This window comes from Pseudophryne corroboree, chromosome 1, assembly GCF_028390025.1.
Source record: "Pseudophryne corroboree isolate aPseCor3 chromosome 1, aPseCor3.hap2, whole genome shotgun sequence".
Classification (NCBI taxonomy): Eukaryota; Metazoa; Chordata; class Amphibia; order Anura; family Myobatrachidae; genus Pseudophryne; species Pseudophryne corroboree.
Genome location: NC_086444.1, coordinates 1,066,598,498 through 1,066,742,676, shown reverse-complemented (window position 1 = coordinate 1,066,742,676; position 144,179 = coordinate 1,066,598,498). Strand labels below are relative to the sequence as shown.

At 47.0% G+C, this 144,179-nt stretch overlaps 1 protein-coding gene across 1 annotated transcript; it reads left to right on the top strand.

Annotated features, from left to right (window-relative positions):
• Positions 1-28,293: 28,293 nt before the first annotated feature.
• LOC134925947 (OCIA domain-containing protein 1-like) lies at positions 28,294-136,363 on the top strand. Its single transcript, XM_063920953.1, has 8 exons — positions 28,294-28,460; positions 72,039-72,111; positions 74,432-74,485; positions 87,232-87,279; positions 89,529-89,655; positions 119,084-119,259; positions 134,382-134,537; positions 136,222-136,363. Exons 1-8 carry the CDS (start codon positions 28,404-28,406, stop codon positions 136,257-136,259), a joined length of 729 nt encoding a protein of 242 aa, XP_063777023.1. The 5' UTR covers positions 28,294-28,403; the 3' UTR covers positions 136,260-136,363.
• The last annotated feature ends 7,816 nt before the right edge of the window (positions 136,364-144,179 follow it).

Genomic DNA, 144,179 nt, shown 5'->3' with positions numbered 1-144,179 from the left:
GTAACGGGCGTTTTTTTTTGAGCCCCTAATGGCCTTTGAGACGCCTGGGCAGGCGCGGGCTGAGAAGCCGGCTGTCCCCCAGCTGTTACGTCATCCAGCCTTTTATGTAAGGAGTTGACATTGTCGGTTAATACCTTCCACCTATCCATCCACTCTGGTGTCGGCCCCCAGGGGGCGACATCCCATTTATCGGCCTCTGCTCCGCCTCCACGTAACCTTCCTCATCCAACATGTCGACACAGCCGTACCGACACACCGCACACACACAGGGAATGCTCTGACTGAGGACAGGACCCCACAAAGTCCTTTGGGGAGACAGAGAGAGAGTATGCCAGCGCACACCAGAGCGCTATATAATGCAGGGATTAACACTATAACTGAGTGATTTTTCCCCCAATAGCTGCTTGTATACACATATTGCGCCTAAATTTAGTGCCCCCCCCCTCTCTTTTTAACCCTTTGAGCCTGAAAACTACAGGGGAGAGCCTGGGGAGCTGTCTTCCAGCTGCACTGTGAAGAAAAAATGGCGCCAGTGTGCTGAGGGAGATAGCCCCACCCCTTTTTTGGCTGACTTTTCTCCCGCTTTTTTCATGGATTCTGGCAGGGGTAATTTATCACATATATAGCCCTGGGACTATATATTGTGATGATTTGCCAGCCAAGGTGTCTTATATTGCCCTCAGGGCGCCCCCCCCCCAGCGCCCTGCACCCATCAGTGACCGGAGTGTGAGGTGTGCATGAGGAACAATGGCGCACAGCTGCAGTGCTGTGCGCTACCTTGTTGAAGACAGAAGTCTTCTGCCGCCGATTTTCCGGAACACTTCTTGCTTCTGGCTCTGTAAGGGGGCCGGCGGTGCGGCTTCGGGACCGAACACCAAGGTCGGGTCCTGCGGTCGATCCCTCTGGAGCTAATGGTGTCCAGTAGCCTAAGAAGCCCAAACTACCACCTGTTAGGTAGGTTCGCTTCTTCTCCCCTTAGTCCCTCGCTGCAGTGAGTCTGTTGCCAGCAGATCTCACTGTAAAATAAAAAACCTAAATATACTTTCTTTCTAGGAGCTCAGGAGAGCCCCTAGTGTGCATCCAGCTCAGCCGGGCACAAGATTCTAACTGAGGTCTGGAGGAGGGTCATAGTGGGAGGAGCAAGTGCACACCAGGTAGTCCTAAAGCTTTCTTTAGTTGTGCCCAGTCTCCTGCGGAGCCGCTATTCCCCATGGTCCTTACGGAGTCCCAGCATCCACTTAGGACGTCAGAGAAAAATAAATAATATCAGTCACGAAACGGTGCAGAAACTCCTTCAGATTGCGCTTAAACAGGTCCAAACACTGCTTCGAAGTGCTCATTCGATTCCGCTTGTTGTCCACAGTGAGCAAACGCTGCACCCATCTTGCCAATAGCTTTGTCATGCCCAAATGTTCATGTAGGATATTCTGCACATGTTCAAATGAGATGCCTACGATCTCAACAATCTTTCTGATCTTCAGTCGTCGGTCTGCCAATACAATATCATGGATTTTGTTGACCATTTCATCCGTAGTCACCTCAATTGGGCGACCTGGACGGTCTTCATCGAGGACGGATGTACGACCACGCTTGAATTCATTGAACCAATATCTGATGGTTGTCATCAAAGGTGAAAGGTCCCCTTAAACGGATTCCAACTATTCTTTGATTTCCTCACACGTCTTCCCATCCAAAAAAAAAAGAATTTAATCACCGATCGGTACTACATTTTCTCCATAGTTAGAATACACTCAAACTTGCTCACTTCCAACAGCTACCATAACAAAAGTACACAATGAATTTATCTGAAATTCTGATAGTCGTTGTTTGACAGAGGACACTAAACGATGCTATACAGGTTTGACATCAGCGGCACCATCTGTCTTCAAACACGGTTACTTGTCAATTACCCCCGTATACACCCTGCATTCTCTGCTCCCCTCAGAACCGGCCCTAACCAATATAATGCCCTAGGCAAGATTTTGTCTGGTGCCCCCTAGTACCACCATTATTTCCACCTCTGACCCTGCACCCCTTTCCCAGCACCATCACCCCTCACCCATAGCAGTCCTCATTTTGGTGCTCCTACCCCCTATATTTTAAATAGGAACAGTGTGCCACAAAAGCGATGTGTTCTTGCTGGGAAGGGGCATGGCCACACAACAGTACCCCCAATTCAAAATACACCACACAGTAGTGCAACTTTATTCACATTATATCATGCAATAGTGTCCCTTATTCACATAACACCACACAGCTCTGCTAAAGTCGGGAGCCTTTTTTTGCTTTAAATGCATCTTAGCATTGTTTCGTGACTAGGATGCAAAAGCAGCTTCTGCTGATGAAACTGATATGCAGCATGCCTCAGGGATGGATCTAGACCAGGTATTCCCAACCACGGTCCTCAAGGCACACCAACAGTGCTGGTTTTAGTGATATCCAGGCTGCAGCACAGATGGTTAAATCAAAACAACTGAGCTACTAATTAAGTCACCTGTGCTGAAGCCTGGATAGCACTAAAACCTGCACTGTTAGTGTGCCTTGAGGACCGTGGTTGGGAATGCCTGATCTAGACTGTTCTTTTAGGGAAGGGGGGGGGTTGTTAAAAAATTAATACAGACCCCTCCTCTCTCTACTGTCGAATACTGTGACTGAGGCAACCTGCTGAAGGCCTAACAGTTATGTGTGTGCACTACGGGATAGTACGTATATTATGTATACATCCAATAAGCAAAGGGTTCTCATATTCACTAGTATAATATGAAAGCATAACAGAATCCATTTTGATTCTAGCTAGATGACATAGCAAATTCATCTTGAACTTTATACACACCCTGAGAGAAAAACAACTTTGTTGGCTGAGTATTAATTCCACATACGCACTTTCTAAAAGCTCAGAGTCCAGATGTAATTCCTAATATGGACACAGTTGACGATCACGAGTATCATTTTAGTATTCTTGATAATTGTCCCAATATTGCATAACTCTATTGCCTAACATTGTATTCCTGAGGTATGAAATCATAGGGGAGGAATATACAAAAGGGGCGTTACTTTGTATTATATAAAACTCATTGTTGATACGTGTATGTTGTTGTTAAAATGATTTGACACAGGAAGAGAGGATGTCTCTCTTCCCTGTATACGGGCGTGGCCCGTTGAATAAATAATAATTGATTTTTATAAATCCATTTTCAATTCATTAATTTTACCTAACAACCCAAACAGCAACAAGATGGTAAAATTAGTTATCCTCACAAGGAGAATTCAACAAGATGGGGGCTCGCAATCGGTGGAGCTATAGATCTCAATCTCTTCATCAAATTCTCAAAGGGGTGTGCCAGCCAGCAGCTGATGATGGATGGAACATACCAAGTCACTACAGCACTGGTAAGTATAGAATACCATGGTATGTGCTATATTCCAGTACATGCTGTTTCTATACCTGCCAGCTGTCTGTGTGATTGTATTTTTTATAATATGAGAATTATAAGTGGAGAGATTGGCAAAACTAGTAAAATAACTCAGGGACCTGTTTGTTGTTTGTTTGTAAAATTAATACCAAAATTATGTCCAAATCGGTTGAAGGACCAAGTAACTCGGAAATGATGATTGACAGATGCTGTTGCATGTAAATAAGAATACCAAAATTAATTCAAAGATTTGAGCAAAGAACCTGTGTTTTTCACTCTATGAATGATTGCGTGAATAAGTGCTTTGGACCAAGAGCCAAATAAAGTAAAAAGCACATAGATCACCTCCCCTTGTTAGTCAGCTACACATGTATAAGAAGAGTACATTAGAAAAAAATAGAGTGAACAACCCGAGGTTATAGGGATTATATGTAATTGAGTGTAATAATATATTGCAATACTGAGCTGCTAAGAGCTGCTGGTTGTTTTAAGCATAACCTAAGCATGTTGCTTTGTGATAGTAGTTGTGATAAGAGGATCTACTGCGGCTTCCCAGTTGACAGACGTGTCGCGTGTGTGAAAAATTGCAGGGATTGCGAATTTTTCCAGCGTATGGGAAGGGCAGGGAGGATTAACCCTAAGTGTGCATATCATGTATGGAAGAAATATTCCATAGAAGCACAAATTTTGTATAGTACTGTGACAAAGGGTACAGTATATGTTTTGCATTTCAATCATGCTGTATAATATTGGCCTGATCAACCAATACTAAGCGTATTTTGAAATCGGCAAAACTGTTGAAATCTGCAAGAAATTGAAGTTTGCAAACTATATTTAAATTTTTGTGTTATGATTTTGTGTGTGGGACATAATGTTCAGTTAAGTATATTCTCAGATCTGTGTCTAATAGAAACCTTCTGTCTGTGATTGGCATGGTTACAAGTTTTGAAATAATAAGGTTTATATATATATATATATATATATATATATTTGTGAACTGAGGAAACAAAAGTTGGTGTCCGTGTTCAAATGGCTTTTGACAGATCTGTAGTTAAAAATATGTGTTTATCTAATGTTACTATCTAACTATGAAGTGAAGTTGCCATATGGTATTGTTTAATACGTAAATATTCTTTAATGCAATATATTGTGAGAAGGTCTGCCAGCAAAAAAAAAAAAAAAAAAAAAAAAAGAAAAAGAAAACCCCTTCAGTTTCCAATGCTGTGTAAAAGCACAGAGAGCTAGGGAGAGTTGTAACAGCGCAGAAACGTGCCCCCTCCTTTCCAGCAGCAGTGTAAGCCATGACGCAGTAAAGAAAAAAAAAAAAGTGTTCAGTGAGCTTTAATTTTTTTCATCTAACAAGATGGATCATAATAAGCATAAGTCAGTGGTTCCCAATTTTTTTTTTTAATCATGTAGCCCTAGAATATCAGAATTTTTTTCACAACACCCCTAGGAAGAAATGTAAAAAAAGGAGTAGATGGCGTTTATATGCCATCCTTAGAGTCAGTTGTGTGGTGAGGGATATTTGCTTCTGTTTGGCCACATATTTTATGACTGGCAGCCACCAGCACTGAATAATTTGAATTGGTACTAGACCATCAACCCAGGGCACCCCTACAAGTGTCCTAGGCACCCCAGGTAGCTACGGCACACAGTTTGGGAACCTCTGCATATGTTATACAAACTATCTACTCTAGTTTTAATATAAAAAGCTAATATCTTTACCAGATAACCTGTAGAAAATGCTGCCAATTTCTTTCTACAGCATAACTGTAATCAGAAAATATAAGAACAAAAAAATCCCAGCAACAGATATGGGCTAGAGATGTCAGCGCTAACAGCGTTATCGCTGACAGATCTGCATCTGGCAGACAGTCAAGAAGACAACGCCCTAACTCTGGTGAGCTAAAGTTTTCAAAACAGCAGCTAAAATCATAGGGAAAGATAAAGGAATACGCATTCTTTAATGTATATGCTGTAAATCAAACATTGCGACAAGCAATTAATCACTACGATTCCAGTATTAACATACTTTTAGACAATTCTTCAAAGTTATTTGGAAGAATCCTAATGTAAAAGTTACCCTGGGTATTTCTAAAGATTCCAGGAAGAATAAAGTAGGAACAGATTAAGTTGGATGCATAGCATATCTATATATCACTTACCCTGGGTTCGTGAGGTAACAAAAAAATATGCTTGCTAAAATCCATCTCATTGTATAGGCATCGATATAATACATTGCAAAAGTTCTTAGTGGACTGCACAATATGCAGTGATGAACCAGGTTCCGTAGCCAGGAAGTGTGGGGATATAATCGTATACAAAAGCACAGATAAAAGCAGGAGCGTTGTTAAATTTGTAAGTGATTTTTCAGTGAATATGTATATGTGCCAAAACATCCATGGGATGGACACAGTCCAAGAAAAGTTTGCTTAGAAGCACAGGAAGTGATGGGTGTGCATGAGAAACGTACAGTTTGTGTGGACTGGCCAGTCTGAATGATATGTTGAGATAAGTAAAGAAATGTAACCAGTATGTGGATGATATACCTTTGTGCTATAAATTATTTGAAGTATTGGTGTCAGGTACTAAACAGTTGTGTTTTTTTTTACAGAAAAGACCACAAGGTGTTGCAAGACAAAAGTCAACGGTGTGCTGACATAGTTAACTACCTAGATGATTTTTTGGCGCTAGGCCAAAGATAGTTAAAACCCTTAGAGGGTGGAGCCTTGGTATACATTTATTGATAGAAAGATATGTATGACCAGATGATAAATCTCTAGATACAGTAATTTTTTTCTTGGGAAATGCTATATGCATACATTTAAGTTCATAACCAAAGAAATTATAGAAGGTAATACAATATTACACTTTATCATAAATAAAACATTATGAATACACAGTCAGAGCCAAACCATCCACTTATGCATAAGCAAGAACATATATGTTTAATACTGAGTATATAGGTTTAATACTGAGGTTAAGCAGTAGATTTTATATGATGTGTACATTTTACCTCTGACAGTATACAACTTAGATATCATATAGCAATAGTGTAGCTTACGGAGAGATTTCAGATTTAAAGATATATCCCTTCACTCAATAGGGGATATATGAACCAACAGGGAAATTGTAACAAATGATTTGTTCCATGAAAAATGTGTTTATTAGGACACATAAACTCACTGACATACTACATACATAAAGTGCATGGGTGAATCTGGACCAGTTAAAGTGACCGTGTGATAGATGTAAATCTCTCACCATATAATGGGATTGCGGTGGGCTAGCTTAAAGAAGCAACATGGGTCCGAGGCTGAAAATAGCCTAGGCACCACCGCAGATGGTTTATTCAGCGTATCAGTCCTTTTACTTGCTTCACTGATCCTCATCACCCGATTCCCCTGTCCAAGAACCTATCCTGGTAGGGTTTCCTCTGGTGGCACAGTGATGCCCAGCTCAGAGTGTTTCCTACTGATGATTCACAGGATCCACCACAACTTAGATACAGCTGCATACTTGTCTTCCTCACCCCCAAAAGTGGGGAGTATAAGGAATATAATGTGGATGAGTAAGACAATTATAATGATTACATCGCATTTTACATTGCATTTAAAGGAGTTGAAAAAAAAAATAAATTAAAAAAAAAAACATCTCGAGCATCCATAGGGGATAATGGGATGGTGAATTAGTGAATTAGTATTATTAATAATAAAGTGTTGTTGCCAATTTTCATTAAGGGGAAATGTCATGAGTTATGCAAATCCAAGGGAAATGTCATGAAATAGATTCACAAGCTTTCTATAGTGGGCTGAAGTTTAATGGAGAAGTGTACATTGTGTTTTGGCATGGGACCAAAATAATTTATGTGATAATAAGAGGGATCGTGATGGTGATAAAGAAAGCTATAGCATGTTTACTGCAGATGGTTGGGTTGATTAAAAACAACATTGTTTTAATACAACATAGTGTAATGCTAAAAGGGAACTATAGTATGTGTAACAGGTGTTAAGGGGTTATTTGAAAAATGAATAATAAGGCCAGAGGTGTGAGCTATTGTTTAAAAGACAGTAAAGTTTCTTTACTGATAGAAAGAGTTTATAGGAGTTTGAAAAATATTTTGTGTTTAATATGTGTAATGTTGAGAATAAAAAGTCATAATGTGACAAGGAAAGTTTAAAGAATTAAGCCTTATTAATCTACAAAAGAGACAGGAAAGGCAGAATTTGAATCATGGCATGGTCCAATCGTTGGTTCAATAGTGGTAGAATTACACCTAAGCCTCTGCTTTGTCTCTCTTCTATATCATTTTTTGTTATTCTTTTTGGAATCCAGCAAAGATATGTTATCCTGCAAAGATATATTATCCAGAGACTGATTCAAAACTACAAAATGATTTGACGATTCAAATGTGTCACACAAATTATTTAAACAGTTACAAGAATATTAAAAGCTGCAAGAACCTTGGAAAGATATTTAACCAACACGAAAACACACAGTCCGGCACAGGACAATCGCTAAGAGAGTGAAGACGGTGTTATGGTGAGAAGTTGCTTATGTTTTGGTTCCATTACAGATCGCATAGGATGGTCCTTGGCAAGTACCGCTGACTCTGATACAGCCGTTGCAAAGGCTGCAGAAGAAGGACACCTAGATCCATGAGCTTGCAATGAAATGAAAAGGTCAGAGACCAGAGCTTAAAGGAACCTAACACTAAAAACAATTGTATGGAGAGACAATACAGAGACTGTTACTACTGTTACTACCACAGAGTTGTATTTGAATGAACCCTTCAATCAAGATAGAGATGATTATGATCATTGATAATAGACTATGTGCTTATAAGCTAATATCCTACAGAACTTTTAACTTTTTTGAAAGTATACGGGAGCGACGTTATTTATGACAGCATTAAGACTTAATTTATTTATTTTTCTTTGAAGAGAGAGCGAGCAAACGTGTGGTGTAGGTATGAGTACTCATCCATTATTGTGGATGGGAATTATTTCAATAAGACCCTTCCTTCCTCTTTTCTTTTCTAAGCAGGAAATCCAGAGGGATTTATGACTGGTGTAACGAACACACACTTTGAAAAACGTGGTTGTGAGTATTATACTCCACTTGAAGACAAATGTATAGATTAATGCATGGATAATTTAAATAATTTAGGATATTATTCTGAGGAGTATCCAGTCCAGCAATACCATTAATTGTTGGAAAGATTTTAAGTACTGCAGCTATATAAATTGTATTGCTAATAATTATTTAAGAATATTATAATTGTTAGATATGTATACATAGACACTAGCAGGCCAAAGTTCTCTATGCAAGTTACATTTGATGTGATTACCAAAACTTTATAGAGTCGTGATAATAGTGAAACACGGTACATGTGTATAGATACAACAGTATCTCAAGGAAGAACCACCACTGGTGATAATATTAGCTACACATATCGGGTGTATTTCAGTTAGTGGAAATAAAATAGGTCAATAATACAGAAAAAAAAATTATCTTATGTAGATAGAAAAGGTTGATTTAAGGGAATGTGAAAGGATTGTTACAATATACTAACCTAAGGTTTCTAGATGTGCTAGATATAATGAGTTAGGTATATATATATAGTAATGGTTACATATGATGTTTATTAAGGTTTATGATGTAATATGTATTTTACTAGGAGTAGATTCAAAGGTTAAAAGAAGATATCATACACAACGGGGAATGGTAGTTGTCTTTAGGATATGATATATATAATTGGTTACCTATTAATTCTAAAAATGTTTGTTATTTAAGAAGATGGATTTAGCAATGTTATACACAAACATATATTAACTTGAGAAAAGTTTTCTTGCAGGATGAACTATCCCTAAAAAGAATAATTGACTCAGTAATCAGGAAACATGTTCCTGCCACCAGAGTATCAATAAAACCTCGAAGTGGTAAAGGTGGCTAATAAGTTCTCCTATGGCTAATGAAGTCGTATGATTAATCAACTGGAAGTTGACGTTTTATTTCAATTAAATTATTGATAACATGATTGAACTTTATGATAGGATATTCCAGAACTGTGGACATTTGTGATGATTCCAGGACATTGGACATGAACTATTACGATAACATATTGTTCTACAATTTTTTTTTTTTAATACCACAAATTGGAGGATATTGTTGATTTCCGGAAACAGCACTTTGAGCTCACTGCTGTGATTATTTGACCAAAGACATTACGGATCCTGATACGTGTAATGCCAAGTATATAAAGGAGGTATATGATATAAAAGAACTTTAACCAAGGCATTATGATATGGACTGGAAAAGATAAATGTTTAAATCCTAGTATTCAATTTCAGGATTAGGAAAATGTTTTTTTTAAGTATATTGTATGTGATTGTATGCGATGATGTATTCTGTGATGAGGTTTATTCTTTGGTAACCCCGATGTGATTATAGACATTCATTTGATGTTCACCGCATACAGGTGCGGCCTATGTTGTATTTAGAAGGCTACTGTCAGACGCAGAATAGCAATACTACATGAAATGATTATTAGCTAACTATACGTTCCCAGAAATTCTCCTGAGATGACAGGGCACATGGATAATGTCCCTGATCAAAGGGTGGAGCTGTCGAATACTGTGACTGAGGCAACCTGCTGAAGGCCTAACAGTTATGTGTGTGCACTACGGGATAGTACGTATATTATGTATACATCCAATAAGCAAAGGGTTCTCATATTCACTAGTATAATATGAAAGCATAACAGAATCCATTTTGATTCTAGCTAGATGACATAGCAAATTCATCTTGAACTTTATACACACCCTGAGAGAAAAACAACTTTGTTGGCTGAGTATTAATTCCACATACGCACTTTCTAAAAGCTCAGAGTCCAGATGTAATTCCTAATATGGACACAGTTGACGATCACGAGTATCATTTTAGTATTCTTGATAATTGTCCCAATATTGCATAACTCTATTGCCTAACATTGTATTCCTGAGGTATGAAATCATAGGGGAGGAATATACAAAAGGGGCGTTACTTTGTATTATATAAAACTCATTGTTGATACATGTATGTTGTTGTTAAAATGATTTGACACAGGAAGAGAGGATGTCTCTCTTCCCTGTATACGGGCGTGGCCCGTTGAATAAATAATAATTGATTTTTATAAATCCATTTTCAATTCATTAATTTTACCTAACAACCCAAACAGCAACAAGATGGTAAAATTAGTTATCCTCACAAGGAGAATTCAACACTACCCATTACTCCTCCCACTTTCAGTCCTGCCCCTACCATTTTTTAGACTGTGATGTCATCCCCCGAAGGCAAGAGCAGGGCCGGCTCACCTGTAGCTCCCAGTCAGTCAGGAGGAGGCTGAGAGAAGGGCCCTGGAAATAGCAGGGCATGCTGGAACTTACAGTTCCACCACACTTGAAATACTATAGGGTACACAGGCTTGCATGAGATACCTTACATAAAACCCGAAGACGTGTCTGCAAGTTTTATCAATAAAAAATAAGAATTTACTCACCGGTAATTCTATTTCTCGTAGTCAGTAGTGGATGCTGGGAACTCCGTAAGGACCATGGGGAATAGACGGGCTCCGCAGGAGACTGGGCACTCTTAAGAAAAGAATTAGGACTACTGGTGTGCACTGGCTCCTCCCTCTATGCCCCTCCTCCAGACCTCAGTTAGGGAAACTGTGCCCGGAAGAGCTGACACAATAAGGAAAGGATTTGGAATCCCGGGTAAGACTCATACCAGCCACACCAATCACACCGTACAACTCGTGATAACTATACCCAGTTAACAGTATGAAGAACAACTGAGCCTCACTAACAGATGGCTCAGAACAATAACCCTTTAGTTAGGCAATAACTATATACAAGTATTGCAGACAATCCGCACTTGGGATGGGCGCCCAGCATCCACTACGGACTACGAGAAATAGAATTACCGGTGAGTAAATTCTTATTTTCTCTGACGTTCTAGTGGATGCTGGGAACTCCGTAAGGACCATGGGGATTATACCAAAGCTCCCAAACGGGCGGGAGAGTGCGGATGACTCTGCAGCACCGAATGAGCAAACTCAAGGTCCTCCTCGGCCAGGGTATCAAACTTGTAGAATTTTGCAAACGTGTTTGATCCCGACCAGGTAGCAGCTCGGCAAAGTTGTAAAGCCGAGACCCCTCGGGCAGCCGCCCAAGAAGAGCCCACCTTCCTCGTGGAATGGGCTTTGACTGATTTAGGATGCGGCAGTCCAGCCGCAGAATGTGCAAGTTGAATCGTGGAGCAGATCCAGCGAGCAATAGTCTGCTTAGAAGCAGGAGCACCCAGCTTGTTGGGTGCATGCAGGATAAACAGCGAGTGAGTCTTTCTGACTCTAGCCGTCCTGGAAACATAGATTTTCAGGGCCCGGACTACATCCAGCAACTTGGAAGCCTCCAAGTCCCCAGTAGCCGCAGGCACCACAATAGGTTGGTTCAAATGAAACGCTGATACCACCTTAGGGAGGAATTGGGGACGCGTCCTCAATTCTGCTCTGTCCATATGGAATATCAGATAGGGGCTTTTACAGGACAAAGCCGCCAATTCTGACACCTTGACAAAGACCTGATTGGTTGAAACGCGTTGGTGCTCTTGGCTGCCCAGGACCTGGTGAAGGTACAGCTCTATAGGGGGAGCTTCACAAATACCCTTGCACACTATTTACTGTGCCTTCCAGGAAGGTCATGTGGTACGCATTTTAAGTGTAAAAATATTGTTTTTGTAATAAATTTGTAGAAGTCTGCACTATGATTCCCCATTATTTGTTTTGCATGTACCTCAACTGAGGAGCTTGACAAAGAATCATATACGGTTAGGACGACTTACTACAAACATTAAGGAGGATACCAGATAAGAGACTTATTTCTTCCATTTATTTGGACTATTGGATTCTGATTGGACTTTATAAATTTTATTACAGTATCACAAGACTTTTTTTGCTTTATCTTTCTGCGATCAGTAAAACGGATGTTAAAATTTAAAAACCCTGAATAAGGTGGTTCATATATTCTCTCCAGAATATAGGAGAATATCTGTCTTTATACATATACATTTGGAGAGAACTGTTTGATAGAAAAACATCTTGCATATAATCAGAAAGATTGGTTAATGTTTTAACCACACCAAACAAGGTGTGCTATATACCCTTTCTAGTGCGCAGGAACTTTTTTTTCCCTTTTTTACATTGTTCTTTTGTGACTGGTGTAGTCACTTAAAGTTCCAGCAGCCAGTTCACTAGCAAGGATCGCAGGTGGCACCGTTGTTTCTTTCAATTCTGACACCCGCCTAGCCGAAGCCAAGGCCAAAAGCATGACCACTTTCCACGTGAGATATTTTAATTCCACGGTCTGAAGTGGCTCAAACCAATGTGATTTTAGGAAATCCAACACAACGTTGAGATCCCAAGGTGCCACCGGGGGCACAAAAGGGGGCTGAATGTGCAGCACTCCCTTAACAAACGTCTGAACTTCCGGCAGTGAAGCCAGTTCTTTTTGAAAGAAAATAGACAGGGCCGAAATCTGGACTTTAATGGAACCCAATTTTAGGCCCATAGTCAGTCCTGACTGTAGGAAGTGCAGAAAACGACCCAGCTGAAATTCTTCTGTGGGGGCTTTCATAGCCTCACACCAAGCAACATATTTTCGCCATATGCGGTGATAATGCTTTGCTGTCAAATCTTTCCTAGCTTTTATCAGCGTAGGAATGACTTCAACCGGAATGCCCTTTCCATCAGGATCCGGCGTTCAACCGCCATGCCGTCAAACGCAGCCGCGGTAAGTCTTGGAACAGACAGGGCCCCTGCTGTAACAGGTCCTGTCTGAGAGGCAGAGGCCAAGGGTCCTCTGAGATCATTTCTTGCAGTTCCGGGTACCAAGTCCGTCTTGGCCAATCCGGAACGATGAGTATAGTTCTTACTCCTCTCTTTCTTATTATCCTCAGCACCTTTGGTATGAGAGGAAGAGGAGGGAACACATAAACCAACTGGTACACCCACGGTGTCACTAGAGCGTCCACAGCTATCGCCTGAGGGTCCCTTGACCTGGCGCAATATCTTTTTAGCTTTTTGTTTAGGCGGGACGCCATCATGTCCACCTGTGGCCTTTCCCAACGGTTTACAATCAGTTGGAAGACTTCTGGATGAAGTCCCCACTCTCCCGGGTGGAAGTCGTGCCTGCTGAGGAAGTCTGCTTCCCAGTTGTCGACTCCCGGAATAAACACTGCTGACAGTGCTATAACGTGATTTTCCGCCCATCGGAGAATCCTTGTGGCTTCTGCCATCGCCATCCTGCTTCTTGTGCCGCCCTGTCGGTTTACATGGGCGACCGCCGTGATGTTGTCTGACTGAATCAGCACCGGCTGGTTTTGAAGCAGGGGTCTTGCCTGACTTAGGGCATTGTAAATGGCCCTTAGTTCCAGAATATTTATGTGTAGGGAAGCCTCCTGACTCGACCATTGTCCTTGGAACAAAACAAATAGTGTGGTTTGATCTGCGCTAAAATGTATATAGTGGCAGCCTGTGTGGTACAATTAGCCTTCACCAAGACCAAAATAAAACCAGAAAACAGAATGTAGTGACCACACCCGGCGCTACTTAATTCACCCAAAAAAAGGATTTTCTTTAACAGCTTACTTTTTCAGTAATGCTCATATTTACATTGGTGTCATAACGATCTCATTTCAAAAGAAGGTAAATATCTGAAAGATTAAGACACACAGAACATAGTGCAACCAATTTTTGGTAATAAATATAGGAGGTGTTTATTTGTTCAACTCACATAATTATGAGTCAATATTGCATATCGTCCACCAGGTGGCGTCGATCCTTAGTTCTCACAATAGATGGTTTAGAACAGGGGTGGGGAACCTTTTTTCTACCGAGGGCCATTTGGATATTTATAAAATCCTTCGGGGGCCATACAAAAATTTTCAACTTAAAAAATTACCCTGCCCCCCAGTAGGTCTGGCCACTAGAGTTACTGTGTGTGCGCGCCGGAGGCGCGCACGCGCCAAAAAAATGGGTGTGGCCAGTTAAAATGGGACGTGATACACATATGCCCCCAATAGTGCGGTGCCAGATCCACAATTGCCCCCACAGTGCCAGGTATACAAATGCCCCCACAGTGCCAGGTATACAAATGCCCCCCACAGTGCCAGGTATACAGATGTCCCCACAGTGCCAGGTATATAGATGCCCCCACAGTGCCAGGTATACAAATGCCCCTCACAGTGCCAGGTATACAAATGCCCCTCACAGTGCCAGGTATACAGATGCCCCCACAGTGCCAGGTATACAGATGCCCCCACAGTGCCAGGTATACAAATGCCCCTCACAGTGACAGGTATACAGATGCCCCCACAGTGCCAGGTATACAGATGCCCCCACAGTGCCAGGTATACAAATGCCCCTCACAGTGACAGGTATACAGATGCCCCCACAGTGCCAGGTATACAGATGCCCCCACAGTGCCAGGTATACAGATGCCCCCACAGTGCCAGGTATACAAATGCCCCTCACAGTGCCAGGTATACAGATGCCCCCACAGTGCCAGGTATACAGATGCCCCCACAGTGCCAGGTATACAGATGCCCCCACAGTGCCAGGTATACAGATGCCCCCACAGTGCAAGGTATACAAATGCCCCCCACAGTGCCAGGTATACAGATGCCCCCACAGTGCCAGGTATACAGATGCCCCCACAGTGCCAGGGATACAGATGCCCCCACAGTGCCAGGTATACAGATGCCCCCAGAGTGCCAGGTATACAAATGCCCCTCACAGTGCCAGGTATACAAATACCCCCCACAGTGCCAGGTATACAGCCCCCACAGTGCCAGGTATACAGATTCCCCCACAGTGCCAGGTATACAAATGCCCTACCCCCACCCCTCTCCCCTCCGTGCTGCTTACCGTGGACGCGACGGAGGAGAGCGCGGCTGTCGGGTGAAAGCGGCGGCGTGTAGTACTTCAAATCAGCCGCCGGTTCGAGAGCCAATCAGAGCTCGCGGACCGGCAGCCGCGGCTCCTGATTGGCTGCCGGTCCGCGAGCTCTGATTGGCTCACGGACCGGCGGCTGGTTTGAAGTACTACACGCCGCCGCTCCCATTCTACAGCCGCGCTCTCCTCCGTCTCCCTGCTCTGACAGCTGAGACACGCTGCCGCCCGACTGAGCGGCAGCGTGTCTCACTGAAACAACCTGGTGGACCGGACCAAACGGCTTCGCGGGCCGTATACGGCCCGCGGGCCGGAGGTTCCCCACCCCTGGTTTAGAACATCAATCCTCACAGATGCACTGGAAGCTCAAGAAGATAAATATATGGTGCAGTAGAGCTTAACCATAAAACACGTTTTTTATTTTGACAAAAACACACTTACATCAAACAGAAAATTAAAAGCATATATCACCCATTGGGATCAGCACCGGAGACCAAATTCCAAACAGAGCCAGCTGTAACTGTGTTGTGGATGGATTTCCGGATAGCAGGAACCTTGTGCTTTGTCCTTGGAAGTTTCTTCCCTGAGTGACTGCCCCCCAACCTCGGAGGCTGGCATCCGTGGTCACCAAGACCCAGTCCTGTATGCCGAATCTGCGGCCCTCGAGAAGATGAGCACTCTGCAGCCACCACAGCAGAGACACCCTGGCCCTCGGGGACAGGGTGATCAGCCGATGCATCTGAAGATGCGATCCGGACCACTTGTCCAACAGATCCCACTGAAAGATCCTTGCATGGAATCTGCCGAATGGAATTGCCTCGTAAGAAGCTACCATCTTTCCCAGGACTCGCGTGCAGTGATGCACCGACACCTGTTTTGGTTTTAGGAGGTCTCTGACCAGAGATGACAACTCCTTGGCCTTCTCCTCCGGGAGAAACACCTTTTTCTGTTCTGTGTCCAGAATCATACCCAGGAACAGCAGACGCGTCGTAGGAACCAGCTGCGACTTCGGAATATTCAGAATCCAGCCGTGCTGTTGTAGCACTTCCTGAGATAGTGCTACTCCGACCAACAACTGCTCCCTGGACCTCGCCTTTATAAGGAGATCGTCCAAGTATGGGATAATTACAACTCCCTTCTTTCGAAGGAGTATCATCATTTCGGCCATTACTTTGGTAAATACCCTCTGTCACGATCCGGGTATCTGGACGCCATTTCTTACCCATCAGATGCCTCCTAAGGCTGGCTCAGCGCTCCAGGACCGGATCCCATCTGTTATCCTGATGTGTACATTCCTGTATCCTCTCCTGTCACTCTGGGACGCTGTCACAGTAAACGCCATATTACACCTGGCATGGCGTCTCCCGCGGCCTCCGCCGCCGTCCCTGAACTTCTGCATGCAGAGTGTCTGAGTGGCGATTACGTCAGCCGCGGCCTCCGCTGTGTCCGCGTGGTTGGATGTGCATCTGTCAGCCTGGCGCCTCCTGTCTCCGGTGGCCGGCGCCGCCATTACTGTTTTCATTACCACATGGATTACAAACCAAACTTCCCTCCAAGTGTCTGCATGGGCGCAGCCATCTTGGATTCTGTCAGCTGATCATTTCCACCAATCTGTTCTCAGTATTGATAATCTGCATAATTGCCTAGCCAATCCCTTCCTTGCTGCAGGTATAAATACACTGTGCCTGAGCAAGGAAGGCGTCAGTGCTTTGGTTGTCAAACCTAGTTCCTGTTTGTCTCTCTCCTGTGATTGTCTTCCAGGTTCCAGCTCCTGTCTCAAGACTTCCACCATAGAGACCCGCACCAGCATTCCACCTGCGGTGTAGCCTGACTCTCCAATCCATTGTGGATTCATCTGTTTCCAGCTACAACATTACCTGCTCCCAGCTCAGCTTCCAGCAGAGTACAGCTTCCCTTAAAGGGCCGGTGTCCTTTCTACACTTTACCACTCTCCACCGGTATTATTATTTCTCCGCTCTCAAGTTCTACATTTCAGTTCATATTTCATCGCTCCCAAGTTCATTTATTATTTAGCTGGTTCCAGCCGGTGTCCACTCCGTGCTAACAGCGGTCTGGTTCCAGCCAGTGTCCACAGCGGCTGTTTTATCTTCAGCAGCCCAGCTTTTCCTGGAACACCAGCTGGCGCAATCCTGGGTTATCTCCATTGCTACAGTCGGGCCTGGTAAGGACTTTCCATCTAGAAGATCGTAAGAACTATCTCACACTACCAGTGCCCTGTGGCTCCTGCCATCCTGTAGTACCCAGGAACTGTATTTATTCTTTGCTGACTTTTACGTTTTCTTTTACTGCTGCTGTGTTGCGGAGTTGTCATAATAAACATCATTGACTTTTATCCAAGTTGTCGTGGTCACGCCTTCGGGCAGTTATTATTCATGTTACTTACATGCCCAGGGGTCTGATACAACCTCCCAGGTTCCGGTACATCTCAGCCCCTACAACTGAGGCTGCCTCCCGTCAGCTCAGGCCCTCAGTTGTGACAGTAAGCACTGACCTAATGAATCCAGCCGGAGACCAGGATCAAGCGGCCAGGCCGATGCAAGAACTGGCAGCCCGACTAGAACATCAGGAGGCTGCACAGGGCCACATCATCCGCTGTCTCCAGGATCTCTCTACTCGGCTGGATGGGATTCAGACAACTCTCCGTGGATCAGGCGCGTCTGGTGCGTCAACCACAGTGACTCCAGCTATAACCCCACCCACCTTACCCATTTCTGCTCCACGTCTTCATCTTCCAACGCCAGCAAAATTTGACGGATCTCCAAGATTCTGCAGGGGATTTCTCAACCAGTGTGAGATTCAGTTTGAGCTACAACCTGGCAATTTTCCCAGTGACCGTACAAAAATTGCCTACATTATTTCTCTTCTCAGTGGCTCAGCCCTTGATTGGGCATCACCGTTATGGGAGAGGTCCGACACCCTGCTATCTTCCTACACTGCCTTCGTGTCAACATTCAGGCGCATCTTCGACGAGCCAGGCCGGGTAACCTCAGCTTCATCCGAGATTCTCCGTTTACGCCAGGGGTCACGTACTGTAGGACAATATCTGATACAGTTCCAGATCCTGGCATCTGAACTGGCATGGAACGACGAGGCCCTGTATGCTGCATTCTGGCATGGCTTATCTGAGCGTATTAAAGATGAGTTAGCTACCAGAGACTTACCTTCTAAGTTAGATGAGCTAATCTCACTCTGCACGAAAGTTGATTTACGTTTCAGAGAGAGAGCAACTGAGCGTGGAAGATCATCTGCTCCAAAATCTTCTGCTCCTCCTCCTCGTCAACTGTCACCATCTAAAGATGAGCCCATGCAACTTGGCCGTTCCCGTTTAACTCCTGCTGAGCGCCGAAGACGTCTCTCCGAGTTTCTCTGTCTCTATTGTGCAGCTCCGTCTCACACCATTAATGCCTGTCCCAAACGTCCGGGAAACTCCAAATCCTAGCTCGCCAAGGAGAGGGCCGGCTAGGAGTAATGATCTCCTCTCCATCTCCTCAAGATTGTAATCTCCCAGTCTCGCTTCAAGTTGCTCAACGTTACCGGAACGTCATTGCCCTCCTTGATTCCGGAGCAGCTGGGAACTTTATTACCGAAGCCTATGTTAAACGGTGGTCCCTACCCACCGAGAGACTTCCTTCGTCCATTTCTTTAACTGCCGTGGATGGCAGCAAAATTTTTGATGCAGTTATTTCTTTAAGGACTCTACCAGTTCGTCTGAGAGTGGGAGTTCTTCATTCCGAACTTATTTCTTTTTTAGTGATTCCAAGAGCCACACATCCTGTGGTCCTGGGCCTTCCATGGCTCCGTCTTCACAATCCTACAATTGATTGGACGACTACGCAAATCCTGGCATGGGGTTCCTCCTGTGCTGAGACATGTTTGTTTAAAGTATTGCCTGTCTGTTCTTCCTCCCCCAGGTCGTCTGATGTTCCACCTCCTCCATATCAAGATTTCACGGATGTGTTCAGTAAAGCTTCTGCTGATATCCTTCCTCCTCATAGAGAATGGGACTGTCCGATTGATCTCGTTCCAGGGAAGGTTCCACCTCGAGGCCGAACTTATCCGTTGTCTCTGCCTGAGACGCATTCTATGGAGGAATATATTAAAGAGAACCTAGCAAAGGGGTTCATTCGACCTTCTTCTTCTCCAGCCGGCGCAGGCTTCTTTTTTGTAAAAAAGAAAGATGGTGGTCTGCGGCCGTGCATCGACTACAGAGGTTTGAACGACATTACCATCAAGAACCGTTATCCTTTACCCCTGATTACTGAGCTCTTTGACAGAGTTAGCGGAGCTACCATCTTTACAAAGCTGGACTTGCGAGGTGCATACAATCTCATCCGGATCCGTGAGGGTGACGAGTGGAAGACCGCCTTTAACACCCGTGACGGACATTATGAGTACCTCGTCATGCCCTTCGGATTGAGCAATGCTCCAGCTGTCTTCCAGCATTTTGTCAATGAGATCTTCAGAGACATTCTATACCGTCATGTCGTGGTCTATCTAGACGATATCCTCATTTTTGCCAACGATTTAGAGGAACATCGTTTTTGGGTTAAAGAGGTTCTGTCCCGTCTCCGTGTCAATCATCTCTATTGCAAATTAGAAAAATGCGTCTTTGAAGTCAAGTCCATTCCGTTTCTAGGGTACATTGTGTCCGGTTCCGGACTAGAGATGGATCCTGAGAAACTACAAGCAATCCAAAATTGGCCGGTACCCTTAACCCTCAAAGGGGTCCAGAGGTTCTTAGGGTTCGCCAACTATTACCGAAAGTTTATACGAGACTTTTCCACCATTGTGGCGCCTATTACTGCTTTCACTAAGAAGGGTGCTAACCCGTCCAAGTGGTCTGAAGAAGCCATGCAAGCATTTCATCTTTTAAAACAAAGGTTCATCTCTGCGCCTGTTCTGAAACAGCCTGACATCGACTCTCCTTTCATCTTAGAGGTGGATGCCTCCTCCGTTGGAGTAGGAGCGGTGTTATCTCAGAGGGCTAAAGATGGCCATTTACACCCTTGCAGTTTCTTCTCCCGGAAGTTCTCCCCAGCTGAGCGCAACTATGCCATTGGCGACCAGGAGTTGCTAGCCATCAAGCTCGCTCTAGAAGAGTGGAGGTATCTGTTGGAGGGAGCTTCTCATTCAATCACCATACTTACAGACCACAAGAACCTTTTATACCTGAAGGGCGCACAATGTCTCAACCCTCGTCAGGCCAGATGGGCACTTTTCTTTTCCAGGTTCGACTTTAAACTCCAGTTCTGTCCGGGCTCTCAGAATCGCAAGGCCGATGCCCTTTCCCGCTCATGGGAGCAAGAAAATGAGTCAGAGTCTTCAGACAAGCATCCTATTATAAATCCGTTGGCATTCTCCACGGTAGGGATGGACTCTACGCCCCCATCAGGGAAAAGTTTTGTGAAGCCGATGCTAAGGAAGAAGCTCATGCATTGGGCCCATGCTTCCCGTTTTGCTGGACATACAGGTATCCAAAAAACCCTGGAGTTTATCTCTAGGTCCTATTGGTGGCCAACTCTGAAAAAGGACGTCTTGGAGTTTATTGCATCTTGCCCAAAGTGTGCCCAACATAAAGTATCCCGCCAGTCGCCTGCGGGGCAACTGGTTCCACTATCCGTTCCCCGTCGACCATGGACCCACTTGTCGATGGATTTCATTACAGACTTACCCATGTGCAACAAGTTCAATACCATCTGGGTGGTAGTTGACCGGTTCACCAAGATGGCACACTTCATTCCTCTCACCGGTCTTCCGTCAGCTTCCAAGTTGGCTCAAGTATTCATACAAGAGATCTTCCGACTCCACGGTCTTCCTGAAGAAATTATCTCAGATCGAGGAGTTCAATTCACAGCCAAATTCTGGCGAAGTTTATGTCAAGTCCTCCAAGTCAAGCTAAAGTTTTCCACGGCTTACCATCCTCAGACCAATGGTCAAACCGAGAGGGTGAATCAGGACTTGGAGGCCTTCCTCCGCATCTATGTGTCCTCCTCTCAAGATGACTGGGTTCAATTACTTCCCTGGGCCGAGTTCTGTCATAACAACCAGTATCATTCTTCATCTGCTTCAACACCATTCTTCACTAACTTTGGATTCCACCCTAAAGTCCCTGAGTTCCAACCGCTTCCAGCAACTTCTGTTCCCGCAGTGGATATCACCTTGCATCAGTTTGCCAATATCTGGAAGAGCGTACGATCAGCTCTGCTCAAGGCATCGTTCAGGTACAAGAAGTTTGCGGATAAGAAGCGTCGAGCAGTTCCTGCTCTCAAGGTGGGTGATCGGGTATGGTTATCCACGAAGAATTTGAGGTTAAGAGTTCCCAGTATGAAGTTTGCACCTCGCTATATCGGTCCTTTCAAGATTGAACAAGTCATCAATCCTGTTGCTTACAGACTCCAGTTGCCTCCCTTCTTAAAAATACCCAGGACATTCCATGTTTCCCTGTTGAAACCGCTGATCTTGAATCGGTTTCATTCCTCACTTCCTCCAACTCCGAAAGTCCAAACTCAACGAGGCGTTGAGTATGAAGTGGCCAAGATCCTGGACTCACGTCACCGTTACGGTCAACTACAATATCTTATTGACTGGAAAGGTTATGGTCCTGAGGAACGTTCATGGACCAATGCTTCTGATGTCCATGCTCCTGCCTTGGTCCGGAGATTCCATTCCAAGTTTCCTCAAAAGCCAAAGAAGTGTCCTGGGGCCACTCCTAAAGGGGGGGGGGTGCTGTCACGATCCGGGTATCTGGACGCCATTTCTTACCCATCAGATGCCTCCTAAGGCTGGCTCAGCGCTCCAGGACCGGATCCCATCTGTTATCCTGATGTGTACATTCCTGTATCCTCTCCTGTCACTCTGGGACGCTGTCACAGTAAACGCCATATTACACCTGGCATGGCGTCTCCCGCGGCCTCCGCCGCCGTCCCTGAACTTCTGCATGCAGAGTTTCTGAGTGGCGATTACGTCAGCCGCGGCCTCCGCTGTGTCCGCGTGGTTGGATGTGCATCTGTCAGCCTGGCGCCTCCTGTCTCCGGTGGCCGGCGCCGCCATTACTGTTTTCATTACCACATGGATTACAAACCAAACTTCCCTCCAAGTGTCTGCATGGGCGCAGCCATCTTGGATTCTGTCAGCTGATCATTTCCACCAATCTGTTCTCAGTATTGATAATCTGCATAATTGCCTAGCCAATCCCTTCCTTGCTGCAGGTATAAATACACTGTGCCTGAGCAAGGAAGGCGTCAGTGCTTTGGTTGTCAAACCTAGTTCCTGTTTGTCTCTCTCCTGTGATTGTCTTCCAGGTTCCAGCTCCTGTCTCAAGACTTCCACCATAGAGACCCGCACCAGCATTCCACCTGCGGTGTAGCCTGACTCTCCAATCCATTGTGGATTCATCTGTTTCCAGCTACAACATTACCTGCTCCCAGCTCAGCTTCCAGCAGAGTACAGCTTCCCTTAAAGGGCCGGTGTCCTTTCTACACTTTACCACTCTCCACCGGTATTATTATTTCTCCGCTCTCAAGTTCTACATTTCAGTTCATATTTCATCGCTCCCAAGTTCATTTATTATTTAGCTGGTTCCAGCCGGTGTCCACTCCGTGCTAACAGCGGTCTGGTTCCAGCCAGTGTCCACAGCGGCTGTTTTATCTTCAGCAGCCCAGCTTTTCCTGGAACACCAGCTGGCGCAATCCTGGGTTATCTCCATTGCTACAGTCGGGCCTGGTAAGGACTTTCCATCTAGAAGATCGTAAGAACTATCTCACACTACCAGTGCCCTGTGGCTCCTGCCATCCTGTAGTACCCAGGAACTGTATTTATTCTTTGCTGACTTTTACGTTTTCTTTTACTGCTGCTGTGTTGCGGAGTTGTCATAATAAACATCATTGACTTTTATCCAAGTTGTCGTGGTCACGCCTTCGGGCAGTTATTATTCATGTTACTTACATGTCCAGGGGTCTGATACAACCTCCCAGGTTCCGGTACATCTCAGCCCCTACAACTGAGGCTGCCTCCCGTCAGCTCAGGCCCTCAGTTGTGACACCCTCGGTGCCGTGGACAGACCAAACGGCAACGTCTGGAATTGGTAATGGCAGTCTTGTACCACAAAACGGAGGTACACCTGGTGAGGTGGGTAAATGGGGACATGCAGGTAAGCATCCTTGATGTCCAGTGATACCATGTAATCTCCATCTTCCAGGCTTGCAATAACCGCCCTGAGCGATTCCATTTTGAACTTGAACTTTCTTATATAAGTGTTCAAGGATTTCAAATTTAGAATGGGTCTCACCGAACCGTCTGGTTTCGGTACCACAAACATTGTGGAATAGTAACCCCTTCCCTGTTGAAGGAGGGGAACTTTTATTATCACCTGCTGGAGGTACAGCTTGTGAATTGCCGCCAGTACTACCTCCCTGTCCTGGGGAGTGGCTGGCAAGGACGATTTGAGGTAACGGCGAGGGGGAGACGTCTCGAATTCCAGCTTGTATCCCTGAGATACGACTTGTAGAATCCAGGGATCCACCTGTGAGCGAACCCACCGGTCGCTGAAGTTCCGGAGACGGGCCCCCACCGCACCTGGCTCCACCAGTGGAGCCCCAGCGTCATGCGGAGGATTTAGTGGAAGCAGGGGAGGATTTTTGTTCTTGGGAACTGGCTGTATGGTGCAGCTTTTTCCCTCTACCCCTGCCTCTGGGTAGAAAGGACGCGCCTCTAACCCGCTTGCCTTTCTGGGGCCGAAAGGACTGTACCTGATAATACGGTGCTTTCTTAGGCTGTGAGGGAACCTGAGGTAAAAATGTCGACTTCCCAGCTGTTGCTGTGGAAACGAGGTCCGAGAGACCATCCCCAAACAATTCCTCACCCTTGTAAGGCAAAACCTCCATGTGCCTTTTAGAATCCGCATCACCTGTCCACTGCCGAGTCCATAATACTCTCCTGGCAGAGATGGACATTGCATTTATTCTAGATGCCAGCCGGCAAATATCCCTCTGTGCATCTCTCATAGATAAGACTACGTCTTTAATATGCTCTATGGTTAGCAATATAGCGTCCCTGTCAAGGGAATCAATGTTATCAGACAGGGAATCAGACCACGCTGCTGCAGCACTGCACATCCATGCTGAAGCAATAGCAGGTCTCAGTATAGTACCTGAGTGTGTATATACAGACTTCAGGATAGCCTCCTGCTTTCTATCCGCAGGCTCCTTTAAGGCGGCCGTATCCTGAGACGGCAGTGCCACCTTTTTTGACAAGCGTGTGAGCGCTTTATCCACCCTCGGGGAAGTCTCCCAGCGTAACCTGTCCTCTGGCGGGAAGGGGTACGCCATCAGTAACTTTTTAGAAATCACTAGTTTCTTATCGGGGGAAGCCCACGCTTCTTCACACACTTCATTCAACTCATCTGATGGGGGAAAAACCACTGGTTGCTTTTTCTCCCCAAACATAATACCCTTTTTAGTGGTACCTGGGTTAATGTCAGAAATGTGCAAAACATTTTTTATTGCCGTAATCATGCAACGGATGCCCCTTGTGGATTGTGTATATGTCTTATCCTCGTCGACACTGGAGTCAGACTCCGTGTCGACATCTGTGTCTGCCATCTGAGGTAGCGGGCGTTTTTGAGCCCCTTATGGCTTTTGAGACGCCTGGGCAGGCACTGGCTGAGAAGCCGGCTGTCCCACGGCTGTTACGTCATCCAGCCTTTTATGTAAGGAGTTGACACTGTTGGTTAATACCTTCCACATATCCATCCACTCTGGTGTCGACCCCGCAGGGGGTGACATCACATTTATCGGCACCTGCTCCGCCTCCACATAAGCCTCCTCATCAAACATGTCGACACAGCCGTACCGACACACCGCACACACACAGGGAATGCTCTGACTGAGGACAGGACCCCACTAAGTCCTTTGGGGAGACAGAGAGAGTATGCCAGCACACACCACAGCGCTATATAACACAGGGATATTACACTACACAAAGTGATTTTTCCCTATAGCAGCTATAATACACAGTATTGCGCCTAAATTTAGTGCCCCCCCCCCCTCTCTTTTTTACCCTATTGAGCCTGGAAACTGCAGGGGAGAGCCTGGGGAGCGTCCTTCCAGCGGAGCTGTGAAGAGAAAATGGCGCCAGTGTGCTGAGGGAGATAGCCCCGCCCCTTTTTTGGCGGGCTTCTCCCGCTCTTTATATTAATATTATGGCAGGGGATTTTACACATATATAGTGTATTAGACTATATTATGTGTATTTTAGCCATTTTTAAGGTAATCTAATTGCAGCCCAGGGCGCCTCCCCCCCCCAGCGCCCTGCACCCATCAGTGACCGGAGTATGTGGTGTGCATGGGTAGCAATGGCGCACAGCTGCAGTGCTGTGCGCTACCTTAATGAAGATTGGAGTCTTCAGACGCCGATTTTCTCCTCGGATCTTCCGTCTTCTGGCTCTGCAAGGTGGACGGCGGCGCGGCTCCGGGACCGGACGACCGAGGCTGGGCCTGTGTTCGATCCCTCTGGAGCTAATGGTGTCCAGTAGCCTAGAAACCCAAGCTAGCTGCAAGCAGGTAGGTTCGCTTCTCTCCCCTAAGTCCCTCGTAGCAGTGAGTCTGTTGCCAGCAGATCTCACTGAAAATAAAAAACCTAATAAATACTTTCTTTACTAGGAGCTCAGGAGAGCCCCTAGTGTGCAACCAGGTCGAGCCGGGCACAGATTCTAACTGAGGTCTGGAGGAGGGGCATAGAGGGAGGAGCCAGTGCACACCAGTAGTCCTAATTCTTTTCTTAGAGTGCCCAGTCTCCTGCGGAGCCCGTCTATTCCCCATGGTCCTTACGGAGTTCCCAGCATCCGCTAGGACGTCAGAGAAATAGTGTATTCCTAATGGGCCCTACTCACTTGGCGATGTGCCGCCGAGGTGCCCGACGGCCGACGAGCGACCCGGCGGCGGGGGGGCAGTGACGGGGGGAGTGAAGTTTCTTCACTCCCCCCGTCACCCGGCTGCATTGAAGTGCAGGCAAATATGGACGAGATCGTCCATATTGGCCTGCATGCACAGCCGACGGGAGACCAGCGATGAACGAGCGCGGGGACGCGCATCGTTCATCGCTTAAGTCTCCACACTGAAAGATATGAACGAGTTCTCGTTCATTTATGAACGAGATCGTTCATATCTTTCAGAATATCGCCAAGTGTGTAGGGCCTATAAGGCTTCCTGTATGCAACACCTGCCCACCTCAGGTAATGCAGTGTCATATAACCTGGCTGCTCATTAATGTACTGCCTTGATACAACCGATATGCCAACAGTTCCCATAGTATTATTTCTGAGAACATAAGATGCATAGAAACACATACCTGATAAATAACTTTACAGAATAATTAAACAGCGGAAGTGAGTGCAACTGCAGCTTCTCCTAAGGCAGTTCACTATCTGCACCCCTGCCGTCACACTGCTTACCAACACAAAGTGCAGTAACATTGTCAGGACACTGCAACAACACTGTACTGTTATTCAGAATACAACTGACAGTACATGTCATCTGACTAGTCCCAGAAGCAGCTTCCTTTTGTCCCTCCTCCTTGTCCTCCCCGGCTAGACGGCATCCTCTTAATCACAGTGATTGAGCAGCAGCACACTAAGGGCTATTACACACGTGCCGGCTCCCTGCGCCCAGCAAAATCCCGGACGGCTTTTTGACGCGGCCGTGCTACGGAGACACATTCAGAGCAATGTGTCCTTTCACAAGGCACGGCTTTGGCACAACTGCCGGGTTACAGCCGGAAATATCCACTGGACGGTCCGGCTGCCGTGCCGTCTTTGTAGGCAGAGAACCATGCGTGTGAAGGGAAGCTTTCACACACAACGGTTTTTTTAGCCACCGCCGCTGCTGCGCATGCGCACAGCATTACACACGGCTCAAAGCCGTTGTGTGTGAAAAACCATGCGGCTTTTTGCCATCCGGTGTAAACCGGGTAGTGTATAATAGCCCTATAGAGTCAGAATGACTCATTACAAAGCCACCGGCTGGCCGCGGGTCCCTTCACAACAGAAGCGCTGACATCGCAGCTCACCCCCGTGCCCAGAGCTACAGCAACAGAAAGTTCCTAAGTGGGCGTGGCTGTATCTGTAAGTTGGGGAGGAGCGGTGTTCGCCCCAATCGAGGACCGCGGTTGGGAATGCCTGCCCTAGGCATTTGTCTATGATGCCTAGGGCCGGCTCTGGCTCCCCTACACCCTGCAATCCCTGCTCCTCTACACATACACCCTGCAATTATATATATATATATATATATACACACCCTGCAATTCCTGCTCCCTGTATATAGACCGTGCAAGCTCTGCTCCCCTACACATACACCCCGCAATCCCTGCTCACTGTATATAGATCTGCCCCGGATAGCTGCCATCTGCCAGTGCTGCTGTCAGTGTGGGCATGTCTGGGCTGGAGGAGCCTCTACCCTCCGCAGAATGTGTATACTAATGTGTACTACGGGGTGGTGCAGCTACCGTGCAGGGAGCGGCAGGGTGGAGAGAGATGCTAGCCTGTATGTAAGGTAGTTAATTATACGCTGCCCAGTGCCATACCGGCCAGCAGGGGGCGAGCTGCTGTATATAGATCTGCCCGCAATCCCTGCTCACTGTATATAGATCTGCCCCGGATAGCTGCCATCTGCCAGTGCTGCTGTCAGTGTGGGCATGTCTGGGCTGGAGGAGCCTCTACCCTCCGCAGAATGTGTATACTAATGTGTACTACGGGGTGGTGCAGCTACCGTGCAGGGAGCGGCAGGGTGGAGAGAGATGCTAGCCTGTATGTAAGGTAGTTAATTATACGCTGCCCAGTGCCATACCGGCCAGCAGGGGGCGAGCTGCTGGGTGACAGCTTCCGCGCACATTAATACGGATATCCGGGCTGCATGTTGTGTGTATGAGCCGGAGAGAGGTCATTGCTCATATGGCAGGCTGATGGTTATTGTATAATCAGTCACATGGACTCGGCACCGGGAAACCTCAGCAGGCGGCGCCAGGAGCAGCGGAATGTGCAGGTACAGCGCTCCGTGCCGGCTGCCAGTGCCGGGGAACTGGGCACTACTAGACAGGCTTCCATAGGAGGGGATTAGGAGAAGACCGCACGAAATTGCTACTGCTGATCCCGGACTGATAGACTGTCAGCCTCGCACACTACCGCTGTCACTCCCTGCTAGGAGGCGTAGGTCCTCCTACCTACCCCGCTGCTGCTGCCGCCCCCGGGCTGCTGGGGCTTCTGCTCATCAATGTAACACCATAGTTGCCTTGCTCCCTCATTCTGCAGGAGACTCCCTGAATTAGTAGCAATCTCCCTCACTCCCTGAATAGTCCATCAATCTCCCTGATTGCACCTTACCCACATTATGCAGCTGTTTCATTTTTTTTGGGGAAAAATAAATTAGAGATACATGCATTCAAATGGGCTCATCAATGCCATTTTCTTGCATTGGTTATAAGGCACAATGATCCCTATAGCTACATCATACTTGCCTACCTGACCCTCTCCATGAGGGAGAAAATGCTCTGTTCCTGGACTTTGCTGGTAATGTATGATTGCCATCACCTGTGGTGAGCTAGTTAATTGATAAGAAAGGTGTTTCACCACAGGTGATGGCAATCATACATTACCAGGAAAGTCCAGGAACAGAGCATTTTTTACCTCATGGAGAGGGTCAGGTAGGCAAGTATGAGCTACATGCATTTTAAATAAGGTTTCTCGTGGCCACTTACAGTATATGGAAGCTCTTGTGAAACATAATACACAAACAAATCCTGCAAAATATCAGTGTCTCTTTTCTTCAACAAGTAGATTTTACAAACTTTGGGGCTCATTTACATTTGGATGTAAGTAAATTTTCATGACACACCTCTCAGATGTAGCAGTACGCGCCCGCACTGATAGGTGTTACTTTCACAATCTCCCTGGAATGTTTTCTCAAAAGTAGGCAAGTATGTGTAACACTTGGTGCTCTGGGGGATGTTTGGAATACACTCAGTATTAATAATAATTGATAATGAATTTCCCCTTTCCCTCTATTAGTAGTAGGGGGTGTAACCCTTAGCATAAAATACCTCCTCCATTTCTTGTGCGCAATGTTCCGCAATTTAACTTTTGACTATTTTAATCAGTTTTGCCATTCAGAATGTAGTACAGACAACTTTTCTCTAACGTCCTAGTGGATACTGGGGATCTGTACTTTAGTACCATGGGGTATAGATCGGGTCCACTGGAGCCTGGCACTTTAAAAGCTTTAGTGTGTGTATGTGTGTGCTGACTCCTCCCCTCTATGCCCCTCCTACCAGACTCAGTTTAGAAAAATGTGCCCAAGGAGCCGGGTGCACTTCTCTGGAGCTCCAGAGAGTTTCCTTTATTTTTTTATTTTAGTTTGTTACTTTTAGGTAGCCCTGGTTGGCAACCAGGCTACCTGCTTCGTGGGACTTAGAGGGGAGACCGAACCAACCTTCTGAAGGTTAATGGTTCGTAATCCCAGCTGACAGGACACTGAGCTCCTGAGGTGCTGATCACACATTGTTAATATGTGTGCCCATGCAGGCAGCTAGCCGCCACCCTCTAACAGATGCCGAAGCTCAAGGTGCGGTGAGTGTTACAGTGGGGTCATGGTTAGCGGGTCCACGGTGCAGGTTGTGTGGCGGTCATGGGCCACGAGCTGTGGTGCCCGCCACGGACAAAATTGGCTCTCCTCAGCAGTGCTCACTGTTAGACAAGGCTTTGTGTGTACTGTTAGGGGTTTACAGTGTTTTAACATGGCCAGTATAAAAAACATACTACAGGGGCCGCGCGCCATTGCAAGGGGTGGGGCTTCCCGAGGCGGGAAGGCGTCATTTCCTGCCGCTGCGGTTCATCAAGACTGCATGAACGCTGCTCATCCGGGGACTCACGCTGTTACAGACTTCTGACCTGATAGCAGGGGGGGTGCTTTCCAGCGGCAGCGCTGCCGCCACTTATACAGGTTGTACACTTACATTTACACATTGGGCTGCAGTTTTGTGTGTGCTGGTCTCCGTTTGCTCAGTGTCACTCCAGGGGCTCTCTAGGGTCTGTGTGGAGGTATTTTCAGTTGTGTAAATATGTCTGTGGACATGGTTATGTGTGCTGCTTGTAACGCTACCCTTTCATCAGTAGGGTCCCTCATGTGTGAACAATGCTCCTTGTCTCCACTGTGTACAGAGACACAGTTCACAGGCACCTGACTGGTTAGATAATTTTAAAAGCATGATTCAGAATGTCAGTTCAGAATTAGCTGCAGCTAAAAAGGAGAGACAGGTGTTGAAACGGTCTATTGATTGTATGGCTAAAGCAGCAGATACCAGAATGGCTTCTCAGCCCCCTCTGTTGGTTTCACATAAGTGCTCACTGCCACAGGTGCTCCAGTCAGATTCTGATCAGCCTGATGTGGATGATATGGATGAGGACAGCTCTTTGTCCCCTGGGGTGGAGGCCCTCATTTTTGCTGTGAGAGAGGTACTTCGCATACCAGATCAGGAGGCAGAACCAGATAAGGAGTTGTACTTTAATGTTGACCAAAGACCTCAGCAACTTTTCCTGAGTTTAAGTAGTTAAACTCCCTGGCCAAGAAAGCGTGGTTAAACCCTGATAAGAAATTACAAAATTCCTCAAAGGTTTTTAGCTACCTTTCCCCTCCCAGCTGAGGACAGGAAGGTATGGGAACCCCCCCCCAGTCAGTCGATATGTCTGTGTCCAGACGATCTAATAAATTAGTACTGCCGGTGCCAGTGGCTATATCCCTAAAAGAGCCGGCTGACCGTAAAATTGAGACCACTGTCAAGGCAAATTTATACGGCAGCGTGTGTTGCCGAGCTCCCCACAATAGTTTGTGGGTGGATTTCTAGGGCAATGGTCAAGTGGTCCGATCATATTATTAATGAATTAGACAATCTGCCCCAGGATGAGGTCATTACTCTGCTGCAACACATTCAGGATGCTGCTAATTTTATGAGCGAAGCTATTAAGGAATTGTGTAAGATAAATAGCCGCACTACGGCTATGGCTGTTTTAGCACGCAGAGCTCTGTGGTTATGTCAATGGTCAGCAGATGCTGATTCCAAAAAGGCTGTGGAAAATCTTCCTTTTACGGGTGATGCCTTGTTTGGGGACGAATTAAATAAATGGATCTCCCAGGCAACAGCGGGTAAGTCTACCTATCTGCCGTCGGATGCGCCAGCTGCTAGACGTTCTTACACAGGACCCTCCTTGCAGTCCTTTCTTGTGGCAAGATTCAGAGGCAGGGTCTCGGGGCGTCTCCACCACTCAGAGGATCTCGTAGGAAGTCCTGCAAACCTGCAGCTGCTGCCTCCCTGGACCAGACCACCGGATCCCCTGCCGCAAAGCCATCTACGTGACTGTTGGCCCCAGCGGCAAGGAGACTTTCAGGTGGGTGCTCGCCTTCAACACCTCGCCCACGTGTGGGAAAAGTCCTGCCGGGATCCTTGGGTGAGGGACCTCATTTCTCAGGGATACTGGCTGGAATGTCAAGCACTCCCGCTTCACACATTTTTCAAATCAGGCTTTCCAGCTTTACCTGCAGCAAGAGTTACCTTTTAAGAGGCTATTCAAAAACTTTTGCGGACAGGGGAGGTGGTCCCAGTACCTCCTCCGTTACGCAACAGGGGTTTCTCTAACGTCCTAGTGGATGCTGGGACTCCGTCAGGACCATGGGGAATAGCGGGCTCCGCAGGAGACAGGGCACATCTAAATAAAGCTTTTAGGATCACATGGTGCGTACTGGCTCCTCCCCCCTATGACCCTCCTCCAAGCCTCAGTTAGGTTTTTGTGCCCGTCCGAGAAGGGTGCAATCTAGGTGGCTCTCCTAAAGAGCTGCTTAGAAAAAGTTTTTTTTTAGGTTTAAATCTCAGTGAATCCTGCTGGCAACAGGATCACTGCATCAAGGGACTTAGGGGAGAGATTTCCAACTCACCTGCGTGCATGATGGATTGGAGTCTTAGGCTACTGGACACTTAGCTCCAGAGGGAGTCGGAACACAGGTCCTCCTGGGGTTCGTCCCGGAGCCGCGCCGCCGATCCCCCTTACAGACGCTGAAGACGGAGGTCCGGAAAGCAGGCGGCAGAAGACTCCTCAGTCTTCATGAAGGTAGCGCACAGCACTGCAGCTGTGCGCCATTGTTGCTACACGTCTCACTGATTCAGTCACGGAGGGTGCAGGGCGCTGCTGGGGGCGCCCTGGGCAGCAATATTAAATACCTTTAGTGGCAAAATAAATACATCACATATAGCCATTAAGGCTATATGTATGTATTTAACCCAGGCCAGTTTTCTTAAAACCCGGGAGAAAAGCCCGCCGAAAAAGGGGCGGAGCTTATTCTCCTCAGCACTCAGCGCCATTTTCCTGCTCAGCTCCGCTGGTGAGGAAGGCTCCCAGGACTCTCCCCTGCACTGCACTACAGAAACAGGGTAACAAAGAGAAGGGGGGCATAATTTGGCGATATTGATATATTAAAAGCGCTTATATCAAAAACAACACCTTCTAGGGTTGTTTATATACATTTATAGCGCTTTTGGTGTGTGCTGGCAAACTCTCCCTCTGTCTCCCCAAAGGGCTAAGAGGGTCCTGTCTTCGATTAGAGCATTCCCTGTGTGGCTGCTGTGTGTCGGTACGTGTGTGTCGACATGTATGAGGACGATGTTGGTGTGGAGGCAGAGCAATTGCCGGTAATGGTGATGTCACCCCCTAGGGAGTCGACACCGGAATGGATGGCTTTAGTTATGGAATTACGTGATAATGTTAGCACATTACAAAAGTCAGTTGACGAAATGAGACGGCCGGAAAACCAGTTAGTACCGGCTCAGGCGTCTCAGACACCGTCAGGGGCTGTAAAACGTCCCTTACCTCAGTCAGTCGACACGGGTACCGACACAGATGAATCTAGTGTCGACGGTGAAGAAACAAACGTATTTTCCAATAGGGCCACACGTTATATGATCACGGCAATGAAGGAGGCTTTGCAGATCTCTGATACTGCTGGTACCTCAAAAAGGGGTATTATGTGGGGGGTGAAAAAACTACCTGTAGCTTTTCCAGAATCAGAGGAATTGAATGACGTGTGTGACGAAGCGTGGGTTAACCCAGATAGAAAACTGCTAATTTCCAAGAAGTTATTGGCATTATACCCTTTCCCACCAGAGGTTAGGGCGCGCTGGGAAACACCCCCTAGGGTGGATAAGGCGCTCACACGTTTATCAAAGCAAGTGGCGTTGCCGTCTCCTGATACGGCCGCCCTCAAGGATCCAGCAGATAGGAGGCTGGAAACTACACTGAAGAGTATATACACACATACTGGTGTTATACTGCGACCGGCAGTAGCCTCAGCCTGGATGTGCAGTGCTGGGGTAGTGTGGTTGGATTCTCTGACTGAAAATATTGATACCCTGGATAGGGACAGTATTTTATTGACTCTAGAGCAATTAAAGGATGCTTTTCTTTATATGCGAGATGCTCAGAGGGATATTTGTACTCTAGCATCAAGAGTAAGCGCGATGTCCATATCTGCCAGAAGAAGTTTATGGACGCGACAGTGGTCAGGTGATGCGGATTCCAAAAGGCATATGGAAGTATTGCCATATAAAGGAGAGGAATTATTTGGGGTCGGTCTTTCGGACCTGGTGGCCACGGCAACTGCCGGCAAATCCACTTTTATACCTCAGACCCCCTCCCAACAGAAAAAGACACCGTCTTTTCAGCCGCAGTCCTTTCGCTCCTATAAAAACAAGCGACCAAAAGGACAGTCTTATCTGCCGCGAGGCAGAGGAAAGGGTAAGAGAGGGCAGCAAGCAGCCCCTGCCCAGGACCAGAAGCCCGCCCCGGGTTCTACAAAGCCATCAGCATGACGCTGGGGCTTTACAAGCGGACTCAGGAGCGGTGGGGGGTCGACTCAAGATTTTCAGCAATCAGTGGGCTCGCTCACAAGTGGACCCGTGGATCCTGCAGATAATATCTCAGGGTTACATGTTGGAGTTCGAAAGGTCTCCCCCTCGCCGGTTCCTAAAGTCTGCTTTACCAACGTCTCCCTCAGAAAGGACGTCGGTTTTGGAAGCCATTCACAAGCTGTATTCTCAGCAGGTGATAGTCAAGGTACCCCTCCTACAACAGGGAAAGGGGTATTATTCCACACTATTTGTGGTACCGAAGCCGGACGGTTCGGTAAGACCTATTCTAAACCTGAAATCCTTGAACCTGTACATACAGAAATTCAAGTTCAAGATGGAGTCACTCAGAGCAGTGATAGCGAATCTGGAAGAAGGGGACTTCATGGTGTCCCTGGACATAAAAGATGCTTATCTGCATGTCCCAATTTACCCCTCACACCAAGGGTATCTCAGGTTCGTGATACAAGACTGTCATTATCAGTTTCAAACGCTGCCGTTTGGTTTGTCCACGGCCCCTCGGGTCTTTACCAAGGTAATGACCGAAATGATGGTTCTTCTACGAAGAAAAGGCGTATTAATTATCCCTTACTTGGACGATCTCCTGATAAGGACAAAGTCCAGAGAACAGCTGGAAGTCGGTGTAGCACTAACCCAGGTAGTGCTTCAACAACACGGGTGGATTCTGAATCTTCCAAAATCTCAATTGACCCCGACAACTCGTCTGCTGTTCCTGGGAATGATTCTGGACACGGTTCAGAAAAAGGTGTTTCTCCCGGAGGAGAAAGCAAGGGAGTTATCCGAACTTGTCAGGAACCTCCTAAAACCAGGAACTGTGTCAGTACATCAATGCACAAGAGTCCTGGGAAAGATGGTGGCTTCTTACGAAGCGATTCCATTCGGCAGATTCCATGCACGGACATTTCAGTGGGATCTGCTGGACAAATGGTCCGGATCGCATCTGCACATGCATCAGCGGATAACACTGTCACCAAGAACAAGGTTGTCTCTCCTGTGGTGGTTGCAGAGTGCCCATCTGTTAGAGGGCCGCAGATTCGGCATACAGGACTGGGTCCTGGTGACTACGGATGCCAGCCTACGAGGCTGGGGAGCAGTCACACAGGGAAGAAACTTCCAGGGCGTGTGGTCAAACCTGGAGACGTCCCTTCACATAAATATACTGGAGCTAAGAGCGATCTACAATGCTCTAAGCCTGGCAAAATCGCTGCTTCAGGGTCAGCCGGTGTTGATCCAGTCGGACAACATCACGGCAGTCGCCCACGTAAACCGACAAGGCGGCACGAGAAGCAGAAGAGCAATGACAGAAGCTGCAAGGATTCTGCGCTGGGCGGAGAATCATGTCATAGCACTGTCAGCAGTGTTCATCCCGGGAGTGGACAACTGGGAAGCAGACTTCCTCAGCAGACACGACCTTCACCCGGGAGAGTGGGGACTTCATCCAGAAGTCTTCCACATGATTGTGAACCGTTGGGAAAGACCAAAGGTGGACATGATGGCGTCTCGCCTCAACAAAAAATTGGACAGATATTGCGCCAGGTCAAGAGACCCTCAGGCAATAGCTGTGGACGCTCTGGTAACACCGTGGGTGTACCAGTCAGTGTATGTGTTCCCTCCTCTGCCTCTCATACCAAAGGTACTGAGAATTATACGGAAAAGAGGAGTAAGAACAATACTGGTGGCTCCGGACTGGCCAAGAAGAACTTGGTATCCGGAACTTCAAGAGATGCTCACGGAGGATCCATGGCCTCTACCTCTAAGAAGGGATCTGCTTCAGCAGGGACCTTGTATGTTCCAAGACTTACCGCGTCTGCGTTTGACGGCATGGCGGTTGAACGCCGGATTCTAAAAGAAAAGGGCATTCCAGAGGAAGTTATTCCTACCTTGATTAAGGCTAGAAAGGAAGTGACTGTACAACATTATCACCGCATTTGGCGAAAATATGTTGCGTGGTGTGAGGCCAAGAAGGCTCCAACGGAAGAATTTCAATTGGGTCGATTCTTACATTTCCTGCAAGCAGGATTGTCTATGGGCCTAAAATTGGGGTCCATTAAAGTTCAAATTTCGGCCTTATCAATCTTCTTCCAGAAGGAATTGGCATCAGTGCCTGAAGTACAAACTTTTGTCAAAGGTGTACTACATATACAACCCCCAATAGTGCCTCCAGTGGCACCGTGGGATTTGAACGTAGTTTTGAATTTTCTCAAATCTCATTGGTTTGAGCCTCTAAAATCGGTAGATTTAAAATACCTTACATGGAAGGTAACCATGCTATTGGCCCTGGCTTCAGCCAGGAGAGTTTCAGAGTTGGCGGCTTTATCATACAAAAGCCCATATCTGATTTTCCATTCGGACAGGGCAGAACTGCGGACACGTCCTCATTTTCTCCCTAAGGTGGTTTCGGCTTTTCACTTGAACCAGCCTATTGTGGTGCCTGCGGCTACTAGCGACTTGGAGGACTCCAAGTTACTGGACGTTGTCAGAGCATTAAAAATATATATTTCAAGGACAGCTGGAGTCAGAAAATCTGACTCGTTGTTTCTATTGTATGCACCCAACAAGATGGGTGCTCCTGCGTCTAAACAGACGATTGCACGTTGGATCTGTAGTACAATCCAACTTGCACATTCTGTGGCAGGCCTGCCACAGCCTAAATCTGTAAAGGCCCACTCCACAAGGAAAGTGGGCTCATCTTGGGCGGCTGCCCGAGGGGTCTCGGCATTACAACTTTGCCGAGCAGCTACGTGGTCAGGGGAGAACACGTTTGTAAAATTTTACAAATTTGATACTCTGGCTAAGGAGGACCTGGAGTTCTCTCATTCGGTGCTGCAGAGTCATCCGCACTCTCCCGCCCGTTTGGGAGCTTTGGTATAATCCCCATGGTCCTGACGGAGTCCCAGCATCCACTAGGACGTTAGAGAAAATAAGAATTTACTTACCGATAATTCTATTTCTCATAGTCCGTAGTGGATGCTGGGCGCCCATCCCAAGTGCGGATTGTCTGCAATACTTGTACATAGTTATTGTTACAAAGATCGGGTTATTACTATTGTTGTGAGCCATCTTTTCAGAGGCTACTTCGTTTTTTGTTATCATACTGTTAACTGGGTTCAGATCACAAGTTGTACGGTGTGATTGGTGTGGCTGGTATGAGTCTTACCCGGGATTCAAGATCCTTCCTTATTGTGTACGCTCGTCCGGGCACAGTACCTAACTGAGGCTTGGAGGAGGGTCATAGGGGGAGGAGCCAGTACGCACCATGTGATCCTAAAAGCTTTATTTAGATGTGCCCTGTCTCCTGCGGAGCCCGCTATTCCCCATGGTCCTGACGGAGTCCCAGCATCCACTACGGACTATGAGAAATAGAATTATCGGTAAGTAAATTCTTATTTTCTCTAACGTCCTAGTGGATGCTGGGAACTCCGTAAGGACCATGGGGAATAGCGGCTCCGCAGGAGTCTGGGCTCAACTAAAAGAAAGCTTTTAGACTACCTGGTGTGCACTGGCTCCTCCCACTATGACCCTCCTCCAAGCCTCAGTTAGATTTTTGTGCCCGGCCGAGCTGGATGCACACTAGGGGCTCTCCTGAGCTCTTAGAAGAAAGTATATTTTAGTTTTTTTATTTTACAGTGAGACCTGCTGGCAACAGGCTCACTGCAACGAGGGACTAAGGGGAGAAGAAGCGAACCTACCTGCTTGCAGCTAGCTTGGGCTTCTTAGGCTACTGGACACCATTAGCTCCAGAGGGACCGACCGCATGGAACTGGCCTTGGTGTTCGGTCCCGGAGCCGCGCCGCCGTCCCCCTTACAGAGCCAGAAGAAGTCCGGAAAATCGGCGGCATGAAGACTTCTGTCTTCTCCAAGGTAGCGCACAGCACTGCAGCTGTGCGCCATTGCTTCTCATACACACTTCACACTCCGGTCACTGAGGGTGCAGGGCGCTGGGGGGGGGCGCCCTGAGCAGCAATAAAAACACCTTGGCTGGCAAAACAATCACAATATATAGCCCCAGAGGCTATATATGTGATAATTACCCCTGCCAGAATCCTTAAAAAAGCGGGAGAATAGTCCGCGAAAAAGGGGCGGAGCTATCCCCCTCAGCACACTGGCGCCATTTTTCCCTCACAGTTCCGCTGGAAGGAAGCTCCCTGGCTCTCCCCTGCAGTCTACACTACAGAAAAAGGGTAAAAAAAGAGAGGGGGGGCACTAAATTTATGCGCAGTAAATATTATAGCAGCTATAGGGGACATAATTCAGTTAGTCCCTGCAGTATATAGCGCTCTGGTGTGTGCTGGCATACTCTCTCTCTCTCTGTCTCCCCAAAGGGCTTCTGTGGGGTCCTGTCCTCTGTTTAGAGCATTCCCGGTGTGTGTGCGGTGTGTCGGTACGGCTGTGTCAACATGTTTGAGGAGGAAAATTATGTGGAGGCGGAGCAGATGCCTGTAGAAGTGATGTCACCCACTGCGGGGCAGACACCTGAGTGGATGGTTTTATGGAAGGAATTACGTGCAAGTGTCGACTCCTTACACAAAAAATTTGACGACATGCCAAATGCGGGACAGCCGGCTTCTCAGCTTGTGCCTGCCCAGGTGTCTCAAAGGCCATCAGGGGCTCTAAAACGCCCGCTACCTTAGATGGCAGACCCAGATGTCGACACGGATACTGATACCAGTGTCGACGACGATGAGTCTAATCTAATGTCCACTAAGGCCATTCGCTGCATGATTGAGGCAATGAAAGAGGTGTTACACATTTCAGATTTAAACCCAGGTACCACAAAAAAGGGTATTATGTTTGGGGAGAAAAAACTACCCGTAGTTTTTCCCCCATCTGAAGAATTAAATGAAGTGTGTGAAGAAGCGTGGGCTTTCCCTGATAAAAGATTGATAATCTCAAAAAAATTACTAATGGCGTTCCCTTTCCCGCCAGAGGATAGGGCACGTTGGGAAACACCTCCTAGGGTGGATAAAGCGCTCACACGTTTGTCTAAAAAGGTGGCACTTCCGTCTCCGGATACGGCCGCCCTGAAGGAGCCTGCGGATAGAAAACAGGAGGCAATCCTGAAGTCTATATATACACACACAGGCATTATACTTAGGCCAGCTATTGCGTCAGCATGGATGTGCAGTGCTGCCGCTGCGTGGTCAGATTCCCTGTCAGAAAATATTGACACCCTAGACAGGGACCCTATTCTGCTAACCATAGAGCATATAAAAGACTCGGTCTTATACATGAGAGATGCACAGAGGGAGATCTGCCGGCTGGCATCTAAAATAAGTGCATTGTCCATTTCTGCTAGGAGAGGCTTATGGACCCGGCAGTGGACAGGGGATGCAGATTCCAAAAGGCACATGGAAGTTTTGCCTTATAAGGGTGAGGAGTTATTCGGGGATGGTCTCTCGGACCTCGTTTCCACAGCGACAGCTGGGAAGTCAGCATTTTTACCCCATGTTCCCTCACAGCCTAAAAAAGCGCCGTTTTATCAGGTACAGTCCTTTCGGACCCAGAAAAACAGGCGAGGAATAGGCGGGTCCTTTCTGTCCAGAGGCAGAGGTAGGGGAAAAAGGCTGCAACAAACAGCTAGTTCCCAGGAGCAAAAGTCCTCCCCCGCTTCTTCCAAGTCCGCCGCATGACGGTGGGGCTCCACAGGCGGAGCCAGGTACGGTGGGGGGCCGCCTCCAAAATTTCAGCGATCAGTGAGCTCGCTCACAGGTGGATCTTTCAAGTAGTATCTCAGGGGTACAAGCTGGAATTCGAGGCGTCTCCCCCCCGCCGTTTCCTCAAATCAGCCTTGCCAGCAACTCCCTCGGACAGGGAGGCTGTGCTAGAGGCAATTCACAAGCTGTATTCCCAGCGCGTGATAGTCAAGGTGCCCCTACTTCAACAAGGACGGGGTTACTATTCCACACTGTTTGTGGTACCGAAACCGGACGGTTCGGTGAGACCCATTTTAAATTTGAAATCCTTGAACACATACATAAAAAAATTCAAGTTCAAGATGGAATCGCTCAGGGCGGTTATTGCAAGTCTAGACGAGGGGGATTACATGGTATCCCTGGACATCAAGGATGCTTACCTGCATGTCCCCATTTACCATCCTCACCAGGAGTACCTCAGATTTGCGGTACAGAATTGCCATTACCAATTCCAAACGCTGCCGTTTGGTCTGTCCACGGCACCGAGGGTGTTTACCAAGGTAATGGCGGAAATGATGATACTCCTTCGAAGAAAGGGAGTTTTAATTATCCCATACTTGGACGATCTCCTAATAAAGGCGAGATCCAAGGAGCAGTTGTTGGTAGGAGTAGCACTATCTCAGGAGGTGCTACACCAGCACGGTTGGATTCTAAATATTCCAAAGTCACAGCTGGTTCCGACGACACGTCTACTGTTCCTGGGAATGATTCTGGACACAGTCCAGAAAAAAGTGTTTCTCCCAGAGGAAAAAGCCATGGAGCTGTCGTCTCTAGTCAGAAACCTCCTGAAACCAAAACAGGTGTCGGTGCATCACTGCACGCGAGTCCTGGGAAAGATGGTGGCTTCTTACGAAGCAATTCCTTTCGGCAGGTTCCATGCCAGAATCTTTCAGTGGGACCTGTTGGACCAATGGTCCGGATCGCATCTTCAGATGCATCGGCTAATAACCCTGTCTCCAAGAACCAGGGTGTCTCTGCTGTGGTGGCTGCAGAGTGCTCATCTTCTAGAGGGCCGCAGATTCGGCATACAGGACTGGGTCCTGGTGACCACGGATGCCAGCCTTCGAGGCTGGGGGGCAGTCACACAGGGAAGAAACTTCCAAGGACTATGGTCGAGTCAGGAGACTTCCCTACACACAAATATTCTAGAACTGAGGGCCATTTACAATGCCCTAAGTCAGGCAAAACCCCTGCTTCTACACCAGCCGGTACTGATCCAGTCAGACAACATCACGGCGGTCGCCCATGTAAACCGACAGGGCGGCACAAGAAGCAGGACGGCAATGGCAGAAGCCACAAGGATTCTCCGATGGGCGGAAAATCATGTGCTAGCACTGTCAGCAGTGTTCATTCCGGGAGTGGACAACTGGGAAGCAGACTTCCTCAGCAGGCACGACCTCCACCCGGGAGAATGGGGACTTCATCCAGAAGTCTTTCAAATGATTGTAAACCAATGGGAAAAACCACAGGTGGACATGATGGCGTCCTGCCTAAACAAAAAACTAGAGAGATATTGCGCCAGGTCAAGGGACCCTCAGGCGATAGCGGTGGACGCTCTAGTGACACCGTGGGTGTACCAGTCGGTTTATGTGTTCCCTCCTCTGCCTCTCATACCAAAGGTACTGAGAATAATAAGAAAACGAGGAGTAAGGACAATACTCGTGGTTCCGGATTGGCCAAGAAGAGCGTGATACCCGGAACTTCAAGAGATGATCTCAGAGGACCCATGGCCTCTGCCGCTCAGACAGGACCTGCTGCAGCAGGGGCCCTGTCTGTTCCAAGACTTACCGCGGCTGCGTTTGACGGCATGGCGGTTGAACACCGGATCCTAAAGGAAAAGGGCATTCCGGAGGATGTAATTCCTACGCTGATTAAAGCCAGGAAAGATGTAACTGTAAAGCATTATCACCGTATATGGCGGAAATATGTTGCTTGGTGTGAGGCCAATAAGGCCCCAACAGAGGAATTTCAGCTGGGTCGATTTCTGCACTTCCTACAGGCAGGAGTGACTATGGGCCTAAAATTAGGCTCCATTAAGGTGCAGGTATCGGCTCTGTCGATTTTCTTCCAAAAAGAACTAGCTTCACTACCTGAAGTTCAGACATTTGTAAAAGGAGTGCTGTATATTTAGCCCCCTTTTGTGCCTCCAGTGGCACCCTGGGATCTCAACGTGGTGTTGAATTTCCTAAAATCACATTGGTTTGAGCCACTAAAGACCGTGGATCTAAAATATCTCACGTGGAAAGTGGTCATGTTATTGGCCTTGGCTTCGGCCAGGCGTGTATCAGAATTGGCGGCTTTGTCATTTAAAAGCCCTTATCTGATTTTCCATATGGATAGGGCAGAATTGAGGACTCGTCCCCAGTTTCTCCCTAAGGTGGTATCAGCTTTTCACTTGAACCAACCTATTGTAGTGCCTGCGGCTACTAGCGACTTGGAGGATTCCAAGTTGCTGGACGTAGTCAGGGCCTTGAAAATTTATGTTTCCAGGACGGCTGGAGTCAGGAAAACTGACTCGCTATTTATCCTGTATGCACCCAACAAACTGGGTGCTCCTGCTTCTAAGCAGACTATTGCTCGCTGGATTTGTAGCACAATTCAGCTGGCGCATTCTGCGGCTGGACTGCCGCATCCTAAATCAGTTAAAGCCCATTCTACAAGGAAGGTGGGCTCATCTTGGGCGGCTGCCCGAGGGGTCTCGGCTTTACAACTTTGCCGAGCTGCTACTTGGTCAGGGGCAAACACGTTTGCAAAATTCTACAAATTTGATACCCTGGCTGAGGAGGACCTGGAGTTCTCTCATTCGGTGCTGCAGAGTCATCCGCACTCTCCCGCCCGTTTGGGAGCTTTGGTATAATCCCCATGGTCCTTTCGGAGTTCCCAGCATCCACTAGGACGTTAGAGAAAATAAGATTTTACTCACCGGTAAATCTATTTCTCGTAGTCCGTAGTGGATGCTGGGCGCCCGTCCCAAGTACGGATTGTCTGCAATAATTGTACATAGTTATTGTTCACTAGCGGGTTATTGTTATGAGCTATCTGTTGAGAGGCTCAGTTATGTTTCATACTGTTAACTGTATATGGTATCACGTGTTATACGGTGTGATTGGTGTGGCTGGTATGAGTCTTACCCGGGATTCAAAATCCTTCCTTATTGTGTCAGCTCTTCCGGGCACAGTATCCTAACTGAGGCTTGGAGGAGGGTCATAGTGGGAGGAGCCAGTGCACACCAGGTAGTCTAAAAGCTTTCTTTTAGTTGTGCCCAGACTCCTGCGGAGCCGCTATTCCCCATGGTCCTTTCGGAGTTCCCAGCATCCACTACGGACTACGAGAAATAGATTTACTGGTGAGTAAAATCTTATTTTTTACTCTAGTCTTTTTGTCGTTCCAAAATCAGATTGTTCGGTGCGACCCATCTTAAACTTGAAGTCTCTCAACCCGTATCTGTGGGTGTTCAAATTCAAGATGGAATCCCTGCGGACAGTGGTGTCCGGTCTGTAGGAGGGGGAATTCCTGGTATCCCTAGATGTCAAGGATGCTTACCTAAACATTCCCATGTTGCCGCCTCATCAGGCTTACCACAGGTTCGCCATCTTGGGTGACCGTTTCCAGTTTCAGGCCTTGCCCTTTGGCTTGTTCACAGCTCCGAGGGTCTTCACCAAAGTCATGGCGGAGATGATGCTGCAACTGCGCGTGATGGGAGTCAACATAGTCCCCTACTTGGACGATCTCATTATTATTATTATTATTATTATTATTACATTTTATTTATAAGGCGCCACATGTGTTTCGCAGCGCCGTACAAAGGACAGTACAGGGAGACAAAACATAGCATTACAGTAAATAAATAACAGAAATAGAGTACAGGTAACATAGAGCACCACACATTATCAAGACATAATACAGCTAAGATGTAAGTAGGGAGGGAGTGATCATCGTACTACTAGGGGCTGGTGGCCATAGATGGAGATGACTCTTTACCAGCAGGAGAAAAAGCGGGTTAAGATGGTCGCTGAGTAGGGGAGAGCTGCGAGTGAAGAGCTAACAATCTAGTGGGAAGGGTTGACAGACAGATGACATGAGGTACAAGCAAGCGGGAGGTAGCCTGATGGCAGTATTTAAGCAAAGCTGAGATGTTCAAGGCATGAGGCAGGGGGATGGAGGAGCGGCCTCAGGACTAGGTTATGCGTCGGGAGGGTATGCTTTGATGAATAGGTGGGTTTTTAGTGCCCGTTTGAGGCTTTGCAAAGTCAGGGAGAGTCTAATGGAGCTGGAGAGTGTGTTCCACTGAAGGGGTGCAGCACGGGCATAGTCTTGAACTCGAGCATGGGAAGCAGTGACCAGGGCGGTGGAGAGGCGACGGTCATTAGTCGACCATAGGGGGTGAGAGGGAGTATGAAGGGAGAGGAGGTTGAAGATGTAGGGAGCAGTGAAATTAGAGATGGCCTTGTATGTGAGGGTGAAGAGTTTGAAGAGGATTCTATAGGGGAATGGAAGCCAGTGTAGATTTTGGCGAAGGGGAGTGGCAGATGTGGAGCGGCGGGAGAGGACGATAAGCCTAACTGTGGAGTTCAGGACAGGTTGGATGGGAGCGAGCAAGGCCAGTGAGAACATTGCAGTAGTCGAGTCATGAGATGACCAGTGAGTGGATAAGTTTAGTTGCACTCTGGGAGAGAAATGGCCTGATGCGAGGAATGTTGCGTAGCTGGAACCGACCGGATAGTGCCAGAGCTTGGATGTGGGGTGCAAAGGAGAGGGAGGAGTCAAGAGTGACGCCCAAGCAGCCGAGTTGAGGAACGGGGGAGATGGTGGTGGTGTCAACAGTGATAGAGATAATGGTAGAGGGTGTTGCTCTGGATGGTGGAAAGATAGAGTTCAGTTTTGTCCATGTTTAGCTTCAGAGAGTGCTCAGACATCCAGGAGGAGATTGCGGAGAGGCAGCTGGAAACCTGATAGAGGACAGAGGGGGACAGATCAGGAGAGGAGAGGTAGAGTTGTGTGTCATCAGCATAGAAGTGGTATTGAATGCCACAGGAGTTAATGAGTGCACCCAGGGAAGAGGTATACAGGGAGAACAGAAGGGGGCCAAGGACAGAACCCTGAGGGATACCAACAGGAAAAATGGAAGGGTGTGAGGTGGTGCCGGAGGCAGACACAGAGGAGCGTTTAGTGATGCAAGAAGAAAACCAGTCAAGGACAGTGCTAGAGAGGCCAGCGTATTGCAGTGTGCGGAGGAGGAGAGGATGATCCACAGTGTCAAAGGCAGCAGAGAGGTCCAGAATGATGAGCAGAAAGAAGTGGCTCCTGGATTTAGCTGAAAGCAGGTCATTGGTGACTTTCACTAGGGCAGTCTCAGTGGAGTGGGCGAAAGCCAGATTGTAGTGGATCGAGGATGGAGTTGTCAGAGGTAGCTTGTGAGACGGCTGCAGACCAGTCGTTGAAGTAGTTTAGAGGCGAAATGGAGAAGAGAGATGGGGCGGTAGTTGGTGGTTGAAGGGTCGAGGTTGGATTTTTTGAGAATAGGTGAGACCAGAGCATGTTTGAATGGTGAGGGGAAGATGCCGGTAGAGAGCGATAGGTTAAAGGGGGGAGCAGGCAGTGGGGGAGAGAGAGCGGATAAGTGGGTCCAGGGGGCAGGTGGAGGGGGAGGAGTATAAGATGAGGGAGTAGACTTCCTTGTCTGAAGTGGGACGGAAGGAGGACAGGGTGGGATAGATGAAGGAAGGGATGATGGGGGCAGCAGAGGGGTGACGGGGGGAGATATGTCAGATATCCTCAATTTTGGAGATTAAAGAGGCAAAGTCAGTAGCAGTGAGGGAGGGGAGCGAAGGAGAGTGTTGAATGTTTCAAAGAGATGGCGTGGACAGGATGACTGAGAAGAAATGGGTACTTGGAAAAAGGATTGCTTGGCGAGGGAAAGAGCAGAGCTGTAGGAGGAGAGCATAAACTTGAAATGGAGGAAGTCCGGCAGAGAGTGAGATTTCCTCCGGGGGTGTTCGGTGGAGCGTGAGTATTTTTGTAAGAAGCGTGTTAGTTTGGTGTGCCAGGGTTGGGGTCTGGAGCGGCGGAGGAGGACAGAGGAGAGGGGGGCCACAGAGTCGAGAGCAGTGGTTAGGGAAGGGTTATAGAAGGAGGCTGCCTGGTTGGGACAGGTCAAGGTGGAAAGAGGAGAGAGGAAAGTCTCGAGGGAGGACATGAAAGTGGGGTGGAGAGACCCGAGTTTGCGCCTGGTAATGGTGGGTCTGGGCGTGGAGAGGAGAAATGAGGATGAGAGGGTGAAAGAAAGCAGATGGTGGTCAGAGAGAGGGAAGGGAGAGTTTGAGAAATCAGAGCGATCACATCGGTGGGTGAAGACAAGGTCGAGGGAGTGGCCAAAATTGTGAGTAGGAGCGGAGGTCCATTGAGAAAGTCCAAAGGAGGTGGAAAGGGCGAGAAGATTAGTGGAAGCGGCATTAGTGATGTCAATAGGGATGTTAAAGTCACCGAGGATGAAAGAGGGGAGGTCGGAGGAGAGAAAGTGGGGAAGCCAGGCAGCAACGTTGTCAAGGAAAGGTGAACTGTGGCCAGGGGGGCGGTATATCACTGCCACATGGAGGTGAATGAGGTAGAAGAGGCGGATAGTGTGGACCTCAAGGGTGGAGAAGGTGAGGGAGGGCTCAGGTGGGATGACATGAAAGGTGCAGTTAGGGGAGAGAAGGATGCCCACACCTCCACCCTGTCGGTCATAAGGTCTGACCGTGTGGGTGAGGGAGAGGCCTCCGTAAGAGAGGGCAGCAGGGGAGGTGATGTCTGGGGAGGAGAGTCAGGTGTCCATAATGGCGAGAAGGTTAAAAGTGTGGGAGATGAAGAGGTCATGGATAGTTGGCAGATTGATCTAGCATTCCGGAGTGCACAGGAGAAAGGAATGGAGGGGACAGGGGAGATGGGGATAAGGTTGGCTGGGTTCTAAGTGCATGTGGGCGATTTGGAAATTGGGGGGTGAGACCTGGCAGTGAGGATTGGTATGGGACAGGATCGAGGAGCCATAATTCTAGTACAGTAGTGTTGTTCTGAGGAATAGAATGGTGTGGGTGTAATATCGAATGTACTAGGAGAAGGTGGGGTGTATTGAAAGCAAAGACAGTGTAAACAGGATTTTAGAAATAATGGAAGGAACGGAAAGGATGAGATGGTTCCACAGTGGTTGTAGATTGTATAAATGAGGAGTGTCAGCAATGTGTGAGAGTAGTAGGGCTGTTACTTAAGGACCCCACACAGTGCATGTTTTGCAGGTCTCCTCACAGAATCACAAGTTAAATAATTTGCTCCACCTGTGGACCTTTTAAAATGTGTCTGTGAGTAATGAATTCACCTGTGCACTTGCTGGGTTACCTGCAAAACATGCACTGTGTGGGGTCCTGAGGACCGAGTTTGAGAACCACTGCACTAGAATGATAATGCCCGATTTCATCCAAATTCGGGCCAATTATATTGGGTGAAATCGGGCATTTTGGATGTGTTTCCGATCCGATGCGCGATCCCGTGAGGGTCGGATCGGCTCCCCTAGATCGTTAGTGCTGCACTTGTGATATGTCTGTTCCCGCAGGCATGGCTGGGGTCGCATATGATATATCGCATGCAAAATGTACCGAATCGTATGGAACCGCTCCCGGGAGAGTTCAAGGGAAATCGCCTCAGACTTCAGCCTCAGACATATCGTTGTAGTGTATGGGGCCCTTTAATCAGACAGGTAGTTCAGTGTCCAGGCTGTGCAGGCGTAGGTGATAGTGTATTAGGTAACTCACTTTAGTATGTTGATTTATTGGTTGCAGTTCTTTTGTGGAGGTGGGGAAGTTAGTCTGCTGTCCTTCTGTTTCTCTCCTGTTCATCTCCTTTATCTCTAAAATTTCATATCCTTATACTTTGCACTAACATACTTAACAGCTAAGATGCTTTGCAGCCAGAGGCTTGCAGCCAAATATGTACTGATTAAATATAAATGCACACATGGATACAGGCTTGCTTGCTAACGGCACCCACCCTCTGAAACCCCACCCATAACAAAAGGATTGCACGAGGTGTGCACATAAACAAACCAGTACATCCCCCACTGATGAAGGCTATGTCCAGGGAGCGTCTATTGCACAGCATTGATCTGACGACTCGCCTGCTTACGGATTGTGGTTGGATCCTAAATTTCCAGAAATCTCACCTGGAACCGACCCAACGTCTTCAGTTCCTGGGAATGATACTGGATACAGTGTCTCAGGAGGTATTTCTTCCGATGGACAAGGCCTTGGCTATCCAGGCTATGGTCCGCTCAGTGCTCCGTCCTCGTAAGTTATCCATACATCTTTGCATACCCTTGCTGGGCAGGATGGTTGCTGCTTACGAGGCAATCCAATATGGGAGATTTCTTGCCCAGCCATTTCAGCTGGATCTGCTGGACAAATGGTCGGGGTCTCACCTTCACATGCATCAGTAAGTGACCTTATCTCCGAAGACCCGGATTTCTCTCTTATGGTGGCTACAAGTTCCTCACCTGGTAGAAGGCAGGAATTTCAATATCCACTCATAGATTCTGACAACGGATGCCACCCTCTGGGGTTGGGGGGCTGTGACCCAAGGGGCCAAGTTCCAGGGGATATGGTCACGTCAGGAATCTGTTCTGCTGATAAACAACCTGGAACTCAGGGTTATTTACAATGCCCTTCTGAAAGCTTCCCATCTCCTGAGGGATTGGGCGATCCAGGTTCAATCCGACAACACCACGGTGGTGACGTACATAAACTGACAAGGGGGAACAAGAAGCAGAGCAGCGATACGAGAAGTGTCAAAAATCCTCCTCTGGGCGGAGGCCAACGCAAGGGCCATATCAGCCTTGTTTATTCCTGGAGTAGACAACTGGGAAGCGGACTTCCTCAGCAGACACAGCCTCCTCCATCCAGAACAATGGGGCCTACATCCCCAGGTGTTTTGTGATGGCTTCTCGTCTCAACAAGAAGCTAGGCTGTTACTATTCCAGAACGAGGGATCCGCAGGCTGTGGCTGTGGACACGCTGACGACACCTTGGACGTACCAGTTTGTGTACATGTTCCCTCCTCTACCGCTAATCCCAAGGGCTCTAAAAAGACTAAGAAGGGAAAGCGTTCAAGCAATTCTAATTGCCCCGGATTGGCCTCGACGGCATGGTACTCGGACCTTCTAACCATGGCTCTGGAGGATCCCTGGCCTCTACCACTCCAAAAAGATCTTCAACAAGGTCCGTTCGTCTATCCAGACTTACAGCGGCTACTTTTGACGGCTTGGATGTTGAGAGGGAGATTCTAGCAAGAAAAGGTCTTCCCTCCCGGGTTATTTCCACCATGGTCCAGGCCAGGAAGGTGGTTGCGTCAAAACATTATCATCGTATTTGGCAAAAGTATGTTTCCTGGTGTGAAGGTAGAAAGGTGTCTCCCGTGGAATGTAGAATTGGTTGTTATCTACTTTTCCTGCAAGCGGGAGTGGATATGGGCCTACGTTTAGGCTCAATCAAAGTCCAGATTTCGGTGCTCTCTATTTTCTTCCAGAAACAACTTGCCATGTTGCTGGAAGTACAAACTTTCCTAAAAGGAGTTCTTCATATGCAACCGCCCTTTGTGCCTCCCACGGCTCTGTGGGATTTCAATGTAGTTCTGACTTTTCTTCAATCGGACTGGTTTGAGCCCTTACATAGGGTGGAGTTGAAATTCCTCACCTGGAAGATGGTGATGTTATAAGCATTGGTGTCTGCCAGACGTGTCTCTGAAATGGGGGCCTTATCTTGTAGGAGCCCTTATTTGATTTTTCATGAAGAGAGGGCGGAACTCGGGACCCGTCCTCCGTTTGGGCCAAAAGTGGTTTCAGCTTTTCATGTCAATCAACCCATTGTGGTTCCAGTGTTGTCTGACGTTTCCGTTGGGCCGGAGTCCTTGGATGTAGTCAGGGCTCTGAAGATTTATGTCAAGAGGATGGCTCATCAGAAATCTGATTCGCTGTTTGTCCTTTGGTCATCCGGCGTCCAAGCAATCCATTGCTCGTTGGCTCAGGTTGACCATTCAACAGGCCTATACTCGGCTCTGCCTTTTGCTGACTTCTATTCAGGCCCACTCGATGAGGTCTGTGGGCTCTTCCTGGGCGGCTGCCCGTGGTGTCTCGGCCTTACAGTTGTGCCAAGCTGCTACTTGTTCCGGTTCGAACACTTTTGTGAAATTCTGTCGGTTTGACACCTTGGTCAAGTATGACCTTCAGTGTGGTCAGGCGGTTTTACAGGGGTCTCTGCACTCTCCCACCCGTTTGGGAGCTTTGGGACTTCCCCATGGTACTAAAGTACAGATCCCCAGTATCCACTAGGACGTTAGAGAAAATAGGAATGTAATTCCTATTCTTGTAGGCCATAGTGGATACCGCGGGCTCGCCTCAGTGCTTCGATTCCTGCTTACCTGAATAAGTGTTTGGTTGGCCCGCCGTTGCGGTCCCGTTTTGTTGTTTGGATAGCTGTGCTATCCTGGTTGGGTTGGTGTTGCTATCCTCTGTTCTGGTTAGCGCCCTCTTTTTTTTTGGTTAAGGTTGTGTGTTGGCTTGTTGCCTCACCGCTGTTGTATTTATTCCTCCTCTCGTATATCCGTCTCCTCGGGCACAGTTTTTCTAATGAGTCTGGTAGGAGGGGCATAGAGGGGAGGAGCCAGCACACACACAAACACGCGCACACACACACTAAAGGTTTTAAAGTGCCATGCTCCAGTGGACCCGATCTATACCCCATGGTACTAAAGTACAGATCCCCAGTATCCACTACGGACTACGAGAAAAGGAATTACCGGTAGGTATTAAATTCCTATTTCTCCTTCGTCCTAGGGGATGCTGGGGACTCAAAGGACCATGGGGTATAGACAGTATCCGCAGGAGACATGGGCACACTATAAGACTTTGAATGGGTGTGAACTGGCTCCTCCCTCTATGCCCCTACTCCAGACCTCAGTTAGATTCTGTGCCCAGAGGAGACTGGTCACACTCTAAGGGAGCTCTACTGAGTTTCTCTAAAAAGTCTTTTGTTAGCTTTATTATTTTCAGAGAGCACTGCTGGCAACAGGCTCCCTGCTTCGTGGGACTGAGGCGAGTGAAGCAGACCTACTTCTGTGAGACTGATAGGCTTTGCTTCTTAGGCTACTGGACACCATTAGCTCCAGAGGGTCCGATCACTTGGGTCGCCTAGCTGCTCGTTCCCGGAGCCGTGCCGCCGTCCCCCTCACAAAGCCAGAAGATCGAAGACAGGTGAGTAACCGAAGCAAAGAAGACATCGGAAGGCGGCAGAAGACTTCAGTCTTCCTGAGGTACCGCGCGGCGGTCGCGCTGCGCGCCATTGCTCCCACTCACACAGGCACTGCGTGGGTGCAGGGGGGGCGCCCTGGGCTGCAATAAAAACCTCTTTTATACGCTATCTGGCTATTTTAAGGTGCATAGGCATTATTTGTGACCCCCGCCAGTATAATCTCAGCGGGGCTGAAGCGCGTCTTGTAGGGGGCGGAGCTTCCTCCTCAGCTCTGACCAGCACCATTTTCTCTCCACAGCTTGCTGCAGAGACGCTGCTCCTGGCCCTTCCACCGCTGTCACAAGTAACAGGGTGTTGAAAACAAAGGGGGGGGGGCACTTAATTTTGGTGTTGGTTGTATTATATTACAAGCGCTGATAGGTCTGGGGCATTGTGCTTTTCAGACAGGTGTGGCGCTGGGTGTGAGCTGGCAAACTCCTTCTCTGTCTCTCTGACTCTCTGTGGGTCTGTCCCCTTTAGCCCAGTGTGTTTGGGGGTGTCGGTACGTGTGTGTCGACATGGCAGAAACTGAATGCTCTTCCCAGGAGGAGGTTAGTGTGAGAGCTGAGCAGATTGAAGGTGTGACTCTGTCGGCACCGCTGACTGCGGATTGGGTTGACATGTGGAATGTGTTGAATAGCAGTGTGGCTTTGTTACATAAGAGGTTGGACAGAGTCTCAGAACCAAGCATGTAAGCAATCCATGGGAGACGTGGTACCACACACTCAGCCCCCTTCGGGGTCCCAAAAACGTTTATTTACCCAGGTAGCAGACACTGATACCGACACGGATTCTGACTCCAGTGTCGACTATAATGATGCAAAGTTGCATCCTAAGGTGGCTAAGAGTATTCAGTACATGATTGTGGCTATAAAGGACGTGTTGCATATTACGGAAGACCCCGCTGTCCCTGAGAGAAGGGTCTGTATGTATAAGGGCAAGAAACCGGAGGTAACGTTTCCTCCCTCTCATGAACTGAATGCCCTTTTTGAAAAAGCCTGGGAAACGCCAGACAAAAGGTGGCACATTCCCAGGAGAATTGCTATGGCATACCCGTTTCCTTCTCAGGATAGGGTTGGGTGGGAGGCAACACCCACGGTAGACAAGGCTCTAGCGCGATTGTCCAAGAAAGTGGCGCTACCGTCTCCTGAAATGGCGACCCTTAAAGATCCTGCTGATCGGAGGCAGGAAGCTACCTTGAAATCTATTTATGTCACGACGGGTACACTGCTCAGGCCGGCTGTGGCTTCGGCGTGGGTGAGTAACGCGATTGATAAGTGGGCAGATAACTTGTCATCGGATATAGACACCCTGGATCGGGATAGCGTGCTTTTGACACTGGGTCATATCAGGGACGCTGCAGTCTATCTAAAAGAGACGGCGAGAGATATGGGCCTTTTGGGATCAAGGGCCAATGCCATGGCGGTCTCGGCTAGAAGGGCGTTGTGGACTCATCAGTGGAATGGTGATGCTGATTCTAAGAAGGCTATGAAGGCTCTCCCCTACAAGGGTGGAGTTTTGTTTGGTGAAGGCCTCGCGGACCTGGTTTCTACAGCTACCGCGGGTAAGTCCTCTTTTCTGCCTTTTGTTCCTCCACAGCAAAAGAAAACACCCCCATATCAGATTCAGTCCTTTCGGTCGCAGAAATTCCAGAAAGGACGTGGGTCATCTTTCCTTGCGGCAAGAGGTAAGGGTAGAGGAAAAAGATCGCCGGCTGTAGCAGGCTCCCAGGAGCAGAAGTCCTCCCCGGCTTCTACCAAATCCACCGCATGACGCTGGGGCTCCCCTGCGGGAGTTCGCACCGGTGGGAGTGCGTCTTCAACTCTTCAGTCAAGTCTGGGTTCTCTCGGGCCTGGATCCTTGGGTGCTGGAAATTGTGACCCAAGGATACAAGCTGGAGTTTCAAGACGTGCCTCCACGCCAAATTTTCAAATCGGCCTTGCCAGCTTCTCTTCCGGAAAGAGAGGTAGTGTGTACGGCGATACAAAAGCTGTGTCAGCAGCGAGTCATTGTCGAAGTTACCCTGTCACAGCGGGGAGAAGGGTTTTATTCAAGCCTGTTCGTGGTCCCGAAGCCAGACGGCTCGGTCAGACCGATTCTGAATTTAAAATCCGTCAATGTGTATTTGAAAAGTTTCAAATTCAAGATGGAATCTCTCCGAGCGGTGATCTCCAGTCTGGAGGGGGATTTTATGGTGTCAGTCGACATAAAAGATGCTTACCTACATGTCCCCATTTCTCTGACGTCCTAAGTGGATGCTGGGACTCCGTAAGGACCATGGGGAATAGCGGCTCCGCAGGAGACTGGGCACAACTAAAGAAAGCTTTAGGACTACCTGGTGTGCACTGGCTCCTCCCACTATGACCCTCCTCCAGACCTCAGTTAGAATCTTGTGCCCGGCTGAGCTGGATGCACACTAGGGGCTCTCCTGAGCTCCTAGAAAAGAAAGTATATTTCTCTAACGTCCTAAGTGGATGCTGGGGACTCCGTCAGGACCATGGGGTTTAGCGGCTCCGCAGGAGACAGGGCACAATAATAAAAGCTTTAGGATCAGGTGGTGTGCACTGGCTCCTCCCCCTATGACCCTCCTCCAAGCCTCAGTTAGATCTTTGTGCCCGGCCGAGAAGGGTGCAATCTAGGTGGCTCTCCTGAGCTGCTTAGAATAAAAGTTTAATTTAGGTTTTTTATTTTCAGTGAGTCCTGCTGGCAACAGGCTCACTGCTACGAGGGACTTAGGGGAGAGAAGTAAACTCACCTGCGTGCAGGATGGATTTGCTTCTTAGGCTACTGGACACCATTAGCTCCAGAGGGAGTCGGAACACAGGTCTCACCCTGGGGTTCGTCCCGGAGCCGTGCCGCCGACCCCCCTTGCAGATGCCGAAGTTGAAGAGGTCCAGAGGTCCAGAAACAGGCGGCAGAAGACTTTCAGTCTTCATAAGGTAGCGCACAGCACTGCAGCTGTGCGCCATTGTTGTCAGCACACTTCATACCAGCGGTCACTGAGGGTGCAGGGCGCTGGGGGGGGCGCCCTGGGCAGCAATGTATTATACCTTTTTTATGGCTAAAATACATCACATATAGCCCTTGAGGCTATATGGATGTATTTAACCCCTGCCAGATCTCACAAACTCCGGGAGAAGAGCCCGCCGTTTTAGGGGGCGGGGCCTATTCTCCTCAGCACACGGCGCCATTTTCCTGCTCAGCTCTGCTGTGAGGAAGGCTCCCAGGCTCTCCCCTGCACTGCACTACAGAAACAGGGTTAAAACAGAGAGGGGGGGCACTTATTTGGCGATATGATTACATATGTGAAAATGCTATAAGGGAAAACACTTGTATAAGGGGTTGTCCCTGTATAATTATAGCGTTTTTGGTGTGTGCTGGCAAACTCTCCCTCTGTCTCCCCAAAGGGCTAGTGGGGTCCTGTCCTCTATCAGAGCATTCCCTGTGTGTGTGCTGTGTGTCGGTACGTGTGTGTCGACATGTAGGAGGACGATGTTGGTGAGGAGGCGGAGCAAATTGCCTGTATTGGTGATGTCACTCTCTAGGGAGTCGACGCCGGAATGGATGGCTTATTTAGGAATTACGTGATAATGTCAACACGATGCAAGGTCGGTTGACGACATGAGACGGCCGGCAAACAAATTAGTACCTGTCCAGGCGTCTCCGATACCGTCAGGGGCTTGTAAAAACGCCCATTTACCTCAGTTGGTCGACACAGACACAGACACTGACTTCAGTGTCGACGGTGAAGAAACAAACGTATTTTCCTTTAGGGCCACACGTTACATGTTAAGGGCAATGAAGGAGGTGTTACATATTTCTGATACTACAAGTACCACAAATAAGGGTATTATGTAGGGTGGGAATAATCTACTTGTAGTTTTTCCTGAATCAGATAAATTAAAGTGTGTGATGATACGTGGGTTTCCTCCGATAGAAAATTATTGGAGGTATACCTTTTCCCGCCAGAAGTGAGGGCGAGTTGGGAAACACACCTTAGGATGGATAAGGCGCTCACACGCTTATAAAAACAAGTGGCGTTACCGTCTCCAGATACGGCCGCCCTCAAAGAGCCAGCTGATAGGAAGCTGAAAAATATCCTAAAAAGTATATACACACATACTGGTGTTATACTACGACCAGCAATCGCCTCAGCCTGGATGTGCAGCGCTGGGGGGGCTTGGTCGGATTTCCTGACTGAAAATATTGATACCCTTGACAGGAACAATATTTTATTGACTATAGAGCATTTTAAGGATGCATTTCTATATATGCGAGATGCGCAGAGGGATATTTGCATTCTGGCATCAAGAGTAGATGTGATGTCCATATCTGCCAGACGATGTTTATAGACACGACAGTGGTCAGGTGATGCAGATTCCAGACGGCACATGGAAGTATTGCCGTATAAAGGGGCGGTCCATCGGACCTGGTGGCCATGGCAACAGCTGGAAAATCCACTTTTGTTACCCCAAGTCACATCTCAGCAGAAAAGGACACAGTCTTTTCAGTCTCAGTCCTTTCGTACCCATAAAGGCAGGCGGGCAAAAGGCCAGTCAATCTGCCCAGGGTTAGAGGAAAGGGAAGAAGACTGCAGCAGGCAGCCCATTCCCAGGAACAGAAGTCCTCCACAGCTTCTGCCAAGTCCGCAGCATGACGCTGGGGCCATACAAGCGGACTCAGGTGCGGTGGGGGGTCATCTCAAGAGTTTCAGCACGCAGTGGGCTCACTCGCAAGTGGACTCCTGGATCCTACACGTAGTATCCCAGGTGTACATTGGAAATTCGAGACGTCTTCCCCTCACAAGTTCCTGAAGTCTGCTTTACCAACGTCTCCCTCCGACAGGGAGGCAGTATTGGGAAAAAAAAAATAAAAAAAAATTCACAGGCTGTATTCCCAGCAGGTGATAATCAAAGTACCCCTCCTACAACAAGGGAAGGGGTATTATTCCACACTATATTGTGGTACTGAAGCCAAACGGCTCGGTGAGATCTAAAAGATTTGAACAATTACATACAAGGGTTCAAATCAAGATGGAGTCACTCAGAGCAGTGATAGCGAACCAGGACGATATGGTGTCACTGGATATCAGGGACGCTTACCTACATGTCCAAATTTTGCCCTTCTCACCAAGGGTATCTCAGGTTCGTGGTACAGAACTGTCACTATCAGTTCAGACGCTGCCGTTTGGATTGTCCACGGCACCCCGGGTCTTTACCATGGTAATGGCCGAAATGATGATTCTTCCTAAAAGAAATATGGACGCTTTCCTGATAAGGGCAAGGTCCAGAGAACAGTTGGCGGTCGGAGTAGCACTATCTCAAGTAGTTCTACGACAGCACGAGTGGATTCTAAATATTCCAAAATCGCAGCTTTTTCCGACGACACGTCTAATGTTCCTAGGAATGATTCTGGACACAGTCCAGAAAAGGATGTTTTCTCCCGGAGAAGAAGACCAGGGAGTTATCCGAGCTAGTCAGGAACCTCCTAAAACCAGGAAAAGTATCAGTGCATCATTGCACAAGGGTCCTGTGAAAAATGGTGGTTTCTTACAAAGCGATCCCATTCGGTAGATTTCACGCAAGAACCTTTCAGTGGAATCTGCTGGGAAAATGGTCCGGATCGCATCTTCAGCTGCATCAGCGGATAACCCTGTCTCCAAGGACAAGGGTGTTTTCTTCTGCGGTGGCTGCAGAGTGCTCATCTATGAAAGGGCCGCAGATTCGACATTCAGGACTGGGTCCTGGTGACCACGGATGCCAGCCTGAGTGGCTGGGGAGCAGTCACACAAGGAAAAAATTTCCAGGGAGTGTGATCAAGTCTGGAGACTTCTCTCCACATAAATATACTGGAGCTAAGGGCAATTTACAAGGCTCTAAGCTTAGCAAGACCTCTGCTTCAAGGTCAGCCGGTATTGATCCAGTGGGACAACATCACGGCAGTCGCCCACGTAAACAGACAGGGCGGCACATGAAGCAGGAGGGAAATGGCAGAAACTGCAAGGATTCTTCGCTGGGCGAAAAATCATGTGATAACACTCTCAGCAGTGTTAATTCCGGGAGTGGAAATCTGGGAAGCAAACTTCCTCAGCAGGCATAACCTCCACCCGGGAGAGTGGGGACTTCAGCGGGAAGTCTTCCACATGATTGTAAACCGTTGGGAAAAACCAAAGGTGGACATGATGGCGTCCCGCCTGAACAAAAAACTAGACAAATATTGCGCCAGGTCAAGGGACCCTCAGGCAATAGCGGTGGACGCTCTGGTAACACTGTGGGTGTACCAGTCAGGGTATGTGTTCCCTCCTATGCATCTCATACCAAAAGTACTGAGAATCATAAGAAGGAGATGAGTAAGAACGATACTCGTGGTTCCGGATGGGTCAAGAAGGTCTTGGTACCCGGAACTTCAAGAGATGCTCACGGAAGAACCGTGGCCTCTACCTTTAAGAAAGGACCTGCTCCAGCAGGGGCCTTGTCTGTTCCAAGACTTACCGCGGCTGCGTTTGACGGCATGGCAGTTGAACGCCGGATCCTGAAAGGGCATTCCAGATGAAGTCATCCCTACCCTGGTCGAAGCCAGGAAGGATGTAACCGCAAAACATTTTCACAGCATTTGGCGAAAATATGTTGCGTGGTGTGAGGCCAAGAAGGTCCCTACAGAGGAATTCCAACTGGGTCGTTTCCTACATTTCCTGAAAACAGGACTGTCTATGGGCCTAAAATTAGGGTCCATTAAGGTTCAAATTTCGACCCTGTCAAATTTCTTCCAGAAAGAACTGGCTTCAGTGCCTGAAGTTCAGACGTTTGTAAAAGGGGTACTGCATATACAGCCTCCTTTTGTGCCCCCAGTGGCACCTTGGGATCTCAATGTTGTTTTGAGTTTCCTAAAGTCACATTGGTTTGATCCACTCACCACTGTGGAATTAAAATATTTCACATGGAAGGTGAAGATTCTATTAGCCCTGGCTTCAGCCAGGCGTGTGTCAGAATGGGCGGCTTTATCATATAAAAGCCCTTACTTAATTTTTCATTCTGACAGGGCAGAATTGAGGACTCGTCCTCAATTTCTCCTTAAGGTGTTTTCTGTTTTTCACATGAACCAACCTATTGTGGTACCTGCGGCTACTAGGGACTTGGAGGACTCCAAGTTACTTGACGTTGTCAGGGCCCTGAAAATATATGTTTCCAGGACGACTGGAGTCAGAAAATCTGACTCGCTGTTTAGCCTGTATGCACCCAACAAGATGGGTGTTCCTGCTTCTAAGCAGACGATTGCTCGCTGGATTTGTAGTACAATTCAGCTTGCACATTCTGTGGCAGGCTTGCCACAGCCAAAATCAGTAAAAGCCCATTCCACAAGGAAGTGGGCTCATCTTGGGCGGCTGCCCGAGGGGTCTCGGCTTTACAACTTTGCCGAGCTGCTACTTGGTCAGGGGCACACCCTGACTGAGGAGGACCTGGAGTTCTCTCATTCGGTGCTGCAGAGTCATCCGCACTCTCCCGCTCGTTTGGGAGCTTTGGTATAATCCCCATGGTCCTGACGGAGTCCCCAGCATCCACTTAGGACGTTAGAGAAAATAAGAATTTACTTACCGATAATTCTATTTCTCGTAGTCCGTAGTGGATGCTGGGCGCCCATCCCAAGTGCGGATTGTCTGCAATACTTGTACATAGTTATTGTTACAAAAATCGGGTTATTCTTGTTGTGAGCCATCTTTTCAGAGGCTCCTTCGTTGTTATCATACTGTTAACTGGGTTCAGATCACAGGTTGTACGGTGTGATTGGTGTGGCTGGTATGAGTCTTACCCGGGATTCAATATCCTTCCTTATTATGCACGCTCGTCCGTACACAGTATCCTAACTGAGGCTTGGAGGAGGGTCATAGGGGGAGGAGCCAGTGCACACCACCTGATCCTAAAGCTTTTATTATTGTGCCCTGTCTCCTGCGGAGCCGCTAAACCCCATGGTCCTGACGGAGTCCCCAGCATCCACTACGGACTACGAGAAATAGAATTATCGGTAAGTAAATTCTTATTTTTAGGTTTTTTATTTTCAGTGAGATCTGCTGGCAACAGACTCACTGCTACGAGGGACCAAGGGGAGAAGAAGCGAACCTACCTGCTTGCAGCTAGTTTGGGCTTCTTAGGCTACTGGACACCATTAGCTCCAGAGGGATCGAACACAGGACCCGACCTCGATCGTCCGGTCCCGGAGCCGCGCCGCCGTCCCCCTTACAGAGCCAGAAGCATGAAGATGGTCCTGAAAATCGGCGGCAGAAGACTTCGGTCTTCAACAAGGTAGCGCACAGCACTGCAGCTGTGCGCCATTGCTCCTCATGCACACCTCACACTCCGGTCACTGATGGGTGCAGGGCGCTGGGGGGGGGGTGCCCTGAGCAGCAATATTAACACATTGGCTGGCAAAATAATCACAATATATAGTCCTAGAGGATATATATGTGAAAAATACCCCTGCCAGAGATCCATAAAAAAGCGGGAGAAAGTCCGCCGAAAAAGGGGCGGGGCTATCTCCCTCAGCACACTGGCGCCATTTTCTCTTCACAGTGCAGCTGGAAGACAGTTCCCCAGGCTCTCCCCTGTAGTTTTCAGGCTCAAAGGGTTAAAAAAAGAGGGGGGGGGGGGGGGGGGCACTAAATTTAGGCGCAGAATTGTGTATTATAGCAGCTATAAGGGAAAAATCACTGTGGGTAGTGTGAATCCCTGTATTATATAGCGCTTTGGTGTGTGCTGGCATACTCTCTCTCTGTCTCCCCAAAGGACTTTGTGGGGTCCTGTCCTCAGTCAGAGCATTCCCTGTGTGTGTGCGGTGTGTCGGTATGGCTGTGTCGACATGTTGATGAGGAAGGTTACGTGGAAGGCGGAGCAGATGCCGATAAATGTGATGTCGCCCCCTGTGGGGCCGACACCAGAGTGGATGGATAGGTGGAAGGTATTAACCGACAATGTCAACTCCTTACATAAAAGGCTGGATGACGTAACAGCTGTGGGACAGCCGGCTTCTCAGCCCGCGCCTGCCCAGGCGTCTCAAAGGCCATCAGGGGCTCAAAAAACGCCTGCTACCTCAGATGGCAGACACAGATGTCGACATGGAGTCTGACTCCAGTGTCGACGAGATTGAGACATATACACAATCCACTAGGAACATCTGTTGCATGATCTCGGCATTGAAAAATGTGTTACACATTTCTGACATTAACCCAAGTACCAAAAAAAAAGGGGTTTTATGTTTGGGGAGAAAAAGCAGCCAGTGTTTTGTTCCCCCATCAGATGAGTGAGTGAAGTGTGTGAAGAAGCGTGGGTTCCCCCGATAAGAAACTGGTAATTTCTAAAAAAGTTACTGATGGCGTACCCTTTACCGCCAGAGGATAGGTCACGTTGGGAGATATCCCCTAGGGTGGATAAGGCGCTCACACGTTTGTCAAAAAAGGTGGATACGGCCACCTTGAAGGAGCCTGCTGATAAAAAGCAGGAGGCTATCCTGAAGTCTATATATACACACTCAGGTACTATACTGAGACCTGCAATTGCCTCAGCATGGATAGTGCTGCTGCACTGTTACCCTGTCAGGACAGGGATACTATTTTGCGAACCATAGAGCATATTAAAGACGTAGTCTTATATATGAGGGATGCACAGAGGGATATTTGCCGGCTGGCATCCAGAATTAATGCAATGTCCATTCTGCCAGGAGGGTGTTAGGGACCCGGCAGTGGACAGGTGATGCTGACTTTAAAAGGCACATCTGCCTTATAAGGGTGAGGAATTGTTGGGGATGGTCTCTGGGACCTCGTATCCACAGCAACAGCTGGGAAGAAATTTTTTTACCTCAGGTTTCCTCAGAGCCTAAGAAAGCACGGTATTATCAGGTACAGTCCTTTCGGCTTCAGAAAAGCAAGCGGGTCAAAGGCGCTTCCTTTCTGCACAGAGACAATGGAAGAGGGAAAAAGCTGCACCAGACAGCCAGTTCCCAGGATCAAAAATCTTCCCCCGCTTCCTCTGAGTCCACCGCATGACGCTGGGGCTCCACAGGTGGAGCCAGGTGCGGTGGGGGCGCGTCTCGGTAATTTCAGCGACCAGTGGGCTCGCTCACAGGTGGATCCCTGGGTTCTGCAAGTAGTATCACAGGGATACAAGCTGGAGTTCGAGGCGACTCCCCCTCGCCGTTACCTCAAATCAGCCTTGCCTGCTGCCCTCGGAGAAAAGGGAGGTAGTACTGGCGGCAATTCACAAGCTGTACTTCCAGCAGGTGATAATCAGGGTACCCCTCCTTCAACAAGGCCGGGGTTACTATTCCACAATGTATGTGGTACCGAAACCAGACTGTTCGGTGAGACCCATTCTAAAAGTGAAATCCTTGAACACTTATATACGAAGGTTCAAGTTCAAAATGGAATCGCTCAGGGCGGTTATTGCAAGCCTGGACGAAGGGGATTACATGGTATCACTGGACATCAAGGATGCTTACCTGCATGTCCCCATTTACCCTCCTCACCAGGAGTACCTCAAAATTGTGGTACAGGACTGTCATTACCAATTCCAGACGTTGCCGTTGTTCTGTCCCCGGCACCGAGGGTATTTACCAAGGTAATGGCCGAAATGATGATACTCCTTCAAAAAAAAAAAGGGAGTTATAATTATCCCTACTTGGACGATCTCCTTATAAAGGCGAGGTCCAGGGAGCAGTTGTTGGTCGGAGTAGCACTATCTCGGGAAGTGCTACAACAGCACGGCTGGATTCTGAATATTCCAAAGTCGCAGCTGGTTCCTACGACGCGTCTACTGTTCCTGGGTATGGTTCTGGACACAGAACAGGAAAAAGTGTTTCTCCCGGAGGAGAAGGCCAAGGAGTTGTCATCTCTAGTCAGAGGCCTCCTAAAACAAATACAGGTGTCGGTGCATCAGTGCACGCGAGTCCTGGGAAAGATGGTAGCTTCTTACGAAGAAATTCCATTCGGCAGGTTCCATGCAAGGATCTTCCAGGGGGATCTGTTGGACAAGTGGTCCGGGTCGCATCTTCAGATGCATCGACTGATAACCCTGTCTCCAAGGGCCATGGTGTCGCTGTTGTGGTGGCTGCAGAGTGCTCATCTTCTAGAGGGCCGCAGATTCGGCATACAGGACTGGGTCCTGGTGACCACGGATGCCAGCCTCCGAGGCTGGGGGGCAGTCACACAGGGAAGAAACTTCCAAGGACTATGGTCGAGTCAGGAGACTTCCCTACACATAAATATTCTGGAACTAAGGGCCTTTTACAATGCCCTAAGTTAGGCTAGACCCCTGCTTCTACACCAGCCGGTGCTGATCCAGTCAGACAACATCACGGCGGTCGCCCATGTATACCAACAGGGCGGCACAAGAAGCAGGATGGCGATGGTAGAAGCCACAAGGATTTTCCGATGGGCGGAAAATCATGTGTTAGCACTGTCAGCAGTGTTCATTTCCGGAGTGGACAACTCGGAAGCAGACTTTCTCAGATGGCATGACTTCCACCCGGGAGAGTGGGGATTTCATCCAGAAGTCTTCCAAATGATTGTACACCATTGGGAGAGGCCACAGGTGGACATGATGGCGTCCCGCCTCAACAAAAAGCTAAAAAGATATTGCGCCAGGTCAAGGGACCCTCAGGCGATAGCTGTGGACGCTCTGGTGACACCGTGGGTGTACCAGTCGGTTTATGTGTTCCCTCCTCTTCCTCTCATACCCAAGGTACTGAGGATAATAAGAAAAAGAGTAAGAACTATACTCATTGTTCCGGATTGGCCAAGAAGAGCTTGGTACCCGGAACTTCAAGAACTGATCTCAGAGGACCCATGGCCTCTGCCGCTCAGACAGCACCTGCTGCAGCAGGGGCCCTGTCTGTTCCAAGACTTACCGCGGCTGCGTTTGACGGCATGGCGGTTGAACGCCGGATCCTGAAGGAAAAGGGCATTCCGGAGGAAGTCATCCCTACGCTGATTAAAGCTAGGAAAGAAGTTACCGCAAACCATTATCACCGCATATGGCGAAAATATGTTGCGTGGTGTGAGGCCAGGAAGGCCCAACGGAGGAATTTCAGCTGGGCCGTTTTCTGCACTTCCTACAGTCAGTGGTGACTATGGGCCTAAAATTGGGTTCCATTAAGGTCCAGATTTCGGCTCTGTCGATTTTCTAACAGAAAGAACTGGCTTCACTGCCTGAAGTTCAGACATTTGTTAAGGGAGTGCTGCATATTCAGCCCCCTGTTGTGCCTCCAGTGGCACCTTGGGATCTCAACGTGGTGTTGGATTTCCTAAAGTCGCATTGGTTTGAGCCACTTAAAACCGTAGATTTTAAATATCTCGCGTGGAAAGTGGTCATGCTGTTGGCCTTGGCTTCGGCCAGGCGTGTGTCAGAATTGGCGGCTTTGTCATGTAAAAGCCCTTAACTGATTTTCCATATGGATAGGGCAGAATTGAGGACTCGTTCCCAGTTTCTCCCTAAGGTGGTATCAGCTTTTCATTTGAACCAACCTATTGTAGTGCCTGCGGCTACTAAAGACTTGGAGGATTCCAAGTTGTTGGACGTAGTCAGGGCCCTGAAAAATTTATGTTCCAGGACAGCTAGTGTCAGGAAAACTGACTCGCTATTTATCCTGTATGCACCCAACAAACTGGGTGCTCCTGCTTCAAAGCAGACTATTGCTCGCTGGATCTGTAGTACGATTCAGCTTGCACATTCTGCGGCTGGACGGCCGCATCCTAAATCAGTGAAAGCCCATTCCACTAGGAAGGTGGGCTCTTCTTGGGCGGCTGCCCGAGGGGTCTCGGCTTTACAACTTTGCCGAGCAGCTACTTGGTCGGGGTCAAACACATTTGCTAAATTCTACAAGTTTGACACCCTGGCTGAGGAGGACCTAGTTTGCCCATTCGGTGCTGCAGAGTCATCCGCACTCTCCCGCCCGTTTGGGAGCTTTGGTATAATCCCCATGGTCCTTACAGAGTCCCAGCATCCACTTAGGACGTCAGAGAAAATAAGATTTTACTCACCGGTCAATCTATTTCTCGTAGTCCGTAGTGGATGCTGGGCGCCCATCCCAAGTGCGGATTGTCTGCAATACTTGTATATAGTTATTGTTTAACTAAAGGGTTATTGTTGAGCCATCTGTTGAGAGGCTCAGTTATATTTCATACTGTTAACTGGGTATAGTATCACGAGTTATACGGTGTGATTGGTGTGGCTGGTATGAGTCTTACCCGGGATTCAAAATCCTTCCTTATTGTGTCAGCTCTTCCGGGCACAGTATCCTAACTGAGGTCTGGAGGAGGGTCATAGTGGGAGGAGCCAGTGCACACCAGGTAGTCCTAAAGCTTTCTTTAGTTGTGCCCAGTCTCCTGCAGAGCCGCTATTCCCCATGGTCCTTACGGAGTCCCAGCATCCACTACGGACTACGAGAAATATTTACCGGTGAGTAAAATCTTATTTTATCCTCCTCATCAGGCGTACCGCCAAGAGTGTCGATTCATCAATGCACCCGAGTGCTGGGGAAAATGGTGGCGGCCTACGAGGCCATTCCGTTTGGCAGGTTCCATGCAAGAACGTTTCAGTGGGACTTACTGGACAAGTGGTCAGGGTCCCATCTGCAGATGCACCGGAAAATAACTCTGTCCCCCAGGACCAGGGTTTCTCTCCTGTGGTGGCTCCAAAGTTCTCACCTTCTAGAGGGTCGCAGGTTCGGCATCCAAGATTGGACTTTGGTGACCAGGGACGCGAGTCTCCGAGGTTGGGGAGCAGTCACACAGGGAAAAAATTTCCAGGGAAAATGGTCAAGCCAGGAAGCTTGTCTGTACATAAACATTATGGAATTAAGGGCCATCTACAACGGCCTGCTACAAGCGGAACATCTTCTTCACGACCTGCCCGTCCTGATTCAGTCGGATAACATAACAGCCGTGGCGCACATAAACCGCCAGGGCGGAACAAAGAGCAGAGCGGCGATGGCGGAGGCCACCAAGATCCTTCATGCAAGCGCCCTGTCAGCGGTCTTCATTCCAGGCGTGGACAACTGGGAAGCAGACTTCCTCAGCAGACACGATCTCCACCCAGGAGAGTGGGGTCTTCATCAAGAGGTCTTTGCAGAAGTGATAAGTCGTTGGGGAATTCCTCAAATAGACATGATGGCGTCTCGCCTCAACAAGAAGCTTCAGACATATTGTTCCAGGTCGAGGGACCCTCAAGCAGTAGCAGTGGACGCTCTAGTGACACCGTGGGTGTTTCAGTCGGTCTTTGTGTTCCCTCCACTTCCACTCATCCCAAAGATGTTAAGGATCGTGAGAAGAACAAGGGTTCAGGCGATACTCGTTTTTCCAGATTGGCCTCGGAGGGCCTGGTATCCGGATCTTCAGGAATTACTCACAGGAGATCCTTGGCCTCTTCCTCTAAGAGAGGATCTGTTACAGCAAGGACCGTGCGTGTTCCAGGACTTACCGCGGTTGCGTTTGACAGCATGGCGGTTGAACGCCAAATCCTAGCTTGGAAGGGTATTCCCGGGGAAGTCATCCCCACCCTACTTAAGGCTAGAAAGGAGGTAACGGAGAAAATGTGTCTTGGTGTGAATCCAAGAAAGCTCCTACGGAAGAGTTTCACCTGGGGCGGTTTCTCCATTTTTTGCAAGCAGTGGTGGATGCGGGCCTGAAGTTAGGCTCCATTAAAGTGCAGGTTTCAGCCTTATCAATTTTCTTTCAAAGGGAATTTGCCTCGCTTCCTGAAGTTCAGACGTTCGTGAAAGGCGTACTACACATACAAGCTCCATTTGTGCCCCCAGTGGCTCCATGGGACCTTAACGTGTTGTTTCAGTTCCTTACGTCACATTAGTTTGAACCTTTACAAACGGTTGAGTTGAAATTTCTCACTTGGAAAGTGGTCATGCTATTGGCCTTGGCGTCCGCAAGGCGGGTGTCCGAATTGGCGGCTTTGTCTTACAAAAGCCCCTATCTAATCTTCCATGAGGATAGAGCGGAGTTGAGAACTTGTCAACATTTTCTACAGAAGGTGGTTTCTTCGTTTCATATGAACCAACCTATTGTGGTGCCTGTGGCTACTGAAGCCTTGGCTGATTCAAAGTCTCTTGATGTGATCAGAGCTTTGAAAATTTATGTAGCCAGAACGGCTCGGGTGAGGAAAACAGAGGCGCTGTTTGTCCTATATGCGGCCAACAAGGTTGGCGCTCCTGCTTCTAAGCAGACTATTGCGCGCTGGATCTGTAATATGATTCAGCAGGCTCATTCTGCTGCTGGATTACCGTTACCGAAATCGGTGAAAGCCCATTCCACTAGGAAGGTGGGCTCATCTTGGGCGGCTGCCCGAGGCGTCTCGGCATTACAGCTTTGCCGAGCAGCTACTTGGTCGGGTTCAAACACTTTTGCAAAGTTCTACAAGTTTGATACTCTGGCTGATGAGGACCTCATGTTTGCTCAATCGGTGCTGCAGAGTCATCCGCACTCTTCCGCCCGGTTTGGAGCTTTGGTATAAACCCCATGGTCCTTTTGGAGTCCCCAGCATCCTCTAGGACAGAGGTTCTCAAACTCGGTCCTCAGGACCCCACACAGTGCATGTTTTGCAGGTAACCCAGCAGGTGCACAGGTGTATCAATTACTCACTGACACATTTTTAAAGGTCCGCATGTGGAGCTCATTATTTCACTTGTGATTCTGTGAGGAGACCTGCAAAACATGCACTGTGTGGGGTCTTGAGGACCGAGTTTGAGAACCTGTGCTCTAGGACGAAGGAGAAAATAGGATTTTAATACCTACCGGTAATTCCTTTTCTCTTAGTCCGTAGAGGATGCTGGGCGCCCGTTCCAGTGCGGACTCTGTCTGCAGTACTTGTATATAGTTATTGCTTAAGTTACACAAAGGTTGTGTTTGGTAAGGGTCAGGCTGTTGCTGATCTGTTTTAGTTCACACTGTTAACTGGGTTTAATTAAATGCCATGTTGTACGGTGTGGTGTGGTGTGAGCTGGTATGTATCTCACCCTTAATTTAACAAAATCCTTTTCCTCGAAATGTTCCTCTCCTCTGGGCACAGTTCCGATAACTGAGGTCTGGAGGAGGGGCATAGAGGGAGGAGCCAGTTCACACCCATTCAAAGTCTTATAGTGTGCCCATGTCTCCTGCGGATCCCGTCTATACCCCATGGTCCTTTAGGAGTCCCCAGCATCCTCTACGGACTAAGAGAAAAGGATTTACCGGTAGGTATTAAAATCCTATTTTATCCAGCCCTCCCGGTTGCACAAACATGGCATAGACTACCTTAGATAGCCATTCCGAGTGCTAGAATTGGGAGATTGACCACCTTAGTCTGCCATTCATGGTATCGGAATGGGGTGCAGACCACCCTCTTAGCTGTTCCAGGGCACTGACCAACCTAGCCAGCCAATGCACAGATTACCTTAAATAGCCATTCCATGGTTAATGACCAACCTAACCAACCATTCCAGCTGCCAGAACGGGCCGCAGACGACCTTAACCAGCCATTGCGGGAGCCAGAAAAGCACACTGACCACCTCAGATATGACTTCTGTACGCAGAAACTGGGCACAAACAACCTTAGCCATTATGGGTGGTGGAACGGGAAGCTGACCACCCTCTAATGGGCCCTACACACTGGCCGATTACACTGAAAGATATGAATGATCTCGTCCATTAATGAATGAGATATCGCTCATATCTTTGTGTGTATACACCAATGATGAACGATACGCGGCCCCGCGCTTGTTCATTGTTGGTGCCAGCACGTTAAAACATGCAAGCCAATATGGACAATCTCGTCACCCATCTAGCAGCCCCCCCCCCCCCCCCCCACCCACCGCCGGGTCGGCCTTATCGTCTGTCGGGCACCTCGGCAAGTGTGTAGGGCCCTTTAGCTGTTTTAGGGCACTGACCAACCTAGCCAGGCAATGCACAGACCACCTTAGCCATTCCAGGGCTAATGACCAACCTAACCAACCATTCCAGCTGCCAGAACGGGCCGCTGACCACCTTAACCAGCCGTTGCGGGTGTCAGAACAGCACACTGACCGCCTTAGATATCCCTTCTGTACGCAGAAACGGGGCGCAGACAGCCTTAGCCGTTACGTGTGGCGGAACGGGGAGCTGACCACCATAGCTGCCCGTTCTGGTTGCCATAATGGTACACAGACTACATTAGGGGGAGCTGACTACTTTAGCCAGCGATTCCAGTTGTCTGGTGGAACGGGGAGCTAACCACCTTAGCTAGCCGGAATGGGCACAGAGCACCTTTTAGATTGTTGTTCCGGTTGAAGGATCAGGACGCTGACTACCTTTCCCTTTTATTTAGTTTCTCTCAGTGAACCTTTACAACACACACACACACACACACACACACACACACACACACACACACACACACACACACACACTCACACTTTGGTTTTTGTGCTATCTCCAACTTGAACAGCTCCCTGTTCATCCATGTTTCCCCTACCTCCCTCTACCCTAGCCCCACACCTTCACAAAAGCTAATATTGATGACCATGATTGCTTCAGTTTCACCTAATTCTTTGTCTCTCTTCTCTTGACCATTTCCACCCTCTTTTGTGATCAAGCCCTCAGTACTGCCCTTGACTTTATAATCCCAGCTGGTACAGGTAGCTTATGATGGTCCCCTTCTCAAGCATCATACTCCACTCTGAGGGCCTGATTCAGACCCACTGCGCGTGCGCACCCAGTGAAATGTGAAAGCCTATGTGCAGTCGCGGGGCGGGAGGGGGCATGCCAATGGCGTTAGAATGCCTTTGGTGCGGCGCGGTCTGGACAACGCAGGCGTGTCTAGAACGTTGCTGGGCAAAAGGCTGTGAATACTTAGTACATGTGATTTCTTAGTTGTTTTTTTTTTTTTTTTTTTATAAATTTGCTAAAATCTTAAACTTTTTCACATTGTCATTATGGACTATTCTGTGTAGAAGTTTGAGGGAAAAAATAGTTTATTCCATTTTGAAATAAGGCTGTACCATAAGAAAATGTGGAAAAAGTGAAGCGCTGTGAATACTTTCCGGATGCACTGTATATCTGCCGAGACATCTCTTTCCAAACATCTGATCCAGTTTTCACCTATACCCTTACATAGATGCACATCCCAGTATGATGCGTTACTGCGTAGCCTGTGTAAATACCAAATTGCTTTCTAACAAATATTTAAAATGCCCACTCTATTATATATTGTAAACGCCTGCACCTCTTATTACCATGTGCCATGAATGTGCGCTATACATAGCAAAACACTGCATCCCATAAGAGAAAGCAATATACCCACACATTATCTGAGTTCCAAAGCTCACTGATGTATATATTTGTTATTAAAAGGATATGGATTCAATATATTACAATGTACAGTATACCTATAGTTACATGGTTACAAATCATACAGTAAGCAGTTAATACATACAGTTACAGGCCAGCATACCATACCATTCCCTCAATGCATCTTATATCTCTCTCAGCAAATAAATACAGGAACTGGTCTGGCAGCAACTTCTTCATCCTCTGGTACAAAACAGCAACTGAGAACTGTGTGTCTCTGCAATGTGTTATCTAGTTTTTGGGGGAGGGCACTTTCTCATTCATGATGAGTCACTAGTCTATTTGTATATGCTAAACAGGTTCAGTCTTGAAGACATCCAAAGGGCTGGCCTGTTTCCTGTCCATTGTACTAATAAGTGATTTTACCTTTCATACATTTAATCATAACTATTTGTTGCAATGTCCTACAACTTAATAACAAGTATCAAATGAATCTACACATTAATCTGGTTGCTTAAATACCAAATATGACAGGTGTATCTTGCTTCGTTCAAATAATACACATACATGACATTACTTCATTATATAATTTTAAATCATCATGATGTCTGGCGCTTGATATTATTATAATTATGTACTGTATGAAATAAGTGTCGAATCTATCTCTGTGGCATGTCCGTGTAAATGCGTGTGTTACCATATATTGCTGTGCTCGCTGTGCGTATTTGCAAGTATAGCGACTTATATGTGTGTAGAGTTTGTATGTTCTTTCTATGTAATATTTTTGACTTAAACACCTGCTTCTAGGCATCACTCATACAGCGTTACATTTACTGTATGCCCATTCCCTTTATGGGGGTTATACTGTGTTCGAGAGACATAGTAATAATTGTAAGGTCTCATCAAATATGGGGGCAGATGTATTAATACTGTAGAAGTGATAAAGCAATGCTAATTGGAAAGTGATAACACACCAGCCAATCATTACTGGTTTGAAAAATGACAGTATTTGATTGGCTGGTGCGTTATCACCTTCCACTTCACTGCTTTATCATTTCTTTATCCCTTCTCCAGGCTTAATACATCTGCCCCATAATCTTTTAACCGACAATATTGTCTCTTTTTTTTAAATGATTGGATAAGGTTCATTAGGTCGTCAGTGGCTAGGTCTACATCAAAAGGTCAGCACATAAAGAAGGCCAACATGAAAATGGTCGACACATTGACCCCCAATTAGTGTACCGCATCCCCTTGCAGGGCTTACAGTCTGATCAAGGCTACAGTTCCCAATCGTAGTCCACATGGATGGTATGCAAAAGTTATGCAAATTAAATATAATCGTGAAAAACTCATGTCGACCATTGTCATGTTGATCTATTGTCCATGTTCACCTCTTGACTGTCAACATTTTTACTGTTGACCTAAAGACCAGATACTGATTGAATTCGATCAATAACATATATTTAAGACTTTTCTAAAACGATTTTTAAAAAAAAATGTATGTATGAAGGTGTGTGTGAATATTGACAAATAAAAACTCTCCCTTATCACTATAGGGTGTCAGCTAGTCCCTAAGTATTCAGCATGGGTAAGATGCTGTTTTAAGTAGAGATGCGTGTGGAGGATTAGGGGTAACAGTGTCCAACGGTGTTTAGGTAGTAATATATAGATCATCTATATTTGAAGAAAATAAATAAGCACTAGATATAACAAAGAGGGGGAAAATCGCTTTTTAGGTAGAAAGTATAACAGCAGGTTTATTCTAAAATTACATAAAGGTAAAAAGTATAACGGCAAGTTTATTCTAAAATTACATAAGGGGATCCATTTAAAGACTTTTTAAAAAAAAAAACATGTCATATGAAAAAAATTTTTATTAAATATTTTTAAGAAGTACAGAGTTTAAAATTAGAGATTTTAGCTTATCTTAATGTTGAGAGTCAATGAGGTACATCCTACGCGTTTCGTCTGTCTGACCCCTTGGTTCAGGGGGAGATTTATCAGACCTTCCAAAGAGGACAAATGGAGGTGTTGCCTAAGCATCCAATCAGGGTGTGGCTGTCGGTTTATAGCATGTACTGGATAATTGATAGCTAGATGCTGATCCATGTGTCCTCTTTAAAAGGTTTGATACATCTTCCCCACTACATATTAGTACAATGTGTCGTGAATTGTGTTAATTAAAATGGCTCCGTGGGAGAAAAAGCCGGACTCATTTGCAGTGGGTATGATATGGAATACTAAAAGCTTCCTTACATTGTTGAAGAGGACTGGGGGCTTAGAATTGGGTGATACCATACATGAATGGTTTCAGTCCCTAATAATGGCAGAACTGGTGACAATGCTTATATTTTGCAGAACCTCTCTCCCCCGACTGAAGAGGAGCTAAAGGCAGCAAGGGAATGTTTGGTAAAGAACTTTTGGTACAGATGTAAGTTCCGCATTCTTAGACCTCATTAATCACTTTTATAATCTGTTATTATGCAATAAAAAATACCAGTGCCCTTTATTTAAGGCACCATACATTTGCTGTTCTTTGTGTTCTGCGCAGCAAAGTAAACTTGAAAATACTGTCATAATAAACCCTCTGTGGTGCTCACTTCAATGTATGGAAAGAGGCCTCTGATATTAAATCTATTACAGCACGTCCCGTGCTTAGAGCAAACCTAGCTAAAAAACATTATATTAGGTGATTTAAAATGTCGTCTCCTTCTATTGGTGAACTAAAAACAGCTGTATTAGACCACGTTTACTTTGTTAGGTGTAGTGTTCTTTCTGATACTGAGAACAGTGCAACAAATGGGAACTTTATCTTAACGCCCTTCCGTCCTTGGTACAAACCAATATCTGTAAAGTCTTCAAATTGACCACTTGGTATCTACTTTGACAACTATGTTAAGATTTGGCAATACTGACGGGAAATACACCTCAGGTTAAGGTTTATATGAATAATACCCCTTTTACACTGACAATTTTATCCCGGGATTTTGCACGTGAACGCGCATCATCCCGGGATTTTTGTCAGTGTGAATGGGTACAGGGACAATTTCCCGGGACGAGCATCCCGGGATTTCAACCTAGGTCTCGACCTGGGTTGATCCCAGGCCCGTCCCGGGAAGCTGTGCAGTGTAGACGGGTATACCGGGTCAAGGCGACCCGGCACCCGTTCTCTGCATAGGGGGCGGCGGCGCTTGGAGAAGATTATCTCCAAGCACCGCCTCCGGTAGAGTCAGCGGTGACGTCACCGACCCGGCAATATGCCGGGTCGGGCCGCTAATGTAAAAGGGTCATTCCCGGGAATTATACCGGGACACATTCCCAGGAATGACCCTAGCCTGCGAGTGTAAAAGGGATATTACTTCCTACGCTTACATAACATTCTCATAGCTTTCAATGTGTGAGAAGTATGGCTGCTGATATCCCCCATCTCCCCATTCTTCTCCCTTTTTTCCTCACTCTCCACCTCCTCCTCCTTCTTGCTTCTTAGTATTCATTAGTGTTAAATGATAATAATGCATCTCTCTGCAAATATGTCATGTATCATTTTGATCATACTATGTACATCATTTGGTGACGTATGTTTCTCTTATTGGTTTCTATGTCCTATTTTCTTTTCTGTATCATTCTGTGGGGTAGATTTATGACTGTTACTTTAAATGAAATAAAAGCCTTTCCTGAGGCAGGCAGTCGGTCAGGAAGCTCCTACGTGGTCACATGATGGCAAAGTCAGGGGAGTGTTTCAAATCCTCTTTGCTCACTTTCTGTGGTCATTGATGATTGGCGATCCATTGAGTAAATGGGAAATTCTTCAGATTCGCTGCTCCCATCCGTTTTTGATCGAGGAATTGAGATTTTTAACTTGTTTAATATTCTCAATTCCCTGATCCAGGCGTAAGGATCGGGATAATTCAGCAATCCGTCCCTAATGTATGGGTGCCATGATAATCACACGACATGGCAAACTATGAATTATTAATAGCAGCTTAAAACCTATCCATAATCTAAATAACTCCAGTGTCGTCTTACAGGTAACATGAGTGATTTATGTGATGAAACAAAAAAACTTTAATTACAAGTTTTCGGTGAATCCACGTCCTTTTTAAATAGTGGGTAGTCCAAATGAAAAGCTTGGCTAATCCCTTTTCTGAACGTTCCGTGAAATAGATTGCATGTATTTAGACCGTTCAAGTCACCCACATAGAAGTAATTTTGTGATTTCATGGAATATGGTTGTGTGGCAAGTTCAAAATGTTTCAAGTGGTAGTACCCTGCATACAATCTCATACAGTCAGTGACTGCAGGGCTTCCTGGTTTTATATCAGGCTCCTGCTGTGTGGATGGATATTAGTGAGATAGCAGAGATGGCATTACCTAAACTGGATTATGATAGTTGATCTAGAGTAGAGGCAGAAGTCCTTTTTCATATTTACTGAGCTTAATTCCCAAGTATATGTGCAAGGACAAGGGGTTGGGTTGATGTATTACCTTTGAAGTGGAGAAGTTGCCCACAGCAACCAATCCGCTTTGATGTAGCATTTATCAAGTACAGTCTATAAAGTGGTTGAATCTGCTTGGTTACTATTGGCAACTTCCCCACTTCTCCACGTGTTTTACTGTTTTATATATAACCCCCCTACCCCCAAGTGAATTAGGGTGTGCATGTGCTAGGGGTTCCAGCTGCTATGGCTGACGGACAAGAGTTTCTATAGTTTTATGTTGAACAATCTAACCAGTATTTCACTGTATTCTAGGTGTCCCCTTCACGGTGATCAGCGTTGTGGCTACAAAGGCCCTCCTCGCTAAAGGTACAGGCTTTATCCTCTTATACTTAAAGATGCATAAATTAGTGGTATAATGTATTGTTGCTTACAGTGCAGACCACAAGAAAGCCGCTACATAAACTCACGTCCCTTTTTTTTTTTCTTAATATTTTTAGTATTTTCAACTGAAATTAAATAAACTAAAGTACCTAATTACATATGATTAAGAACACTGCAGTCACTGAGGATTATGGGGAATATCAGTACAAGATATCACGCGTTCTAAGCAGTCATATGGGGGAAATGTACTAAGCAGTGAAAAGATTGGAGAAGTTGCCCATGGCAACCAATCAGCTGCTTTTATGGTATGCAAATTACAGATGTTACTTCAATGCTGATTGGTTGCCATGGGCAACTTCTCCACTTTTTTCACTGCTTAGTACATATCCCCCATAGTGAATGGAAACCACTAGTATGCAAGATCTTTATGCCATCTCAATGAAGCGTTTGCCAAGACTTGCACTCGCTACTAAACCATTTCCAAGGACGACCATGTAGAATTCAACAACAAAGACGCAGGGACGAAATATTACAATGTTCATGTATCTTCAAGTGGCCTCTGAGTTCTGGAAACGTTGGCACCAGCTTCCTATTTGTAAGCGAAGGAAACCGTGGACTAATTTTACTGGGGTCATATGCCATGTTACTAGCAATTTATAATTGTCCTCATGGATTTAGGTTCTTGGAGGAACGAATTGTCAAGGACCGAAATCTTAGGTTTCAGTCCATCCCTCTACTAGCTGCTATTCATGTGCTGCTAACATATCCGTGGTGGGTCTGGCTCTCTGGCATTTGTATGGGAATGACCGCATAGAGACTCACCCTAATCTGAGTATTTCACCACCTCAGCACCCTTAAGTGAGTAGAGACTATTCTGTTGCCCACAGTCTAAGAAATACCGGTCTACCAGTGTTTCTATAACAGGATATACTGTTCTACTCCCAACTTGAGATGTTGCGTTCTCAATCTCTGTTGCACAGGTCCGATTTCCTGTGGTACTGATCAAATCTATTCGCACCACCAGGTAAATGGAGAACAACCCAAAATGGAAAGGAGAAAGACATATTGTGTAATACAATTTAATACAGTTTTAAAATGATATACAAACAATGGACATCACGAATCACCGTAAAATCCTGGCAATCATACAATGGCAGAATCTGGTAATGGCGCGTACAGCAAGTGGATGATCCCGGCTACAGTTCTGGGTCTTCCTCCCTGGTCTCAGTTCTGCTCCACAAATGCTGGACAAGCCAAGTACAGTCACTACTAGTGGTTCTGCAAAGCACCCATGCGTTCCGACACTCCATGGGTCTTTCTCAAGGGCTGCCCAAATAGGTGACTAGGTGGCTGCAGTTTTCCCAGTCGTGATCATGTGATCTTTATATTGCGAGATCAGCACTAAGCGCTTTCCCGCTTACTGCTCTAGTTTTATTCCGACAGACAGAGCCACAGCTTCTAGCCTGGGTAAGTATATATTTATAAAAGATTGCCATACTTTTTCATAATTATATTTATTATGATACATTATTATAATAAATGGAATAAGTGAGAATGTCAGATAATTTAATCATTTGTTTTTTACACAAAAGTAAAGGAAATGACAGTGTGTTAATTAATGAACTGCTAATAACAAATGCCTGGTTTCCTCTGCATTTTTGGAGACTTGTATCATTTATCTTCATTCCCATAGTTAGAGAGACTGGGACTTTAAAGCAAACTTTTGCATCTTGGGGTTTACTTGACAAAAAGCTATGACCAACTCTTCACTGCCAACTCCCCCCCTCTGTTATAGTTACCCTCATAGAAGACCTTCAAACAAGGAATAGTTATACATCTCCTGGCTGGGCATAGTAGCCGCTATTAAAATGAATGTTCTAAGTCTGCTTCTCTAGCTATTGCAAACCTTACCTGTCAGCCGCTGTCCTCAAGCATTTGCAACAGCACATCTCCCGTTTTGTCTGGTCTGATAGGAGACCTAAAGTACGTCTCGGGGTCTTCTATAAGCACACCATTAATGGTGGACATGGTCTGCCGTGTTTACTAGTATTACCAGTGCTTAAAGTGGTCCTAGAGAGGTGGTGAAACTCCGAACCTCCCCCCCACTCCCCCCGAAACCCATCCCAAAAAAGGGTTGTGGTCTCAAATCGAAAGGGGCGTGGTCACACAATAGTAATAATGCCCACAGTAGTAGCACCACTAATACACATAATGCCCACAGTAGTAGCACCCCGTAATACACAATGCCCACAGCAGTAGCGCCCCTTTTACAATGACCACAGTAGTAGTGCTCCTTATGCAGTGTCCACTGTACTGGTAGTGCCCCTTATAAAGAGCCCATAGTAGTAGTGCCCCTTATGCAATGCCCCCAGTAGTAGAGCCCCTTATGTCCCCAGTAGTGATACCCCTTATGAACTGCCCTCATTAGTAGTGCCCCCATTTAGTAATGCCCTTAATGGTAATGGCCCTGTGTAGTATTGCCCCCAGTAGTAATGTTGCCTGTAGTAATGCCCGCAGACATTTAGCCCCAGTAGTTATACCCCCAGTAGTTTAGCCCCCAGTAATAATGCCCCTGCAGTTATGACCCCAGTAGTTTAGCCCCGCTTTAGTTTAGCCTCCCAGTGGTAATGCCCCCAGTAGTTTAGCCCCTGTAGTTTAGTCCTCATGTAGTTTTCCCCATGTAGTTTAGCCCCATGTAGTTTATCCCCCAGTGGTAATGCCCTCTGTAGTTTAGTCCCTGTAGTTATGCCCCCCTGTAGGAATGCCCTCCCCCCTGTAGTTATAGCCCCATGTAGCTTGCCCCCAGTAGTTAGCCCCCTGTAGCTTGCCCCAAGTAGTAATGCCCCCTTGTAGTTTAGCCCTGCTGTAGTAATGCCCCTGTAGTTTGCCCCCTGTAGTAATGCCCCCTGTAGTAATGCCCCCTGTAGTAATGCCCCCTGTAGTAATGCCCCCAGTAGTAATGCCCCTGTAGTTTGCCCCCAGTAGTAATGCCCCTGTAGTTTGCCCCCAGTAGTAATGCCCCTGTAGTTTGCCCCCAGTAGTAATGCCCTCTGTAGTTTAGCCCCCCTGTAGTAATGTCCCCTATAGTTTAGTCCCCAAATAGTAATGCCCCCTATAGTTTAGTCCCCAAATAGTAATGCCCCCAGTAGTTTAGCTCCTGTAGTTATGCCCCCAGTAGTGTTCCCCAAGTAGTGATGCCCCAGTAGTAATGCGCCCCTGTAGTTTGCCTCCAGTAGTGTGCCCCAAGTAGTAATGCCCCAGTAGTAATGCGCCCCTGTAGTTTGCCTCCAGTAGTTTACCCCTTGTAGTTTGCCCCCTGTAGCTTGCCCCCAGCAGACATGCCTTAAAGAAAAAAAAAAGAACCATTCTTACCAAGCCCCGCTTCCGCGTCCGATCGCTGTGATCCTCCCGGCGTCCGGCTCCCTGCACTATGAGAGAGACGTCGCTCTTATAGCGCACACTAGAGCCGGAAGCAGGAGCTCAGTACTGAGCTCCTGCCGCCGGGCTTCCACTGGCCGGCACACATCGGGTTAGGTGAGCCAGAGGAGGCGGAACTGCGTTCCGTCTTCAAGTGGAACTGACGTAACGCAGTTCCGCCCCATTCCAGCTCACTTTAACCACTGAGTATTACACATGATTTGACTCTCACAGTGTGGAATCCCTGGCTGATACATTTTGATACCCACCCTACTTTCCATGAGTAAGGTACTTTTATCTCATGTACTTGGTCTTTTCCATCCAATGTGACTTCCAGAGATACCTCACCCCCTCGCTTTCCCGTACTAACATCCCCATTGCCCCCATGCATCCTCCTGGTGCCCATTCCGCTTTTTTCTGCATTTTCTGTGAACAGCTATTTGTGTTCCCCATTACTTTTCATCGTAATGTTATTTTTGGTACCACAATGTTTGTTTGTTGTATGTTTTTTTTGTCTCTCTTTTTCTATCTGATCAAAAGATCAATAACCTTTATTTCTGCAGCGGGGTACACTGTGTTTCACAGGGAAAACATTGGGGCGTAGAGCGGGATCTTGATCCAGAGGCACCATCAGGCAAAGCTTTGACTGTCCCAGGATGCATTGGTGCCTCCTCTATAACCCCGCCTCCAGGCACTGAGAGCTCAGTTTCGAGTGGTGCCTGCAGGCAGCAGGTTACCTAACAGGCGGGCTGCACTGGGCAGCCTTAAAAAAGCTTAGAAGATTTTAAGGGCTGCAGCACTGTTATATCAGGGTGACATTCAGTGCTGCGTCTCCGTCACCTCCCAAGCGGCGTCGCATACTCCTGCGGCTCAGATCCCGGCTACTTGCGGCCGAGACGCTCTGGCTTAGGCACATGGTCGTAGACGCTCTCCTGGTTCGCTTGGCTGCTACGAAGGGAAGGAGGTAAGAGGGTCCCCCAGGTGGGGCCCACCACTAAATCGCGTTCCTGTCGCAGTCTAGGGAGACTGACTGCGACGCTGGCGTGGACACTGCCACCGAGCAGGGACCCCTCTATACTCGCCAGGGCATAGGAGTACATAGCGTGTACTAGCGCCCCTATTGGTAAGGCTCCGTAGTACCGGCAGTGAAGTCCAGCGTAGGGGAGTCGGCGCTTGACCTGTAACCCCTCCCCGGGGCCCAGGGCGCCATCTACTTGCAGATTTTCTGCCCTGGAGCTGCCTCACACTTCCCTCAGTTCCTGACAGAGACGCTGTGCGCCATCTTCTGAGCATAGCTGCTGCTGCTGGTCTCTGGGATTGCAAGGCAAGGTCTTCCCTGTAAGACCGCCTGTCCAGTGCAGTTTTATTGTACTTATAATAATCTCTGCATTGCCTGTGACTGGGTGTGCCTGTACCTGCTGTATGGTTTCACTTTCATGTGTATCCCATCTAAGGTAGCTATCACTATTTTCTATACCCAAAGGGATTAGGTGTGTCAGTGTCCTCTAATATAGTGTACACAGTACTTTTCTCTGTGTTACAGTCACGTACACCGGGATTTAGTTACAAGTGGGTGTACTTTGTCCGCAGGTTGTGTACTCTGTCTGGCTTCATCGTACTAATAGCCTGATTGTTACTTTATTACAATATCTAACAATAAGGGCAGTAAAACTCTGGAGGCTCCTGTAAAATGCAAGGTATGTTCCAGAGGTTTACCTGAGGGGGAAGTATTGTGTGATGGTCTGTGTTCTAAATGTCATACACCTCCCTGTCAGCCTGCAGCTCCTGTAACTACAATGGAGCCACCCTGTGCTATGTTCACTACTACGACTCTGGTGGACCGTTTAGCCCCCCCTATGGGACCTCCGGTGCCACTGCCGCCACAAGTTGTCCATATAGTAAATCCGCCTTGGGCGGAAAATTTGTCTACCCAGCTGCAGCTGTTGAATCAGTCTTTGGTTAGACAGAAATTGACTCTGGGTCACTCCTGTGTCTCGGGGTCCTCTAAGCGGGCTGATTCCCTTTCACAATCAAGTAACCTCTCTGATGTTTCATCTGATGAGGAGGGGGAGCATACGGTCCTATGTTAATCAGGTGTTAATCACAAGGATTCTACCTTACAGGTTGATGTCCCTGCCCTGGTGGATGCTATTAAGCAGATCCTACAAATCACTGAGGATGAGGATTCCCAAGCCCAAGATTAAACAGTCCTGGGCAGCCCGTCAGCCTGCTTCAAAACAAAACTAGCCTGCTGCATGACGGGGCGGGCCTCCCCCCGGGGGACCCCAGGGTGGGAGGCCGACTTCTACAGTTCACCCAGGTCTGGTTAAAGATCACTTCAGATGCTTGGGTACTGGAAGTTGTCTCTCACAGGTACGCTGTCTCATTCAAGATAAGTCTACCTCACCAGTTCTGCACTAAGGTACTCCTTTCGGATCTGTTAAAGGCGCAGGCTCTTCAAACGGTGGTAGGTTTCCTCCTGAGTACAGGAGTGGTTGTGCCGGTACCTCAGTCCCAGCGTGGCAGAGTCTATTATTCAACACTGTTTCTGGTGCAGAAACCCAATGGGTCTTTGCGGCCTATATTCAACCTCAAGTCACTTAACAAATTTGTGAGGGTAGCCAAGTTTCGTATGGAAACGTTGCACTCTATTGTGCTGGTGATGGAACCCGGAGATTATATGGTATCCCTGGATATACAGGATGCTTATCTGCATAGTCTTATTGCCATATCGCATCAGCAGTTCCTGCGGTTTGCTATTGGCGACAGTCGCTACCAATTCCAGGCTCTGCCGTTCGGACTGGTCCACGTCTCCTCGGATCTTCACCAAGGTTATGGCCGTGATGACAGTGCACCTCCGTCGCCAGGGGGTCAGAATCCTGCCGTACTTGGAGGACCTGATGATTCTGGCTAGTTCCCACGATGTCCTCCTCAGTCATCTACAATTGACAGTGAGTTGCTTACAAGCCCACAGATGGCTGATCAATTGGAAGAAATCCTCGCTGGTCCCAGCTCAGAGCATGGTGCACCTAGGGGCGCTTCTGGACACACAGTCAGAGACTGTTCCTGTCTCCAGACAAGGTCCTGAAAATCCAGGACAGGATAAGACACTTCATCCGTCACCCCCGAGTGTTGATTCACTCAGTGATGCAAGTACTTGGCCTGATGGTGTCGACATTCGACATGGTGGAGTACGCTCAATTTCATTCCTGCCTTTTGCAGCGATTAATACTTGCCAAGTGGGACTGCCTGCCTCGTGGATCAGACACAAATGATCTTGACTCCGGAGGTTCATTTGTCGCTGACCTGGTGGCTCCAGGACCAGTAATTGAGCTGGGGTTGTCCCTTCTGGATCCTCAACTGGGTCCTCCTGATGACTGATGCCAGTCTGAGGGGATGAGGAGCGGAGTTGGAGCAACACTCTCTCTCTCCTTTTTTTTTTTTTTTTTACCAGGGCTGGTGGACCAAGGAAGAATCACTCCTTCCAATAAACATCCTAGAGCTGAGGTCGTTGTTCAATGCATTATCACGTGCCCTGCCTCTGGTATGGAACAGACTGGTTCAAGTACGGTCAGACAATGCCATGGCGGTGGCATACATACATCAAGGTGGCACTCGAAGCCGCATGGCTATGAAGGAAGTGTCAAAAATCCTTTGTTGGGCAGAACGCCATCTGCCACGTATGTCGGCAGTGTTCATTCCGGGTGTCCTGAACTGGGAAGCCGACTACCTCCGTTGCCAGGACATACACGCCGGAGAGTGGAGAGAAGTTTTTCAACTCCTAGTGGACAGGTGGGGTCTACCGGAAGTAGACCTCATGGCGTCTCGACACAATCACAAGGTTCCGGCCTTCGGATCAAGGGCAAGGGATCCTCAAGCAGCGTTCGTGTACGCACTGGCGATTCCATGGAACTTTTGACTGCCTTACGTATTCCCTCCAGTGTCACTCCTGCCCAGAGTTCTATGGCAGTTCAAACAGGAAGGAGGAATGCTACTTCTAGTCGCTCCAGCGTGGCCCAGAAGGCTTTGGTTCTCAGACCTGCAGGGTCTATCGACGGGGCATCCCCTTCTACTTCCTCAACGAGCAGACCTCCAAGTACAGTGCCCTTGTCTCTACCCAGATCTTGGTAGACTGGCTTTGACGGCGTGGCTCTAGAAGCATCACTCCTGAGAGCCAAAGGATTTTCAGAGGCGGTTATTCAAATGATGTTGAAAGCCCGCAAACCGGCCTCTGCCCGGATTTATTACAGGGTTTGGAATTCTTACTTCACCAGGTGTGCTGAGCGTTAAGATGTCCATGGATTCAGAACTTCCAGAATACTGGCTGTTCTGCAAAGAGGCCTGGACTTAGGTCTCTGGCTCCCCTCAAGGTTCATATATCTGCCTTATAGGTTTGGTTTCAGAGAAAAATTGCCTCTATACCTGATGTTCAGTCGTTCATTCAGGGCGACTCGGATTCAGCCTCCCTATGTCCCTCCTGTGGCTCCATGGGATTTGTCTGTTGTGCTGAATGCCCTCTAGAGTCTCCATTTGAACCTCTTGAATCGGTGGACCTTAAATGACTCACAGCCAAGGTCCTGTTTTTGCTGGCCATTGCCTCTGGAAGACGAGTGTCGGACTTAGGCGCTTTGTCCTGTCCTGTCCACCCTTTTTCATATTCCACCGGGACCGGGCGGTTCTACGAACTCGTCCTGGTTATTTGCCTAAGGTGGTGTCCTCTTTTCACCTTTACCAAGAGATTGTGGTTCCAGCCTTTGTCTCTTCGGATTTGTCTCCCAAAGAACGTGGTTAAGGCTCTCCTTGGAGAGGACTGCCTCCATCAGGATGTCAGATTCCCTTTTTGTACAGTTTGGTTTTCACAAATGTGTCTGGCCTGCAAATAAGCAGACTTTGGCCAGATGGATTAGAATGATGATTGCACAACTATGCACAGGCTGGACTCTCACCTGCTGCAGTTAAAGGCCATTCTACTCGGTCTGTTGGACCTTCTTGGCCGGCCCGACGTGGCATAATTGTGCAAGGTGGCTACGTGGTCCTCAGTGAACATGTTCATTAGGTTCTATGCCTTTGATACCTCTGCCTCCCAGGATGCTTCCTTTGGACACCGGGTTCTCTTACCCGTTAGGGCGCATCCCCTCCCTTGAGGAACTGCTTTAGGACATCCCCGATGTTATTCCCTGTGGAACACAGTGTGCCGCGCTGCAGAAAAGGAGAGTTATGGTAGACTTACCATGGTTAACTCTCTCTTTCTGTTAAGTACACTGGGTTCCACAGGGCGCCCACCCTGATGCACCTAGCTTCTTTGGGTTGTATGGCATTAGCTGCTGGTACCCTCTCCTGTCGTGAGATTGTGGTTCTATGTGACTAACATCTGCCTTCTCTTTTTACCTGCTCCTGCATTGAACTGGTTAGCGAAACTGAGCTCTCAGTGCCTGGAGGCGAGGTTAGAGAGGAGGCCCCAATGCATCCTGGGACAGTCAAAGCTTTGCCTGATGGTGCCTCTGGATCAAGATCCCGCTCTACACCCTGATGTTTTCCCTGTGAAACCCAGTGTACCTCACAGAAAGAGTTAACCATGGTAAGTCTACCATAACTCTTCTTATTAAACCCCCGCCCCCCACAAAAAACAAAATCTAGCATAATAGGGAACGCATCTCTGAGAGCCTCATTATTGCATCTGCCTGATGGCACCCGCCACTGACGCTACAGTAGTGGGGGCAAAATGGAGCGAGTACAGTGACCGTACAGCAGGATGTGTTGCTGCAGAGCAGGGGAAATGTGTTGCAACATGAGGAGATGGGCAACAGCCCTTGTTTGTTATAATTAAGCTTACTTTCTTTTACGTCCTAGAGGATACTGGGAATCCATTAGTACCATGGGATATAGACTGGTCCACTAGGAGCCATGGTAAGAATTTGATAGTGTGCGCTGGCTCCTCCCTCTATGCTCCTCCTACCAGACTCAGTTTAGAAAATGTGCCCGGAGGAGCCGATCACGCTTATGGACCTTTCCAGCTTGATCTGTTGGACAAATGGTCCGGATCGCATCTTCACATGCAACAGAGGATCCGTTTGTCGCCAAGAGTCAGGATTTCTCTTCTATGGTGGCTTCAGACTTCACACCTAATCGAGGGTCGACTGTTCGGGATTCAGAATTGGATTCTACTAACCACAGATGCAAGCCTCAGAAGTTGGGGAGCAGTCACCCAGGGGATGCAGTTTCAGGGAAGATGGTCGAGTTAGGAAGTCATCATTCCAATCAACATTCTGGAACTCAGGGCTATATACAACGCCCTTCTACAGGCCTCATATCTTCTTCGAGATCAGGCCATTCAGGTCAAGTCGGACAATGTGACGGCGGTAACGTACATAAACCGACAGGGCGGAACGAAAAGCAGAGCCGCAATGTCAGAGGTAACAAGAATTCTCCTCTAGGCTGAAAGAAACGTTGTGGCGTTGTCAGCGGTCGTCATTCCGGAAGTAAACAACTGGGAAGCAGACTTCCTCAGCAGACACGACCTGCATCCGGGTGAGTGGGCCTTCACCCGGAGGTGTTCAAGTGCTTGACACATCGGTGGGGATATCCACAAATCGACATGATGGCCTCTCGTCTCAACAAGAAGCTCAAGCGGTATTGTTCCAGGTCGAGAGACCCACAGATAGTGGCGGTAGACGCTCTGACGACTCCATCTATCAGATGGTGCACGTGTTTCCACCACTTCCTCTGATCCCAAGAATTCTAAAAAGAATAAAAAAAGGAAAAGGTTCAAGCAATACTCATTGATTCGGACTGGCCAAGAAGGGCCTGGTATGCGGACCTTCTAGAGATGCTACTCGACGATCCGTGGCATCTACCTCTTCACAAGGATCTTCTGCAACAGAGCCCACTCATCTACCAAGACTTACCGCGGCTACGTTTAACAGTATGGAAGTTGAACAGTTGATTCTAGCCCGGAGAGGGATCCCTGACAAGGTCATCCTGACTATGATCCAAGCCAGAAAGGGGGTAACGTCTAAACATTAGACATGCGTCTCTTGGTATGAGAGCAGAAAATATTCTGTGGTAGAATTTCATCTGGGACGTTTACTGCTTTTTCTGCAGTCAGGTATGGATGTGGGCCTACGTCTGGGCCATAAATGTCCAGATTTCGGCCTTGTTCATTTTCTTTTAAAAACAATTGGCTTCTCTCCCTGAGGTCCAGACGTTCTTGAAAGGTGTTCTGCACATCCAGCCTCCCTTTATGCCTCCCACGGCGGTAGACGTAAAATATCTTACGTGGAAGACTGTCACACTGTTGGCCTTGGCTTCAGCGAGACGTGTGTCGGAGCTGGGGGCGTTGTCTCACAAGAGCCCTATTTAATTTTCAATGAAGACAGAGCTGAACTTGGAACTCGTCAGCAATTTCTTCCTAAGGTGGTGTCTGCATTTCACATCAACCAACCTATTGTGGTTCCGGTTGTTACTGACACTTCTGCTACTTCAAAGTCTTTGGATGTTGTGAGGGCTTTGAAGGTGTATGTTAAGTGAACAGCACGTCACAGAAAATCGGACTCGCTGTTTGTTCTTTATGATCCCAATAAAATTGGGTGTCCTGCTTTGAAGCAGTCCATTGCACGCTGGATCAGGCTCATTATCCAGCATGCTTATTCCATGACAGGGTTGCGAGTTCCAAAATCTGTCCAGGCCCACTCTACTAGGTCGGTAGGTTCTTCTTGGGTGGCTGCCCGGGGTGTCTCGGCCTTACAGCTCTGCCGAACAGCTACTTGCTAGTTCGATACTTTTGCCTCTGAGGACCTTCAGTTTGGTCAATCAGTTCTGCAGGAACCTCCGCACTCTCCCACCCGGTTTGGGAGCTTTAGTACTTCCCCCATGGTAGTAAATGTATTCCCAGTATCCTCCTAGTACCCAAGAGAAAATAGGATTTTAATTACCTACCGGTAAATCCTTTTCTCATAGTCTGTAGAGGATACTGGGTGCTCGCCCAGTGCTTTGTACTTCCTGCATTGTTACTTGGTTAAATATTGTTGTTGGTTCAGCTGTTGATGTTCCTGTTCTCAAGTTTGGTTAATCTGGCTTTCTTCTTGTTTGTGTGTGCTGGTTTGGAATCTCTCCACTATCCTTTTTATATCCCTCTCTCAAAGTATGTCCGTCTCCTCGGGCACAGTTTCCTAGACTGAGTCTGGTAGGAGGGGCATAAAAGGAGGAGCCAGCGCACACTATCAAATTCTTAAAGTGCCCATGGCTCCTAGAGGACCCGTCTATACTCCATGATACTAAATGGATTCCCTGTATCCTCTACGGACTACGAGAAAAGGATTTACTGGTAGGTAATTAAAATCCTATTTAAAAGTAATAAAATCAAGGGAGGTGCATGTAGTCTTCCTAAAATAAGGTAAGGGTGTGTGTTTTGTATGTGCTAAATGCTGTACATGCCTCTTAGACTCCTAAGGTCAACTAAAACAAAATAAGTTTGTCTATATAAAAGAGGCGCTGGTATCTGAATCCCGGCGGTTGGGATGCCGGCTGTAAAAAATACAGACAGCAGCTTCCTGTTCATTAAAATTCCGACAAATACTCATTTTGAAAGCTAAGCCTGATCCTTAACCCACTTATGCTGCAGCCTATCCATCCCCAGTGGTGCCTATTTCCCCCCCCCCCCCCACCACCCTTCCCGCGCCGGCATTTGGAGTAGTCTGGATTCTGTATTTCGACTGCTGGGATCCCGACCAGATCCCTAAAATAGCTACTAATAACACTCATAAATCTATATGTAAAGGTTTCAAGAGTTAATCAGAACGAAAGATGTGAGAGAAAACTATAATCGTTGAGGTCTTATCATTAATCCCATGTAAGGATTTATCTGCTATGCTTATCCACCTACTGCACAAAATAAAATGTGAAATATCTCAATCCTTAGAAAAATATGGCAATTGTTACATATACATTTGTGAATGTTATTAGCCTTTTTTTATATAAGCATGCTGGTGCTTTAAGGTAACAATGCCCTGTGATCTTTGCATGCTATTTAATACCTCTGTTTTTTTTTCTGCATGCTTATATTCTCTCTTATGAATAATCTCATGGGATCAATATTCTCTATTACACATCCATGAAAATGTGTGTTCTCTGTACCCAGGCCAAAATAGAATAGAGTGTGAGATTGCAGCAGCCCTTTCTGTAGAAGAGTTTCCAGAACTCGCGTTGTGTGTTTTTGTCTGGCAACACAACACCATCATGTCGACAGTATACACAGTTCTACCACTGGAATTGTGTGACGCTGACTTTTTTAACACATTTGTTTGGTTTGTTTGCAGGAATCATTACATCATCTTCAAGATTCGGCGCCCGCTCAAAACTTCTATGTAAGTGTGTCCATCTTCTAGAGTGCCATCCTTGGGGAGTGAATAGTGTGCCAGTAATTGGGAAAGTAACATGGTAACATAGTATCTAAGGTTGAAAAAAGACAATTGTCCATCGAGTTCAACCTATTTGTGGTCTCCTATGCAGGATTATTTGGTCTAAAATTTTGACTGATGCTGATGTCTACCGTTAAGTTTTATCCCTCTTTTTATAGTAACTATAGTGCGTGACTAAGCACCATAACCCTGGATATCCTTATCCATTAGGAATTTATCTAACCCTTTCTTAAAGGTGTTGACTGAGTCCGCCATTACAACTCCCTCACGCAGGGAATTCCAAACATGTATTGTTCTTACCGTGAGAAAGCCTTTACACCGTATTGTGCGGAATCTCCTCTAAACTGAGCGAGTGTCCACGAGTCCTCTGTGTTGTTCTGACCAAAAACGGGTCCTGCGCAAGATCTGTGTATTGTCCCCTTATATATTTGTAGATGTTGATCATGTCCCCTCTTTGTCTCCTCTTTTCCAGTGTAAACATGCCTAGTCTTACAAGCCTTTCCTCGTATTCCAGCGTCTCCATGCCCTTAATTAGTTTGGTCGCTCGCCTCTGAATCTTTTCTAGCTCAAGGATATCCTTTTTGTAGTATGGTGCCCAGAATTGTACACAGTATTAAAAGTGTGGCCTCACTAGTGATTTATATAACGGGAGTATAACACTTTCGTCCCTTGCATCGATTCGCCGTTTTATGCATGCTAATATATTATTAGCCTTCTTTGATGCAATCCTACTTTGGGTACTGCTGCTTAGTTTGCTATTTATGAGGACACCTAAGTCCTTTTCCAGTACAGAATCCCCTAATTTTACCCCATTTAGTATGTAGGTGTTATTTTTGTTCTTGTTACCACAGTGCATTACCTTACACTTGTCTGTATTGAAGCACATTCTCCATTTCGCTGCCCATGCTTCTAATTTAACTAAGTCGTTCTGAAGCGACTCAGCATCCTCCTCCGTATTTATAGCCTTACACAAGTTGGTATCATCTGCAAAAATTGACACCATGCTCTCTAGACCTACTGTTAAGTCGTTAATGAAAATATTGAACAATAGCGGTCCTAATACTGAGTCTTGCGGCACACCACTTAGCACTTCAGTCCAATTTGAAAAAGATCCATTAACCATAACGCGCTGCTCCCTATTATCTAACCAATTTTTGATCCAAGTGCATATTGTGCTTCCTAGCCCTATTTCTTGTAGCTTGTAGATAAGTCGCATGTGTGGTACAGTGTCGAAAGCTTTGGCAAAGTCTAAAAAGATTACATCCACCTCCTTACCCTGATCGAGGTTTGCACTTACGGTTTCATAAAAAGTGGATTTACCAATTACTGGCCCACTCTCTATGATGACTTTTCGATTGCATGAACATTTTGCTTAGATTCCTGGAGAGCTGCTTTCATGTATTTTAATGTATTTTTGTGAAGTCACTCTATCCAAAATGCACAGGAATTGATACAGATATTTGGGCTTTGTGGTAAAAAAATAATAATAAAACTAGCACATTTTTTTTTGTAAATGTCACTTCAATTACAGAAGGCACCTTCATGTAACATTTATAGCAAAACCGTTATTTAGGAGATGGTCTATGTATAATTGTAAAAGGTAGGTGAATGAATAGCGCTGTTGGTATCCCGCTGTATGGCAAGTTATGGTACTTACAGTACACCTCCAACAACATTGCCATACACATAGTAAAGGTAGCCACGTTTAGGTTTGTTCGGTCACTTAGGCCAAGCCCCAATTGACATATATTCCGTTTTCTAATTGCTCACATGAATGATCACATTATAAGGCTATGCCTGCTTGGTGCTCAGGCCTGTTAGGGCCTGTTTATAGACGGTATCTTCTGTAAAGACCATATCAAGCAAAACTGAAATGGAATATATTTTCCTTGACTGTATAGTTCCTAGTTACGCAGATAGATACGTAGAAGGGGCAATTGTGAATCCTGAAATGACAGGTAGTGGTGAAATAAAATGGAGTGAACCTATATTGTATACTAGACTATAAGTGAACTTTGAAGTAAGCTGTATTCCTGAGGAAGATAAAGTAAAAAGCTTACTGGGAAGTAACATGGAAAGAGTAATGATTTGTAGAGACAATGGATAACAATGTTGCATTACAGATACTTGCTATAGTTCCATATTTGCTTATGTTTTCCCCCTTTCGTAACGTGTATGTGTTTGCTTTACTGCAGTTGGCGGGATTTTTGGATACATAGCTGGAAATATTTCATCCATGAAAGCCTGCAGAGAACAACTCATGAAAGTCCGGAGTTACCCGCTGGATGAGCAGGGTCACCAGGGAGACAGACGTCAGACACAGTAAGATAATCTGCTGTGGTATCACTGGCTCAGGGCATGTGTATAAATCCTCTCCATCCACAGTGTATTTCTGTACAGCAAGTCAGTGAGCCAGTACTTAGCCTTCCGGCTTACGTGCCCCAGCCAGTAGTGCCACCTGTCCCTCAATTTCAGAACAAGTCCCATCTTTTAAAGAAGGGGTATTCAACATGTGCTGCGGAACTACACATCCCAGCATGTCCTGCCACACATTTGCTATTAGGGAATGCTAAAACTGTGGCAGAACTTGCTGGTATGTATAGTTCCACAGCAGGTCCTCATATTGGAAAAAAACCTGTTGTATAAATTTTATTCTGGAAATGTCCTTATTGGTTAAAGTTGATCAAGTACACAATATTCTGTATATAACACTGAATGGGGTCTATTCAATTCTAGTCAGAAAGACGGCAGTTTCCGACTCTCTTTTAGGTCAAATCATGATTCCACCTATTCAGTGGGGCTACCGTTTTTCCGACTTGTCGGAAAACACGTGGCTCGGGGAATTAGCCGCGGATTTGCGTCCAAATCAGACAGGTTTTTGGTTAGTATTCGACAATGTTAATCCAACTTTTAAAAAAAGTCGGATTGACATTGTCGGAAACGGCCAAAACCTTTCGGATTTGGCCTCAAATTGAATACTGAACTGTCGGATCCTTTCCTTCGGAATGGATCCAACAGCAATTGAATAGACCCCAACATGTGTCTCCTGTCTATTCTTATCCTCTTGGGTTTATAAATTAATGCTAATCAAGGATGAATATTAATAAAACAAAATAAAAATAATAAAAAAAGCGTCATACATGGTCCGTTCTCCCAATATTACACTCTTCCTACTACTTCTACTACTAGTACTGCTACAGTCTCCTATTACCATCTCCCTTTCTCCAATTTCCTGCTTCTCCCCATTCACATTTCCTTTTTCTCTAACGTCCTAAGTGGATGCTGGGGACTCCGTAAGGACCATGGGGAATAGCGGCTCCGCAGGAGACTGGGCACATCTAAAGAAAGCTTTAGGACTATCTGGTGTGCACTGGCTCCTCCCCCTATGACCCTCCTCCAAGCCTCAGTTAGATCTCTGTGCCCGAACGAGAAGGGTGCACACTAGGGGCTCTCCTGAGCTTCTTAGTGAAAGTTTTAGTTTAGGTTTTTTATTTTCAGTGAGACCTGCTGGCAACAGGCTCACTGCATCGAGGGACTAAGGGGAGAAGAAGCGAACTCACCTGCGTGCAGAGTGGATTGGGCTTCTTAGGCTACTGGACATTAGCTCCAGAGGGACGATCACAGGCCCAGCCATGGATGGGTCCCAGAGCCGCGCCGCCGGCCCCCTTACAGAGCCAGAAGACAGAAGAGGTCCGGAAAATCGGCGGCAGAAGACATCCTGTCTTCACCAAGGTAGCGCACAGCACTGCAGCTGTGCGCCATTGCTCCTCAGCACACTTCACACTTCGGTCACTGAGGGTGCAGGGCGCTAGGGGGGGGCGCCCTGAGCAGCAATAAAAACACCTTGGCTGGCGAAAATACATCACATATAGCCCCCAGGGCTATATGGATGAATTTTAACCCCTGCCAGAATCCATAAAAAAAGCAGGAGAAAAGTCCGCGAAAAAGGGGCGGAGCCTATCTCAGCACACTGGCGCCATTTTCCCTCACAGCTCAGTTGGAGGGAAGCTCCCCTGGCTCTCCCCTGCAGTCACTACACTACAGAAAGGGTTAAAAAAGAGAGGGGGGCACTAATTAGGCGCAGTATTAACAATACAGCAGCTATAGGGGGAAAAACACTTATATAAGGTTATCCCTGTATATATATAGCGCTTTGGTGTGTGCTGGCAAACTCTCCCTCTGTCTCCCCAAAGGGCTAGTGGGGTCCTGTCCTCTATCAGAGCATTCCCTGTGTGTGTGTGCTGTATGTCGGTACGTTTGTGTCGACATGTATGAGGAGAAAAATGATGTGGAGACGGAGCAGATTGCCTGTAATAGTGATGTCTCCCCTAGGGGGTCGACACCTGAGTGGATGAACTGTTGGAAGGAATTACGTGACAGTGTCAGCTCTGTATAAAAGACAGTGGTTGACATGAGACAGCCGGCTACTCAGCTTGTGCCTGTCCAGACGTCTCATAGGCCGTCAGGGGCTCTAAAGCGCCCGTTACCTCAGATGGCAGATATAGACGCCGACACGGATACTGACTCCAGTGTCGACGGTGAAGAGACAAATGTGACTTCCAGTAGGGCCACACGTTACATGATTGAGGCAATGAAAAATGTTTTACACATTTCTGATAATACGAGTACCACCAAAAAGGGGTATTATGTTCGGTGAGGAAAAACTACCTGTAGTTTTCCTGAATCTGAGAAATTAAATGAGGTGTGTGATGATGCGTGGTTTTCCCCCGATAACAACTGATAATTTCTAAAATGTTATTGGCATTATATCCTTTCCCGCCAGAGGTTAGGGTGCGTTGGGAAACACCCCCTAGGGTGGATAAAGCGCTCACACGCTTGTAAGGGCTCTACCCTCTCCTGAGATGGCCGCCCTTAAGGATCCTGCTGATAGAAAGCAGGAGGGTATCCTAAAATGTATTTACACACATACTGGTGTTATACTGCGGCCAGCAATCGCCTCAGCCTGGATGTGCAGTGCTGGAATGGCGTGGTCGGATTCCCTGACTGAAAATATTGATACCCTAGATAGGGACAGTATATTTTTGCCTATAGAGCATTTAAAAGATGCATTTCTATATATGCGTGATGCACAGCGGAATATTTGCCGACTGGCATCAAGTCTAAGTGCGTTGTCCATTTCTACCAGTAGAGGGTTATGGACACGTCAGTGGTCAGGTGATGCGTATTCCAAACGGCATTTGGAAGTATTGCCTTAATAAGGGGAGGAGTTATTTTGGGTCGGTCTTTCAGACCTGGTGGCCACGGCAACAGCTGGGAAATCCACGTTTGTACCCCAGGTCGCCTCTCAACATGAGAAGACGCCGTATTATCAGGCGCAGTCTTTTCGTGGACAAGCGGGCAAAAGGTTCCTCATTTCTGCCCCGTGACAGAGGGAGAGGAAAAAGGCTGCAGAAATCAGCCAGTTCCCAGGAACAGAAACCCTCTCCCGCCTCTGCCAAGCCCTCAGTATGACGCTGGGGCTTTACAAGCAGAATCAGGCACGGTGGGGGGCCCGTCTCAATGAATTTCAGCGCGCAGTGGGCTCACTCGCAAGTAGACCCCTGGATCCTTCAGGTGATATCTCAGGGGTACAAATTAGAATTCGAGACGTCTCCCCCTCGCCGTTTTCCTAAAGTCGGCTTTACCGATGTCTCCTTCTGACAGGGAGACAGTTTTGGAAGCCATTCACAAGCTGTATTCCCAGCAGGTGATAATCAAGGTACCCCTCCTGCAACAGGGAACGGGGTATTATTCCACACTGTTGTGGTACCGAAGCCGGACGGCTCGGTGAGACCGATTCTAAATCTAAAATCTTTGAACACTTACATACAGAGGTTCAAATTCAAGATTGAGTCACTCAGAGCAGTGATTGCGAACCTGGAAGAAGGGGACTACATGATGTCTCGGGACATCAAGGATGCTTACCTTCATGTCAAAATTTACCCTTCTCACCAAGGGTACCTCAGGTTTATGGTACAGAACTGTCACTATCAGTTCAGACGCTGCCGTATGGATGGTCCACGGCACCCCGGGTCTTTACCAAGGTAATGGCCGAAATGATGATATTCCTTCGAAGGAAGGGAATTTTAGTTATCCCTTACTTGGACGATTCCCTGATAAGGGTAAGATCCAGGGAACAGTTGGAGGTCGGTGTAGCACTATCTCAGGTAGTGTTGCGGCAGCACGATTGGATTCTCAATATTCCAAAATCGCAGCTGGTTCCGACGACTTGTCTTCTGTTCCTAGGGATGATCCTGGACACAGTCCAGAAAAAGGTGTTTCTCCCGGAGGGGAAAGACAGGGAGTTATCCGAGCTAGTCAGGAACCTCCTAAAACCGAGCCAAGTCTCAGTGCATCAATGCACAAGGGTTCTGGGTAAAATGGTGGCTTCCTACGAAGCAATCCCATTCGGCAGATTCCACGCAAGAACTTTCCAGTGGGACCTGCTGGACAAATGGTCCGGGTCGCGTCTTCAGATGCATCAGCGGATAACCCTGTCACCAAGGACAAGGGTGTCCCTCCTGTGGTGGTTGCAGAGTGCTCATCTTCTAGAGGGCCGCAGATTCGGCATTCAGGACTGGGTCCTGGTGACCACGGATGCCAGCCTGCGAGGCTGGGGAGCAGTCACACAGGGAAGGAATATCCAGGGCTTATGGTCAAGCCTGGAGACATCACTTCACATAAATATCCTGAAGCTAAGGGCCATTTACAATGCTCTAAGCTTAGCAAGACCTCTGCTTCAAGGTCAGCCGGTGTTGATCCAGTCGGACAACATCACGGCAGTCACCCACGTAAACAGACAGGGTGGCACAAGAAGCAGGAGGGCAATGGCAGAAGCTGCAAGGATTCTTCGCTGGGCAGAAAATCAGGTGATAGCACTGTCAGCAGTATTCATTCCGGGAGTGGACAACTGGGAAGCAGACTTCCTCAGCACGACCTCCACCCGGGAGAGTGGGGACTTCACCCAGAAGTCTTCCACATGATTATAAACCGTTGGGAAAAACTCGACAGGTATTGCGCCAGGTCAAGGGACCCTCAGGCAATAGCTGTAGACGCTCTGGTAACACCGTGGGTGTACCAGTCAGTGTATGTGTTCCCTCCTCTGCCTCTCATACCCAAGGTACTGAGATTGATAAGATGGAGAGGAGTAAGCACTATATTCGTGGCTCCGGATTGGCCAAGAAGGACTTGGTAACCGGAACTTCAAGAGATGCTCACGGAGGATCCTTGGCCTCTACCTCTAAGAAGGGACCTGCTCCAACAAGGACCCTGTCTGTTCCAAGACTTACCGCGGCTGCGTTTGACGGCATGGCGGTTGAACGCCGGATCCTGAAGGAAAAAAGGCATTCCGGATGAAGTCATCCCTATCCTGATCAAAGCCAGGAAGGATGTAACCGCAAAACATTATCACCGCATTTGGCGAAAATATGTTGCGTGGTGCGAGGCCAGTAAGGCCCGACGGAGGAAATTCAACTGGGTCGATTCCTACATTTCCTGCAAACAGGAGTGTCTATGGGCCTGAAATTGGGGTCCATTAAGGTTCAAATTTCGGCCCTGTCAATTTTCTTCCAAAAAGAACTAGCTTCAGTCCCTGAAGTTCAGACGTTTGTAAAAGGGGTACTGCATATACAGCCTCCTTTTGTGCCTCCAGTGGCACTTTGGGATCTCAATGTAGTTTTTTGGGTTCCAAAAGTCACATTGGTTTGAACCACTTAAATCTGTGGAGTTAAAATATCTCACATGGAAAGTGGTCATGCTGTTGGCCCTGGCCTGGGCCAGGCGCGTGTCAGAATTGGCGGCTTTATCCTGTAAAAGCCCTTATCTGATTTTCCATTCGGACAGGGCGGAATTGAGGACTCGTCCTCAGTTTCTCCCTAAGGTGGTTTCAGCGTTTCACCTGAACCAACCTATTGTGGTGCCTGCGGCTACTAGGGACTTGGAGGACTCCAAGTTGCTAGACGTTGTCAGGGCCCTGAAAATATATGTTTCCAGGACGGCTGGAGTCAGAAAATCTGACTCGCTGTTTATCCTGTATGCACCCAACAAGCTGGGTGCTCCTGCTTCTAAGCAGACTATTGCTCGTTGGATTTGTAGTACAATTCAGCTTGCACATTCTGTGGCAGGCCTGCCACAGCCAAAAATCTGTAAATGCCCACTCCACAAGGAAGGTGGGCTCATCTTGGGCGGCTGCCCGAGGGGTCTCGGCTTTACAACTTTGCCGAGCAGCTACTTGGTCAGGAGCAAATACGTTTGTAAAATTCTACAAAATTGATACCCTGGCTGAGGAGGACCTGGAGTTCTCTCAATTGGTGCTGCAGAGTCATCCGCACTCTCCCGCCCGTTTGGGAGCTTTGGTATAATCCCCATGGTCCTTACGGAGTCCCCAGCATCCACTTAGGACGTTAGAGAAAATAAGAATTTACTTACCGATAATTCTATTTCTCGTAGTCCGTAGTGGATGCTGGGCGCCCATCCCAAGTGCGGATTGTCTGCAATACTGGTACATAGTTATTGTTACCAAAAAATCGGGTTATTGCTGTAGTGAGCCATCTTTTCTAGAGGCTCCGCTGTTATCATGCTGTTAACTGGGTTCAGATCACAAGTTGTACAGTGTGATTGGTGTGGCTGGTATGAGTCTTACCCGGGATTCAAAATCCTTCCTTATTGTGTACGCTCGTCCGGGCACAGTATCCTAACTGAGGCTTGGAGGAGGGTCATAGGGGGAGGAGCCAGTGCACACCAGATAGTCCTAAAGCTTTCTTTAGATGTGCCCAGTCTCCTGCGGAGCCGCTATTCCCCATGGTCCTTACGGAGTCCCCAGCATCCACTACGGACTACGAGAAATAGAATTATCGGTAAGTAAATTCTTATTTTTTCCTCTCTCCTTTTAATTTTTCCTGAAGTACTACTACTTCCATTTATGATGCTTGTCCATGTTACTGTCTACTACGAATGTTGTATCTTCTATAGTTACGTTCTTCGTGCCCCAGGATACACAACATATACACACATGCCAGGAACTTGAAATATCACTTGTTCCATTTATGTAAATTTTATTTTAATGATAAATGTTCTGTATCTCTTGAGATACATTTCAATTGAAAGCATTCTATCTCTCTAGCATCCATAAGGGATATTTGGGAATCTAGTACAATGTGGTATAGACGGGGTCCAAAGGAGCCAGTGCACTTTAAATTTCTTCAACTGGGCGTGCTGGCTCCTCCCCTCTATGCCCCCTCCCACAGGCAGTTTAGAAAAAAGTGACCTCAGGAGAGGATGCACTTCTCTGAGCTCCAGAGAGATTTCTTCAATTTCTTTTTTTCTGTTTGTTATTTTCGGTATGCTGTCTGGGCAACAGCATACCTGCACCATGGGAGTTAGAGGAGGGGTGGGGGGGTGGGGGGGGTGTCACCGGCCTTATGAGATGCAGAGCCGCTTCCCCGCTGAGGGGTTGTTGTTCAGTGGGGCACTGCGTCTTGGCTGTCACAGCCGCAGAACGCCACACACCCCTAACGCTGCCTGAAGGTGAAATCAGTGGTGAGTACAAACCGGGGGCCCCGCTAGGGTGGGTCCCCCGGTTTAAAGTGCGGCTGACCACGAGTGCGGCGTTAGGGACTCTCCTGGGTGGAACTGGCACAAAAGGCTTGACTAGCACTTGTTGTGATGTTTTGAGCTAAAAAGGAGACTTTGCCAGTATAATATTAGTGTAACTCCGGCGCCATTGGAAGGGGCGGAGCTACATCAGAGTAGGACCTGAGGCGTTTTGGCTTCCTGATTCCTCAGCTACGCTGGATACCTGGTACAGGGTGTAGCAAAGAGGGAGAGCCGCTTGTGTACACTATCTGGATCCTATTTAGGCCAAAAATTGTTAGTGTTTACTGTGTTATAGGGAGCTGACAGCCTAACTGGGGCTGTGCAGCTCAGGGTGTGCTGGTGTCCTCTCTCTCTCTCTCTCTCTCTCTCTCTCTCTCTCTCTCTCTCTCTCTCTCTCTCTCTCTCTCTCTCTCTCTCTCTCTCTCTCTCTCTCTCTCTCTCTCTCCTCACATACAGTAGGGCAGGCTTGCAATATAACTGTCTGTGTGTATGTTTTGTGCTTACTGTGAAACATGGGTAAACACAAGCTGTGTAGTGTGTGTCACACTAGATTCTCTCCATTATCTACTGATTCTGTTTCATGTGAACAATGCAGTCAATGGGGGGTCATTCCAAATTGATCGTAGCTGTGCTAAATATAGCACAGCTACGACCATTCACACTGACATGCGGGGGCACGCCCAGCACAGGACTAGTCCGCCCTGCACTGCAGCGATGCCTTTGCACTTCAAGAGTAGCTCCCGACCAGCGCAGTTTAGTACATAAACAAATAATCAAAACAGGAAAACAGCAACTAACAGTTGACGACAATATAGGACAAGTACAGGGGATATAAAACATAGCTACAGCAGCAGATGACACTGTAATAAGTATCAGGTGGCAGAAGACTGCTGGATTTGATGCAGTTGAATATTATAAAAGTAAGAAAAAGGATAAGCACATGAGGGAAGAGGGCCCTACTCGTGAGAGCTTACATTCTAAAGGGGACGGGCAGACAGACAGGGGTGACACAGTCGGGGTACATAGAGAGCGTGGAACAGAGGGTTAGGATGAGATTTGGCAGGGTTTGGTGAAGAAGTGGGTCTTGAGAGTACATTTGAAGTTTAGTAGAGAGGTGGAGAGACTAAGGGAGAGAGGTAGGGAATTCCAGAGAAATGGAGCAGCACGTGAAAAATCTTGGAGGTAGGAGTGGGAGGGCGTAATCAGTAGGCAGGAGAGTCGGCGTGCATTAGCAGAGCGAAGAGGAGGGGTGGGAGTGTAAAGTCAGAGATGTAGATGGGAGAGGAGTGGGTGAGGGCTTTGTAAGTGAGTGTGAGAAGCTTGAAATGGATTCTGAAAGGGAAGGGAAGCCAGTGAAGGTCTTGTAAGAGAGGAGAGGTGGACGTAGTGCGTTTGGTGAGGAAAATGAGCTGAGCAGCAGCTTTGAGGATAGATTGGAGTGGAGAGAGGTATCTGTCAGGAATGCCAGTAAGGAGCAGATTACAGTAGTCCAGTTAAGAGTCTTAGTAGCATCCTGGGTCAGAAAGGGTCTGATCCTGGAAATATTTTTTTTAGATGAAAACGGCAAGTTTGCGGGAGGTTCTGAATGTGTGGTTTGAAGGAGAGGGAGGAGTAAAGGATGACTCCAAGACAGCGCACTTGGGGGCTAGAGGAGATAGTGGTGCCATCAATAGGTAATGAGATTGTAGGAGGTGAGGTTATGCGGGAGGGAGGGAAGATGATCAGTTCGGTCTTAGACATGTTAAGTTTAAGAAAGCGCTGGGACATCCAGACAGAGATAGCAGAGAGACAGTTGGAGATACGAGTGAGGAGAGCAGGGGAGAGGTCTGGAGAGGAAAGATAGATTTGAGTGTCATCAGAATAGAGATGATATTGGAAACCAAAAGAACTAATGAGCTTACCTAGTGAGGACGTATAGAGAGAGAAAAGAAGAGGACTAAGGACAGAACCTTGGGGTACACCTACAGTTGGTGGAAGTGAGGGGGAGGTGGAGTCATGAGAGGAGATAGAATGAACGGTCAGAGAGGTAGGAAGACAGCCAAGAGAGGGCAGTATCTCGCAGACCAATGGCGTGAAGGATTTGCAGTAGGAGAGGGTGGTCCACAGTGTCAAAAGCAGCAGAGAGATCAAGAAGAATAAGTAGAGAGTAGTGTCCCTTAGATTTAGCGTCATGGAGGTGATTGCATACTTTTGTAAGGGCAGTTTCAGTGAAGTAGAGAGGACGGAATCCAGACTGGAATAGGTCAAGCAGTGAGTGTGAGGAAAGAAAGGAAGTAAGGCGGTTGTAGACAATATGCTCAAGGAGTTTGGAGGCAAGAGGGAGGAGAGAGATGGGTCGGTAGTTGGAGAGAGTGTGTGGCTCAAGGCTAGGTTTTTTAAGAATATTAGAGATGAGTGCATGCTTGAAGGCAGAGGGGACAGTGCCTGATGAGAAGTAGAGATTGAGGCAGAAGGAGAGCGGTAGCGGAGGGGATAGGGTCAAGTGGGGAGGTGGTGAGGGGACAGGAACAAATGAGGGCTATGACTTCCTCACCAGATGCATTGGAGAAAGAGGTCAGAGTTCGTGATGGGGATGGGTGGTAAGGGATGGGAGGAGGCTGGTTGCTGATGGTCTGGTGTGATGTGATGTCCTGACGTATGGAGTAAATTTTGGATGTGAAGTAAGTGGCAAAGTCGAGAGCAGAGAGTGAGGAAGGGAGACGAGGTGGAGGTGGGCAGAGGAGTGATTTGAGAGTGGCAAAGAAGCGCCGGGGGTTGGAAGACCGGGAGGAGATGAGGTTCTTGAAGTATGACTGTTTAGCAAGAGAAAGGGCAGCACTGAAGGATGAGAGCAAAAGTTTGAAATGGAATAAGTCTGCCTTAGAGTGTGATTTCCTCCAGTGTCGCTCAGCAGTTGGTGAGCATTTTTGCAAATATCTGGTGTATTTGGTGTGCCAGGGTTGAGGTGTTAATTTGCAAGGGTGAATAGTGATTGGTGGAGCAACAGAGTCAAGAGCAGAAGATAGGGATGCATTGTATATGGAAGTGGCTTGTTCAGGGAATGAGAGAGAGAGAGAGAGAATAGGAGAGAGAAGTGAATCAAACAGGGAGGAAAGGAATGTGGTGTCAATAGCTTCAATGTTACGCTTAGTGATGGTAGCCTTAGGAGGTAGAGATGAGGAAGCAGAGAGAGATGGGTTAAAGGAGAGTAGGTGGTGGTCAGAGAGGGGAAATGGGGAGTTGGAAAAATTAGAAATATCACAACGGTGAGTCAAGACCAGATCCAGCGAGCTCCCATTCACGTGGGAGGGTGAGGAGGTCCACTGGGAGAGACCAAGTGAAGAGGTGAGGTTAAGGAGTTTAGAGGCGGGGGATTGTGTGGGGATATCGATAGGGATGTTGAAATCGCCTAGCATAATTGAGGGATTGTCAGAAATGAGGAAGCCAGGAAGCAAAGTTGTCGATGAATTTGGAAGCAATGCCAGGGGGGCGGTAAATGACAGCTACTCTAAGATGGTCTGGTTGGAGAGTCGTATAGCATGGACCTCAAATGTAGAGAATGTAAGGGACGGTTCTGGTGGTATGAGTTGGTAGGAGTAACTAGAAGGTAAAAGGACCCCAACACCACCCCCAGGTCAGGGGGGGGTGAATGCAAGGCCCCCAGCAGAGTGAGCAGCTAACTTTGAGGGCAAGGATGATGAGAGAGTAGTGATGGTGCGGGTGCCTGAGCTAGGAAGGGAAACTGCAGGAGGTGGGCAGGGAGGGAGTTCAGTGTGGTGTGGATGGGGGTGTGGGGAGGTGACAGGGAAGGGAGGGGAATGTACATAACAAAGGCTGGTCATTGTGGGTTGCTGGATGACCCATGCCATTCATTCGTGGGCCACACAAATTCATAGGGGGCGGGGTCCTCTCGGGGGGGATATGCCCTTAGTTACTATGGTAATCCTCCTAAAACACATTCAGGACACTATACGTGTCCTCTGTGATTCTCTCAAGGAGATGGGAAACATTAATGCTTTGACTTCTGCCATGGCAGTGTTTGCGTCAGTGGATAGCGGACGCGGAATCCAAACGTAGTGTGGAATCCCTCCCCTTTTCCGGGGAATGGCTCTTTGGGGTTGAATTGGCTGCCTGGATTTCCAAAGTTACGGCTGAGAAATCCACGCTTCTCCTCTCTGGGAACCCGCCGGCGAGATGCTCCTATCCGGGACCCTCTGCCCAGTACTTTAGGTCTCACAGATTTCAATCTAAGGCCAGAGGTGCCGCCAATGCGACTAGAGGCACCAAAGGTAAGTCCAGAAAAGCTGCCAGTACCAGCTCTCAGGAACAGTCCACCGGTTCTACGTCCAGTAAAGCCTCAGCATGATGAGGTGGGAGCTCGACTGCGTCACTTCAGCCGCGCCTGGGAGACTTCCTGCCAGGATACCTGGGTCAGAGATCTCGTTTCTCAGGACTACAAGCTGGAGTTCGACAGTACTCCTCACCATCGATTTTTCAAATCAAGCTTTCCAGCTTTGGAGGATATGCAAGTTATGTTGCAACAGTACCAATACCGCAACGCGGCATGGGGTTTTACTCAAACCTGTTTGTGGTGCCAAAACCGGGCGGTTCGGTCAGACCTATTTTAAATCTAAAATCCTTGAATCCTTATTTGAAGGTGTTCAAGTTCAAGATGGAATCCCTGCGAGCAGTGATTGCGGGCCTGGAAGAACAGGAATTTATGGTCTCCTTGGACATCAAGGACGCCTACCACCATATTCTGATTTGGCCACCTCATCAGGCGTACCTGCGGTTTGTCCTTCTGGACAATCACTTCCAGTTCTAGGCGCTGCCCTTCGGCCTGTCCACAACCCCAAGGGTATTCACGAAGGTGATTGCGGAGATGATGTTCCAACTCCAGGTCCAGGGTGTCAATGTTGTCCCTTATCTGGAAGATCTTCTAATAAAAGCATGATCCAAGGAGCTTTTGTTGCTCCATATCAACCGCACTATCCATCTTCTGTCGGACCATGGGTGGATTTTCAACTTACAGAAGACCCACCTGGAGCCAACTCAGAGGCTCCTTTTCCTGGGGATGTTGCTGGTTACTGTGGCCCAGAAGGTGTTTCTACCAGAGGACAAGTTGAATACACTTCAGGAGGTGGTCCGCATGGTGCTCAGACCTACTTGAGTGTCCGTCCATCTTTGCATATGATTGTTGGAAAAGATGGTTGCCTCATATGAGGCGATCCAGCATGGGAGGTTCCATGCCAGAACGTTTCGGTTGGATCTCCTGAGCAAGTGGTCTGGATCGCATCTACAGGTGCATCAGATGATTCGGCTCAGGCCAGGATTTCCCTCCTGTGGTGGCAACAGTCCTCCAATCTCCTGGAACGCCGGAGTTTCGGGATTCAGGTTTGGACCCTCACGACGGATGCAAGTCTACGGGGATGGGGAGCTGTCACCCAAGGGGTGCAGTTCCAGGGTAGGTGGGCAGCCCACGAGGCCCTCCTTCCAGTCAATATTCTGGAACTTCGAGCAAGCTACAATGCTATGCTTCAGGCCTCTCCTCTGCTCAAGGATCACGCGATCCAGGTACAGTTGGACAACGCCATGGCAGTGGAGTATATCAATCCCCAAGGAGGGACAGAAAGCAGAGCCTGCATGCAAGAGGTGTGATAGATGCTCCTCTGGGCGGAAAGAAATGCAAGAGCAATGTCATCAATCTTCATTCTGGGTGTGGACAACTGGGAGGCAGACTTCCTGAGTCGTCACGATCTCCACCCGGGGGTGTGGGGGCTCTACCATCTGGTGTTCCAGCAGATGATCAACCGGTGGGGTTGCGCACAAATAGACATGATGGCTTCTCGTCTCAACAAGAAACTTCCATTGGTATTGCTTGACCATACCGGCTGGTCTACCTGTTTCCTCCGATTCCATTGCTCCCAAGGGTGCTAAAGCGAATCAGGAATCAAGGTGTCCAGGCGATTCTGATTGGCCTCGGAGGGCGTGGTACGCGGATCTTCTGGACATGTCCGTCGAAGACCCTTGGCCTCTACCACTAAAAAGCTATCTTCTTCAACAAGGACCGTTCGTCTACCCGGACTTACGGTGACTTAGTTTGACGGCATGGAGGTTGAGCGGAACATCCTAGCTGACAAGGGCCTTTCTAAGAAGGTTATTGCTACCATGTTTCAGGCCAGGAAACCTGTGACGTCAACACTATCATCATATCTGGAGGAGATATGTCTCTTGGTGCGAGGAGCGCACATTTCCGCCTCCTGAGCTTCACTTGGGACGTTTCTTACGTTTCCTGCAGGCTGGTGTTCCATTAAGGTCCAGATTTCATCCCTCTCCATTTTCTTCCAGAAGAAATTGGCAGTGTTGCCAGAAGTTCAAACCTTCTTACAAGGGGTACTCCACATACAACCACCTTTTGTGCCGCCTACGGCACCCTGGGATTTGGATGTAGTGTTGGCATTTCTACAGTCCTCCTCCTGTTTTGAACATCTGATGATTGTAGAAGACAAGTACCTCACGTGGAAGACTGTGATGTTACTGGCCCTGGCTTCTGCTTGACGTGTCTCAGAATTGGGGGCCTTATCGTGTAAATGTCCATACTTGGTCTTTTACGAGGACAGAGCGGAGCTCCGGACTAGACAGCAGTTCCTGCCGAAGGTGGTGTCTGCGTTTCATCTGAATCAACCTTTCTCTAACGTCCTAGTGGATGCTGGGAACTCCGTAAGGACCATGGGGAATAGCGGGCTCCGAAGGAGGCTGGGCACTCTAGAAAGATTTATGACTACCTGGTGTGCACTGGCTCCTCCCACTATGACCCTCCTCCAAGCCTCAGTTAGATCTTGTGCCCGGCCGAGGTTGGATGCACACTAGGGGCTCTCCTGAGCCCTTAGAAAGAAAGTATAGATTTAGGTTTTTTATTTTCAGTGAGACCTGCTGGCAACAGGCTCACTGCAGCGAGGGACTAAGGGGAGAAGAAGCGAACTCGCCTGCTTGCAGCCGGATTGGGCTTCTTAGGCTACTGGACACCATTAGCTCCAGAGGGATCGACCGCAGGCCCAGTCCTTGGTGTTCGGTCCCGGAGCCGCGCCGCCGTCCCCCTTACAGAGCCAGAAGCAAGAAGAGGTCCGGAAAAACGGCGGCAGAAGACATCAGTCTTCACCAAGGTAGCGCACAGCACTGCAGCTGTGCGCCATTGCTCCTCATGCACACCACACGCTCCGGTCACTGATGGGTGCAGGACGCTGGGGGGGGGGGCGCCCTGAGCAGCAATATAAACACCTTGGCTGGCAAAAATACATCACATATAACCCCCAGGGCTATATGGATGTATATTAACCCCTGCCAGATTCCATAAAAATGCGGGAGAAAAGTCCGCGAAAAAGGGGCGGAGCCTATCTCCTCAGCACACTGGCGCCATTTTCCCCTCACAGCTCCGTTGGAGGGAAGCTCCCTGGCTCTCCCCTGCAGTCTACACTACAGAACAGGGTTAAAACAGAGAGGGGGGGCACTAAATTTAGGCGCAGTATAAATTATATAAAAGCAGCTATAGGGGACATAACTCAGTTAGTCCCTGCATTATATAGCGCTCTGGTGTGTGCTGGCATACTCTCACTCTGTCCCCCCAAAGGGCTTTTGTGGGTCCTGTCCTCATTGGAGCATTCCTTGTGTGTGTGCGGTGTGTCGGTACGGCTGTGTCGACATGTTTGATGAGGAGACTTATGTGGAGGCGGAGCAGATGCCGATAAATGAGATGTCGCCCCTGTGGATGGATAGGTGGAAGGTATTAACCGACAGTGTCAACTCCTTACATAAAAGGCTGGATGACGTAACAGCTATGGGACAGCCAGCTTCTCAGCCCGCGCCTGCCCAGACGTCTCAAAGGCCATCAACGCTCCCTCAGATGGCAGACACAGATGTCGACACGGAGTCTGACTCCAGTGTCGACGAGGTTGAGACATATACACAATCCACTAGGAACATCCGTTACATGATCCCGGCAATATAAAATGTGTTACACATTTCTGACATTAACCCAAGTACCACTAAAAACAAAGGGTTTTATGTGTGGGGAGAAAAAGCAGGCAGTGTTTTGTTCCCCCATCAAATGAGTGAATGAAGTGTGAAAAAGCGTGGGTTTCCCTGATAAGAAACTGGTAATTTCTAACAAGTTACTGATGGCGTACCCTTTCCCGCCAGAGGATAAGTTACGCTGGGAGATATCCCCTAGGGTGGATAAGGCGCTCACACGTTTGTCAAGGTGGCACTGCCGTCTTAGGATACGGCCACTTTGAAGGTACCTGCTGATAAATAGCAGGAGGCTATCCTGAAGTCTGTAATTACACACTCAGGTACTAGACTGAGACCTGCAGACTGCTGCAGCGTGGTCTGTACCCCTTTCAAACAGGGATACTATTTTGCGAACATAAGACGTCGTCTTATATATGAGGGATGCACAGAGGAATATTTTGCCGGCTGGCATCCTGAATTATTGCAATGTCCATTCTGTCAGGAGGGTATTGGAGACCCGACACTGGACAGGTGATGCTGACTTTAAAAGGCACATAGAGCCTTATAAGGGTGAGGAATTGGTTGGGGATGGTCTCTGGGACCTCGAATCCACAGCAACAGCTGGGATGAAAATATTTTACCTCAGGTTTCCTCACAGCCTAAGAAACGCACTGTATTATCAGGTACAGTCCTTTCGGCTTCAAAAAAGCAGGCGGGTCAAACGAGGGAAGAGGGAAAAAGCTGCACCAGCAGCCAGTCCCCAGAATCAAAATTCTTCCCCTGCTTCCTCTGAGTCCACCGCATGACGCGGGGTCTCCACAGGCGTAGCCAGGTACGGTGGGGGGCCGCCTCAAAAATTTCAGCGATCAGTGGGCTCGCTCACAGGTGGATCCCTGGATCCTTCAAGTAGTATCTCAGGGGTACAAGCTGGAAGTCGAGGCGTCTCCCCCCCGCCGTTTCCTCAAATCTGCCTTGCCGACAACTCCCTCAGGCAGGGAGGCTGTGCTAGAGGCAATTCACAAGCTGTATTCCCAGCAGGTGATAGTCAAGGTGCCCCTACTTCAACAAGGACGGGGTTACTATTCCACACTGTTTGTGGTACCGAAACCAGCCGGTTCGGTGAGACCCATTTTAAAATGGAAATCCTTGAACACTTACATAACACAGTTCAAGATGGAATCACTCAGGGCGGTTACTGCAAGCCTGGACGAGGGGGATTACATGGTATCCCTGGACATCAAGGATGCTTACCTGCATGTCCCTATTTACCTTCCTCACCAGGAGTACCTCAGATTGTGGTACAGGATTGCCATTACCAATTCCAGACACTACCGTTTGGACTGTCCACGGCACCGAGGGTGTTTACCAAGGTAATGGCAGAAATGATGATACTCCTTCAAAAAAAAAAAAAAGTGAGTTTTTATTTATCCCATACTTGGATGATCTCCTTATAAAGGCAAGGTCCAGGGAGCAGTTACTGGTCGGAGTAGCACTATCTCAGGAGGTGCTACAACAGCATGGCTGGATTCTGAACATTCCAAAGTCACAGCTGGTTCCTTCCACTCGCTTACTGTTCCTGGGGATGATTTTGGACACAACAGAAAAAAGGGTTTCTCCCGCAGGAGAAAGCCAAGGAGCTGTCATCTCTAGTCAGAGACCTCCTAAAACCAAAAAGGGTATCGGTGCATCGTTGCAAACGAGTCCTGGGAAAAATGGTGGCTTCATACGAAGCAATTCCATTCGGCAGGTTCCATGCGAGGACCTTCCCGTGAGACCTCTTAGATAAGTGGTCGGGATCGCATCTTCAAATGCATCAAATGATAACCCTGTCTCCAAGGACCAGGGTGTCTCTACTGTGGTGGATGCAGGGTGCTCATCTTCTAGAGGGCCGCAGTTTCGGCATACATGACTGGGTCCTGGTGACCACGGATGCCAGCCTTCAAGGCTGGGGAGCAGTCACACAGGGAAGAAACTTCCAGGGCCTATGGTCCAGTCAGGAGACTTCCCTACATATAAATTCTGGAACTGAGGGCCATTTACAATGCCCTAAGTCAGGCAAGACCCCTGCTTCACAACCAGCCGGTACTGATACAGTCAGACAACATCACGGCAGTCGCCCATGTGACCCGACAGGGCGGCACAAGCAGCAGGATGGCAATGGCAGAAGCCACAAGGATTCTCCGATGGGCGGAAAATCACGTACTAACACTGTCAGCAGTGTTCATTCCGGGAGTGGACAACTGGGAAGCAGACTTCCTCAGCAGACACGACCTACACCCGGGAGAGTGGGGACTTCATCCAGAAGTCTTCCTGCTGTTGGTAAACCGTTGGGAAAGGCCACAGGTGGACATGATGGCGTCCCGCCTCAACAAAAAGCTAAAGAGATATTGCGCCAGGTCAAGGGACCCTCAGGCGATAGCTGTGGACGCTCTAGTGACACCGTGGGTGTACCAGTCGGTTTATGTGTTCCCTACTCTGCCTCTCATACCAATGGTACTGAGAATAATAAGATGGCGAGGAGTAAGAACGATACTCGTGGTTCCGGATTGGCCAAGAAGGGCTTGGTACCCGGAACTTCAGGAAATGATATCAGAGGACCCATGGCCTCTGCCGCTCAGACAGGACCTGCTTCAGCAGGGGCCCTGTCTGTTCCAAGACTTACCGCGGCTGCGTTTGACGGCATGGCGATTGAGCGCCGGATCCTGAAGGAAAAGGGTATTCCGGAAGAAGTCATTCCTGCGCTTATTAAAGCCAGGAAAGATGTTACGGCAAAGCATTATCACCGCATGTGGCGGAAATATGTTGCATGGTGCGAGGCCAAAAAGGCCCCAACAGAGGAATTTCCACTAGGTCGATTTCTACATTTCCTGCAAGCAGGAGTGAATATGGGCCTAAGTCTAGGCTCCATTAAAGTACAGATCTCGGCTCTGTCGATTTTCTTTCAAAAAGAATTAGCTTCAGTACCTGAAGTTCAGGCATTGTGAAAGGAGTGCTGCATATTCAGCCCCCGTTTGTGCCCCCTGTGGCACCTTGGGATCTCAACGTGGTGTTGAGTTTTCTTAAAATCACATTGGTTTGAGCCACTAAAAACCGTGGATCTAAAATATCTCACGTGGAAAGTGGTCATGTTAGTGGCCTTGGCTTCAGCCAGGCGAGTGTCAGAATTGGCGGCTTTATCATGTAAAAGCCCTTATCTGGATTTTCCATATGGATAGGGCAAAATTGAGGACTCGTCTCCAATTTCTTCCTAAGGTGGTGTCAGCGTTTCACCTGAACCAGCCTATTGTGGTGCCGGCGGCTACTAGTGAATTGGAGGACTCCAAGTTGCTAGACGTTGTCAGGGCCCTGAAAATATATGTTTCCAGGACGGCTGGAGTCAGAAACTCTGACTCGCTGTTTATCCTGTATGCACCCAACAAGCTGGGTGCTCCTGCTTCTAAGCAGTCTATTGCTCGCTGGATTTTAGTACAATTCAGCTTGCACATTCTGTGGCAGGCATACCACAGCCAAAATCTGTAAATGCCCATTCCACAAGGAAGGTGGGCTCATCTTGGGCGGCTGCCCGAGGGGTCTCGGCTTTACAACTTTGCCGAGCAGCTACTTGGTCAGGGGCAAACACGTTTGCAAAATTCTACAAATTTGATACCCTGGCTGAGGAGGACCTGGAGTTCTCTCATTCGGTGCTACAGAGTCATCCGCACTCTCCCGCCCGTTTGGGAGCTTTGGTATAATCCCCATGGTCCTTACGGAGTTCCCAGCATCCACTAGGACGTTAGAGAAAATAAGAATTTACTCACCGGTAATTCTATTTCTCGTAGTCCGTAGTGGATGCTGGGCGCCCATCCCAAGTGCCGATTGTCTGCAATACTTGTAAATAGTTATTGTTAACTAAAGGGTTATTGTTGAGCCATCTGTTGAGAGGCTCAGTTGTTTTCATACTGTCAAACTGGATATAGTATCAGAGTTGTACGGTGTGATTGGTGTGGCTGGTAAGAGTCTTACCCGGGATTCTAAATCCTTCCTTATTATGTCTGCTCGTCCGGGCACAGTGTCCTAACTGAGGCTTGGAGGAGGGTCATAGTGGGAGGAGCCAGTGCACACCAGGTAGTCATAAATCTTTCTAGAGTGCCCAGCCTCCTTCGGAGCCCGCTATTCCCCATGGTCCTTACGGAGTTCCCAGCATCCACTACGGACTACGAGAAATAGAATTACCGGTGAGTAAATTCTTATTATTGTGGTTCCGTCCAGTTCTGACGCTTCTGCTCCTCATTGGATGCTGTGCGTGCCTTGAAGATCTATGTCAAGCGCACAGCTCGGGTCAGAAAATGGATTCCTTGTTCGTGCTCTATGATGCGCAGGAAAAGGGTTGCTCAGCTTCAAAGCAGACCATTGCTCATTCGATTAGGCTTACTATCCAACAGTAGAAAAAATTACCAAGTTGCGCTAAACAATCAAATAAAAAAGCATTTATTTTGATGCATATAATGTATTATGATAACAACAATTCTCCCGGGAGTACAATACACACTTTAACCTTAAAATGACATCTCTATAACTGTATAACTACTGCTAATTTTATAACAGAAGTACAGATTAGTACTATTCCAGAGCTTATGACCCCAGGGATATCACTTTAAATAAAATATTAACAATCAGCAATGATTAATAACTGTTAAAAGAAAAAATTAAAAAGTCTCACTTGGTCCACATGAATACCGAGCAGTCCTGATCATTAATAACTGTGAGCTTAATCCAATGATCCTATAGTAGACCGGACCCTTGTAGCATTAAATTGGAGCTCATGTAGTTGATGCTGTGAGCAAATGCATAAAATGGTAAACCACTAGCCGCTGTGACAAGGGGGAGAGCCTGGAGCGATGTTGCTGCGGTCAGCCGCTGGCCCCTACACGGGGAGTGGAGAGCCGTACCTGAGAGTGACCGCCGGACTAGATGAAATGCGGCTGTGTATAGCTGACACGCGGCTGCAGTATCCGGGCGGCTGGCTGTTACCTTGCGTGGCACAATGTATGGGCTCTCAACAGCAGGCGGCTGACCTGTGCTCCCACGGGCAGCTCCGATTGAGCCTCCCTGCAATTGCCAGTGTGTATAGAAGGTAGATGGACACTCAGGCGGCGGCTGATCCGTAATCAGTGGTATAACGTAGTAGCAGCAATAATGAAGAAAGCTGATCTCCCGCACAGAATCAGGCTGGATGAGACTCCAAGTGAAGTTAGCAATGCTGAACACCTGTATCCTAACGCGTTTCAACGCCAGCAGGGCGTCTTCTTCCAAAGGCAGGTATAACAGGATGTGGGAGTAACTACCATTTATACCCACTATACAGGTGAAACCCGTTGTGATTAATTAAATTAGAATAATCCCCATGATTGCTAGTATTTAATAAACACTGTTCTTAGCTTTTATTTAAGGAGGTCTTTTCACTTTACATAGAAATCAGCAGCGTTAAAACACCTGTACCTGTTACTTGAAACCAAATGGATGTATATACATCAATATGGATACATATATATGAACATCCAAATATGTATATTACAACAGAACTATAATCTTCAATCAATAATAATTACCACAACATCTATGACAATAGAACATGAGACTGGGAATAGAACACTCAAAAATATTAATTTGACTACCCTATATTTAGAGAAAATTCTTAATTCAAAACAAGCATCCACTTTTACTATTTAGGACTTCTTCTACTCCCACCATATAATAACACACAAATGTGTGTAGACACTATCCCCATTTAAAAAAAAGAAACAATAAATAGGTATTCCTAGGGATATTCATAATAAAATCATATAGAGGTGAAGATGCATTACGCATATAGGCAACGATACTACTCCAATTTAGTCGAGAACACGGCTAGAAGGAAACACGGATAGAGAGAAACAGTGGACATATAGCTGTGATTAGGACATATAACTGTCCCAATCATAGATTTAGCCACCAGTACATTATAAATAAACACCCAATAGGGTATAGGCTAATCTAAATAAATTCCAGATCAATAGTTTCGTTAAGACCCTGAGGATTTAAGGACTGTAGCTTAAGAATCCATGCTGCTTCTTGTCTGCATAGAACCCTGAAGCGATCGCCACCCCTGCTGGTAACTGGGACATGTTCCAGTCCGACCAGCTGGAGTCCCACTGGATCCCCCCCATGTAGTTCCAGAAAGTGGCGAGGAACACTATGATTAGTACATTTATTCAAAATATTCCGTCTGTGTTCCATAAACCTTGTCTTCAAGGGACGTATTGTCCTGCCTACATAATATAGTTGGCACGGACATATTAACAAATAAATGACATACTGTGTGCTACAATTAATAAATGAATCAATGGTATAAATCTTTTTAGATACCGCTGCACATACACTTTTAGTTTTGTTCTTAACAAATGAACAGGTAGTACACTTCATATGATTACACTTAAAAAACCCTAGAACTTCTGGTCCAATGAGTGTTCTTTGTGTACATTTAGAGAACTGTTTTCTTGAACGCCCTCCAAAAAAACTAGGAGCTAATAATAAATTTTTCAAATTATTTGCCTTTTTAAAAACTATAGAGGGTGTAGTCGTAAGATGTTCTTTAAGAACAGGATCCGTAAATAATAATCTATAATTTTTCTTAATAATGTGTCTGATTTTATTCGCAGCTATATTAAACGTTGATTTAAATACCAAACCATATTTGTTGCTTTTCAGATTATCTTCACCCTTAGTTTTACCATTGGCATGAATTTGATTCATATTCCTAGATGCAATGTTCTGTGTAATAGCTGTGTTGTCCACACTATCACTACTATAGACATGGCTCTGGACTTCCATCTCCACATGAAGTCTGTCCTTATTACTCATAAGCGTATCTGCTCTAGTTAGCTTAGTAGCATATTCTACTGCTTCATCAAGTACTGCTTGTGGATATTCGCAATTTTTTAAAGTTTCTACTAGATCCATTACCTGTTCTTGATATTTTATATCAGATGAACAGTTTCTTCTGATCCTATGTACTTGGCTTTTAGGAACATTCAGGGAGGCTCAATCGGAGCTGCCCATGGGAGCACAGGTCAGCCGCCTGCTGTTGAGAGCCCATACATTGTGCCACGCAAGGTAACAGCCAGCCGTCCGGATACTGCAGCCGCGTGTCAGCTATACACAGCCGCATTTCATCTAGTCCGGCGGTCACTCTCAGGTACGGCTCTCCACTCCCCGTGTAGGGGCCAGCGGCTGACCGCAGCAACATCGCTCCGGGCTCTCCCCCCTTGTCACAGCGGCTAGTGGTTTACCATATTATACATTTGCTCACAGCATCAACTACGTGAGCTCCAATTTAATGCTACAAGGGTCCGGTCTACTATAGGATCATTGGATTAAGCTCACAGTTATTAATGATCAGGACTGCTCGGTATTCATGTGGACCAAGTGAGACTTTTTAATTTTTTCTTTTAACAGTTATTAATCATTGCTGATTGTTAATATTTTATTTAAAGTGATATCCCTGGGGTCATAAGCTCTGGAATAGTACTAATCTGTACTTCTGTTATAAAATTAGCAGTAGTTATACAGTTATAGAGATGTCATTTTAAGGTTAAAGTGTGTATTGTACTCCCGGGAGAATTGTTGTTATCATAATACATTATATGCATCAAAATAAATGCTTTTTTATTTGATTGTTTAGCGCAACGTGGTAATTTTTTCTACTTAAGTGTGTTTTTGGGGATTGGCATTTCCTTCCCAAGCTGCTGCTGATAATCATCTATACACCACCACTCACTGAGTGCTCAGCTTATTTTTCCCTCTTTCTTCTGTGTTTTGCCATAGCTGAAGCAGCTTGGTGATTGGTGCTGTAATATGAATTTCTATACGGATAGAATACAACGTAGACAGGAAGTTCTAAAGAACTATGAGACTGGGAATCGTACTATTGAGGAAACACCACATGATGAGTTCTTGAAAAATGCCAATAGACTAGAGGAATTGTTAAAATCTGAATCGAGACATTGGTGGGACAAGACGTACCTATCTAAATATATAGAGCATAACAAAATTCCTCGTGGCCTACGGATTTTTAAGAGCTCATCTTTTAATGAAGATCCTCAATTATTAGAACAATGGGATAAGATTTTAGATAAATGTTCTTTTGCACTGATGCAGTTAATTGCTGATTATAGAGAAAATAAATTAAGAGGTATTGAAGATGAAATTAAGCAGACACAGGAGTCCCTCCATAAATTTAAAGATGAGGGTTATTATAAAGAGAGGGAGACCCTAATGAATAAACGGTTAGAACAGTATGAGAAGGAAATAATAGAAAGGAAAGAAAGGACATTTTCACGTGATCTTAGAGATTACAATACCAATACAACTAAGAGCTATCACACGAGAAATAGGTCAAGAGAAGGCTCACGCTCACAGGTTCGTCAGAAAAGGAGAGTTAGGGATAATATTGACACATACCAAATGTCACAGAGAACAAAACCTAACTATAGGTATAATAAATATTCTCAGAACATCTACTCACCAGTTAATCATCAACAGACACAGATGTCACCGGGTTGGAACACAGTGCCACATAAAGTGTGGCACCGGGAACCAACCACAACAGGTTACAATGAAGAAACCCCCCAAGAACAACGCTATTTTTTAGATCGAGGAAGGAGAGAAAAGAGAGAGCAAGGGCTAAGAGGGACCAAACCATTCACACACAATCGTTACGACCCATTAATGAGAACACCAAAAAGAGGAAGAGATATCGACCAAGAGGGCGGAGAGGAGGTAAGAGAAAGGAAAAACCAACGGTTTCGTTAAAGCCGGTAGGGATTTTCAATCTTTCCTCCACCCCTTTGACCAGAGTTGAGGAAAATTTACTGGCCAAGGGGATGAATTTTGCACCTACAACACGCCCTAACCTCTTTGAACTCTTCATTGAGCTCAATAGATTTGTCAGAGGACTCTGCAGAAAAAGATTTTTTGCGGTCACAGATAAACAGAGATACCCTGCTAATACATGGAATTCTGATATCATGTTGGACCATGATGATACATCTGGTCTAAATATATTAAATGAATTATTGCTTGAAAATATAAATTCAGATAACTCAGAGGAGCAAATACCAACATTGCTTTTTGATAATAATAGAGATATATTTAGGAAGAGGTCACAATTCTTCCCGATACACCATAAAACCAGTGCTATTGATACGTTTTATCATACGACTTTGGAAGAATTCCGAAAGCTGTGTGATAATAAAATACATCCTTGTTTGTTCAACCTACATGTGGATGAAAGGAGGGCCCTTAAAAAACTTGCTGATGATCCATTGCTGACAATAAAACCAGCAGATAAAGGGGGAGGGGTAGTGGTGCAGAACACTGAAGACTATGTCAAAGAGGCAAGAAGACAATTGTCTGATACTAGTTTTTATAAAATTTTAGGATATGATCCCACTTTAGAATATCAAAAACATCTAAAAAGCTTATTAATATCAGCATGTACTGATAAAATACTCACTCGTGAGGAGTTTGATTTCCTCTACCCCCTCCACCCAATCACTCCCATTTATTATCACCTTCCTAAGGTACACAAGACACTTCACAATCCACCGGGTAGACCAATTATTTCAGGGATTGAGGGTCTCACGTCTAATTTGTCCTATTATGTTGATTTTTATTTGCAACCTCATGCATCCTCTCTGAGATCCCATATCCGGGATACCACTGAGTTTATTAAACTAGTGGAGGGTCTGAAATGGCAATCAGATTACCTATTTGTCACATGTGATGTTCAGGCCCTGTACACAAACATCCCACATCAATTGGGGATAGAATGTGTGGCCAAAAGCCTATGTGATGATATTGGTATCTCAGAGAGGAAGCGTGAATTTATTTTGTCAGCTATTTCATTTATTTTATCTCACAATTATTTTTTATTTGATCACTGTCACTATTTACAGGTCCTCGGTACAGCGATCGGGACCAGGTTTGCGCCCAGTTTCGCTAACATTTATATTGGCGACTTTGAAAATACATACATCTGGGGAGGAGCCTACGCCGCAAACCTGGTCCTGTATGGTCGCTATATCGACGACCTGTTTTTTGTTTGGAAAGGGGATTCTTTTTCTGTCACTGAATTTACTAATTACATTAATAATAACACTTATGGTTTAACCTTCACTTGCACTCACCATCCTTCACAAATAAATTTTTTGGATGTTACGGTGGAGGTGGTAGAGGAAACTGTCATGGTTTCTCCTTATAAAAAACCAGTAGATGTATGTAACTATATACCATATTCCAGTAATCATGATAAGAGTTGGCTTAGGAATGTTCCTAAAAGCCAAGTACATAGGATCAGAAGTAACTGTTCATCTGATATAAAATATCAAGAACAGGTAATGGATCTAGTAGAAACTTTCAAAAATTGCGAATATCCACAAGCAGTACTTGATGAAGCAGTAGAATATGCTACTAAGCTAACTAGAGCAGATATGCTTATGAGTAATAAGGACAGACTTCATGTGGAGATGGAAGTCCAGAGCCATGTCTATAGTAGTGATAGTGTGGACAACACAGCTATTACACAGAACATTGCATCTAGGAATATGAATCAAATTCATGCCAATGGTAAAACTAAGGGTGAAGATAATCTGAAAAGCAACAAATATGGTTTGGTATTTAAATCAAAGTTTAATATAGCTGCGAATAAAATCAGACACATTATTAAGAAAAATTATAGATTATTATTTACGGATCCTGTTCTTAAAGAACATCTTACGACTACACCCTCTATAGTTTTTAAAAAGGCAAATAATTTGAAAAATTTATTATTAGCTCCTAGTTTTTTTGGAGGGCGTTCAAGAAAACAGTTCTCTAAATGTACACAAAGAACACTCATTGGACCAGAAGTTCTAGGGTTTTTTAAGTGTAATCATATGAAGTGTACTACCTGTTCATTTGTTAAGAACAAAACTAAAAGTGTATGTGCAGCGGTATCTAAAAAGATTTATACCATTGATTCATTTATTAATTGTAGCACACAGTATGTCATTTATTTGTTAATATGTCCGTGCCAACTATATTATGTAGGCAGGACAATACGTCCCTTGAAGACAAGGTTTATGGAACACAGACGGAATATTTTGAATAAATGTACTAATCATAGTGTTCCTCGCCACTTTCTGGAACTACATGGGGGGGATCCAGTGGGACTCCAGCTGGTCAGACTGGAACATGTCCCAGTTACCAGCAGGGGTGGCGATCGCTTCAGGGTTCTATGCAGACAAGAAGCAGCATGGATTCTTAAGCTACAGTCATTAAATCCTCAGGGTCTTAACGAAACTATTGATCTGGAATTTATTTAGATTAGCCTATACCCTATTGGGTGTTTATTTATAATGTACTGGTGGCTAAATCTATGATTGGGACAGTTATATGTCCTAATCACAGCTATATGTCCACTGTTTCTCTCTATCCGTGTTTCCTTCTAGCCGTGTTCTCGACTAAATTGGAGTAGTATCGTTGCCTATATGCGTAATGCATCTTCACCTCTATATGATTTTATTATGAATATCCCTAGGAATACCTATTTATTGTTTCTTTTTTTTAAATGGGGATAGTGTCTACACACATTTGTGTGTTATTATATGGTGGGAGTAGAAGAAGTCCTAAATAGTAAAAGTGGATGCTTGTTTTGAATTAAGAATTTTCTCTAAATATATGGTAGTCAAATTAATATTTTTGAGTGTTATATTCCCAGTCTCATGTTCTATTGTCATAGATGTTGTGGTAATTATAATTGATTGAAGATTATAGTTCTGTTGTAATATACATATTTGGATGTTCATATATATGTATCCATATTGATGTATATACATCCATTTGGTTTCAAGTAACAGGTACAGGTGTTTTAACGCTGCTGATTTCTATGTAAAGTGAAAAGACCTCCTTAAATAAAAGCTAAGAACAGTGTTTATTAAATACTAGCAATCATGGGGATTATTCTAATTTAATTAATCACAACGGGTTTCACCTGTATAGTGGGTATAAATGGTAGTTACTCCCACATCCTGTTATACCTGCCTTTGGAAGAAGACGCCCTGCTGGCGTTGAAACGCGTTAGGATACAGGTGTTCAGCATTGCTAACTTCACTTGGAGTCTCATCCAGCCTGATTCTGTGCGGGAGATCAGCTTTCTTCATTATTGCTGCTACTACGTTATACCACTGATTACGGATCAGCCGCCGCCTGAGTGTCCATCTACCTTCTATACACACTGGCAATTGCAGGGAGGCTCAATCGGAGCTGCCCGTGGGAGCACAGGTCAGCCGCCTGCTGTTGAGAGCCCATACATTGTGCCACGCAAGGTAACAGCCAGCCGTCCGGATACTGCAGCCGCGTGTCAGCTATACACAGCCGCATTTCATCTAGTCCGGCGGTCACTCTCAGGTACGGCTCTCCACTCCCCGTGTAGGGGCCAGCGGCTGACCGCAGCAACATCGCTCCGGGCTCTCCCCCTTGTCACAGCGGCTAGTGGTTTACCATATTATGCATTTGCTCACAGCATCAACTACGTGAGCTCCAATTTAATGCTACAAGGGTCCGGTCTACTATAGGATCATTGGATTAAGCTCACAGTTATTAATGATCAGGACTGCTCGGTATTCATGTGGACCAAGTGAGACTTTTTAACTTTTTCTTTTAACCGTTATTAATCATTGCTGATTGTTAATATTTTATTTAAAGTGATATCCCTGGGGTCATAAGCTCTGGAATAGTACTAATCTGTACTTCTGTTATAAAATTAGCAGTAGTTATACAGTTATAGAGATGTCATTTTAAGGTTAAAGTGTGTATTGTACTCCCGGGAGAATTGTTGTTATCATAATACATTATATGCATCAAAATAAATGCTTTTTTATTTGATTGTTTAGCGCAACTTGGTAATTTTTTCTACTTAAGTGTGTTTTTGGGGATTGGCATTCCCTTCCCAAGCTGCTGCTGATAATCACCTATACACCACCACTCACTGAGCGCTCAGCTTATTTTTCCCTCTTACTATCCAACAGGCCTATGTGTTGGCAGCCTTACCTGTTCCTAAGTCTCTGAAGGCCCACCCTACAAGATCAGTGGGCTCTTCCTGGTCCGCTGCTCATGGAGTCTCGGCCTTGCAACTATGCCGAGCTGCTACGTGGTCGGTGAAGAACACCGTTGTGAAGTTTTTCAAATTTGATACCCTGGCCAAAGAGGATACCCAGTTTGGGCAGGCGGTGCTGCAGCAGTCTCCGCACGTTCCTACCCGTTCTGGAAACTTTGGGACGTCCCCATCGTACTAGATTCCCCAGTATCCCTTATGGATGCTAGAGAAAATAGGATTTTAATACCTACCGGTAAATCTTTTTCTCGTAGTCCAGAAGGGATATTGGGCGCCCGCCTCTGTGCGGTTACTTTCCTGAAGGTTCTTGTTATGTGGTTACCTGTTCAGCTGTTGCTGCTGTTGTTACCGGACATTACTGGTTGTTATGTTCGTGGTGTGCTGGTATGTAAATCTCACCACCCATTATAATCACGTTCCTTCTCTCATGTATGTCCTTTCTCCTTCGGGCACGTTTTTGCACTGCCTGTGGGAGGGGGCATAGAGGGGAGGAGCCAGCACACCCAGTTGAAGAAATTTAAAGTGCACCGGCTCCTTTTGACCCCGTCTATACCCCATCGTACTTGATTCCCCAATATCCTTTATGGACTACGAGAAAAGGATTTACCGGTAGGTATTAAAATCCTATTTTCTTATTTTATATCCTTCTGTGACTATTCTCGGTAAGAGGCAGGTTTGTTCTCTGTTAGGAAATATATTTTTGGATGATACGTACAGTATATTGTGTAGAAATTTTCAGCGGTGTCATGAAACGTCAGTGAGAATATGAAAATGGTCTGTATTCCTGCCCTATAGATTGTAAGCCAGCAAGCAGGGCCCTCCTGCCACTTTTTCTGTTATTATCCAATCTTGTTTTATACTGTTTTGTTCCCAATTGCAAAGTGCAACTGAATATGCTGGCATTAGATAAGTAACTCTTAATATTAATCATCACTGCATCGTTATTCAATTTACAAAGACATTTTGTACTTACATTTTGTGTTTCTAAAATAATTTTAGATTTCCGTCTGACGCCCCATCCTCGTATCCAAGCCAGAGTTTGACTCCACTGTCTGAATCCCCAAAAATCCCAAAATACTCCCCTAGCGAGTATGATACCAGTGCTGCAACTGTGCCATTCAGCTCATCCATGAGTGAATCCTTACCCACTGGAATTGTGTATAATACAGGACGAGGTACCCTGCTGCACGTTGGAAATATTTATTTTGCACTTTAGCCACTTGCTGGACTTAGGGGGGTATGCAATTAGCTCCCATCATTTCGGAGCTAATGAATATATCTGACCTGTGTGCAGCTGCCTAACCCCATGCGTTGATTTTCATTAAAGAACAACTGTTATAGGCCCTACACACTTGCCGATACCACTGAAAAATATGAACGATCTCGAGATATCGTTCATATCTTTCTGTGTATAGGCACCAACGATGAACGATGCGTGGCCCCACGACCGTTCATCGTTGGTGCCGGCTCATTTATACCTGCAAGCCAATATGTACAATATCGTCCATATTAGCATGCAGGGCTATGGGGCCGGGTGACGGGGGGGAGGAGTGAGGAAACTTCACAACCCCCCCCTCCTCCTCACCCGCTTTCCTGCTGCCGGGTCATCAGTCGAGGCAGCTCGGTGGACAGTCGGCAAGTGTATAGGGCCCATAAGTTGCATGTGAGAAAGCATATAAACACTATGCATCTAAACTTTTTTTGATAGTCGTCCAAATCTGGTTAAATAGTTCTTTTTAAATGGTCTCCGAAACATACTGCACATTTATTTCATTTCAATAGTCCATACATTGCAGTGAGGCTTGCAGAATGTAGAAAGCCCACTGAAATGAATGAGCAAGTCTCCTCGTATATAAATGTGGTTTTGGTTTTTTGTTATTAAACTGTGCAAAACCTGCATCCCTTTGAAATCCATTTTCTGCACAACTGCTATAAAGTCTGCACACTGGATCCCACAATAACAGGGATAACGAGTTTTGGGTAATTGACTAAAGTGGAGATCCTCACCAGGCTGGACAGGCCACACTATAACTGGTAAACATGCAGAGTACTTTCTTCTGTCATTGCATGTAAAAAACACCAGTGGGCACCCTTTTCCCAAAGAATACCAGCGCCACACAGAAAACTGCTGGAGCTCTTTTCTGAGCTGTGTGCATTGGGGAAAAAATCAGGACCTGGAGTAGCAATTTTCCCACCCAGTGTATCTAGAAACCCACTATAGCAGTGTTTCTCAAACACGGTCCTCATGGAACCCCAACAGTGCATGTTTTCTAGATCATCTACTTGGAGCACAGGTGTGTTAAATGACTAACACAATAAATATACAGGCGCTACCAAATATCACTTAGGATACCTGGAAAAGATGCACTGGTAGTGGTCCAAGAGGACTGAGTTTCAGAAACACTGTTCTGTAGTATAAACAAAAACATGCTTGCAAAAGTAAACTTTAATTAAATAAAACGTACCCTGATATACTTGTTTATCTCTTTTATTACACCGCTTTAATCAAAATTTATTGTTGCTTTTCGTAATCCAAAGTAAAAGTCTTCGTTTGCAATCCAAATAGGAATATACGAAGCCAGTATTTTTAAAATTTACTTAAGTTTTGCGTAACCGCCAGAAGATATATGTATTTTCTCTAACGTCCTAAGTGGATGCTGGGGACTCCGTAAGGACCATGGGGAATAGCGGCTCCGCAGGAGACTGGGCACATCTAAAGAAAGCTTTAGGACTATCTGGTGTGCACTGGCTCCTCCCCCTATGACCCTCCTCCAAGCCTCCGTTAGATCTCTGTGCCCGAACGAGAAGGGTGCACACTAGGGGCTCTCCTGAGCTTCTTAGTGAAAGTTTTAGTTTAGGTTTTTTATTTTCAGTGAGACCTGCTGGCAACAGGCTCACTGCATCAAGGGACTAAGGGGAGAAGAAGCGAACTCACCTGCGTGCAGAGTGGATTGGGCTTCTTAGGTTACTGGACATTAGCTCCAGAGGGACGATCACAGGCCCAGCCATGGATGGGTCCCAGAGCCGCGCCGCCGGCCCCCTTACAGAGCCAGAAGACAGAAGAGGTCCGGAAAATCGGCGGCAGAAGACATCCTGTCTTCACCAAGGTAGCGCACAGCACTGCAGCTGTGCGCCATTGCTCCTCAGCACACTTCACACTTCGGTCACTGAGGGTGCAGGGCGCTAGGGGGGGGCGCCCTGAGCAGCAATAAAAACACCTTGGCTGGCGAAAATACATCACATATAGCCCCCAGGGCTATATGGATGAATTTTAACCCCTGCCAGAATCCATAAAAAAGCAGGAGAAAAGTCCGCGAAAAAGGGGCGGAGCCTATCTCCTCAGCACACTGGCGCCATTTTCCCTCACAGCTCAGTTGGAGGGAAGCTCCCCTGGCTCTCCCCTGCAGTCACTACACTACAGAAAGGGTTAAAAAAGAGAGGGGGGAGGTGATTTCAGTGAGCTCCTGCTGGCCCTGCTCTTTTTCTAGCTTTAAAAAGTGAATTGGGGGCTTACACACACCTGCAAAGTAGTGTACCCTCTCCCTATTACACCTGGGACTGGAGGGTCTGGACTGCAGAGCCGGGGAGCCCTTTTCAGGGTTCCTGCAGGTTGCGGCCTTCCCCTCCACAAGAAGCCGGGGACTGAAGTGGTACTCCCCCCCCCCCCCCCCCCCCCCCCCGCCCGGAGACGTGGTTGTGCGGGCCGACAGAAGGAGGGACCTGGGTGTGCACACGCATACTCCGGAGCGTCGACTGGTGATTTCCCCGGAGCCTGAGACGTGCAGCTGATATCGGGACTGAGGGGTGCTGGCGGCGGCGGCTCCGTACGGCGGGTGAGTCCTCTCTCGCGGGTTTACTCCGGCGCAGCATCGGAGAACCTTCCCCCCCTCCCGCCGCTGTCCCTACCCCTCTCGACTTGCCTGCTACAGCCGGGTGCGTGCCGCGGAATCGGGGAGCAGACCCTGGAGCTCCCGCGGATAGCGGCCTAGCAGCTTCCTACAAGCCGGGACCTGGATTTTACCGACGGGCCGGCGAGGTCCGCGGTTCAGGCTCCTCACCCTCACCTTCGCTCCTGAGCACTCAGCACGCCGCTGCTCACCTTCTTGGAGGCCTCCCTGCTGCCCGTGAATTGGACCACGCCGTAGGCCGTGCTGCTTGGCGGAGCTGAGGGACGCCCGGCGGCCATCTTGGAGGGGCCTCAGCTCTCCCCTGGATCTCCAGCTTAGTAGCACCCACTGACCCCCGGGATGCCTGTTAGATACCCCTGGGTATAAATATCTCCACACAGCCTCACATTACACTGCTGTGAAGCTCTCTGCACTGCTGCTGGGAGAATACCCCTGCATGAGCACTCTCTCTCCCCAGCAGTATATCCTCAGATTGTGATCTCACGGGGACAAGCTGCCCATACCAAGTCCTCTCCGATAGATCTGTAATACTCCAACCTATATCCCTGTGTTTCTAAAAGCACCTCTGTGGTGCTTTCTCTTGCACCCCTACATATTACAGCTGCGGTGATTTAGGGGTTTCTTATACAAGCCTCAACCTCCGGAATCTACACTCGTGCACTACAGTGCACCTGGATGCCCCCTCCCCGGCCACACTCTATGACCTGCCTATGATGTGATCTCACCATGTGATACACCCGGTCCTGTGGGTGACCCTCATGCTATAGGAGCTTCCCCGTCCCTGACTAGGTGTCGACTACCAATCTACCTCATCCCTCTCCGTCACTATGCCTAAAGGAGGGAAAAAATCCAATGCCCATAACTTGGTGGGCTACTTCAAGAACTCCACCCCGTCTTCTACTCGGAAATCATCATCACCTCCACCTGTATCAGCAACGTCCGATCACGACTCGGATGATGACGCTTCCTCCACTCCTGCCACTAAAGCAGACGTTGCTCTTCTTCTGTCCGAGATGCGCAATATAAAAAAGTCAATCCGTGCAGAGGTGCAAGAAGCTATTTCTGGTCTGAAAACAGACGTGGACAACCTGGGATCCAGAGTTGACGCTGTTGAAAGGAAACAAGAGGAGCTTATCGCTTTTCAACAAGAATCGGAACAGGAGATGGCCCAAATGCGTACAGATGTTATGCTACTAGCAGATAAGCAAGAAGATATAGATAATAGAGGCCGGCGGAACAATCTCCGGATCCGCAACGTTCCCGAGACGGTAGAACAGTCCCACCTCTCTAATTACTTGCTCCGCCTGTTCCGCTCACTCGTTCCCTCAATCCCTGACGATATGCTACTCCTAGATAGGGCACATAGGGCCCTACGTCCTAGATCCCAAGATGCTAAAACACCGAGGGATGTAATCCTACGTTTTCACTATTTTGCGGTCAAAGACCAAGTCTACGCCAAAACTCGGATGTCTCCAACCATATCTTTCGAGGGCTCCGACCTCCTAGTTTTCCAGGACTTGTCACCGGTCACGCTGAATAGACGAAGAGAATTCAAGGACATAACCAAAACCCTAAGAAATAACAATATCAGATATAGATGGGGCTTCCCCTTTGCCCTACAGGTCCGATCTGATGGTAAAGTCCTCTCTGCTAGATCCCCCGACGAGGCCCTCCAACTGCTCCGCCACTTGAACATCTCTGGCCCTCTGTCTGCCTCGCAACGCCCTCCCCCAGTCGACACCTCTCCTTCCCCCAAGGCCCCGTCCCCCGTTTGGAACACAGTTGGTTCTGCCTCCCACACTCCTAAGGGCACATGACTTTACAACTGGCGCGGCCCCTGTGCGGGCCTCTTCCCCGCAACGGCTATCACGGGATCTCCAGATGTCGTCTGATGCTCCATCAGCGTCCACACACTCGGTGGACCCCTATGTTTAGTTAATGTTTCCTGTTTTTAACATGTATATGTCTGTGGGGGCAGGGCCTGTTCGGGCCCTGGGACCGGGGGCCTCCGCGGTTGGCCGCGCGGCCCCCGAGCCCGGGTGTCCCGACCGGCCCCCGCTCTCTCCTATGCGCTCCTAAATGGTCGTAACGATACTGTTCCCTTTTGGTGTATTGTTGTTTTTTTTTTGTTGTTTTTTTCTCTTTTTTTTTTCTCTTTTTTTTTTTTTCTCTTTTTCTCCCCCCCCCCCTCCCTCCCCTGCGTTTATATGCTTATTCTTCTGTGACTTGGGTAGTGGGGACCCACGAGCCTCCATCTCTTTTGAGGTCGGATAGACGTCACACCATATTTACACTCTGCTCTTTTAGTTTTGCTCCCCCTCCTCGCCCCCCCCCTCCCCTCCCCCCCGCTCTCTTCCCCCTATAGCTCCTTCAGCCTACTAAATACAATTTGCGCTCTGCATGGGGTTTGCCCACACACGGAACCCGGTGCTCACAATCCTCTCCTCTGAGCGGCTGGGTTCACCCATCCCCCATTCGGCCCTTTTGGGTCGACGTCGGACGAAATTGGCCCGCAGGCCTGTTTTTTCCCTGGGTCCGACCAATGAGAATAGACTCTCTGTTTGTTCATTGCTATCACTACCATACATCTGTCTCTCCTCTGTTCTCTTTTTACCTATCTTCTTTCTTCTCAGGTCTTCTTCCCTTCTCCTCCACCTTTCTCTTCGGGGATCCCGCCGGTGCGCTTCAGTCTGAGTGGTGCCCCAATCACTTCCCATGGTTCTTAGAATAGTTTCCCTGAACACGAAGGGCCTGAACAGTCCACACAAGCGCTCTCTCCTATTTCAAACCCTCAAACAACTCAGAGGCGATGTTATATTCTTACAAGAGACCCACTTTTCGGGCACATCACACCCTGAACTTAGGTCTAAAACATTCCCACACACATTCCATGCTTGCGATCCTATACGCAAAAAGAAGGGGGTCTCTATACTCTTTGCTAGCCACCTTGCTTTTACCCCCTCCAACATATTAAGGGACCCTGAGGGTAGATACCTATTGTTGGTGGGACTGTTGAACGGGACCCCCTACACATTCCTGAATGTTTACCCTCCAAACCAACTTCAGGCCCCTTTTTTCCATTCCCTGAATGGCCTACTAGCTCTGCACAGACGCGGCAATGTGGTTCTAGGTGGGGATTTTAATGTGACCCTGGATAGCACCCTGGACAGATCTAAACCTTTACCCAGATCAATGCGCTCCTCTCACTCACGTAATGCAGCTGCTCTGAACCTCTTGCTATCCCGACACCTTCTCTTCGATACATGGAGAGTGAAGGAGTCGACCGCTCGGGATTACACTTACTACTCCTCTATCTACGATGTCTATACAAGATTGGACATGCTCTTTCTGAGTACAGAACCTGCCCAATGCATCCTAGACGCCTCCATTTACCCTAGTACGTGGTCAGACCACGGCCCAGTCACGGTGGACATCCCAGGTCCGCACCCTCCCGCTCGCCACCCTACGTGGCGGCTGAATGACAGACTCCTTCTTAATCCTCAAACGAAGGCCCACATAGCAGCCGAAATTTCTCATTACTTTCATACAAACACGTCCTCGACTATTTCTCCTATGTTATTGTGGGATGCCCACAAGGCGGTTTTACGTGGTTGCCTGATTAGTGCCTCCTCTTTTAACAAGAAGGCTAGAACCAACCGTATCCGGGAACTCTCGGACTTGGTCACATCCCTTTCGCTGAAACACAAAACATCAGGGGCAGAAGCGGATCTCTCTGCTTTGTCCTCTGCCAAGGGCGAATTGAACATGCTCTTGACGGCTAAGGTGGAAACTAGCTTGAAATGGCTCAACCAGTCTTTCTACGAAAAGGGGGATAAGGCGGATCGGCTACTAGCTTCGCGGCTTCGGACTAAGTTGGCAAGGAACAATGTTCAGTCTATTCAATCTTCCCCTGGGAAGAAAACCTGTGATCCCAAGCGTATCACCGAGACTTTCTCTAGCTTCTATAAGAAGTTATATAATGCTTACGGGCCCTCACATTCTAGTCCGGACTTTCTTACGGAAGTGCGTGCCTTTCTGTCCCAATGCCATCTACCTCATCTATCCCCAACGATCTCCGCGAACTTAAACACTAGAATCACCGATGAAGAAATTGCCAACGTCTTTAAAGATTTGAAACCCAACAAAGCTCCTGGCCCAGATGGTTTCTCTGCCGTCTACTATAAGACTTTTCTGCCCCAGCTTATGCCCCACCTTTCGACCCTATTTAATGCTGTCCTACAGGGTGCCTCTTTTTCTAAATCGGCTCTGGAGGCCAAGATCATAGTTATTCCCAAGGATGGCAAAGATGCAACCAACTGCGCTAACTATAGACCTATATCGCTGCTCAACTCGGACATTAAGATATACGCGAAAATCTTGGCCCTTCGATTGAACAACGTATTGCCCCACCTTGTCCATAATGACCAGGTGGGATTCATCCCGGGTCGTCAAGCCCGCGACAATACGAGACGGGTCATCAGCCTTGCTCATCATATCAACCTTACCCGTACCCCTGCTCTTATGCTTTCTCTGGACGCGGAGAAAGCATTTGACAGGATAGGATGGCCCTTTATGTTCGAAACTCTTGCTCATTTTGGCTTTCGAGGGGAATTTCTCACGGGGATTCAGGCTCTATACTCGGCCCCGTCAGCACGGGTATCCGTGAATGGAGTACTGTCGGACCCTTTGGATATCTCCAACGGCACCAGACAGGGATGCCCACTCTCACACCTGATATTTGCTCTGATAATAGAACCGCTGGCCGCACACATCCGGACTTCAAATGATGTTGGGGGTGTAGAGGTGGGGAGCTCAGTCTACAAGATTTCCCTGTTCGCGGACGATGTCCTCCTTTCGCTCTCCTCACCACATACTTCACTGCCGAACCTTCTCCAGCTTCTCTCGGAGTACGGACATGTCTCGGGATATAAGGTCAATTGGTCCAAGACGGAAGCTCTCCCCTTCCATATTCCTTCTACCCACCTAGCTCACATGCAATCCAACTTTAAATTTTCTTGGTGTGTTTCTAAGATCCGTTACCTGGGAATATACATCACGCACCGCTATGGGGACCTCTATAAGGCAAACTTCGCCCCTTTGCTGGTCAACATCAAGGCCGATCTTCATAAATGGCAGTCCCTAATTATATCTTGGTTGGGTCGTATCATAGCTCTGAAAATGAATATACTCCCCCGCCTACTTTATCTATTTCAGACGCTGCCTGTGAAAGTCCCGGACTCTGTCCTAGCGCAAGTTCACTCTTGGTTTCTCCGCTTCGTTTGGAAAAATAAGACCCCTAGGATAGGTTTCGCCACCTTACGCAAACCAGTACAGGAAGGCGGAAGAGGATTCCCAGATATCCGCCTTTACTATTTGGCCACTCATCTTAGCCAAGCCGTCGCTTGGTTCGCCCCTGCTCAGTCCACTAGATGGCTACAGCTAGAATCTGCACTGGGCCATACTACGTCTTTGTCGTCTCTTCTCGTATCCTCCCCCAAAACTAGATCCCCCCATTTGCAACTGCACCCAGTGCTGGAATTTTCCTGCCAGATATGGGACTACTGTACTCGGCGCTTTCACCTCTTGTCATCTCCCTCTCAACTTACCCCATTATGGGATAATCCTTCCTTCACCCCGGGTCAATCTCTGACTCGATCTCGTCCATGAATGGAAAAGAACATCCGCTTTGTATGGGATGTTCTGTCTGGGGGTACATGCGCGCCCCTATCGGACATCATAGCGAAATATGATTTCCAGGAGGCGAACCCTTTTACCTACTTCCAGATACGACATTTTGTCTCTTCTATATCGAATTCTTCCCCGTTCCAACCTTTATCCACTCTAGAATCATATAGCTATCATAAACCGCTTGCTCGAGGAATCATCTCCCTACTGTACTCCCTTCTCCAGGTTGAAGTGCAGCCGACGATCCCGGCTTTTGTTCTCCAGTGGGAGCGGGATCTTGGTCCGCCGCCTGGAGACCATGATTGGTCGGATGTCTTCACGGCTGCCGCAAAATCCTCCATTTCAACGCTAGTGAAGGAAAATGCTTACAAGGTACTATATAGGTGGTACCTAGTCCCCTCTAGACTCCACAAGATATTTCCTTCTTCTTCGCCCACGTGCTGGAGAGGGTGCGGCGGACATGGCTCTTTCCTTCACATCTGGTGGACGTGCCCCAAGATCATGTTATTTTGGGACTCAGTCGCACACTTGATAAGTACAGTGCTCCAATCTCAGATATCTAAAGACCCTTGGTCTTTTCTACTGGGTCTCCCCGTTATTAACACACCTCCAAATACCGGTAAATTACTGTCACAGATTTTAAATGCTGCTCGCTGCTCAATTGCTCTCCAATGGAAAAAGAAGGAGGCCCCCCCTATTAAGATGGTCATTGATAAAGTATGGTACTTCGCATGGAAAAAATCACTGCATACCTACACAACAGATCTTTCCAGTATCTAGTGATTTGGGAATTGTGGTTTAACTCTCAAGCTCCAGCACGTAGAGCTCGCACCCCTGGGGGCTCCGCAGCAATCCTCCTGTGATTTTAGCAATTTCGCCTCCCACAGAGCAGGTGTGTGACCGTCCTACATGCTGCCCTTTCGTTTACCTTGAGCATTACCCCCTGTTTTACACTGGCGCTTCGAGCTATACTTGCTGTATATGGCGTCGTGCTGGCGGAACCCCCAACCCTGCCTCTTTTCTTCCTACTCTATACTTTCCTTGTCTTTCCTTTCCTTTCTCTTCATTCCTCGCCCTCTCTTCATTCTTCTTCTCTCTACTGATACAACCACGAGCATGTTTTTCTTTTTCCCCGGTTACTAATTAATTAAAGTGCTTTGGTCGTTCTCAATGTATACGTCATCACCACTCCCTTTATTATCACCACAATGTTCTTTTTTTCTTCCGACAAGGGAACCTCACTATCTCTGCTTTTGGATTATATATCTTCTGTAAAAATATTGTTATTCCACAGATATACCCTCCCCACCTGTTGTGGGGGGGCTAATGTAACAATGTAACCCTGTATAACTTGAAAATTAAATAAACAATTTAAAAAAAAAAAAAAAAAAAAGAGAGGGGGGCACTAATTAGGCGCAGTATTAACAATACAGCAGCTATAGGGGGAAAAACACTTATATAAGGTTATCCCTGTGTATATATATAGCGCTTTGGTGTGTGCTGGCAAACTCTCCCTCTGTCTCCCCAAAGGGCTAGTGGGGTCCTGTCCTCTATCAGAGCATTCCCTGTGTGTGTGCTGTATGTCGGTACGTTTGTGTCGACATGTATGAGGAGAAAAATGATGTGGAGACGGAGCAGATTGCCTGTAATAGTGATGTCACCCCCTAGGGGGTCGACACCTGAGTGGATGAACTGTTGGAAGGAATTACGTGACAGTGTCAGCTCTGTATAAAAGACAGTGGTTGACATGAGACAGCCGGCTACTCAGCTTGTGCCTGTCCAGACGTCTCATAGGCCGTCAGGGGTTCTAAAGCGCCCGTTACCTCAGATGGCAGATATAGGCGCCGACACGGATACTGACTCCAGTGTCGACGGTGAAGAGACAAATGTGACTTCCAGTAGGGCCACACGTTACATGATTGAGGCAATGAAAAATGTTTTACACATTTCTGATAATATGAGTACCACCAAAAAGGGGTATTATGTTCGGTGAGGAAAAACTACCTGTAGTTTTCCTGAATCTGAGAAATTAAATGAGGTGTGTGATGATGCGTGGTTTTCCCCCGATAACAACTGATAATTTCTAAAATGTTATTGGCATTATATCCTTTCCCGCCAGAGGTTAGGGTGCGTTGGGAAACACCCCCTAGGGTGGATAAAGCGCTCACACGCTTGTAAGGGCTCTACCCTCTCCTGAGATGGCCGCCCTTAAGGATCCTGCTGATAGAAAGCAGGAGGGTATCCTAAAATGTATTTACACACATACTGGTGTTATACTGCGACCAGCAATCGCCTCAGCCTGGATGTGCAGTGCTGGGTTGGCGTGGTCGGATTCCCTGACTGAAAATATTGATACCCTAGATAGGGACAGTATATTTTTGCCTATAGAGCATTTAAAAGATGCATTTCTATATATGCGTGATGCACAGCGGAATATTTGCCGACTGGCATCAAGTCTAAGTGCGTTGTCCATTTCTACCAGTAGAGGGTTATGGACACGTCAGTGGTCAGGTGATGCGTATTCCAAACGGCATTTGTAAGTATTGCCTTAATAAGGGGAGGAGTTATTTGGGGTCGGTCTTTCAGGACTGGTGGCCACGGCAACAGCTGGGAAATCCACGTTTGTACCCCAGGTCGCCTCTCAACATGAGAAGACGCCGTATTATCAGGCGCAGTCTTTTCGTGGACAAGCGGGCAAAATGTTCCTCATTTCTGCCCCGTGACAGAGGGAGAGGAAAAAGGCTGCAGAAATCAGCCAGTTCCCAGGAACAGAAACCCTCTCCCGCCTCTGCCAAGCCCTCAGTATGACGCTGGGGCTTTACAAGCAGAATCAGGCACGGTGGGGGGCCCGTCTCAATGAATTTCAGCGCGCAGTGGGCTCACTCGCAAGTAGACCCCTGGATCCTTCAGGTGATATCTCAGGGGTACAAATTAGAATTCGAGACGTCTCCCCCTCGCCGTTTTCCTAAAGTCGGCTTTACCGATGTCTCCTTCTGACAGGGAGACAGTTTTGGAAGCCATTCACAAGCTGTATTCCCAGCAGGTGATAATCAAGGTACCCCTCCTGCAACAGGGAACGGGGTATTATTCCACACTGTTGTGGTACCGAAGCCGGACGGCTCGGTGAGACCGATTCTAAATCTAAAATCTTTGAACACTTACATACAGAGGTTCAAATTCAAGATTGAGTCACTCAGAGCAGTGATTGCGAACCTGGAAGAAGGGGACTACATGATGTCTCGGGACATCAAGGATGCTTACCTTCATGTCCCAATTTACCCTTCTCACCAAGGGTACCTCAGGTTTATGGTACAGAACTGTCACTATCAGTTCAGACGCTGCCGTATGGATGGTCCACGGCACCCCGGGTCTTTACCAAGGTAATGGCCGAAATGATGATATTCCTTCGAAGGAAGGGAATTTTAGTTATCCCTTACTTGGACGATTCCCTGATAAGGGTAAGATCCAGGGAACAGTTGGAGGTCGGTGTAGCACTATCTCAGGTAGTGTTGCGGCAGCACGATTGGATTCTCAATATTCCAAAATCGCAGCTGGTTCCGACGACTTGTCTTCGGTTCCTAGGGATGATCCTGGACACAGTCCAGAAAAAGGTGTTTCTCCCGGAGGGGAAAGACAGGGAGTTATCCGAGCTAGTCAGGAACCTCCTAAAACCGAGCCAAGTCTCAGTGCATCAATGCACAAGGGTTCTGGGTAAAATGGTGGCTTCCTACGAAGCAATCCCATTCGGCAGATTCCACGCAAGAACTTTCCAGTGGGACCTGCTGGACAAATGGTCCGGGTCGCATCTTCAGATGCATCAGCGGATAACCCTGTCACCAAGGACAAGGGTGTCCCTCCTGTGGTGGTTGCAGAGTGCTCATCTTCTAGAGGGCCGCAGATTCGGCATTCAGGACTGGGTCCTGGTGACCACGGATGCCAGCCTGCGAGGCTGGGGAGCAGTCACACAGGGAAGGAATATCCAGGGCTTATGGTCAAGCCTGGAGACATCACTTCACATAAATATCCTGAAGCTAAGGGCCATTTACAATGCTCTAAGCTTAGCAAGACCTCTGCTTCAAGGTCAGCCGGTGTTGATCCAGTCGGACAACATCACGGCAGTCACCCACGTAAACAGACAGGGTGGCACAAGAAGCAGGAGGGCAATGGCAGAAGCTGCAAGGATTCTTCGCTGGGCGGAAAATCATGTGATAGCACTGTCAGCAGTATTCATTCCGGGAGTGGACAACTGGGAAGCAGACTTCCTCAGCACGACCTCCACCCGGGAGAGTGGGGACTTCACCCAGAAGTCTTCCACATGATTATAAACCGTTGGGAAAAACTCGACAGGTATTGCGCCAGGTCAAGGGACCCTCAGGCAATAGCTGTAGACGCTCTGGTAACACCGTGGGTGTACCAGTCAGTGTATGTGTTCCCTCCTCTGCCTCTCATACCCAAGGTACTGAGATTGATAAGATGGAGAGGAGTAAGCACTATATTCGTGGCTCCGGATTGGCCAAGAAGGACTTGGTAACCGGAACTTCAAGAGATGCTCACGGAGGATCCGTGGCCTCTACCTCTAAGAAGGGACCTGCTCCAACAAGGACCCTGTCTGTTCCAAGACTTACCGCGGCTGCGTTTGACGGCATGGCGGTTGAACGCCGGATCCTGAAGGAAAAAAGGCATTCCGGATGAAGTCATCCCTATCCTGATCAAAGCCAGGAAGGATGTAACCGCAAAACATTATCACCGCATTTGGTGAAAATATGTTGCGTGGTGCGAGGCCAGTAAGGCCCGACGGAGGAAATTCAACTGGGTCGATTCCTACATTTCCTGCAAACAGGAGTGTCTATGGGCCTGAAATTGGGGTCCATTAAGGTTCAAATTTCGGCCCTGTCGATTTTCTTCCAAAAAGAACTAGCTTCAGTCCCTGAAGTTCAGACGTTTGTAAAAGGGGTACTGCATATACAGCCTCCTTTTGTGCCTCCAGTGGCACTTTGGGATCTCAATGTAGTTTTTTTGGGTTCCAAAAGTCACATTGGTTTGAACCACTTAAATCTGTGGAGTTAAAATATCTCACATGGAAAGTGGTCATGCTGTTGGCCCTGGCCTGGGCCAGGCGCGTGTCAGAATTGGCGGCTTTATCCTGTAAAAGCCCTTATCTGATTTTCCATTCGGACAGGGCGGAATTGAGGACTCGTCCTCAGTTTCTCCCTAAGGTGGTTTCAGCGTTTCACCTGAACCAACCTATTGTGGTGCCTGCGGCTACTAGGGACTTGGAGGACTCCAAGTTGCTAGACGTTGTCAGGGCCCTGAAAATATGTTTCCAGGACGGCTGGAGTCAGAAAATCTGACTCGCTGTTTATCCTGTATGCACCCAACAAGCTGGGTGCTCCTGCTTCTAAGCAGACTATTGCTCGTTGGATTTGTAGTACAATTCAGCTTGCACATTCTGTGGCAGGCCTGCCACAGCCAAAAATCTGTAAATGCCCACTCCACAAGGAAGGTGGGCTCATCTTGGGCGGCTGCCCGAGGGGTCTCGGCTTTACAACTTTGCCGAGCAGCTACTTGGTCAGGAGCAAATACGTTTGTAAAATTCTACAAAATTGATACCCTGGCTGAGGAGGACCTGGAGTTCTCTCAATTGGTGCTGCAGAGTCATCCGCACTCTCCCGCCCGTTTGGGAGCTTTGGTATAATCCCCATGGTCCTTACGGAGTCCCCAGCATCCACTTAGGACGTTAGAGAAAATAAGAATTTACTTACCGATAATTCTATTTCTCGTAGTCCGTAGTGGATGCTGGGCGCCCATCTCATGTGCGGATTGTCTGCAATACTGGTACATAGTTATTGTTACCAAAAAATCGGGATATTGCTGTAGTGAGCCATCTTTTCTAGAGGCTCCTCTGTTATCATGCTGTTAACTGGGTTCAGATCACAAGTTGTACGGTGTGATTGGTGTGGCTGGTATGAGTCTTACCCGGGATTCAAAATCCTTCCTTATTGTGTGCGCTCGTCCGGGCACAGTATCCTAACTGAGGCTTGGAGGAGGGTCATAGGGGGAGGAGCCAGTGCACACCAGATAGTCCTAAAGCTTTCTTTAGATGTGCCCAGTCTCCTGCGGAGCCGCTATTCCCCATGGTCCTTACGGAGTCCCCAGCATCCACTACGGACTACGAGAAATAGAATTATCGGTAAGTAAATTCTTATTTATTTTTTTCTATAACATGTTGCTGCCTGGAAAAAAAAATACATATTATGGTGCCCATGTTCAATAAATAATATAGTATCCCCTTTCAATAAATAAATATTGTAAATCCTCTGATTGCCCCCAACATTTCTGTAGTGTTGTAGTTACCCTATATTGCTCCCCTTTTCCTTTCTCTTCTATTTGATCTGCTCTTATACTTTTAAAAAGAGAACATTTTACATGAAACCCCTTTAGTGGAAGAGACTGTCAAACAATGGGTTAATGGTCGGGTCAGTGATGGCCAGCCAGTCAGGAGCTCTTTTATGCGACACATCTGTCATTTTCACACAGAGGAGACAACTGATCACACCCATCTGGCATTGAAAGGGTTATGTAATGCATGAAAAGAACAGTTACTACATTTGGGGGATAATATACCAGAACAACTTTTTTGCCTATAGAATTCCTTCGATTTATCTATTTTATTTTACGTTTTATAAATAAATTTGTTTATGCAGATGCTGAGCCTGTTCCAGAGGAAAGATCTAAGCAGAAAATAATGACTTATGATGAGCTGAGAAGCAGCAACAGAGACCCCTACCACACGGCTGGCCTGCCTACCCAGAAGACACCACAGAGGGCGCCTGCTGAAGACAAAGGGACTTGGAAGAAAGGTTCAATGTTTCCATATCTCACAAAGGAGAAAATGTATAAAGCTATGGAGAAGTTGCCAAAAGCAACCAGTTAGCGTATAACTGTCATTTCATATACTGTTCTAGATAAATGACACAGCTGATTGGATGATTTGGGCACCTTCCTCACTTTCTCTCTCCAAGGCTTGATATGTCTCCCCCACAATGTTCCTAATCTTGAGATAAAATTAGTGTTGCTGCTTACAGAACATGGGTCCTAATTCAGACTTGATTGCAGCAGCAAATTTGTTAGCAGTTGGGCAAAACCATGTGCACTGCAGTGGCGCACTCAGGGGGGGTTTCTGAGCACCCAGAAACCCCCTCCACCAAAAATTTTTTATATATATTTATTTATTTTTTGCTGCGTGAGTATTATTAATGGCTGTCTAGCGTCCTCTGCAGCCTACTGTCTTCCTGGTGGCACTTGTAAGTGCTTAACAAAAGTTAACTTTATTTTAATTATAGTACATATATATCCATGTGCATACATATATACACACACATATATATGCGTACATAAGTGTACTGTATGTATGTGTGTGTATATATATATATATATATATATATATATGCATGTTTAATATGCTATGTGTATATATGTGTATGTATGTGTGTATATACATATATATATATATATATATATATATATATATATATATATATATATATAGGGTATATATACTTGTGTGTGTATATATGTGTGTGTATATATATATATATATATACATACATACATACATACATACATACATACATACATACATACATACATAGACACACTAGTTTTACGGATCCAGCATATACTGGGTCACCTCAGTCCCCACCCCCGTGCTTGCCTTCACCCAGTTCTGGAAACCCCCCCATGCAAATCCTGCGTTTGCCACTGCACTGCAGGGGGGGCAGATATAATATGTGCAGAGAGCGCGTTAGATTGGGGTGGGGTGTGTTTAAACGGAAATCTAAATTGCAGTGTAAAAATAAAGCAGACAGTATTTACCCTGCACAGAAACAAAATTACCCACCCAACTCTAACTCTCTCTGCAAATGTTATATCTGCCTCCCCTGCAGTGCACATGGTTTTGCCCAACTGCTAACAAATTTGCTGCTGCAATCAACTCTGAATTATCCCCATGGAGTAAATATATGAACTGTTTAGCTGATTCATGTTTAGCCTAGTTTTATAGAGTATTCCTTTTAATATATAATTGCACTAAGTGACAAAATGACAGGCCCTGGTGTAGCCTTTCTGTGTTTCCTCACTTACCGGTCTACACCGTTTTGTTTTGCATAATTTATCATTCGACCCACAACTCTGCACTTAGTTATAGGAGAGTGATGGATCTCCTCACTATTTTGGGGTATAGTGCTGACAAGAACATCCACCCCCATAACTTTTAGGTATCACACCTGTTTACAAATAATAACCCCCCACATTTTGCATTTTGCACTGACTAGAAAATGGTAATGTGCAAATTCTTGATACTGCAGCCTAGCCAGCGCTGCTGAGACCAAGTCCACTTCCACCTGCACTTCCAGTTACAGCCAGTCCTGCTGAGACTAAGTCCACTTCCCCCTGCACTTTCCCTTTAGTGCCTCTTAAATTATCATTCATGGGTATTATCAGTTATTCCTGGCTTACAATGTTGTTCTATTTTCTGTGTTCCAGACAAGAAGAACAAATATGGTGATGTATGGGAAGAATGAAACAATTGCGTTTGCTGTACAAAATTTCTACCCCCTTGTGAAACGCAAATCTGAGTGCATAGAGTCCATATGTTGATAGTTAATAAATCTGATTATAAAACAAATCATGATAACATTCACTTTTTTATGTTTTTGTATTTATTCTGCAGCAGTATGAACAAAGAATCAAACATTGTATAATGCCATAATATAATTATGAAGTGACATAAATGACACACATGTCCTGCAGAAAAAAAAGAATTGCATACAGTAACCACCAAGAAATGAAGGTGACAATAGGAAATGTAAAGACCTAAATTACCAGTGCCGTGCGTACAGGGCTATAGGAGGGTTATCAGCCAGTCGCAGTAAATACCACAAAGTAGATGAAAAGCAGCAGTTGTGTCTGCAAGGGGAGTACAGCTATTTAACTTTCACAAACATCCAAAAATTTAGTAACCCTAGATTCTTTGGCCAAACAAGCCTCCAGCCAGTAAAATAATTTCTCCTTGAAGAGAGAGAAAAGAGGCATTCCCGGCTGAATCCATAGTATCATTTACTTTTAATGTTGCCACATTTTTCTAGGTTTCTGTAAGTTGCTGTAACATCAAGCCAGATTTATATTCATTTGGTATGAAGGTCTCAGTATGATCTCATAGCATGATCTTTAAGTAAAAAAAGGAAGCGGTGGAGTAGTTTTGAGGTATGGACTGCACACCCTATTAGTAAACATAATTAGAGGTGGTACCGTGCTGAGGCTTCTAGTACCATACAGGAGAAAGAAAAATGCAGGTGCACACTCTAAGCACTAAGAACACTGGTAGTAAAAATAATTTCGCTTAAACTATTAAAATTAACATGGAGTATAAGTGAAGATCTTAGCACACATTTGTCCAAATATGTGGGCCCATCCACCATATCCATGTGACTTCATTAAATGGGTCCCTAACGTCCGTAATACTAACAAATTATATAAATGTATCTAGGTCTTAGATGGAGCCCATGTTAATGGGTGGTCAGCAATGTAGGAACTTGTGCTAATTAAAACACCTGAGGGTAGATAGGAGGGGTGCCAATACCTGAATGAAGGAGCCTCGCCTGCAAGTGACTGCACACCCTATTTCTAAACCCAATAAAATGTGCTACCATGCTGAGGCTTCTAGTACTATACAGAAGAAGGAAAAATGCTGATGCACACTCTTAGTACTAAGAGCACTGATCGTAAAAATAATTTTGGGCAACATCTCTACTTCTGAAAACCTGCACTTGAGTAAATATACGAAGGGTGTGCAATAAGTTTCCAGATGCAAAGAAAAAAGTGTTTTATTTATAAACAAAGTGAACATTATATTTCTGCAAAGTGTTTGCTAGACGAAACCGTGCATATTTGCATGCACTTAAGCCACTTGCTGAAGCAGCTGGACCAGTCCGAAGCAGGTATATCTTCTACATGCTGGATGAAGGCCTCTACCGCAGCTTCCAGTGACTCGTAATGAATCCCACGCATCTTGCGCTTGATTTGTGGGAACACAAAGAAGTTGTAGGGGCCCAGATCTGGGCTGTACGGCGGAGGACCAAGCTCCAGGATGCATTTATGGGCATCTGGACTTTTGGGCAGGTGCATTGCTGTGATAGAGATGGGCACCACGACCACAAGTTTTTGGACGGCTCCTGTAAATGGCTTCCAGCACTTGCGGCGGCATGCATTGGTTGGTGTACCAGTGACGGTGCACTACATTACCAGTCTTGGCCATAAAAACGGCCAACATCTGCTTGTCCAAGCTGGGCTCACGTCAGAAAATAAGACTTTAATACCTGCCGGTAATTCCTCTTCTCGTATTCCGTAGTTGATATTGGGGAATACTAGATTACCATGGGGTATAGATCGGGTCCACTGGAGCCTGGCATGTTAAGAAACTAATAGTGTGTGCTGGCTCGTCCTTTCTATGCCCTCCTAGCAGTCTCAGTCTAGGAAACTGTGCCCGAGGAGACGGACATACTTTTAGAGGAGGATATAACACAAAAGCTGTGAGGTAACGAACCAACACACACACAATAAGATAGCAGAGCTAACCAGAACAGAGGAAAGCGATGCTAACTAAAGAAGGATAGCAACGCTAATCAAACATGGAACAGGGAAAGCAACAACAAACCCAACCATAACACTTACAACCAGGTAAGCAGAAACGAAGCACTAAGCCGGGCACCCAGTATCAACTATGGACTACGAGAAAAGGAATTACCAGTAGGTATTAAATTCATATTTTCTGTTACGTCCTAGTGGATACTGGGGAATACTAGATTACCATGGGGACGTCCCAAAGCTCCCAGAACGGGTGGGAGAGTGCTGAGACCCCTGCAAAACCGCCTGACCAAACTGAAGGTCGTCTTTGGCCAAAGTGTCAAACCTGTAGAATTTAACAAAGGTGTTCCTATCTGACCAAGTTGCTGCATGGCACAACTGTAAGACCGAGACGACCCGGGCAGCCGCCCAGGAAGAACCCACCGACCTTGTTGAGTGGGCTTGAACAGAACTCTGCAGCGGCAGAGCCGCCGAAGTATAGGCTTGTTGGATAGTCAATTTGAGCCAACGAGCAATGGACTGTTTGGAGGCAGGACGACCAATTTTCGTAGCATCATAATGGACGAAAAGAGAGTCGGACTACTTGTGACGAGCCGTCCTTTTAATGTAAATCCTCAAAGCCCTTACAACATCTAGTGACTCTGGAGCAACTGAAGTGTCGGACAAGAATGGAACTACTGTAGGCCGTGGCCACTTTCGGCAAAAACTGTGGGCGAGTTCTGAGCTTCGCCCTATCCTCATGAAACACAAAGTAAGGGCTTTTACAGGACAAGGCCCCCAATTCCGACACACGCCTGGCCGGAGCCAAGGCCAGTAACAAAGGTCTTCCACGTCGGGTATTTCAAGTAAACCCTCTGCAATGGTTCAAACCAACCCGACTGGAGAAAGGTCAACACCACATTGAGGTCCCACAGAGCAGTGAGAGGAACAAACGGTGGTTAAATGTGCAACACCCCCTTAAGAAAGGTCTGTACTTCAGGAAGTACCGCCAGTTGTTTCTGATAGAAGATAGAGAGAGCCGAGATCTGAACCTTGATGGAGCCTAATCGGAGGCCTTTATCCACTCCTGCTTGCAGGAACAGTAGAAACCGGCCCAGACGGAATTTTACAGGAGAACATTTTCGACCCTCACACCAAGAAACATACTTCTTCCAAATACGGCGGTAAGGTTTGGAGGTAACCACCTTATGGGCCTGAACCATAATGGAAACCACCTTGGATCGAACACCCTTACTGGTTAAAATTTCCCTCTCAACCTCCAGGCCGTCAAACGGAAAAACACTGTGCGGTGTGAATATACACATGAAGCCATAGGCTACAGGTATTAGCATAAGGTAGTAAATTTGGGTGGGACCCTGTTACATATATTTAGTTATATGAAAGTGGTCTCCGAATCCTCCATAGGACACTATTGTAACACTATAGACAAACCTGTGACTTTGTGAACTAATTGGTATAACTTGTGTTCAGCATAGCGAAGAGCTTATTGGCACAATTGTCCCAGAGTTACCACCACTGGAGATTAGGATCAGTAGCGTGGATGAATGAAGAACATTGGGGGTCATTCCGAGTTGACCGCTCGCTAGCTACTTTTAGCATCCGTGCAAACGCATAGTTGCCGCCCACGGGGGGGGGGGGGGGGGGGGGGGGTTGGGTGTCTTCGCTTTGCAAGTGTGCGATCGCATGTGCAGCTGCGCAGGACGAAAAAGTTATTTGCAGTTTCTGAGTAGCTCTGGACTTAATCAGCTCTTGAGATCACTTCAGTCTTTTCTCTGTCATCCATCTGGGGGACGCTGCGCCGTTACTTGTGGGTTAGAGATGTGTGGTAGTGGAGTTTGGCACAAAACCTATCAAACAACCTATCAAAACCTATCAAACATGCCTCCTCCCCCCTCTAACCCCTCCCATCTCCTTCCTGCCTAGCCAGCAACTCCGTTTCAGTTTTGTGCCTGTGGAGTACAGACACAGTTTTTCTTTCTCCTTTAGTGAGGTTTTTATTATTTTTGTTGGATTTTCTCAAAAGTACCTAGTCTCTGTTTACAGGTGACAGGTACTGCTGGAGTGGGTTTAGTTAGTAAGGATTGTCCCCACTCTGATCTGCCGCTGGAGGCCACCATACTTTGGTCACTGGGGCCACATTCTTCTCTTCCATGATACAGGATGCGGCAGGGATAAGGTACAGGACAGCCACAATCTGTCACTGACAGTATTGGGCTGTCCCCTTTATGGTTATTTCTATTGCTGTTTACTGTAAACCTCTCCGCCCGCCCGCGCGCGCCCCCCCCCCTTTCTCCCGGGCTCCGGGGTTGAGCGGTCACGTTATTGCGACATGGTGGGGGCTACTGTCGGGTTGCTGAGCGGGGACCGGGAGAGTAGTGTTACACTCCCCGGGACGGGACCAGCAAAATACATTTTAACAAGCCGCTGTGTGTAGCGGCGCACGGGAGCCCGAACTTCCGGTTTTCTGTGGACTCCCAGGGAGCAGCCGCGGCGGTTACGTCTTTCAGGCAGGGACGGATTCCCGCCCTGCTCTGCCCGCGCGCGCTGTCCTACACCATCCTGAGGGCTCAGGGGCGCCATCTTCTCCGGCTGCAGACTGGGGGACGCTGTGCTACTCACGCAGTCTGGGACACGGAGGATACAGCTATTCTCTGGGGAAGTTTTTATTACATTTTGTCATGAAGTGGAATAATTCTTATCCATATGCAGTATAGTTTCACAGCAGGTTCTCAATCTCAAAGAGAAGAACATTTTAAGGGGTATCAAATTCATTCTTAAAAATAATTATTTTTATTTCAATGGAACTTATGTCCAGAATGTGGGTACAGCCATGGGCACCAGGTTCGCCCCCAGCTATGCCAATTTATTTATGGCATATTGGGAAGATTCTGTCATCTGGAAGGATGACCAGCTGGGGGCGGGCCTGGTGACATGGCGTAGATATATAGACGATGTTCTGTTCGTATGGAATGATACGGAAGATAGTCTTATGAATTTCTGTAAATCCCTAAATAGTAATGATGCAAACATCAGATTAACTTTTGCTATCAGTCAAACTGAGATCAATTTTTTAGATCTATCAATTTATAATCAGAATGGTACACTAAAAACAAGAACTTTTAGAAAAAGTACAGATTCCAATGCATATATAGACAGGACCAGTATGCATCATGATAATTGGCTTGATGGGGTTCCTTACGGACAGTTCCTACGTATTAAGAGGAACTGCACGGATAGTGAAGTCTGTTCCCAACAATTTAATGAAATGGAATCTCAGTTTGAAGATAAAGGGTAAGATATAAAGAAAGTTAAAACAGCACGTAAAAAAGCTGAAATGGTGGAGAGAAGTCAACTATTAGATGATAAACAAACAAGAGAGCCACGAAACACCCAACAGTGGGCGTTTTTATGTAATTTTAATAATCAGCACAAAGAAATTGAGTCGGTTTTTAGGAAACATTGGTATATTTTAAAAGAAGATCCTGTTTTAAGTAATCAATTACCGGAAAAACCTTCTTTTATTTATAGACGAGCCAAAACTTTAAAAGATTCATTGGTACATAGTGCAATAGAAGTGAATAAGAGAACAAGCACTAGGACTCAGGGATTCCATAGATGTGGGATATATGTTATGTGCCGTAATGTGAAAGGGGTTAGCAAAATTAAGGAATTTGAGATCAATGGAATAAAATACCCGGTACGGGATTTCATTACATGCAACACGAAAAATGTAGTGTATGTGATGGAGTGCAAATGTGGAATGTTTTATGTCGGCAAGACCACGAGGAATTTAAAAACACGTCTTGCCGAACACTTTTATAATGTGAAGAAAGGGTTAGAGACCCATACTTTTTCTATGCACTTTAAATCAAAACATAATTGCAACCCTAATGAAATTAGATCGTTTTTTGGCATACAAACAATTCTAACAAACTGGAAAGATAGGGACCTTGAGTCGAGGCTCGCTAAAACAGAAATGCGATGGATTTTTAAATTAAAAACTTTGGTTCCAAATGGTTTAAATGGGGAGTTTGAAATGAAATGGTTTTTATGATTTTATTGTTAATAGTATTTTATCTTTTCCTTTTTATGTATCTATGGATTATTTATGGACTCTTTTGGACATTTTATGAAATGTATTGCACTTTAAATATCTCCGGAAAGTGGGTGGAACGCAGTGTTAACCTCCTGATATAACTTCCTTTCCGCCGGAGAGTTTAAGATACTGCATCCGGCTGAGAAAGGAGAAGTCCGTTGGAACGCATGAATAACTTCCGGGATCATCTCCGACTGAGGTCAGCGCTGAAAGGAGACGTCACTTCCGCCGGAAACGGATCGGAGCACGTTTAGCCGCGGACAGCGGCAAACGTGTAGGAGGACTTTCCGAGGACAGGAAGCTACGTCCTTAATGGACTGGGGACACCTCCGATGACGTCATTTAGGGCGTACCGGCGGGAAAATTAATTATCATGTATCCAATTAGAAGTGGTATAAGTATAGGAGCCCATTGTTTTCTCACCATGCCTCTGAGGAAGGATGTGTTGTCCGAAAAGCTTTAGGTTGCTGGTGAGATCAATCTGAGGGACAACATCACTGGATCCACGATTTACCATATGAGGTGAAAGAATCCCGGGCTTTCGGCCTCTGAACCCTATTCGATCTGGGACGGGTAATAGAGTGGAATTTGTCAGCTGTGATGATCCCCACTCACAATTTGTGGTGATATGCTTGTTTTTCATGTTTTTATTGTGAGTCTAATGTAATAAAATTAATTCTGCTCATTTGTTCAGACAATATTGCACTAGATCCTTTTGTTCTTCTCTTTGAGATTGAGAACCTGCTGTGAAACTATACTGCATATGGATAAGAATTATTCCACTTCATGACAAAAGGGATTTTGGACTTTTCCCATTCTTACAGTCAACTGGAGTAAGGACTTTTCTTCAAACATTTAAGTGATATGCGCCAGTGTGAGAGAGAATATTTTTATTTGTTGTGATTATTGTGGTGAATTTGTGAGGCACCATTTTTTCTCATAGGCTGCTATTCATAGTTAGCGCATCCGTGATCATTTTTTATTTGAAGTTTTTATTACAAGCAACAACACTTCTCATTTTCTTTATTCACAACTAACTGCAAGTATATTTGTGGATTGTTTTCTCTAGCCCTAGGGGGAGATAGCAGTCAGCATTATTGGTGTCCCTAGAATCGTGGGTTAACTGCTAGGTCACTATTATAGTGGATTTATAGTTAATTTATAGTGCTCTTAAATATTAATTTAAAAATAAATAAATAAATGAGAGAATATGGGCAGTAAGCCGGACAAAACTACAAAGGACAAAACGGCCTCTGTGGTTTATTTTTCCTATTCCCAGTGTGGCTCAAAGTTGGCTAGGGGTAGCACGGGCGCGGGTACCCTCGGTACTTCGTGCTCTGGTGCATTAGTGGCGGATCAGCAGGGAGGTTCCACAGATCAGTCTATGCCCCCATGGGCCAAGAACATGGTGGATGCCATTTCGGAATTACGTCCGTCTAGATCGGAGGCTGAATCCGGTCAGACTCAGGTGGAGCCTCTGTGGGCCCAAAATATGGGCAAGTGTCTTACTGATTTAACTCATTCTTTAAACAAGTAGATCCTGAATGGGACGAAGTTTCGGCTTGGGAAGACGAGGAACTATCTACTAGCTCAGGTGTTAGATTGCTGATAGAAGCCATCCGTCAGACTCTTAATATTCAGGATACGGCAGTGGGGGAGACTTCCTCTGCCTTTTTCAAAAGACAGAAAAGACCAGTTACTGTCTTCCCTTCTTACTCTCACTTTGCCGATATTTTAAAAGAACCCTGGCTTAAACCAGATT

Bases quoted from the DNA above. Each gene is read 5' to 3' on its own strand.
- LOC134925947 (XM_063920953.1), top strand. From the start codon at position 28,404: ATGGACTCGGCACCGGGAAACCTCAGCAGGCGGCGCCAGGAGCAGCGG. The intron at 72,112-74,431 runs GTAAGTTCCGCA...ACTGTATTCTAG, and splicing joins AAAGAACTTTTGGTACAGAT to GTGTCCCCTTCACGGTGATC. The intron at 87,280-89,528 runs GTAAGTGTGTCC...GCTTTACTGCAG, and splicing joins CGCCCGCTCAAAACTTCTAT to TTGGCGGGATTTTTGGATAC.